This window comes from Tyto alba, unplaced genomic scaffold, assembly GCF_018691265.1.
Source record: "Tyto alba isolate M040663 unplaced genomic scaffold, T.alba_DEE_v4.0 Super-Scaffold_40, whole genome shotgun sequence".
Taxonomy (NCBI): domain Eukaryota; kingdom Metazoa; phylum Chordata; class Aves; order Strigiformes; family Tytonidae; genus Tyto; species Tyto alba.
This window is the reverse complement of record NW_024881316.1, coordinates 33,690,316-33,834,494: the sequence shown is the minus strand read 5'-3', so window position 1 is coordinate 33,834,494 and position 144,179 is coordinate 33,690,316. Positions and strand designations below refer to the sequence as shown.

The 144,179-nt window shown below is 38.5% G+C and overlaps 1 protein-coding gene across 1 annotated transcript; it reads left to right on the top strand.

Annotated features, from left to right (window-relative positions):
* The first annotated feature begins 44,099 nt into the window (after nucleotides 1-44,099).
* Nucleotides 44,100-141,158, top strand: MBOAT2 (membrane bound O-acyltransferase domain containing 2). Its single transcript, XM_042803454.1, has 13 exons — nucleotides 44,100-44,297; nucleotides 61,628-61,773; nucleotides 65,191-65,268; nucleotides 102,546-102,641; nucleotides 106,386-106,441; nucleotides 115,470-115,524; nucleotides 116,350-116,533; nucleotides 122,943-123,135; nucleotides 126,146-126,249; nucleotides 126,591-126,655; nucleotides 131,128-131,260; nucleotides 133,768-133,919; nucleotides 134,495-141,158. Exons 1-13 carry the CDS (start codon nucleotides 44,226-44,228, stop codon nucleotides 134,715-134,717), a joined length of 1,557 nt encoding a protein of 518 aa, XP_042659388.1. The 5' UTR covers nucleotides 44,100-44,225; the 3' UTR covers nucleotides 134,718-141,158.
* Nucleotides 141,159-144,179: the final 3,021 nt, after the last annotated feature.

Here is a 144,179-nt window from a genome sequence, read left to right as displayed (position 1 = left end):
GATCTCTGCTTCCATTGCTTCCTGCGGACTCCGGCTCTCATGGACCCACAAAGAGTCCTGAAAAACCCTGATACTTCAGGGTTTATATTAAAATTCCAGCTTCTTAGGAATACAAAGATAGTTTTTGTAGACCTTACCCTTTACTGGCATGATGATTTATAGCTTTGTCTGTAGCATTAGTCACAATATTTTGGAATTTATTTCAGTAGCTGTTGAGTCCTGCTTTCAGATCTGAAGTGCAGCTGAAACCCATACCAATGTAAAGAATAGTTTTAGCGATGGGTAGGAAGAGCAGAAATTACCCAGGGTACTGGAAAAACTTACTCCATCCTGCAGTCAAATTCCTCATGGAGTCAAAGGGGAAAGCAGAGGCTCTTAGTGAGTATAAATTGGCCTGGCAACAATAACTTTAATTATGGTACAGCCACGAGAAAATTCTAAGTCCACTTCATCCTTCCTTTCCAAAAGTCAATTCAGCTTTCTCTGAGAGACACATATTAAAAATTTTAAAACCAATTCTGTGTCCCATTTCCTGCGTAGGACCTTAATCTTGTCAAATATATTCATTGCATTCAAAGGTTATTTCTGTCTTGTTTTGGTGCTACAGATTTAAAGAATGAGATCATTCCTGTTGGATGCCCAGCTGTTTAAGAATCTGCATGTCTTTTTAAGAAGCACAAGAGGAAAACAGTGTCCTTGCCAGAAAAACAATCAGATAATAAGATTGCATTTTATTTAATTGGGAAAAAATAATCAGACATTATGTGATGTGTGGATGAATCACACAGACAAGAATGTCTGTGACCCAAAAAATGTTTAATCTTGAAGTGACTGCCATACTGTGTGTGGAATTACTTTTACCTCTTGCACTGTAGTTTTCCATCTTCACTGCATAATATTCCTAGTATGTTACACTTCCATGCTGTGCTAATTCTGCTGATTTTATCACCAGTCTTAGGACAGTTGTTTATCTTCTTAAGGCCCAGTTCTAGAAGTAATAGAAGAGGAATCTTGGATATCATTTTAGTTAAAGATTAGTTTCTGATCACCCTAGCTACAGGAAAAAATTATAAATACAATGAAGATCAACCTGGAGTTTTGACAACATTTCTCTGCTGCTCACTGCTTGATTTGATTTGATTTGGTTTGATTTGATTTGATTTTTAAGCTGGGGACTATCAGAAAAGCTTATGTGTTTTAGATCCTTACACAATTAAAAACACCAGTGAAAGTTAAGTAGGAGTTGCAACATGCAGCAAGATTATTATTTCAAATTTTATGCCAGGGAAGGTGAAAGAGAAATGCTATGTGGTTTGCTCATTGGTTAACATACAGTCACTGCCTTGCTGTTGCTAGACATTTTGGATGAAATACAATATTGTCAATATGTTTCCAGAGAAATTACCTTTTTCCTCCTTTTACCATTCCTTTAATTTAGTTCCTATTTAACCATTGTTTATGGGCTTTCAATTTTATTTAACCATTGGTTTGGGGCTTTGAATTTAAAGTACCATTATCAGAGTTTGAGATACAAGAATTATAGTAATTTGAACAAAATTTGGCATGCTGATTGATTTATTATGATGTTTACAGCACAGACAGAGTGTTTAATTGTGGCAGAAGGCACTTTACCTTTACATGGAGTTGTTCAGTTATGAATTCTGCAGTGGCTCTAGAAATGGAAAGAATGACTGAACTTGAACGATAAAGGAAAAGACAGACACTTCTAATGCTATACAGGGATGTGGTTAAAGACATGGGAAAGCAAAGTACTCACACAAATAGAATTGTCATATCATCAATTAATTATTATTCAAAATGTTTTAAACCAAACTCTTCATGATGATAAATAAAACCAAATTCTGAAGCCAACCCTGCTGGTATACCCTTACCCTTTTGAAGGGATATACAGCTTTATTACAACTGCTGAAGACAAAGATACAGAAAAGTCTTACATTTGGTCTGCTTTGATGATGTCTTGATAATTTGCTACAATGGCAAACAGTTATACAAGGATATATTGAAATTAGGCAGAATTTCCACCAACCACCTTTAGTATTTTTTTAACTAAAATGCTGTTGAAATTTTAAAAAGGCAAAGTTCCACTAATATTTTGATTATATTCCTACTCTCTGTGTTGACAATTATAAATCCTCCTCTACTTGAGAAGGCTGAGCCCTTTTTCTCTTCAGCTGTTTTCTATATGCACTGAATTTTGCATCTTGATTCTGCCACTGTCTCCTACTTACAAACTATCACAATGGAGCTATCGCTCTTAAACTGACAAAAGACATTTTCTTGCACAACATTAAATAACATCAGGAACTTTCAGACACCTGCAGCCAAAGGAACAGCAGGCTTTTAAAAGGGAAAGAAACCCCTGTCCTCATGGGGATAACCGGAGCTTTCACAAGCATGGGATGTGAATGCGAAGAGGATATAAACCGGCCTGCATTTTACCTTCATGTCCTGAACACCTACAGAGCATGCAATGGGCTGAAATGCTTTTCAATTCCTTGTTACCACACACTGCTGTATTGTTACCATGTTAAAGTCATACCTTGTGTCTTCTTGACCTCTGGTTACGAGGGCCTTTGCCTCTTTCATACCTCTTCTCCTTTTGGAAAGTGGAGAGTTTGCCAGAGGACGGCGAGCCTTTTGCGAGGACGTGGGCATGGCCTGTTGGATCCGGCCCTTTCTGTGCAGCACTGTCTCCAGCAGTGGCACTGGGAGGTGGGACGGGTGTCTCGATGACACATCTTGGTAATCTGCTTTACAAATCTGAAGAGCAGATGGAGTCACGAACTTGGAAGGCCAAATAGTCCCTTCATTATTTGTGAGATGCTGATGTAGCAAAAAAAAGCAGGAGGAAGATACGTATAAAAATTCTCAAAGTCCTTTGATTAGAACTGTTTTTTTTTTCTTAAACTAGCAAAAACTGCATTGCAAACAACACTAATCTTCCAACTGAAGACAGATAAGTATAGCCAGGTGTTGTAATAGCTAATGTATGAGGAGGACCTTAATCATAGAGACAAAACTTGAAAGGCTCTTCATCCACAAGAGAAAGCCTATACAAAAATCAGTCACAAATGGCAACAGAAGGCAGAAAGGGATAGGTTTCAATCTGATGATCCATGTAAGCTGAGGCAACAACTGCTGCCAAAATGGACACCCCCACTTGATCCTGTCCCCACGCTGCAGCCGCCTGTTCCCATGCCCTCCCTTGCACTGGCACTTGTCTGACCACCTAGTGCATGCGCTGAGGGAGCTCAACTAGCAGAAATGCATTGACTTGCATTTTTTAAACTGGTAGCATTAGTTTTTTCAAAAAATACCCCAAAACTAATTTTCTGTAAGTTCAGATATTTTTAACTGGCCTGTGATAGGATCAGGCAAGCACAAGGGCTAAGGCCAAGGGTGGGGGAGTGGGCTGCATTTTAGCAGCAGCTTGCCATTGGAATGGCTTTGCTGTGTGTAAAACCATACCCTTAAACTCACTTATTTGGAAAATGTTTTGCTTTATAGTTCCAACATCACCAATCACAAAAGAAACATATCCCTCCTCTAATTTAATTGTTAAATAATCTGCAAGGAGTGGGAAGCAGTAAACATTGTTGTGGTTGTAACTACTGCTTTCTCCTGTGTTAGTTTGCTTTATTTCTTCCTAAAGCAAACGATGCGAAGAGCCTATAGCTGGAAGAGCCTTTACAAATGCATTTTATGTCCCTTTTCTTTCTTACAGTTTGTGCTGTTTTGGTGTTTTTTTGTTTTTTTTTTTTTTTTTTTTTTTTGAGTAATGGAACAAAAACCGTTTCAAAAGACACAGCTGTTAAGTTAGCTTTTAACAGGAGAATGGTATACAGAGCAATTGTGACAAACTGTAAATCAATTTAAATCAGATTGTCATGTTTTCACACGTCACAAACTTTTTTGAAGAGATGGATAGTTTCTTGCTTAATCAGTACTTACAGCCATAAATTCTTCTCTGCAGTTCTTCAAAGAGCAAAGTACTGTTTGTGTTTCCCTTCCTCTTTTTAAAAAACATTTGGAAGAGCCATAAGGACCACTTAACATCTTACAACCTGATATTTTTATCCCTGAGAATTCCAGAGTGTCCACAGCAAGGATGGAAAGAGCAAAACCAAATCAAGTGTACAAAGCTCAACCTGTACTTTCCATATGATGCATGGCCAGCTGCACCCTGGAACTGTGGTCATTTTAGTCTTGTACTGATAATGATTTTTACAGGTGCATTCACCCTCCTCATCTGCAAATCATTCCAAACATTCCTACCCTGCTCCATCCCAGTCCATATCCAGCTTGCTGTGAACTCTGCTGAGAAACCTCCTTGACAAATTAGAACAAGTTGTACCATCTGGTAACAGTCACCTTACCTGTATAAACAATTTTAACAATATTTATGTGTTTTTCTGTCTTAGCTGTGCCCTGTCCTGAAACTCCATCTTTACAAATGAAGTAGTAAAATATTGCTTAATATGCTCTATGTATCATAGTGTAAAACCACTGTGAGCCTGTCCTTAGATCCTCTCATGAAAATGGAGTTGACATGATAAAATTCCTTTTAATGTAAATTACCAGATTGAGGATTTACACAGCCTCAGACATAAAGAATTTGCTGTCTGTATCATCATAACTTTCGGAATGACTTCTGAGATTGCAAGTCCAGCACAAAAGCTTCCAATAACTGAATGAAAATAAAGGACATTTCGGAAGGAAGACATAGCAGTGAATGTGGGTTTTAAGCTTAAAGATTTTTTTTTTGAAAGAAGAATATTAATTCGGACGCATATATATATATATATTGATAATACATACACCTTCCAGCATAAAAAGAATACCATCTCTGTATTGCAGGTATTTACTCTTGGCTACACCTCCCAGTGTGGTGAACAAGAGTCGCCCATGGACCTTATGCAGTAGCGCCTCTTAGTGATAGAAGTAAATTCTGCATGTAGTTAGTGTAGGAGCAGAAGTATTTTCACTTGACTTTTACTTCGTTCCAAAGTCACTAACGCAGCAGACAAACATTTTAACTTCCAGCAACTTATATCTGAGAATTATTCTTACTATTCAAACCATAGTTCTTGTTACATTTATGTCTATGCATGGGCTTGCACTGCAATTTCCACTTCAGATCATGGGTTGACATTTCTCATATTTTTTTTAGCTTAGATATACTTTTAAAATCTGATGAGAATCCCTAATTTGTTATTAAAAACATTTAACATCTTCAACGTACTAAAGATGTTTTTTGATTATGAGATTTCCAATTTGCTAACCATTAGAATTTCAAAAGAGGTTACAGTCTGAATTCTTCTTTAGTCAGGAATTTTATAGCAGCTAAACTTGAATTTCCATTGCTGGAATTCAATGGAAGCCTTTTATTTATCCACAGTTATTGATATTACAGTACAACTTTTCAAACAACCTTTGCAACTCACCCTGGGTTTCAGTCTGATGACATCCTTTAAGAGTGTAATGGAGGCTAGCTTATTAATGGGATACCTGATCAACATGAGTTCAAAAGGCTCATGAAAATAAAAAAAAAAAAAAAAAAAAAGAAAGGAATACAAGAAGAGTGGAAGGTACTAACTGAAACTCATTTAATCCAACATGGTCTCTACAATAAAGGTTGATTCTAAGTTCTCAATACAGATTACTCCAGTTAAAAGAAAAAAGGCAAATTTATTATTTTTAAACTCACAACCACGAACCTTTTATAACATCCAGAATAATTTGTTGGAAAAAACTCATAGACTATGTATCTTCCTATGCCCAGAAATACTTTCTTTTATGCCAAGTATATTTGAAAAAACCCGCCAGTGATTCAACAGGTCAGATGCAGGACTACGATAATGAAGTATATAATTCTGTAATACATGCGGCACTAATCCTTGAACATGTCTGAAGAGCTACGTAGTTAACTCTGGCTGTCTTTTATGCTTTTCAAATATTTACATTAGAAGCTTCATTATGGGTTGGTTTAGGGTTTCCTCTGGTTCTCATTTTCTATCAGACTCATTTGCTACTGGACTTCTTTATTCCTGTTCTAGCTTTGATGCTTTGATGTACTTGTCAAAGAAGCTGGGGTTGTGTCCTTCTGAGGAAAACCAAGGGAGGACTCCCCCACTGCTGCTGGGCGCTGCTTGCTTGGGAGCCCCTGGCCCCAGGTCCAGCGCCCAGAAACCGCCTCAGCTCTTCTCCCTGCTTCTCCGTTTGGGGTGGAGGCGGGAGAGGTTTCTGTCCTCCCCGAGCTTTTGAAGCTGCTGGCAAATTGCAGCCACATTTGGCAGAGGGATTTGGCTTGTAAGGCAAATCGGAAAGCAAAGCCATCCAGTCCTGGGTGAGGGATCTGATTTGCAGCAGCATTTTGGCTCTACCAAGCTCTTCTCCCACGGTTGCTCCGTGAAACCAAGGGAGAGAAGCAGTTGCTGTTGAAGGCCTCCAGAGGGAGATCCTGCCCATCTAAACCCGAGGGCCTAAATGCAGCTCCTTAATTCCACCCTGAATTCCTGAAAGTTTCATGAAACTAGATGGCCAGGGCGTGGAGAGGGAAACTATAAATACCGTGGCTGAAGGAGCAGCTGCAGCATGAGTTCACCTGTAATTGGTGGCGAGCGAGAATCTGAACTGGAAAAAACACCCTAATCCCTCCAGTCGTGGGAAAAGCTGTAACCGGAGTTCACAGACCTCATAACCCCAGTCATCTGGAGAACCCTTCAATAGGTCCAGTAATTGTTCATTACATGAGAAAGCGATACTGAATTATCAGGCTGGATATGTAGACCTTACTGAGTGTTAGGAATTCTTTACATAGCTCAAAAGAGCATGCAGAGACACGGAGGAACAGCTGTGGTGACTAAGAGGTGATACAAATCAGAATCAAATCCCTGGCAAAGCCAGAAATGAATGTGTTTTGAATTCGGGGAGTTAAACTCACCAGAGTTTGGTTATAATTATTTAAGTGACAATACGTTATAACAGTGTTTTTGAGATGCCATTCCCCTGTGGTGAGCACCGGTAAACAACTACATCTCTTCCAGAATGTTACTTGTACTGAACTGGCTTAGCAATGGCATAAATTGCAGCAGTTTGAAGACTGAAGATGTTGAGGAGGGTTGGCTGCCCATGGCAGATGTGATGAAGCCCCTGACTGGGCAGAACCATATATCTGCATAACACCTCAGCAATTATGGCAAGCAGAGAACATCAGAAAAGGTGGTCCTGACCAAACATCCTCAAGGATGACAATAAACATAAGCAACAACTGTTCTGTATCAAAGAGCAGCACCAGAACCAAAAAGCCTCAAACTCCCCTAGAGATGGGCAAGAGCTGACCAAATGCACTTAACAGTAGATGTAGTAGACAAAGGGTTAACTTAATCTATCTGGTACTTGTTCACTATTATCATCACTAAGATGTGTGTTCTGGTCTCTTCAAAGGTTGAACAAATCAGATATGTTTTTCATGAGTTATTCTGGTTTATTAGTTTATCTTTGATCATTTGGTTTAAGGCAAAGTCAGGTTATGTAAACTCCTTAACTAGTCCTCCAGCTAACATTCTTCATTATCTTTATTTTTCCTTTTAACTGGAAACCACCATGCTTATGCCAGCCAGGTTGCTGCTTGGTTTTGCTCATCAGCAGTTTCCTGTACCAGAGAATAGTTACACTGCCTTGAATTCTTTCTTGGATACTTCTTTTTCTTCTGAGCATTTGATCCCTTTTTCATGCTGACAGGCGAGGCTGGTTTGAGTCATACTCTTATGAGAATCTTTCTACAAGGTTTGAGTATTACTACAAGATCTGTCACAGTGTAAAACATAGCGTATCATGTTCCTGTCTAGAAATGACTTCCCAGGAAGCTGTGACCCTGATCTTGCATCTACAAACACACATGGGAATGTTGATACTTCATGAACCCCCCAAACCACTGTAACTGTCTCAAGCATAAAGCTATTTATAGAAGCATATGTTTGTAAGTTGGTGACTACTGCAGGCACATGTACTAAGGTGATTATAATACAACTGAATACATAATTTAATACAATCTGGTTTTGGCTTAATAAGGTGAAAACAAATAGACGAGCAAGGTTCTTTTATTTATGAGCTCTTGAAAACTGCCATCAGCATGTATGAATCAGTTTTGAGTGGAATACCTGGCCCAAGTATTTTATAGCTTGGAAAAGGAAATGAAATACAGAAAAACAGGAGTGAAGCGCATTGGAGCACTGAAACTGGTAGGAACAGAGGCAGTATTTTTTTCCCTTTTCCGAATACAAAAAATAGCCTGAAATTAATGGAAAAACATACATGCTTGTCACCATCTGAGCCCAAGTTAGGCAATCACAGAATACATTCGGTAATCAAGAAAACAGTAAGTAATTGATCTATGAATCCTACTTTTGTTATGTTGGTAGACAGATAAAAATGATCTAAAAGAATAAAACTAATAAAAACTAATAAACTCCAAAATTTTAATAATTATTGGGGCTGCAATTTCTAGATCGGTTTATGGAGAAATACAGTCAGAGGCTACATCAGGCTGGTAAGGACTGTAAATTGCAATGCCTTGCTTGTGACAGAGATCCATTGTGCCAGGTGGTAATAAATCAAACTGAAGGTTGACTGGTTTGGATGATTTTTCTCCCAGTAGCAAGTGGTACGTATCAAGTGTTTGGCTTAATATTTCTAAATAAATCACTACACTTAAGCTTACAGGAACAATTCAGTGCTGTAAAATGTTATTTAGTTTTGAAACTTCAGTTGTCTGATTTTTTAAATTACTGTACTGAGGAAAATAAAAAATATTCATTCCAATATTGAATTTCACTTCCTTGGACTAAATGTAGTTTTCTACGAAGTGATAAGAAAATAGAGATCTGAAACCCATTCTGGATTGTGTCCATGGGTCTCCATCAACCGTTTCACCTTCTTCTGACCCAAATACAGCCACTACACTCAGGGCACTTATCCTCAATTACCTTGTGTCAAGAATGACACAAGCCAAGCATCACCGTTGAGTGAAACAGAATAAGAAAGTGAGGGAAGGGCAGTCTGTGCATAGGGAAATATGATTCCGAGACTGTCATGGCCTGAAAGCGCACGTTTCAGTTAGTAGAACCGCAGCCAGCGACCTGGAGCTCATCCTGAGGAACTTCACGCAGGGAAAACATGACTTCTCTGCAGCTTAAAGCAGTGTTGCACTGCAGGGTGCTGGTGTTTCGCTCGGAAGGAGCACGGGCCCGGGCTCGGGCAAGCAGGGCGTCCTGCGCGCCCGGGTGCCGACGGAGCGGAGCTGCGCTCGCTGCTCCCAGCTCCTCGCCAGCACCACCCCACAGCTCGGCGGGCAGCGCCTCGGCGCCGCCGGGCCCCACTCGGGCCCCCCTAAACGCGGTGCTGATTGATTTGCCAGTTCACACAGCTTCTCGCTGAAGCTGCAAAGAGATAGATCGATCATCTGTCAGGAGAGTTTCACTTACGCAAGGGGCATGAAGGGCAAAATCCGAGTGACGCTGCTGCTTTTGTGCGCTTGCCCGCTCTTTATCTCTTACCTGTAGAAGCACACACCTCGAGCACCTCTTTGCAAAAGCCCTTTCCGAGGCTGCCAAGCTGTTCCTTTATCAGTCCAGAAGTGCTACTCTGCACTGTTGACCTCCATCCCACCAACATTATGATGAATATAGTAATTTGTTTTCTTGGCACAGTTTCTGTGTGATACAGTAGATAAATCAGTCAAACAAGCAATCCACCCATCCCAAATGGATAATAAAAACCAGTAAGAACTGATGTATTGAATCAGGCCAGAGGTTCTTTTAGTTCATTCGTCTTTCCTAGAAAGTGGCTGACACGATGCCTGGGAAGCAGCAGACAAGCAAGGAAAGCATGTGGTGACTCCCTCAGTTCACCACCCAGCCTTCAGTGATCTGCAACTGACTGACTTGCTGAGAGGTGACATCTTTCTGTTTCACAGCACTTGGAGTGTTTTTCTTCCAGGAATCTAATTGGTTCCTGGGCATGTATAAAACGTTCCTATCTCTAACATCCTCTGGAAGTGTTCCACAGCTCTTTGCTCTGGAGGCTTGCTTAATTTCCATTTTTTTTTTCTTAACCTTACTAACTATATTTTCTTAATTTTAAGCCTGATGTTTTTATTACTTTCTGACTAAGGAGTTAATAGATCAAAAAGTTATGGTGTGGAATTTAAGGAAGGTGAAGAGGGTACTGAGGAATTTAACAAGAAAATAATTATTAGAAAAGGTGTAAACACCAACAATGCTGAAAAATTTTCCGCAGTAGTAAGAAAAGACACAAAGGGAGGAAACTGAGGAGAACTCTGTTTCGAATGTGAAGGAAAACATTTTCCAACAATGCAATGTATTCTTATCTGAAATATCTGGTAAGAGATCAGTTGTGTCTAAAAACGGACTGGACCAGAACCATTAGGAAAGAGTGGGTAAGGATACTTCTGCATTGGCATTAAATAGCTACTAGGTGCTTTCTCTGCAGTGAGTTCCTTTATATTCTTCCATACATGGGAACCAAACTGCGTATCTCAGGTTTCTGTCACTGCTCTTTGTGCTTTGGCATCTGACCTAGTTTGGATTTTTCTCCATCAGATTCAGATCAGGGTTATAAGTGGATCATACAATGTTTTTATCTAATCATCATTACACGTTAGAGGAGGAAGTTATAAATCCATTTCTTTGCTCATTCATTTCATCTCCCAGTATCTAATAAAGATAGATCTAGTTTAGGAAACAGTAGGACTACAATTGTCTGGTCAATAGCTGCAGAGCATGAGCTCAGTCTGTTACAGGTGCCTCTTGTCACAGGTGGGCAACTGTCCTTCCTTGTGTCCCCCGGTCCTTCTAGCCCCTGGACACACACATGGCAGTGGTATGGAGGTAACTTTTGCCGATCTTCCTGTGCTGTAGGTTGTTGCGTCTCCTCCACGCTAAGAACAAACAGACAAATGCAGGGGAAGACAGTCAGGCTCTGCATCTGTGTGGATTTACTGCTCATTAAAACACCAGCATTTCTGGAGCTCAGATGCCCAGACTGGAAATCTAAATAAATTGGTAAAAAAAAAAAAGGGCAGACAGAACTCAGTGCATTAGGTCTAATCCCAGTGATAGCGTGGTGTGGCCTCATTTAACACTGGGAACTGGCAGAGGTAGCAGATAAGGAGAGAGGCGTGACAGATGCCAGTTGGCACCAGATGAGGAAGCTTGGGTTTATAGCCCACACTGCGAGTTAACAATGGCTACAAAAGAGGATACACAGACCAAATTGTATGCAATGGTGAAAAAGCTTCTTAAAAGTCAGTCTCGACAAATGAAAGCTGGGGTTTTGTGTGCTCCAATGTAATGACTGTGCTGAACAGAATCTATGCGCCACTGCAGAGGGAATTGCCAAAAACTTCTTTCAAGGTTCCATTAAACTTTCTCTTCTTTCAAAAACCCACATAAAATAGAGCTAACAAAAAAAAAAAAAAAAAAAAAAAAGGGAAATTAACTTTCTGAATGACTGTGGTTTATGAGTTCAACTTTTCAGTCCTTCATTATAACAAAGAGTGGTAACTGGACAGAAAACTGGGTTGGGATTCATCAGCCACAGACTATCTTTTTGAAATTACTTAATGTCTATGTGCATCACTTTCTATTTGCTCTGAGAAGTGGTGTGCTTACAAATAACTGACTGGGAGAAATTAAATGTCAACATACATATGTTGTTTGTTTGTTGTTTTTTGTTTGTATGTTTTTTTCCTGGTTTATCAGAGTAAACGGGGAAAATTTCAAAATTACCTTGCAGAGGATGAGGTGCCCTGCAGGGCAGACTGCTTTGCTGTGTGGCTGTGCCTCTCACCCTCTGCAGCGAGTTGTCCGGTGCAGTGTGGGCAGAAATCTACTGTGGAGTTCACTTGGAAACGAATGCTTGAAAGTGAGATGTGGAACTAACTGCAACAAGATATTCCTGAAAGGAATACATTAGTAGGGTTTTCATAGATATAAAAGCATATGTATAAATGATTTGGCATGAGAATTTTTCATCTTCTTATGATGGTTCACAATGAGGATAATTGTACTTATCTTATTGAGTAAACTAATTAGAGATCTAAACATAGAAAGCACAGTATGTTCCTAATGTGATTATCCTCAGCTCAAGGAAGACAGCACAGCAGAGATAACAGGAAAGGGAAACAAAAGTAATGTCAGCCCTTGCTCTGGTGCTGGAGTAGCAGAAGTGCCTCCGTGGCATTTAGATGAGGACTGCGATGAGGAGTGCATCAGGCACCTTCACAGCTCTCTTTCTCCTTCATCAGCACGGACTTGTACATCAGGGGTAGCTCAGGTGTCAGTCAACTAAATAGAAATGCCATCTTACTCATTTTGACCACTTGCCAAGTCCAGGATAGGCCAAACGACTTCATCTGTTCATTTGCTGTTCTTCAGTGGACAGCACATGCTGCTGTGAAGACACGGTTTATCAGTGACATTAGGTGTAAGTTGGGAGGGGAATGTCTGATATATTTGATACCAGTGGTAAGTCCAAGGACTATGCGGGGAGAACGTGAAAGATGAAGTTCATGGTTTGGTTTTTGAAAAGCCTTCAAAATACAATACAATATCAATACAGTAAAGAGTCTGTCTGTACCTAACTACTGCCTACGCTTGACACTGATCAGGTATCCAGCAGGGACAATCAGTGCCCTTCAGATACTGAAGGCTGAATATAGCCCAGTGAGTCCTCGTAGTGCAGCTCAAATAGAAAAGCAGGGATCAAAAGAAAGCCAAACCCTTTTGCAAACACAGGCTTAAACACAATACCCTCCATGTTGTTCTTTGTTTCATTGCTCCAGACTGAAACAGATTTAATCAAAGTCTTTGTTATTTCTCCATGCAGTCTGCAGCATACTAATTTCAAAAACTCTGAGAAAGGGTGTAGCTATATATCCTCCTAGTTTGGCTCTGACTGGCCTAATCTTTTAATTCCTTTTCTGACATATTACATTTAGGTGAAAAAGACTGAAAGTAAGGTCTTGGAAGGCATTACAGCACAACTATGCTGGGAGCCCCTGTCAGTAAGAGTGCTTGTGATAAGTACCGGGCTTATGCAGATAAAATTATTTTTATTAGCATGGCAGATTTTCAGATGTCCTCATAATTTTAGTGAAATAAGTGACTTGGGCATTTCTGTATTATATAACTGGACCTAGACCCAAGCCTTTAGTCAATACAGATTTATCTGCTGCAATTCATATTGTCACTTTGGTCTGGCAAAGTTCTGACAATAATATAGCGCCTGGCTCAGCTAAACTGGGCTCCATCCCACCACTTCCTAGCTGTTAACACTATTTCTTTGCACTGCCTCTGCAGTTGTCTCCAGACAAGGAGACAAACCTCCGTGAAAGGAGATTGTCTCCATCTCTGCTCGCTCCTCAAAAGGACACCTTATGGTCAGTTCCTTAATGATTCATGCTCTTTGTCAGAATACACAGAGAAGGGTCCTAGCATTAGACCATTGCTTGAATAGTTTTTTGGTTCCAGGATAAAAATCACCATGCAATGTGTTATGAGAAATAAATACAGTATTCTGGGCAGATTTTTTCAAGTGCTGATAAATATCTTCAGACTGCTAAATGCAAGACTGACCTATTTTCTTTTCTGCTTTCTTAAAATTTCATTAGTTTCTTTTGTTTCAACAAGGTGGACAGGAGATTTGTTTTCTGAGGTTTCTTGGTAGCTGAAATGCCTTGCTTTTTATTTTATGTTTTATTCAAGGCATGCAATAATCCCTCTACAATGCACTGCCTGTCATGTTCAATTACTTAATTAAGTTACTGTAGTGAACTCATTAGGACTATAACAGTTTAAATCTATTATCCATAGCCAGCCCAACATTAGCAATAAAATGTTAGTATCTTATTTTGGAGTCTGGTTGCTACCTTTCTGCTAGAGGGCAGAAATAACAAACTGACCATGTAATTGAAAATGTTGGCTCCTTTTCACAGCCCAGAGCCAGTCTCCTCTCACTGTCCAGGTGTGCAAGTCCTTGCTTAACTGTTTAACAGTAAACTTACTAAAAATAAACTAAGAAATGGTAAACTGTTCAGCAATAAACTGCATAATGTGGTGAATAACAGAAAGGGGGGTGAATTACAAATAGTGCACCCATATGATTGCCAAACAAGGCATGATTTGAAATTGGATATCCACACAAATCACAACATTTGCTAAACATTGTTCCAAGCTTGCTTATGGCTGTGTGGCTTTATTTGGGATCGTAGCTAAGTTTGAGGTGAGGAAAGAAAGAACAAAAAAGGTTCACGTAAAAAACCCTGGTAGGCACATCATTAATCAGATCGTTAGTACTAGAACAAGAATAGTGCAGGTCAAGTGCTTTGAAGAGCTCAAGGAAACAAACCCTGAGGACTGAAACTGATCACTCAGCTCACCTGTGGAGGAGGAGTCCAAACCCAGAAAAAAACCCAAGATTTACTATCTTCCGTGGTGGACACATCAGACTCTCTGCCCCCTGCAGTCATAGCACAAGGGATTCTCTTAACAAGCTGGAGCTGTTGTTCGGTAGTGAGAGGGGCTTTGGGATCAGAAAGAGAGTATTCAGCATTTGGGTGGACTTTACATATATTTAAGATCCTTAGTAAGGCAAAGAATAGTCTGTGTAGGTAGACATTCTCATTAATAAACCAGCTTTAAGAAGTTAGTTAGATGACATACAGTGTTCTGACAGGTTTTTGTGTTTATTGTTTTACCACAAAACTTCTTGTGCTTGATATAAGGATTTTTGCTGCTACAATATTTATTTGATTAGATTGGAGTCTCTTTGAGTTAAGAGGGTGTGAGTACCAAATCTAACAAAATATTTCCTTAATGTTCTGATAAAGCATAAAACCGATCTACAGCTTTCCATATTGTATAATAAGCTGCTGCTTTTGTTTCTGTGCTGGTCTATATTCTACTTTTCTTGCTTCAATTCATGAGTATAAACATTTGAAGAAAAAAATCAGGTTGTTGTAAATGACAAGTCCATGTAGTTTTTCAAGTATGAAATCAGTGACCTTGTTCTATGGTACACACCACTTCCTGGTCAACAATTGTCCCCTCCCGTGAAGCACTGTAGAGAAAAAGAAGCTACATAATTGGGACTAAGTCATATTTCAAAAGCTAAAGAAAAAATGCATTAGGTGCATGATCCAAATGGGATTGTAGAGGTATTTTAAAGGGTAGATTACATTTAGCAGAGTCTCTGAAGCAAACTCCGTTTGTTTCAGAGGGGCTGCACGAGGAATAACTGACAAGTAGCTTCTGGGCAGGACTAGGTCTGTCTTAATAAATGGATATGCTAAACACAGGGGAGAAATACCCCTCTACATCACATGCAAGTGACACTGATGCTAGATATATTCTGACTATAAACAAGGACCAATGTTTTAAATACTGAGACCATTTAAAGGTTGCGGTTCCTTGCTCATTTCTGTCCGTTTTAACATCAAGACAGGATATTTGTGCTCTAGTTTAGACAACAGCTAACGCTGGGCAGCCCTGGGGGGCTTTATGCAGGAGGTCATATTAGAATGACAAAATGGTTCACTCCAGTCTTGTCAAGAAAGAATATATACATCTATAAATGTCAGATGCTAGAGGTGCACATAAAGAATGGAGCCAGTTCTCCCTAGACATCCAGAACTGAGGGAAACTACTTTCAGTGCCTTCTCCCTGCAAAATGTGAGCCCAGTGTGAAGGATCTTCAGGTTCAATGCATTATGTATCAGGAGCTGCCTATTATTGACCTTATCACTTAATCAACAGATTTTTAACAAGGAACCTATATACAACATTTCTCTCCAAGCTTCAGTGTAAAGCTTTTACAGGCATAAAGTACTGAGTTGGCTGAATTTGAATAGAGGTGGGGTAGAGAAAACACCCATCCTTATTACTCAGTTTGACAATTTAATTCCACTACAGAATTTAAAATATTTAAGCAGCTGTATGTTAAACTACATTTTTAATCAGTCACCCTGAAGACTATATAAAATAGTTGCTCATAAGCTTTATAGAGAGGAGAAAGATTATGTCCACATAGTGCAATGAAGTTTTTAAAGAAGCTTCCCAACCTCTGCCTGACTCAGCTGGCTCGGCTAACCCAGAGAGCAGCATTAGCATGCCACTTCTGCGGTTATGACTGGCAAATTGCAGACAAATTCCATTTCTCTATCCAGGTCTACTCCTCGACAGTCGTTGAATTGGATGAGAAACAGTATGCACTTCGGAGCTGGTACATGGCTGAACAACTGGTGAAGCCCAGAGACAGCTGGGCCTGTGGGTTTGTTCAGCAACATGAGTCTGTAGCATGCTCATTTAGAGTTAGCTTTAATATCCCTGTGCAGCACAAAGGCTGGGGGAATGAAAATTAAGAATACAAACCTTTTACAGGAAAAGATCTGTATTGCTTGGTGCAGAGTGCAGAGAAGCATCTCACATTTTAATATTGGCAAATAATTTAAGAGAATTAAAGGTCATACTTGTATGGAAGGGAACAGCAGTCTTGAAAATGCTAACCTTGAAAGTGCCAGCAAAACAGCAGTTATAGTGACTGACAGTTAAACATCCTCTTCCGTAGAGATGCTGTGACTCAGAGTGTTCAGACACCAAATATATCAATAGATGCATGAATTGGCATTACATTTGCTAGGCCATGACTGGAATAATGGACTAAATACCTCTTCATATCACACTCCAAGAGTCTCACATTATGTGTCTTAGAAATTAAGAGCTCAGATCAGTTGCACTGCTTGCAAGTATTTGCCCTGACCATCCCTGTACCTCAGGTTCTCCATCAGCTGAAGACTAGTAAAACACCTGTCTCTATTAAGAATTGCTTTCTTCATGTACTTGACATGAAAGAAATGTGGGACTACAAGTGCAAAATATTTGATTTGATAAGGTGCATTGTGTTTTCCCTTTCAAATACACAGTGGGGTTCTTCTCTACTCTCCATATTTTTATTTTGCCATTGAACTCATGTTCATTTTTATAAGATTGCTTTGATCTTCGAGTATATTATCCATGGATGATCTACAAATTCCATTGCTTATGATCTCAGACAAGTAAACTAATATCTGAAATGATAGGTACATGGCCACGTTAATCATTTATATCACATTGTTTTTATTAAGGATAACTGAATTGATTAATCCTTGCAGCACATGACAACAAAGTGCTTACAATACACAAAGGAGTTACTATAAAATATTAATTTCAGGCTCTGAGAAATGCATACAGAATGTTGATGGAGAATTGCAGGGGTGTGATACAAAAGGGGAATTTTACATCTTATTAGAAAACCTATCAAAAAACTTTCGTTGACAGATTTTATCGTGTGGATTGAATTTTTGGAACCAAGTCAATGGTTCATGAGACATAATTAAATCAATCAGTTAATGCATATTATAGCTTTCATAACAGATGATGGCTCTGCTCATACAACATAAAGCGTATGTCATGTAAGTGACTTGCCTACACCGAGCAGGGATCTGTGCTTGTTACTCCCTTCCAGCCATGGGATTTCACTGTGTAGCCCATTGCCGTTGCTGGTACAACGAGCTGCGGCTCGTAGGAAATCTGCCTCCTTCTACCAGCTCTCTGCCAGCAACCCTTCTCAGGTGAGCATATTGCATCCACCTTTTACTATCTGCACTGGCTTTCAGTGTATATCAGTAGGTGATTTCAAGGATTTGCATTCCTCTGAACGTCTTTCCGAGAATTTCACTTCTTTTTCAAACCTCTGGTTGTAGTGGCCTCAAGCTGATGGAGTCCAGCAATACTGACCAAAGTTAATTTGAAGATTCCTGTTTGAGATCACTAATAAATGCCCATGGAATTTGAAACATCAAAATAACATCTGAAAAATGATAAAGAAATAACCACTCTCTTGGAATCTGCAAGTAAAAAACTACACCAAAGTATTAACATAACCTACATAACCCATCAGTGTTAGTGGACTTCTCTGTATCACTGGAAGATAAAGCCAAGTTTTGACAATTAACTGGAAAAATGAACAGTTGAATGATCAGTATTAAATAGCATTTGCCTTCTGTATCTATTATTATACTGCTATCCCCTGGACAACTGTGATGATTCAAGCATGTGACATCTAAACAGCTATGTTTTATAACTGTACCAGAAGTAGTGAGCTTGTGTCAATATATACTTCTAAAAGAGCTTTCACACAAACAGAAACACACAAATAGTTTTCCTTATTTAGGAGACTAAGGTAGAAGCTTGCTTTATGTAGGTGATGTAGTTGCATTGAATTTGGAAAGATTATTTATCTGCATTTGACTAAGCCTAAATTTTGCAAACACACAGCTCTTCAGTGTGAATTAAGATGCCTGCTGACCAAGTTGCAGTACAGCATTGCAGTATTGGTAGCAAAGTTTCGATATTAACCGCATTTATGTAACATCTGTTCCCTAAGTACCTCCGAGCACTTTACGAATGTTAACTAACGAGGAGCCTGCCCGTGCTCTTTTTGAAGTCAATGGCAGCATTCCAGCTGTCCTCAAAGGGAGCAGGCACAGGCTCTGAGCCTCATAATAATGTAAAAGTAGGTTAAGGATCTCTGTGTTCACTGGAGAAGGGAGGGATAGCGGAGCTGAGGAACAGAACGCAAAAGGCTTTTCTCTAACTGTAGGGCTGCCTTTCCCTGGAAGAAAAAGTAATATAATTTACTGGTGAGACCACAAAATGAAGCACAAAGAAGGAGCTGCTCACAGAGGCTTAAACTATTGTTGCCTCAGAATGTGACCTTTTTCTAATTCCAAAAACAACAACTGGAGACAAAGCTGGGCTTCCCGGGATGTTCTTCTCCAGTGGCTGCAACGGCCCTACAAATAGCTGCTCCTTGAAAAGGCATTTTTCTTTCTCTACAGAGGCATACAACATTTCTAGAAGTCTAGTTACTTTGCCTCTAAGTTTTCTGTGTCCATGACTGACATGTTTTCAAATCAATGCTTTTGGCTTCTTGAGCCATGGTAAGTAATCTTATGAGGAACAGAAGTCAATATGTATTTGCACTTTCACTCTTAAGCACTTTCCCTGTAGCCATCCTCAGCACTGACTCCCATTTCAATCTAGTGCTCTGGCATCTCATCTTCATTCAAATTCTCACAGGCAGCCAGTGGTGCCTCTTTTGTATCATGTACCTCCCTACAGAGGTTCACATGGAGGCACAAAGGCCACGACTCTGGTAGAAGCTGTAGGTGTAACTGTCCCTTGCACAAAGATTAGTTAAATAGCAGCATTTCAAAAGTGATGGGAACACAGGCGTACAGAATATACTATCAGAGCCAATAAATGAAAGGGGGAGCTTTCACACCCTATGTCTATGTTGTTTCAAAACAAAAAAGCTCCAACAATGTTTCCAAAAGGAAGGAATCAGAAAATATGGTTCATCTGCACAAGGGGATTTAACTGGTTGTATTTTGTGGGTACAGACAGGACCATCTTCCTGCCTTACCAGTCCCATCATTCATTTTCTTTCAATATACTCTACATGGCCTCAGCTTTAGAGATGTAAAAGTGTTGCTCATCTCTGCAATATGACACACACACCTCTGCCCCAAATTTCTGGCCACATTTGCTGCCTGCCTCCCAGTTTGCATTCTGCTCACCATCCATCTTCATTGACTTTTTCCCCACACCAATGTGAGATTAGAACACCATGGGAAATTAAACACAGTACATATAAATCATGTTTATTGCTGCCTCAGATACAGAAAGATAACAAGAATCAATAAGAAAGGCACGATGACTCACTGTTTTATTAGTATACTCAGTTTTTCATGAGCTGAGTCTTCATAAAGAAAAAGCTTTAATTGGACCACTGAGATCTTGAAGAATTCATACATTCCTGGCTATTTATCTTCTGAAACCTCCATTTCTGATTTTCCATAGCACTTACAATCATGAAGGAAAGAGCTTTACTTCTCTCAGAGAACGTGACAAATTTCTAAAAGCTAGAGAGGCTTGTGAAGGCAGAATCCACCTTAGCCACAGTACCTGAAGCAGAGAGGTGGTGCTCGGGTCTCTGAGCAGCCCTAACAGGGGAAGAAGTGGACTGCCAAACCAACAAACAGAACTGAAGTGTTGTCCTTCCATCTCCTACCCTCACAAAGCATAAGACCCACATCATTAACGAAACTACAGTTTCTTTCTGCTTAATTACAGGATCAGTGGATCAGGAGAACCTTATTTTGACCGTTCCTCATGATTATTGGTCTTTTATTGCAATCTTCAGTAAATTTATTTCTATGAAAGATTCATTGTCTTATTTAAATTTGTTGCTACCAGTTTTCTGAAAAATGTTATTCAAATATAGTTTAACCTATGCATATCAGAATATGGAGTCCATACAATTATCCCCAACAAAATCAGATGCAAACATGTTTCTTTGCTTACAGCATAGTCCTTAGCTGTGGTTTTCTTCTGGCAGCAAATGGGAGGATTTGTTTCCTTGACTGCTTCACACACTTGACCTGCATCCTTTTGAGTCATTCAGGCTGCACCTGTCTTTTATCCCCCTCCCAGAAGTATTCCTTTGCTCTCCCTAATGTTGCACAATAGCAGGCGTTTCTCTCCGGAGCACATAATGATGCAAAGGCAAAGGCTAATCTCTAGTCTTGCCGTAACAAAACCATCATTTCTCTTTCAGCTTTTCAAAAGAACATCCTATGGGCATCCAACAGTCCCTTAGGTTATCGCTAAACTCTTTTCTCAGGGGCTAACCACTGTCGCAAACTATGGAAGCAAAATCTCCCCAAACAAGAGAATATTCCACTAACATCCCCAATAGCCTAAGGAGCAGATATTTCCTTCCTTGCTCGTTTGGACAAATGGGCCCAGGTTTCCACGGAACTTGTTACCAGGGATCTCTATATATCATTCCCACCTGAGTACTGGGACTGTCTTCCAACAGAGCCAGGCAGGAGCTCCCTGCCCTGGATTTCCCAGTTCGGTGACAGGCGAATGGTGCTGCGAACCCTCACCGTGCAGCCGGGGCAGCTGGCTTAGCACGGCCAACCTCGAGCGCTGACAGAAGCGGCCAACACCGATGGGCGGATGCGAGCGCTTGGGTCATGCTGTTGGTCTGTTTTTCCACAGGGTTGGTCTGTCACTGCATTTCTCTAGTTATTTCTGGGAAAAATGGCTTTTATCATCCAAAATTCCTGGTTGTCTCTTTAGTGCCTCATTCACCGCCTTCACCCACTGACCACTGCAGGCTGGCTAGCATTCAGGAACGATAATCAACAAGGTAAAGATGCTCTAGGTATACTCTTTCCAGAAGCATCTCCTTCATTACTTTCTTTTATTCCTTGTAGAAACTGCAGGGGCAAATATGCTTGTGTTTGGGGGACAAACTCAGAGCTCTTAATTCATAACCAATCATGTTAACAAAGGTTAAAGACTTTAAAAGCTACTAAGTCAAACAAGTTTTAGAAACAATATGTACTTTTCTTTGTACAAAAACAGTAGTCATTTCCCGGCACCTGTGTGCCATGCTAAGACATAAAATTATATAAATACAATTTTTCACTGAAATGTTATTTTCTGAATTTAGAAAACGGTAATACATTTTGAAATCATAACGGAGGCTCACAGTAGTTCTGCTGAACAATCATGACAACCAAACTCATGAGCAATGCAAAGAAGTAACATTCAAACATAGGAGCACTCAATAGCCATAGTCTTAACTCACAGCTGGAGGCTTCCTTGTTCAGTCCATGGTTTATTTGTCTTTTTACCTGACACAAAGGGGAATTTAATACGTCAATCAGGAAAAATATCTGCCAGCTGACTGTGGCCATTTTATTAAGGTGGGGAAAGGTGGTACAGCGCTAATTTACCAGCCACGAAGAGCTCAGCTTTCTGGGTCAAACATCAGCACAACGCTCACGTTGGAGCGCTTGCAGCAAATCTCAGAACAGCAGCAAAACTGGCCAAAAGTGCATGTTTCTTTGTAAAGTCAGAATTTCTTCAGAACCTCAAAATGAAGCCTCAGAGCTTCAGTTGTCTCAAGGGTGCAAGGATCTACTGATCATGGGAGAGAACACGCTGCCACTATGGGGTCTTGCAGCTGAGGCTTTCACCCAGCCAGCAGTGCTCCCTGAACAGGAGTTCAGCTCTCCCCAGTGAAAGGTGATGGTAGCAGGGCTGCTGGCCTGTCACAGTCCACGGCAGCACTGCAAGGCAAGGATGAGAAATGTTTTGTAAGACATTGGACGTTGTAAGTGTAAGAATGGACACTGGAAGTGGGATGGCTCGCGGTACTTATTCTGCACAATGCAGATGCCACTGGGCATGCAGAAGGCCCCAAACCAGACCTGAAAGGAGCACAGGGGCAGCTTCTGGAAAGCCTGCTGTCTGTGCTAAAACCCGTCCCAGCTATCAGCGAGTATTTGGCAACTGAAGCTGCAACAACGTCATTCAGCGTCTATCTCAATAGGGCTTCTCAGCAGACATTTGACCGCAAAAGACAAGGATGTCCTATCAGTATGCAAGTTTAAAACAAATTTATCTACAGAGTGACTTTTGACTCAATATGAAGGCTTCATGCTGCCAACTTCAGATGCTCATTAAAGCTATTACGTTGGACCGACTCCACAAACTTAACCCTGTTTTCTAATTAGCTCAAGAAAAAAAAGTTGTACAGCTTCATCCTCAGTATGTTCAAAGATGAGATTCAGCAGCTGATCAGTTAGGAGAGAATGTGCTGGAAAACAGCAGTCAGTGAAAGAACACAAACATAAGAACTTGGAGGCATCAACTTTTACTTCATAGCAAAGAGCTTTGGAGATTTTGACCGATACTTCACCCAACAGATGACTGAAGTGCCCTGCGGTGGTGAGCTGAAAATAAAACAGCCGAACTCCCATTCTCAGGAGAAATGTTGCATAGGACAAAGTGTACAAACTATATTATTTGCTACCACAAGCCTCTTTTGCTTGAAATGCTTCATCTTTAATTGCACTCAGGAAGAAAATCTTGATGAAATCACAACTGATTTACAGTTCTTTATTTTCAATATTTTTCAGGTACAAATTCTTGAATATTTTGGCCAATTATGTCTAGAAACTTTTCTTATTTTTCCACAACAGAGTTTAGTGACTGCAGCTAAAAGAATATGTTACTAGATTAATTACTGACTCGCAATGTATTTTATTCAGAACAAATTTACATAACTGTATTAACAGCCTAAGAAGGGGCCACCTAGCTGCACAGCAAAAACTGGCTACCATAAACATGGACTTGTGCTTAATAAATACTAAAATAAAATCATTTTAGCATTGGAGTTATATTGGAAGATGATAATAGTGGAAGATGTTAAAAAGCATCTGAAATGCATGAGGCATGCATTGGAGTCTGTTAAGCTTAGGACTTACCTGCGTAGTGGGACTGAGTCGGTCACTGGCTGGTGACAGGTTGTGATTTATGTCAGGTAGCACTGGAAACTCTTGGCTTGTTTTTCAGTCACATTCTCTATTTGATTTTTAGCTGTACTTACAAAGTAAAATTAATAAGCTATTCCAAATGCAAGTGCAACATTTTCTTCTTAAGAATAGCAGAGCTCAGCAGTAGATTCCCCTGGCTGGCTGACAGTGGTTTGAAAATGGTTTAAAATGGATTGAATGGCTGAAATGATTCAGAACGTACAGCATTTATTTAATGCCAGGAAAGGAAGTGTAAAGCTTTGTTAATCTGATCTCCATTCCTTCTGCTAGGAGTCCATGAACATTGCCAATGGAAAAGAAAAAAATCCTGTAATGCAAGGCAGGACAAGTGAACGCTGAATTCTGGGCTGCCAATCCGTTCCAGCACGCTGAGTGGCTAATTCAAAATAATGCAGAAATGTATGAATGGAATAATTAAGGAAAACATCTTAAACACGCACAGTAAAGTGATAGCAAATGCAATTCACGGTAGTAAAATTGTCCCACTTAGAGCACACTAATTATACTGATGACTTTAGGGCACGGGCAATGAGTGAAGAAAACAACACACAGGCGACTTAAAATACTGGAAACAGCAACAATGCCAGGTGCTCCGTAAGCACAGCTCCCAGTGCAGGACCATCAGTGGGAATGGGACTTCAAAGTAAATTCTGAGTTAAAGAAGCACATGGAAGGAAGTGTGCTCTTCAAATTAAAGAACACAGTGGGTATCAAGGTGCCCAAGATGATTTTTACTGATACTGTAACAAACTAGTGAACTTCTGAAAAAACTTTCCAATGGGAGTTATACGGCTAAACAATGTAACAGTGCTTATAAATGAATTTGATTAATTTATAAAAGGAAATATGTGAGGTGGTTGTCAAACAAAGGCAGAAATTGGCTTTGCTGAGGCAATACTTACTGCTCCAGAATTCCTCATATGCTTTCTTCTTCAAATTTCCCATCTCAAAGCAGATGCAGTACTAATATGAACAGCTGTTGAGCCCAACTCGCTCAATGACACATTCAGTGTAACTCATCCCTTTCTGGAATTTGACAACCATAAAAAAGAAATAAAGTGAATAAATAAATACCAATTCGAGCTTTCTGCCTTGTGTTTACTGTGTCCCGCCCTAGCAAACCCTCCCAGGCTGTACGGTCCTTGCCCCTTGTCCTACACAGTCACTCCCCAGTTCCTTTAACCAGGTTTTGGTTACACAGTGAGTCAATGGTCTTAGTAATCAGCATAAACCATTACACACTTTCATTACATGCATGCGTTACCAGATTTGTTTCATGCTGAGTGCCCAGATTTATGATGACTTACAATTTCTTGGCACTACAAGACTGACCCCATCAATATTTGTAAATGCTATGCACTTTCTGGGTAAGAATAACTGTACACGTGCAATTAGTAGTAACTACAATTGTTTATCTTAAAAAAAAAAATTAGCATTTAAATCTGAACTCCTGAGTAATCTTGTGTTCAATCTAGAAGCTTACTTCAGAACACTGATAAGAAGAGAAAAAAACAATACTAAGGACAATGGTTTTATAGTAGTATGAAATCATAGAATCACAGAATGGTTTGTGTTGGAAGGGACCTTAAAGATCATCTAGTTCCAACCCCCTGCCATGGGCAGGGACACCTTCCACCAGCCCAGGTTGCTCAAAGCCCCGTCCAACCTGGCCTTGAACCCTTCCAGGGAGGGGGCAGCCACAGCTCCTCTGGGCACCCTGTGCCAGTGTCTCACCACCCTCACAGCAAAGAATTACTTCCTTACAGCTAATCTAAATCTACCCTCTTTCAGTTGAAAACTGTTAGCCCTCATCCTATCCCTACACTCCCTGACCCAGAGTCCCTCCCCACCTTTCCTGTACCCCCTTTAAGCACTGGAAGGCTGCCATAAGGTCTCTCTGGACCCTTCTCTTCTCCAGGCTGAACAACCCCAACTCTATCAGCCTGTCCTCATAGGGGAGGTGCTCCAGGCCCCCCATCATCTTCATGGCCCTTCTCTGAACTTGCTCTAACAAGTCCATGTATTTCTTACGCTGGAGGCCCCAGAGCTGGACACAGCACTGCAGGTGGGGCCTCATGAGGGCAGAGTAGAGGGGGAGAATCACCTCCCTCGGCCTGCTGGCCATGCTTCTTTGGATGCAGCCCAGAACATGGCTGGCTTTCTGGGACGCAAGCACACATTGCTGGGTCATGCTGAGCTTCTCATCAACAAATACCCTAAGTCCTTCTCTGCAAGGCAGATCTCCACCCACTCATCGCCCAGTCTGTATTTGTGTTTGGGATTGCCTCAACTCATGTGCAGGACCTTGCACTCGGCCTTGTTGAACTTCGTGAGTTTTGCATGGGCCCACCTCTCCAGCCTGTCCAGGTCCCTCTGGATGCCATCCCTTCCCTCCAGTGTGTCGACTGCACCACACAGCTTGGTGTCGTCAGCAAACTTGCTGAGGGTGCGCTCAATCCCACTGTCCATGTCACCAACAAAGATGTTAAACAGCACCGGTCCCAACACTGAACCCTAAGGAGCAGCACTCGTCACTGCTCTCCACTTGGACATCAAGCTGTTGACCTCAGCTCTTTGAGTGTGACCATCCAAGCCAACTCCTTATCCACTGTGTGGTCTATCCATCAATTCCATGTTATCTCCAATTTAGAGACAAGGATGTCATGTGGAACAATGTCAAATGTACATAATTAGATCATATGTTAAATTAAGAAATCTCAAGCTTAAAATCTGTGGGAAATAAGGGTGTAGCCACAGAGTGAAAACATGCTGGATGAATCAAGAAGACGTAGGTACTTGGTTCCCATCTGCCATGCATTTTCTAGTTGCCCTCTTAGCCACACTTTGGGAAGGTACCTGGGCTGCTTCACAAACAGCCCACTCAGGATAGTGCCTCTTTCTGGGACACTGTAAGAGCTATACAAATAAAGAAAATGTGTGTTCAATTTTGTTATGTTTAAAATCTTGCTTATGGGCAAAAAAGAAGCATTCCTGATATGTATAAGTAAAGGCAAGAATTTACTGTTAATATAATGCAAATCTTCACAGTTTAATTCAGGAATCATTATGAGTCTAGATCTAATTATTACAGAAAAGCAAATAATAATGCACATAGGATTTCTATATATGGAAAAAGTTACCGTAATAGCAATCTTCCTTCTACTTAGGGTCATATATGTATGTTTGCTAGCACACATTTACACTCTTGTCTTTCTTAATTGGTCTCTAGGTCCAGGTAACATCCAAATTTATTATATATGGTCCCATTTACATATATTAGATACTATTTCTTTGTTTTCTTTGTTACTCCTAAGACCAGCTTAGTCCAGCTCCAGGTCTGCAGGTTCTTTTAACTGACCGTTACGGAGCTGTTTATGGCTGTGGGGGTCTCCAGTGCCAGCCTGTGCCCCATCTCTTACCACCCACCCCACCCTATCTGCCTCTACGCCATATCCTGTGCTTCCACTTCTGAATGCCCCCGCCACCGTACCGGCCCTGTATTGCTCTGCAGGAGATCGTAGTGTCAGAGTTGTAAACATCTCCTTCTACCCAGAAAAACTGCTTGCTACTGTTGTCTATATAAAACTATTGGTCTACCACTCAAAGAAAAAGTACAATAAAACACGTTAGATGGAGACATCTGGTCAACGGCAGAAATCGCTCCCACGGCTAGCCCAAGTAAAACAAAGCTGCAGGTAGGTCCGGAACAGTTCAGGCAGAGCCTGAGGCCTTGCAGACTCAGGACAAAGGTGATGGCCTGCTACCGGCCATGGTGGTGCTGTGTTGCAGGGCTGCACGGTCCCAGATCTGCCTGGCAGTGTTCCAGCAAGCGCTGCTGTGGCTGGGCCTCCTCCAGCACCGGCGGGTAACTGCGTGCCGGGCTGGGCTTGGGCGCGAGCTCCTGCTCGCGCGTCTGTCCCGGCCGCCCGAGAAGCGGCCCTCCACGCTCCTATATTTGCTCCGTGGCGTAAGGGCAGCCTGACTCGGGGAGCTCAGATTTCACTCCTACACCTGCTTCAGCTGCTCTCCCCACTTCATCCTGCTCATTTGCACCATGGCTGCAGCAGAACCACAAACTGCTGGGATTTAAGCCAGTCCATCCTTCACTCGCCATCCCCAAATCTCCTGCTCTTCTGCCTTTTGGGCAAACTCTCCCATCCCACTGCCTTACTGAGGTGCTATTGTACAACTCTGTGGCCTTGAGCCTCTCATTACTGCGGGCTGCCCCAGGCTGCCAGCCCAAGTCATACACGTTCCTGACATACAGCTGATTGGTAGGAAGAGCGCAGTCAAATCCTGGTCAGATCCCGGCAGGGACACAACAGGCCTCATGACTTCAGCTGATATATTAAGCACATTGCAGCGATGCCATTTTGAGGGAGGTTGCACATAGCAATCCCAGAAGAGCACCAGACATCTGACGCTAACTTCCTGAGAGGCAGTGGGTCTGAACTGCGCCTGGACATGCCCTGGCTTCAAGCCTTTGCTACACAGAGCCCAGTAAAGCGCTTCTATTGCCTTTGGCACAGAACTTTCTGCAATCCTGATTTTTTTCATAAGTCACTTTTTCAAAGGAGGAAAAAGGGAGGAGAGTAGAAGGGCATGCCATGAAGTGTTACCACAACACAAATGTGGCCATGTGTCCCAACACACGATCTGGAGCAACCTCCTTAACAAATAGTTCCCCCGGCTGCTTGAAGAGTTATCAGGGGACCTGGTGCACCAGAAGAAATCTTTCTGCACTCTGAATGAGACCCTCAAGCCAACAAGCACTGATTTTATTACTGTTTGAGGAAAAATTCTGTACAACAGGGGGGGAGATTTCTAGATAGACAGATACAGGGAGCCTTGATGTTAGAAAATATCCTGTCCTCACCAATTGTCTGTGTTTGATCTACGGAAGAAACCAAGTAATGAGTTTATGCTTGCTGCTTGCAAAGATGACTGCCAGCAGGAGGTGTTTTTATATACATAAACTGAGCAATTGTATCACTTTGAATTGCCATAGTTGTTCTGGGGTTTTTTGTTTGTTTGTTTTTTTTTTTTTTTTTTTTGTTTGTTTGTTTGCTTGTTTTTTTTTTTAAATTCTGTAATAAAATCACAACTCAGAAATCGATACACAGGTTAAAATATTTTTAAATATGCAACTATATGCATAAACATTCAAATAGCAAAAAAGACTGGTTTTGTTACGGTTGCAGCACTTGCAGACGAGTACGGTCAACTCACATGGAAAACAGCTTTCAGAAGCAGCTGACAGCTTGTGCTGCATTATTTGGTTTGACTGCTGCCTTCAACCAGCTGTGGTGTAGTTATCTGCAAAGGAAACGATCTAGCCCAATATTTTTCCCCTAAGATAAATTGCTTTGGATACTTGTTGGCCAATTTCTTCACAGTGAAACATCTTTGATGGATCTGCTGTTTCAGAAGGGCAGAGCAGCTCCTCCGACACTGTCTCAGTGACCCAACCTAAAGTCATGTAACAGCACCAATGCTGCAGAACTGTTAAGCAACCACCTCCTTAAACTTCTTTCTCCTGGTCTAATTTATACTAACAGTATCTGTTTTCATAGAGGGTTGTCCCTAAGTGAAGATGATTTGTGGTGTGTGGGAAATGCTGCAACCTGTACTTCACTAACCATAATAACAATCATCATCCTTTGCATAAGCGTAGTGTTTGTGAATTAGTCTATTAGGAAAAGTTTTAGCAAAGTTACATTGTGATTTAGCTTTTCAATTGTGAGGCTGCTTTAGTGGGTGACATTTGTTAATGTTAAAAGTCACCAGAGGTCTGTACTGCTGGACTGTTTTAGGTAGAAGCTGTCCCAGGCAGCGCAGCAGCCAGTATTTTTTGGCAAGGGTTCCTCTAAGCACTCACAGTTGTAGAGCAGTATCATAGGAGGTCCTGGTGACAAACTGCATACCACTCACTTCTCCCTCTGCTGTGGCAGATAGCTGTCCTTGTGGGAAGGCTGGCTGGCAGGTATCATTCAAAAAGTAGTTACTTCAGATCAGTGCCCTTCCAGATCCAGACATAAAGTAATAATTGACAATACTTAAGGGAAAAAGCATGTTAGGCAATGGATTTGGTCAATTAATAGCTCAATTTCTGTTCAAGAACACTGTAGTTCAGAATATTTCTCATTTTACTTACACATTATATGTTCATAAGGCTATTAAAAAACTTTGCATGGCCTGAAGAGAATGCTGAGGCCATGCTGGCCTTGGAGATTTCCGCTCTCCCCTATTCAGGGATCTCTGAGATATTTATATCACCATTAGGTTGCCCAGGCTCTGAGAAAGTCAAACAGGCCCAAGGCTGAGGCTTTAATTATCACTTTAGCCACATTAATGCTGAGAGGCAAATCACTTTCCACTGGAAGTCAGAAAGCTTGTAAAGTGATTTAAACAAAGCAATAAATAAAAACCACTTTCTCACAATATGTCCTTCTGTCACCTTGATACATTTTACCAGAAACCTCTGAGGACTGCTGAGCTCAAAGGTGAAATGACACAAAATAAAATTAAATCTGCAAACTGTGATCATGTAATGCAGAAGTAATTAATTCTCACATTGATAATCCATGTCTTGCTATCTGAAAATTAATACTGAAAGGATTGTTTTTTTCCACTGTATACACTGTAAAAACAGAGGAGCATGAGCACATGGTCAACATAGTGTGAGGCCAGGAGAAAATGCACCTATGTACCCAAATTAAGAGGCAAAAAATCCCAAAAGTTATTGCAGGCATGTGAATTGCAAACCCTATCAGGGTTCTTGAAAAAGAAATGCTTTGGTGGAGGTGGACCAGAAACACTTTGAGCATTGGTTCAGTGATGAAGGTCCATAAACACTCATGCAGGAACAAGAGTATGTGCATGTCCCGGCACTGGCACTTTCGCCAGGGCTCTGAGAGATAGCTCCTACAGACGTGAGGACACATGATCCTCATTTCACAAGTTCCCCTCCGGGTTCAGAGGCAGGCTTCCCAAACTCCTCTGAATCTTTGGTCTGTTGCTTCTCAGAGAATAAAAAAGGCAAAGATGAGATGCTTGTGTGACCCTCACATAGTGGTCAGGCAGCCTCTTTAGTCCATGCCAAGTAAAGAACAGGTATAGGGGAAAAGAAAACCCTCAAGTGCAGAAGAAATCACAATTCATGTCCCAGTCCTAGCACCTCAGAAGTTGATTTCTGGCTTGTTTTCATACATTTCCACAGCTGAAAAGTACATTTTCTTTTTCTTAGCAATCTGATGGGGCTCCTTATATATATATGCTTTGTGAATTTAGTATGGTTCTCTGTTTAAACATGTCATATTGTTCCCTACAGTAATTAAATGCTTGCCTAATGAAATCCAAAAATTAATCTGTGACAAAACATCCGGGGCAGAAGAGCAGCCACAGACACTAGAAGCTTAGCAAATATAGACCACACGGCCTGCAAGAAATGAGGACAATGTGTTGCAAGGTATTTTGCAACTTAACGCTGTACATGGTTGCAGGCAATTATTTACTAAAGTACCTGTAAAGAGCAGGGAAATAAACATGTTCAACATTAATGCTGCTAGCCTCTCATGGCCTAGGTCAACATTGCTTTTGTGAGTGCTTTATGACTGTGGAACTCTGCTACCTTTGAGTAAGAACAAAATGTTCTGCACATCCCATATTGTGCAAGGTTGCTTTCAGGCCATGTCAGAAGATGACAGACTCAGTTCCCGCTAAACTGTGACAGAGAACTCTACCTGTGGCAGCAGGTTTCGGCTGTCCAGGGACGTGGGTGCTCACTTGTTTCAGAACTTGTTCAAGTGGAGCCTTCATCCAAATGGGTGTTTATGCACGTTCCCAAACAGTCTCCTAATCCTGCAGGACAAAGGAATACTACATTTGAGGTTAACGTGGATCTTTCAAATGGTGCAATCAGCTGGACATTTGTATCCTATAACTAGAACATTTTAAAAACTAGCTAATATTTCAAGTGTGTTCCTGATAACATGGTTTATCTTTGAGTCTAATAGTTGACTTGCTAACACCAGTCCAGGGTAGCCAATTTCTACCATTTCTCAACTGAGACACTAGAGATTTGAGGCAGGTTCCTCAGATAGAGGCTCCAGGATCACTGATATTGTTCTGTCTGCTAGGAAAGGTATGAACAATGTAGGCAATGATAGTTATCCTGCTCTGAAAAGCCCCCTGTATAACCACGTACAGGTCATCCACATCTGTACGGCTTCCTTCCTTCCTGCTGTACCTCCTCCTTTGTGCTGTAATGCCTTTGTACAATATGTCTGTGCATTGTTCCCCAAAAAGAAAACATCACTTGTAGGCATAAATAAGATCCATGCTTTTTTTTTTTTTTTTTTTTTTCTCCACAGCAGTAAGCATGAAAGACCGAGTTTAGATCAGTAAAGTGCAGACTTTAGAGGATTAAAATAGCCTCTAGCTTTGGGCTAATAAAGAAACACAAATCACTTTCCCAAAAGGAGAAGACTGTTTTACTGGGTCCTGTAGGAAAGCAGCAATGCTCCTCCCAGGATAATACAGCCAAAAGTTCTGAGCAGCACAGCAGGCACATGGGTATTATGACCTTGCATAAATTTCAGAAAGCAGTGTGGGATTAAGGAAGAAAAAAAAAAAAAAAAAAGGAAGAATTTTGCACTTCCCAACTTGCAGGGCAAACCCAAATATATATATGAACAAGGGGGAGAACGATGCAATTAAGCAGCATAGACCTTGCAACCCCTTCAGCACGAGCACTTCTGTCAGCAGGCTTTTTCATGGCAGTTATAGAATACATACATATGTTTCTACTCTATAATGCTGCAAAATTTAATACATGAAATTTTGGCTTTTTTTTTAGGATCTATGGGGGGAATTGTATACATGAGTTAAATACTTATGTATTGCAAAGATTGAATTGATTAATATTTTCTATCTTATATGGTGCACCTTTATATCTGTTAAACTTACATACCTGTGTCAAGCCTCAATGATTTACTCAATTTTCATAGCATTCCTCTCTTTTTACTGTAAAATTTTAGAGCTAGAACCATGTCTTTTTGTTTATGTAGAACCATCATGCTGGAGACCCTGCTAATCCTCTTCCATAACACAGTTTAAAGAAAGAGGTCGTCAAGGAAGCAGATGGCTGAGAAATACAGGTCCAGTCTCTATCTTCTTTCCGAAACACGCAAGCACCCATCTGTTACTGAAGAGAAAAGGGAAAGCCTTTGCTGTTGTTCTGGACAGACTAATTGCATGTTGGCCAAAAAGAGACTATTGGAACCTAGCATGAAAGAAATGGGAAGTTGCTGAATCTCTGCTAAGGCCTGCACACCTGATGATGCAGATCCGAGAGAAATGTTTGAGTTGTTGAAGAACCTCTCATCCAAGGGAGAACCTGAAGCTTAAGTGTGGTGTGTCTCCAGGTACGTTCTGTGCTATGCCTCACAGAGAGATGGGAAGGGAAATAAAGGAGGAAAAAAAAAAAAAAACAGAGGAAGGGAAGAGAACTTAGTCCAGAGTAGTTATAACCACAGCTAGGAGTAAACTGCAGGAAAAGGAGTGATCTACCCAAGTACCATGCCTAGCACTATCCAAAACATGGCATCAGCCCAGACAATTCCAAAATTATTGCACATATACATAAAAGTCACAACTTGCAATTTCTTGGACTCAGTAGTTTAATTGAGTTCTTCAAACACACATTAAAAATACAAGTCTGTGCATGGTTGAATCATAGGGTTTCCCAGCAGGTTCCTTGAATTAACAATTTCAACAGAAGTTGAAAAGGCTTTTAAATTACTTTTTCATTCAACAGTCTTTCTGCAATCAGAAATTCCAGTCTGGAAGTCATCTATTAGCAACTTAGCACAAAGTGCCAAAAGGAACTGTTGAAGTCTTTTCCACAAGCATTTGTTTATATCTCTTTCATTCCTGATATGCACAAATCCTGTACCCTTAGAATCACAGAATGGTTTGTGTTGGAAGGGACCTGAAAGCTCATCCAGTCCCAACCCCCCTGCCATGGGCAGGGACACCTTCCACCAGCCCAGGTTGCTCAAAGCCCCGTCCAACCTGGCCTTGAACCCTTCCAGGGAGGGGGCAGCCACAGCTTCTCTGGGCACCCTGTGCTGGTGCCTCACCACCCTCACAGTGAAGAATTTCCTCCTTATATCTCATCTAAATCTACCCTCTTTCAGTTTAAAACCATTGCCCCTTGTCCTGTCACTACATGCCCTTGTAAAATGTCCCTCTCCAGCTTTCCTGCAGGCCCCCTTTAGGTATTGGAAGGCCACTATAAGGTGTCCCTGGAACCTTCAACTCCTGGACAACAATGTACCTCAAAACTTTACCTGGCTCCTTATGCTCTTATGCTCCATTTGTAAATGATGGAATTTATCTCAAACTTTTCTGGCTACCCTGATTTGATAGAATCACAGACTAGTAATAGTTGAGGCATGAAGGGATCTCATCAAATTGTCTAGTTCAGGCCTCACCCTGCTCAAAGATAGGTCAACTACAACAGGTTGCTCAGGACCTTATCTAGTTGAGTTTCAAGGATCTCCAAGGCTGAAAACTCCACAACCCCTCCAGGAAACCTGTTGCCATGTTTCACCAGCCCCACTGGAAAGAAGCTCTTTCTTATATTTAAGTGGAATTTCCTGTCTTTCAATTTGTGCCCATAGCCAGTTGTCCTTTCTGGGCAGCAGTGAAAAGACTGCTGGTTCTGTTGTCTTTTACTACCTCCCTTTCACTGTTTACACACATTGATAAGATCTCCCAAGCCTTCTTTCCTCCAGGCTAAACAATTTAATCTCTCCCAACCTCTCCTTGTATGTCACATGATCCATTCTCTGAATTACCTTCGTAACCTTTCACTGAACTTTCTCCACTATGTGCACGTATCTCTTGTGCTGGGGAGCCCAGAACTGGACACAGCACTCAAGCTGCAGTCTTACCACTGTGTCACCAGAGATGAAGAATTAGTTCCCTTGACCTGCTGACAATGCCTGGGATGTTGCTGGCCACCTTTTCTGTAAGTGCACATTGCTGGCTCATGGACAACTTTTTGTCCATCGGGAACCCTGGGTCCTTTTCTGCTTTCCAGCCTTCAACGTGTACTAGTGCACAGGGTTAATCCCCACCCGCCGCAGGACTTGGCATTCCCCTTTGTTGAACTTTATGAGGTTCATGAACAGGAGTTAGCCCATTTCTCCAGCCTATCAGGGTCCCTCTGGATGGCAGCACATCCATCCGGTCTATCAACCTCTCCTTCCAACTCTGTATTGTCTGCAAACTTGCTGAGGGTGCACTCTGTCCCCATCATCCAGGCCCTCAATGAAGAAGTTAAACAGTACTGGCCCCAGTATCAAACCCTGTGGTACTGCACTACTGACTGGCCTCCAGCTGGACTTTGTGCCCAGACCAACTCTTTCAGCCCCATAGTTCAGCCAGTTTTCAGTCCACCTTGCTGTTCATTTATCTAGTCTGTACTTCATTAATTTCTCTGTGTGGATGTTATGGGAGACAATATCGAAAGCCTTTTTAAAGTCAAGATAAACAACATGCATCACTCTCCCCTCATCCGTTCCCTGTCAGTTGTATCATCACAGAAAGCTACCAGATTTGTCAGGCATGATTTCTCCCGCTTACATCCATGCTGACAACTCCTAATCATCTTGTCCATGAAATATTTGAAAATAGCTTCCATAAAGATTTTCTCTATTACCCTCCCAGGGATCGAGGTGAGGCTGACAGGCTTGTAGTTCCCTGGATTTTCCTTCTTGCCCTTCTGGAAGACAGGTGGGATATTTGCTTTCTTACAGTCCTTCCTCCAATTGCCATGACTTTCCAGATAGAACTGACAGAAGCCCTGAATGCGTGGATAAATCCCATCCAATCCTATAGACTTATGTATGCTCTATTTGTTTAAATATTTTCTAACTCGATCCTCCTCTACTGGTGTTAAGTCTTTAGAGCTCCAGACTTTTCCACTGACCTCCACAACCTGGGATCCCTGAAAACAAATCTTAGCAGTAGAAACCAACGCCAATAATTTAGTTCTGCAGTATAAATCATTCAGTTTCATTCAGCTGTAATACTTATTATATCTATATTAGAAGTAGCAAATGAATACAGACAGTGACTTGACTGAGGGTTGGCTCCTAAGCAACCTGCACCTGAACAATATCTGTCTAAAACTACGGTTCTTAGTGGTGAGCCACATATGGATATTAAAAAATGAAAAAGTGTTAGAAGTATCTGAGGGTGTTTTCCTGCAGAACCATATTGTGATATTGGGAACATAAATCTAGTCTTGGGAAAGAAAGAATAACGAATTGCTTACAAAACTGGAACAGTATTTTAACAATCATAAAAAAGCCAGAATCCTCCTTGTGAAAAGAATATGAGGAAAGCATTTTTTTTTTCAAACAAACCCCATAACTTTTATACTTAAATACTTGAGATAATGCAAGAATGAAAGCAATCATCCTCATGCCTTCGAGGACTGAATTTTGAAGTTTCTGATCAAATTCCTGTTATTGTATTGTTAAGGAAGTACCCTTGTTCGCTGAACTGAAGCGATACTGGAAGAGCTTCCTGTTTAAACCAGCAGGGAGTGCAGCCCCAAGAACATCAATCACGCAATTCATGGTATTAGCTCGACTGGAGCATTGCAGGAACAGGGCTCCTTTCAGCTTCAAGGGTCCCCTGCAATGTTATATACTGCAGGATCCTGAAGTTAGCATTTCTTCACTGTGACACAGTAACTCTCTAACAGAAATGAGTATAGTTGGGAAGGGACGGAAAATCTTTACAGTGCTAGGGAATCAGATCAGTGGTCTAGCATCCTCTCTCCCTCTAGCATCTTTCAAAAAGGTGCAAAGACTCCAAGAAGTCAATGACATAATAACTTACACATAAGTTTCTTCCACAGAACAGATAACAATTGCTCAGCTTAATAACTAAAAGTCCACAGCTTAAAGATTTATATCCCTTGTAATTTTAAACTATGTATACTGTTGCTGGTATTTTTAAAAATGCCTTTAAAACAGCTTTTATTTTCTGGTAGTGATTTCCACAGACTAACTACATACTTTTAAATTTGTTATCTGTTCTACATTCTTTCATGGCATTTCACTTTAATGTAGTACCTTTAGAAGAAAAATAGAAACAGTTAAGCTCCTCATGGTTCTCTCCATTTTGTAGTAATTGTACTTCACATTTAAACAAGACAAGGAGACATAGCCAGTGCTCCTATGAAATCTTTAGTACTCACAATTTTTTATTAAAAATAAGTATAGTCATAATTTGTCACTAAAAATGTCAAAATGAGAAGCAGAATGAAACAAAACAAGCAGCAATATCAGATAGATTTGCTCTCTACAACAAAGACATGTGGACAAAACTGTATGAAATGGACTATTCCGACCTCCGTAACAGAGAAGAGCAAGTTGAAGTTATGAAGTTTTTGTTATATACAGACATATATACTAATCTTCATAGAAGTGATGAAGGTGCTACTGACTTAAAGCAAGAGATGGAATACTTCCTATTTTTTCAGGTTGTTTAATCTTTCATGGCCCTAAATATCACCTCCAATTTAAGTACATTTTAGAAACATGTTACATTTATTATCATCACAAATATAAATTTCAAAAATCATTGAGGACATAATAGCCAAACTCTGGTCTTACATACAGTTTAGAGGGTCAAAAGAATGAAGCACTGTATAAAATAAAGCAGGATAAATATATCTGATAATCATTTAACTGAACTGACAAGGAAAAAGTTTGAATTTATATATATCGATTAGTATACTCAATTTACTAAAATGCTTTTTCAGTTTCCTAGATAGGTCTTCTGAAAAGGAAATTTATATCCTAGAGTTTTTCAGTTTCATGTAGTGCAATTTTAGAGAGACTGCTGCTGGACTGAATGGTTAAACAAACCCATGACTTCATTTATGCAAATAACACCACTTATATAAATAAAACGTATATCTGAGTTTGTTTATGACTTGACGTAACTCTCAGAAACATTAATACTAATATGTACCTTCGGCTACTGTTCCCAAAGTGTTACTCAAAGTTTTGGTCATGTTGTGGGGAGGACTATGGTATTACGACTATTACCTCACAAACTTGTGTTTGGACAACGCTCACACACTGGCAGAGGGACACTCAGCAGATGGGACATCAAGCTAAGATGCAACTAACAAAAAATAAATCTCAATGAAGTATTTTTACGCTCAGTGGCTGACCAGTGTGAGGCTCTAGGTCCATTTCCTCTTGGGTCTCTAGATCTCCAAATTGAGCAAAGCTTCCCCTATCCTGCTACTCTGAGAAGCAAAGGCTTACCCACTAGAACAGATGGCAAGTTTCCTGCTTGTTGTACGAAGCAAGAGAAAGGCATCGGGGAAGCAGGTGGGTCCTGGAACAACTGCAGAAACATTCAGGCTTTGACCCAGTGACAAGTTCAACTGCACTGGGCTGCTCCGGGCTGCGGCTGACAGCTCTAACATCCCGACTACCTACCGTCCCTTTATTACCTGACACTCACCACAATTCCAATATGCACCACCAGTTCTGGCTGCTAAACAGTCCGGCATGACTTACTGGCTGGCAAAGAGGAGGTACCTCAAGCTGTGCTGACTGACGCTGCTGGAGTCAGAAGTAGCAAGGGAGGAATTTTAAGAGCAGGAACCTCAAAACTGTGTGTGGAAAAGGGCATAACGGGAATGATGAGAGGGGTGGAAATGAAACAGTGTATGAACCAACCTTATCTTTTCTAGTGTTGCTATGTGCATTTTTTATAAAGAATTTAAAATGAATGGCAGACAATAAAGCTAATAAGATGAATGGACACTGAAGATGTCTTATGACAAAAACTTACAAAATGTTCCAAAAATAGGAGGGTAATTTAAGCTCAAATGAACATACAAGGACTAACCCCAGAAATGCCTCAAGAAAAATTCCTACTTCTTGCTGAATAGAAATATGATCAGGATTGAACATGATAATTCTTAAGAACAGGGATCCCAAACTAAGTAGCAATGGCCATACGGACTGAGAAAGCTATTCAGGGCAAGCCAGTCCTGGGGGACAGAAAAAGAAAATTCCATAATCCTCCCTTCCTCTCCCTTAAGTTAACTGTGAACCTGAAGCAACTGAAAACTTATTTTAAAAGAAAGGCTTAATTTTAAATTGTACTTTTGTTATTTACTTTACACCCCCTCCTACACTTCAACTTTTGCTCTTAGAATAAACTCACTTTACTGTGGAAGCTTATCTTGGCATTAAAAGCAACTCTTAAGCACCTCTGGGATGAATAAGGCATGTAATTATTTCAAAAACAATTAATCCAAATAAAGAAGAGTCTTAGGACTATCTTGTTGCAGTCATGTAGGGCAAGTGGGAGGAACCTTGGGAAATGAGCTCCCTAGGTGGCAAGGATCAGTTTGAGAACCTGTAACATCAGATATTGAGAAGTCAGATGTCACCTTTCAGCCAAGGAGACACAGTAAAAAGACAGCACAGAAACCTGAGAAACTTGTTAAAAGCAGTTATTTCCGTGCCCTGCTGTTACATTACGACAGGATATTAAACTAAATGATGTATTCACTGTACATTTATTCATATGCATTTAAAATGGATGTGGGGTTTTTAAATAATTAAATCAATAAAAAAAGTAGACTTGTCAATTCTTTACTACTGTTTTATAGTAGTATGTTCCTTGCAAGGTTATCACCAGTCTCTCCCATCCACTGTATTTCCCATAATTTGGTAAATACCTAATTAAGCTCAAAACAACTGTTCTTAAACTCGTAATTTAGCATTGAAGTTTGCTACTTTTATTTCAGTTCTAAAAAAAGGGCTTCTACTACCCAAACATTTCAATCATCAGAGTGACAATACTCCAATTGCATGTGGCACTAGTTATTATACTTGGAGATGCTGTACACTGTCAGTTTGTACTGTTTTCCCCTAAGGAATTTCAGAGTAGAGTTTGCTTTGAAAAGGCAACACATTTAACAGAGTAACTTCTTGTTAAAGTCAGTTGGTTTGTCCTTGTTATGAAAGCAGGAAGTTCCTTTCGTAAGGAAATTATAATTTCTAACATCTGTACCTGAGAGTTGATATTTACAGCTGAACAGTAAACTGAGCTTTCACCCATCCTTCTTTAGAAGCTCTGCCTGATTTTGTCAATAGGCTTCGTGTTGTAATTGGAAAACAAAATGGTCTGAGCTGAACACGAGTTTTTGAGAGACACTGATGCATTTGCCCATCACAGAATTTACAAAACTTAAGCACTCAGATGAAAAAAAATTGGTCTAAATCAGTTTTACGACAGAAATCAATTGCTGCCTTGAAAATAGGGAAGCTTGCTTGCTCTCAGAGCAGCTCCAAGACTGAAACAAAACAAGTCAAAAATCTAAAGGCAAAATGTTCTGCTAAAAGTGCCAAAGGGGGATTTTATCTATCTTGTAGCTAAACTGTAGAAAGGTATTTATATTTTTCCTAATAAGTAGAGAACCAAGCAGATGTTACTTGAGCTGGCAATCAACAGTATCATCATGAAGAATTCCTACTAATATTAACAGGAATCACACTGAGCACTAAATTACTATTATAGCAGAACTGGCTAATTAAAGATTATGTTAGTTCAGAAAACAGCTGATGCTTGTGAGGCTTATTGTGCTGTACATAATATTTGAAGGGATGGCAAAAGACTGCTTTGGAGGAAGGGTGAGACAAAGATACAGACAAATGCCAAAATTTCAATAGTAGATTTTTCTGAAGTTATTCAGTTTGACTAGCAGCAGCTCTTGCAGAAATACTCTTCTCTTCAGAATGAAGTCTCAGATATTTTAGGCTAAGCAAAGCCGAACAGGTAATGCTAAAATAGGACTTCACTGTGGAAAAGTGATTGCCTCTCTATAGCTAATACTGAAACCCATTTTCCTTTTCATCTATTTTGCTAAGAGGAGTTTCAATAATTGCTCCTATTTTCTGACTGTGAATGTATTCCCAGAATGACCTTATCAAACAAATACAAGAACGGTACACAATGGTGCATCTAGTAATTTTGTCCCATTGTCCCTTCCTGTCCTCTGCCACAGCTCTGCTCTTCTTTCTTGTATAATGTCATATGGGAAGACTGGGATTGTAAACACCTGAATATCTTAAATTATTATTCTTCAAATAAACAAAGTTTACAGGAAACCCCTAGGGTTTGTTACATCATTCTGGCAGATTAAGTAATCTCTGTAGGTCTGAGAGATGCCTTTGTGATTATTTTTATACCGAAGAACTATGAGCACTTATGAGACCATAAATACTTAAATCGCAGAACATGAGAAGTTGTTCATGGTATGTCAAGCCACTCTCCAGGGTTTATTTAAAACAACACATCCTCCTGCATTTTGACTGACAGCCTTTGGTGGAAAGAATTTTCCGGTGAAAGTACTACTTCTTGTTCACTTATAAGTAAATATTTAAAACAGGAGGAAAGTAAGTAATGTTTACTGAAAACTGTCCCACTTACATGAAATTTTATTGATTCACTACACTCTGGGTACATTAACTTCTTTGTACCACTCACCAGCCTTCTATTTCACAGCACCATTTAACTTCCAGGACTAACTGCACTGTTATCGTGTCAACGTGATGCGGAATGCTACCTGTCGCCAGCCAATGCTTCATCTTCCCACACACAACATAGTATTTTCACACAGGCAGGAAGTTCTCTGGAAAACATATGCAATGAAATCGTCTTTCAAAAAAAAAAAAAAAAAGAAAAAGCAGAAGGCCTAGTTTTACTGCAGTGCCCATGAAAGCCTTTACCATACATTTTACAGCAGACATCAAAGACAAGCTCTGGCAGAAATTGCTTATTTTCCTTTTACTTTCTTCTCAACCAACATTTGTATGCTTCACTTTTAACTGTGAACATAGATTTTAAGCCGTGGGGCGGGACCCCTTTTGTTCTTTCATGTAACCAATCTTTCCCGTCACTATAAAGGGACTATTATTTTGTGACTATTTTCAAGATGTATTTCTTTGTCTTCCCCTACACACACCTTCCCAAATAAGCGCATCTTCCCAAAACATCACATTTCTCCAGCTGAAACTTGTGAATAATGTAATTCTGTAACTTAATGCCATCGATGCAAACTATTCATAATGATACTCTGATTTACAGTCTAAATAAATGTATCTTTTAAGTATGAACTCCTAAATCCTAAGAGTCATGCAGGGAAGCATATTTTTGTATTTTCTGAGTATTGCAAGAACACATACATCGAAAAAAGAATAAAAATTATGAGAAAATGAAGGGCTGTGTTTTAAAACTCACTGACATCTAAACTGTGATATCACAAGCATGTTCTCAGGCATTTTGTTAATTGAAAGTAAGGCGTTCATTCAGTAGGTCAATTATTTGCTGTATTTCATGAAAGTCTCAGTAACACCACCTCCATGGATTTATATAGATGCACCAGAGTAATTTCTTGTGACTAGACTATGATTCAGAATTAGCCTTTTCTAAAGCAGCTCTTTTGTTGCTTCGTTTGAAAATGTTTAGTTTAAGATTTCCAAATACCTGTGCACAGGTATATGTCCCTTAGTAAATCAGATGAGAAGAGATTAGTCTTTATATACATATGTATAGCGTAACGCAGACTGTACTGAGCCTAGTGGCACTGTACTCCTATGAAGTTACTCAGACGTATACATAAGTTGCAGGTTTACATTTAAGGGACTGATTCAGAATTAAATGGGAAGAGGTTTTTTTCTCCCCTCTTTCTGAAAGCAGTTCTTTCTCCTTTACTACAGAAACATTATGCTATTACTTCTGAAGCTGCAGATGCTACCACAATTGTAATTGCCTGTCATGCAGTGAAGAAATCTAATTAAAACCACTTATTTGTACCTATTAACCAACCTCTTTAAATGCAGACAAAAAAACCTTACCACAAGCTAAAACATAAGTACAGAGCATGATCTGCAATTCAGTAAGAGAAACAACGGATGTTTTCAGATAATTACACTTACCTCCATTTCCTGCTACTACCAATTAGCATTAGCCGTGAACTTAATTGGCTATGTAAATCACTATAGCTAGCCACTACTTCAGACTCAGTTCAGACTGTTAGCATGATATTGGACAAGGCATCTCTCACATACTTAAAAAGGTGAATTTTTTGTGTTGAGGGTAAATTACCGATCGCAGCATAGTTTAGAGGTATAATATAAAATTATTAAAAAATAGTTAATAAAGTACAAGGAATAACCTGCAGTTTTCTCTCAGGAGATGCAGGACCCTTGAGCAGTACATTCCTTTGGAGGCTTCTTCACGACATCATTTAGAACTACTGAGGTTACAGTTATTTCAGAAGAAAAAAACTCTACAGAAAGCTCTGATGTAAAAGAGGCAGGTAGGGCACTGAACCAGAATGATTTATTAAGTAGCCCACTGCACAAGCTCATCTGGTAGAGTCTGCTGCACTTCCTAGCATGAAGCCTTTACTCAAGGCTTCACTCCGTTTCACATTGGACAGTGTTGACTGGACAGGTGGAAGAGTTGTGCTGCTAACAATTTATCACTATTGGCATCATGACATCACTTCTTGCTTTCTTTAAGGAAACTGCACATCTTATGCTGAACCTACTGAAAAAGTACTGATGCTTGTACTGTTTCAGGTGTCTGTGTTGAAGAAACAGGCCATCAATATACCCAAACCGGCAGCTTGTAGACATGATACAGATTTACTGAAGTCAACGGGTGGCTGTAGCAACGGAGGTTTTTCACCCATTTTTTGCGACTTCCTCATGGCGCCAGGCCACCCTCACACCCAGTGTGCATCCCCCACACATCCCCCGTTGCGTTCGCAGCTCCTGAGCCACCCCTGCGCCCGTCCTGGCGAAGGGGAGAGGGTTCATCTCTTCATTACCTCAACGCACGCCCGCACCCCCTTGGCTCTGCGTTACCCTCAACGACAGACACCCCCACAGCCGCCACCTGGCCCGGTGCCCGCGGAGCTCCCGCGGCCGGCTGTCCCAGCTTCCCCACCCGCACGGGAAGGTGCCATTTCCCCTCAGGTGTCCCCATCCGTCCTTCCCCCGCGCCCTCAGCGAGGTCGCACTCAGCGCTCCGCGGAGAGGCGCGGCCGGGCCCCTCCTGCGCGCAGCCCCGTCTAGCGCAGGGCGAGGCCGTAGCGGGCCCTGCGCGGTACCTGCGCGCTGCTCTCAGCCTCTGCCCGCCCCCCGTGCGGAACCACAGCCGCGGGAGCCACCTTCTTTCCTCCACGCCCCGTGATTTACCTCACCGACCCCCGCCCTCCCGGGCACCATCTTCCCCCTCCCGCCCTCCGCGCCTGCCCGCGGCCGCCGGAGGGGAGCCGCCTCGTCCCGCCCACCCCCCCGAGGGGCGGGGATTGGGCGAGTCCGCCTGTCGCTCCGCGGCGGCGCCGCGCGCTGGTTGGTCGCCGGCGCTGTCAGTCAGCTGCGGGGGCCGCGCCGGCCTCTTGTTGTCACGGCGCCGTGCGGGGCTGGGGCTCTTCGCGCCGCCGCTGCCGTTGTTGCCGCCGCCGCGGGAGCCCGGGCGGGGAGCGGTTCCCCGGCCTCGTTCGCCCGCTCTCCCGCCGTGGGAAGGAGGCGCCCTCGCCATGGCCACCAGCACCACAGGCTCTACGCTGCTGCAGCCCCTCAGCAACGCCGTGCGGCTGCCCGTCGACCAGGTGAGGATGGAGAGGCGCCCGCCCCGCCGCTGCTTCCCGGGGGCTCGCCGGGGAGGGGCGGTGCCGCGCCGGGCGAGCGCCCCCGCTCCGCTCGGCGCAGTCCCGCCCCGCCCCATCCCCCCGCGCCCCTCCATCCTCCCCGCCTCCGCCTTGGGGGGTGTGTGTGTGTGGGGGGGGGGGGGGGTCTCGGGTGGGGCAGCGCCCGGCGGGGCGGCGGCCTGTTCCCCTCAGCCCCCCGCGGGTGAGGGCAGGAGGGGGCGGCGGGCGCGGCCCGCGGGGGGGCGCCGGGGCGGGGAGCGGCGGCCGCGCGCCGCGTGCAGGTGCGCTCGCGCCGCCGGTGCGCGCGGGGGCTGCGCTCGCGGCCGGGCGGGCCAACTTGTTGGCATATTCTCCCCCCACCCCATCCCCCCGGTCCTCTACACCCCCCCCCGCTCCCGTGTCCCCGGGCCAGATGTGGCTCCGCAGCTGGAGGCGGCGCCGGTGGCCGCTCAGCCACGCGAAGGACCCGGGCGGTAATTGCGAATGCGGAGCGGCGTGCTGCGCCCGGCTGCCTCTGCCCGTGGCGTTAAAACGCGGCGTTAAATAATAAGAACGTGTGGCGCGCACAGTGCTGCGGGGGGGGGGGGGGTGGGGGGTGTTCCTGTGCGCGCTGTAGGCAGAGCGCGTCCGCGGTGTCTTTTGTCTTGAGGGATGTCAAAATTCCTGAGGGCTGTTGATCCTGTCGTCTGCACAAGGCATCGGGCGGTTACAAAATGAGATTGGGAAACTGAGGTTTGCGGAGTCTAATGACTGAAGTTGTACAAGAATGTTTGCTTAGGGAGGAAGCGGTCTAGACCTCCTAAATCTACAGAATATTTATGTGTTTATGAATACATAAGTAAAATAACCTTAAGTAACTGCTCCTATAAATTTTTTAGCACTAGGAGATTTCATGTGAGGAGTTCTTATTAACAAAATATTAACCTCCATTAATGTATGAATGAATGAAACGCATCAGGGAAAACTGTCTGTGCTTATTGTAGTGGGAGATTTTCATGGTTTGGTTTTACAAAACACCTAATAAGTGAGAAAAGTAACTGGAAATGAAAGCAGAGGAAGGAGCATGCCTAGTGAAAGAGTTTTAGAACTACAAACTCCTTTTTTTTTTTTTTTTTTTTTCTTCCCCCGCTCCTCTAGCCCATTGCTTGAATGGAAGCTTAGGTTAAGGATACACATGAAAAAGTATCTTCTAGAAAAGTGACAAAAGCGGGCAAGTTGAAATTGAGCTTGCTGTGATGGAATGGATACTGCACACAACTTGCAGTGAAACCCGTGTCTGGGATCGATGGCCCCGAGTGGCTCAGTGCCTCATCCGTGCAGGCTGTAAGCTGCTCTTGGCAGGTGCCACATACTTACTTCTATCAAGCGTGTGGCTTCTACAGGGTGCTGTAAAACAAATAAGAAATGACCGTTTTTTATGGCATTATGCTGGCATCATATAATTATCCATACCAGTAGTCATAAATTTAATTGCTTCGTGATGAGTGCAGCTTCTACCAAAGTTCTTTTAAATGTGGTGGATATGGCATTTTTATGATAATAAAGTTACTTTTTCTCAAAGCCTGGAAAACTTCCCTGTATTGAATGTTTTTCAACAGGTGCTCCTGTAAAGTCAAGATGTTTTTATAAAGTACTACTTGAGCTCTGTTGAAGCTATTGGGGATAATTGCAGTGGAGGCTGGCTAAATATATAGTTTAAAAGATTTGATATAGGCAGTTAAAAATCATACATACTTTGTCTTTAGACATCAGTGGACTGTACATAGTATAGGTCTAGTTGTGCATGAAGAGCACTGGAGTATGAATTGAAGAGTTACAAAATTATGCTGGACTGAGGAGAATGCATCTATATCTGATTAAAAAAAAAAGCGAAGTTAGATTTTTTTTTTTTTTTAGATTTTTGTAACCTCTCAGCTTAAGAGTATCTTGCTAGTTTGTAATACAGAAAGAATGTGAAATGTGTTCAGTGTATTCAAATTGAAGGTAGTAAAGGAGAGAGTGAGGATGGAGAAGAAAAAGGAAGTGCTGATGCTCTTTGGTGTGTGTGTGCTCGAAGATTATGCATGACATTTGGTGATACTATATGCATACTCGATATGAAAATATAGCAGTGCTTTGGAAAAAAAAAAAAATAAAGGTTTTCTGATTAGTAGGTTGTTTCTACTACTTGATCCAAATCTGTACTGTGACTGCAGTCATACCAGTACAGCAGGTACTTGGAATGGTAATGGAATTGGTATTATTCTGGCATTCAGAACTGATGGAGATGAATGAGTTTTGGTTTTCCACTTCTATGTTCCAATTTTGACCACAAGTAGATTCTAATCTTTATATGCGGAATGTTACAATTGTGATTTAAATTTAAGCCATTACTGTCTAATTATCCTGCTGTAAAGTTTTAGTGGAGGCAAAAGCATGTAACTCTGGGAGGACAAATCCAGGTAGCATGTGTCAATGTTATTCTACTGTCTGAATGTTCAAACAAATGGATGGAAGAACCTTGCCTGTTTGGCAGTGAATGGAAGTAGATGTTGCAGTTAAAGGTGGGGCTCTTATCTCTAAGATTGAACTAATTAATCAGATCCACATCTGTGTGTGGATTGAGTGTGAGAATTTCATTACTTTTTGACTTAGCACTTGGTGGAACTAGAGGCACAGATTTGTTTGAGTGTGGTGTTGGCTATGTGCTAGTTAGAGATCAGTGTAAAAGATGGAGGATGAGAGCTCCACCAGAGCCACTGGACACCCTTGTAAGAAGAACAGTCACCCCTATGCGCCCAACTGTGTTACAAGAGAAAAGCCTTATTGCTTTAACAGATAGCTGTTCCTAGACCTGCTACTAGAGTACTAGTTAGCTACAGGAATGGAGAAGAAATTTTCTGCTTCTGTGTATATATAACCCAACAAGGTATTGTGTGATAACTTGTTGGTGTGTTAACCCTTCCTTTGGCTCTTATTTTGTCAAGTTAACTGAAATGGCTACTTGGAAAAGCTTGGTTTTTTGAGGCTTCTTGTTCCAACATTTCTATTGTTATTTTCTGTTGTTTGATGTGAGGGAAGATGCTTGGTGTGAACAAGAACCTACTATTATCTGTGTAGATTTGTGAAGGTGAACTTGCACACTTTTTTTTCCTATAACAAAATACAAAAGAAAAAAATCACTCATTGGGGGTGAAAAGCCTCATAAGAACGGTATCTTTTAATTTCTTGGAGAGCCTAAATTTGCTCTTCAGCAAAGGAAGCATCCTGTTGACAACTGTGTCACTTTAGGTCCTTAAAGTTAATGAGTGAATGAATGTTACTGCAATATTCCTTCTTTCTTGTTAAGGGAGAGAGGGAGTAGAAGTAGTTATGTCCTTCCCACCCCTGACAGCTAAAGAGAAGTATGGGAAGGATTATCATAAAAACTTGGCTGCTAGAAAAACATGTGTTGCATAATGCATTGAGGTTGCAACTTGAATTATTTTATTACAGTTAAGTCTCTCACCTAGCCTTCTGTTTTTCCTGACTGTGCTCATGTCATAATTGTCTCTGCAACGTTCTTCTTTCTCTGAGGTGAAGCCTGACAGCTAGTGTGTTGAACCTTGCACCATTTCTAGTTCTGGTGCTATCTTGCTGACTGTCTGTTGACAAATGACTTCTCTTGATGACATGTCAGTTTACCTGTCATTAAATTGGAGATATTTAAATTTGCAGGGAGATGAGAATGATTCTAGGCTTTAGGTCTCTGCAGGGTAAGGTGAGTTTAGAGAATAATCTTTGCTTTCACTGCTCCCACCAGAGGGAGCAAAATTTTTATCTGAAAATTGGCAAAAATTATATGAGTTATTACTGCCATTTGTTTGCCGTAGGAACAGATAACGGTGGTAGAGGAGGGGTAGATAGGAGATTGACTACAACAATATGTGGCCGTCAACTTTTTTGTGTGGGTTGTCTAGGAGACTGATCTTGAGATCCTAAAATATGGTCTGAACAAATGGATCAACTAGTCTAACTTCAGTGATTATCTTCTAGATAAGAAAAAAAAGAGTATGACTTCAAATGCTAACAGTATACTTATGTGAAGATGCCTGGACTGAATAGAATGTCATGCTTGTGATGATGCACTTCACTTAAAATCCAGGATGTAAAGATAAGCAGTGTTTTTTCAACAAAAGTAAAAAAAAAAAAAAAAAACCAAAACAAAACCTTGCAATTTCCACATTTTTTTTTTGTGTTTTTCCCCCACAGTCTAATTTTAGCTTTTATTTGAATAAATTTGGTCATTTGTGTAGAATATAATTTGCTACATCAGTGCCATCAACCTTCAAAGAATCTAAACTGACCTTTTTTTAATAAGAATAGGCATAAAAATGCAAGTCCTCCTCAACATGAACTGTATAAACCATGTGAACTTCCTTAATTTAGTGATCACAGGCCAGTTTGCTGCATCTATATCTTTGCATAATTTTCTGCACATGCTTCCTTGTCTAGAGTGTTACCCGAGTTGCTTTAAACATGCCCTTAACACACCCATAAAAGCAATTAACATTGATGTATCTTGAGCCTTTGTGTTTCACCTTGTTGCCTTCAAGAGAGTGGGCCAGATTACTTTTCCTTGTCTATATGTATGAAGTGTTTTTCTTACATGCATGTGATTGGCAAGGTGTATCTGCAAATTTTTTTACTTTATTTTGGTGCTTTGGAGATGAGCCACAGCTGGAGTTTAGGTAAAAGGCCAGGCTTGGCGGTGGTATAGGGAATCATTTTGCTGAGAATCAGTATGTGCCTGATTTGCCTGCAGGGAACATCTGTATGTGTCTCCTGGTTAGATCTCTCTAATTTCACAAGGTCTTGGGTGTTTGTGGTGCCTTAGCATCCCTTGTTTTCTGCCAAGGCAACTTAACGTAGCTTCCTGATGACTGAAATGTCTTAGTCTGATAAAAACCGTTTTGTCTAAACATGGAGGGGAAATGAAAAATTTTGTCTTGTATAGCTGTCTAGAATTCAGATGGCCTGGTATCTAAGCATTATGAAACTATAAAAAAAGAATACAATGAAGAGTGTCACAAGTTTTATTCTCTTTCACCATTGATTCTTAGACCCTTGTGTGCAGTTGTGAAAGAGCAGCATGTTATGGACTTTTCTGATGTGACCCAGGAAATTTATGCGCAATAGAAATGAGTAAAAGTAGTGTTCACAGGTGTGTAAAATCCAAACACTGAAGATAAGGTAGTGGTAGGACAGGAAGACTGTGCACCTACTTTGCCATGTACTTTCCATATCTGTTGCTAGCAGCGGTCAGAAGAACGAAGAGTGGATAGCAAAGCATGATCTCCCGTGCCAATAGATGGAGACTGTAGAGAGTGAAATGAAGCTGGAAAAAAGTCCCGTTCTCCATTTTGTATGTGTTATTCCCAATGGTTGGATGTTTTGAATTGTTTGGATTTGCAAGCGAAGTTTTTACTGGGTTCTTAATTTTCCTTTGACCTAGTGGAAGGGAGGGAATATATAATCAGAAGGATCCTCGTTTCTCTGCAGTGATACCTTTCCCAGATTTTAGTGATTAGATGTTGACTTAATTCTCTATATATTGTTAATTTAAATTACTCTGCAATGAAAAACGTGTGGAGAAGGATGAAACTGTTGGAATAAGAGAAAATTGTCAGGAGAAAGTAAGTGCTTTGAAGGGTGGAGTAGAACCTATAACGAATAGAGTTGGAACATAAAAGAAAGCGTGTGTGGTTACAGTGTTGGAAAAGATAAGCCATCTATTAATTGGTAGAAGGATTTAGTGCAAGAAGGAAATGCCTCTGTTTAATTCTGGTTCGTGAATATTGTTGGGGAGATGTATAGTATAGAGGTTCTTTAATTTTTAGGGAGACAGCAGTGAATTTTCATTTGGATATACTCTTGCACACTTTCATACTGGGTATGTTTTCTCTGGGTTTTTGTGAAGCAGTGGAAAAACTCAAGTATAATTACAGCCCAAGGTTTCTACAGTAAACATCTAAAATAAACAGTCTTTACCTGAACAGCCTATGGTCACCTGTTTTGTTTTGTCAAGTTGTTTTTCCCATCCTTAAGCAATTAATTTAGGTGGTGTAAGTGTGAACGCTTACTGACCTTGCTCACCATGGTACAAGCCATTTCTAAATTCAAAATGCAGTTCAGAAATTGCTACAAAAATACTGCAGTTCTGGGATGTTGAAAAGAAATACTGGAGTGCCCAAAGAACAGGCTAATAATGAAGAAACAGAAAGGCGTAAGGAAGATGACAAGAGTCACTTACTGAATACATGGTTACCACTGTGTTGCTTTCTGTTTGTTTTTGAAGTGTTACTGCTGTGAATCTGTTGCACCACAGCTATGTAGATCTTTTCCCTCTGTGGGCTTTTTCTTGGGTACAGCGCTGGCTTAAAACAAGAGTTCTGAAAACTGATAAAACCGAAATAAATGAGTCAGCTTTATCATTCATTAGCCCTGATACTTGTTGACTTTAACTCCTGTTAACGTGCTCCTGTGCTGACCTAATGAAGCACTGTGATACATCCTCTGCAGTTTAGGTTACAACATGTCTTCTTCACATTTATTATTCTGACTAACACAGACTTTTCCGGAGTAACAGTTGCCCAGGTTTTTTTCTTGTTTTCTATGCCTTTGAATGAGGGAGTCTAGACTGTGGGGTTTTACTTTCTCCTGGAAGATGAGAAAAACCACGCGTACCCGGGTGAAAATTTGTTTGCATAATGTGTGCATCTTTACAGTATTTATTTTACAAAGAATGTTGATGCAGTTCTTCAGTGTGGATATTTCATTTTCCTTCTTTCCTTTGGAAGGTACTTTAAATTCAACATTAGTTGTCATTATTAGTCTTTTAACACTCTTTCAAGTGAACTGAGCTGTTTCACAATTTCAATTTGTCTGCAAATTTAGATAAATGGTGGTTTTGCCTGCTTGTTTTAAGTGATGTTTTCAGCAGCTAAGCCATTGTTTGCAAAGGAAAACATCCATAGCTCTACCTTTTATTCTGGAATAGTATATCCAAAGTTGAAGAAGCTATTTTGGTTTGGCTGTGATGGTGTAATTTGCTGTAGCTGGGATTTTGGTGCTTCCTTTTACTTCTAGTTAAGGTGGCCTAAGAAGGAGGTACTCTTATTCTGAAACATGGTTTGTGAGCCCATTAGTTGTATAACTACAGTGGTATATTTTAAACTGCTAATGCTACCTGCATAGATCATTCTTAATCTTTCTGACCTGCCTTCTCGCTAACGCTTTTGATTCTATTGCTTCTTGTCACTTATTCACTTATATATATTTATAATAGATAAATCAGTGAAGACTAAGCATGTCACTCAAAAAATGCACTGACAGTCCAGACTATAACGAATGAGGTTTTTATTCTTCATGGTGGAAAAGGTATAAAGAACTTGAGGCCACCGTGAATCTGCAGGAGTTTATTACAAGCCCAGTGATGGCTACCAGACCTGTAGATGGTCTAGCCTTAGAATATGTTAAATGATTATCGGTGGTGGGATTGAATGTAAGAAGTTAGATAAAATATTTTAATATGGAATCATAATTCGAAGTGTTACTAAAATATTACAGAAGAAAATGGAATTAATTTGAAAAGCTGTACCAGCTCAGTGTAGTGTCCCTTACTTCTGCAGGTTGCTGTGTATTGCAGATGGTTACAGGGCTGTTGTGGTGCTTGGAGGCTTTGTAGATGGCTGATTTCATGGAGATGATTCATGAGTTGGGAAGAGCAGAGGAGAATAGACATGGAGGAGTAGAGACTGTCTCACCTGAACAGTATTTCATTCAAGGGAGAGGGTGGTGAAGTCATTTTTTGGTTTTGGTTCCACACCCCGCCCCCCCCCCCCCCCCCCCCCCCCCCCCCCCCCCATGGGGAAGACTACTGAGAAGCTGACCATTTTAAAGATGGGGAATATTTGTTTTACTTGCTAATTAAAACATCTACTGCTGTTACTGGATTTCTACAGGCTATATGGACAAAAGTGTTACTTTCTATGTTTTGCTATTTATTTGAAGATGGATTTCAGTTTTTCACGTATCAGCAGAATATAATAGTACTGAGGTAGATCTTAATGGAGAAAATACTTGTTTCTGGTTGCGTTTGAGAAGGATACCTTCATAGATGTTAGTTATTTTCCTTTATTTTTAAATGACTAGGAAAGTGAGTAACTTGTCCAGTTTTTACAAAATTTCAGGCACTGTAGTGGTTCTCTGAACATCAAAATAAAAACTTGTCATTCAAATACACATTTGAATATCCTGTATACTGCTGATACTCGTGACAAATAATAGAGATTTTGAGGTTAACCACTATGTATGTGTGCACCATGACTGTGCCATAAAAAGCCACAATTCTGAAAAGACAGTAGCTGAGCTGGTTTTTGTCTGGAACTGTGTTTTGCCAAGGTAGTGGCAGACTGTTGTGTTGTGATGCTGTAAACTCTTTTTCCCTGGTAGTCTGAGTTCTGTTGACCCTTAACTTGACAAACCAGTTTTTGCTCAACAGAAGCGAGTGTCTTATGTCCTTATTGCTTCTGAACAGAGAAGAAAACAAAACAAAATACACAAGCAAAAACCCCAAGTCAACATTCTTAGTCCAGCTTCACCTTTGAGCCAAACTTGTTTCCTAGATTTTGGCTATTCTGGTGAATAAATAGCTGTTATGTGTGACAGCTCAATATCTATAATGCTGAATCCTTAAGAGCCCATCAGAGAGAACACCCTTCAGCTGATGTCTTTCTGTCCTTAATGAATTAGTTTTGGTTGTTTTCACTGTAAAATGTGTACATTGGTGTTTCATTTTGCATCTTTAGTGATACAGTTTTTCTTTGAGTAATTCTGAGTAATGACTTAGTAAGCCCTGTTTGAAAAATCTTATTGGATTTGATGCTCATTTATTGCACGAACCAGATTACTAGTGCCTACATCATGTTCTTCGTGATGATCTCCACTCTCTCCAGCATACTTAAGAATTACAAGCTAGAAATTGGAAGTTAACACTGGAAATAGAAACACTGTTATTAAAGTATGCCATGACTGTCTTTGATGTTTTGGGCTGAAATCAGCTTGGAAAGAAAGCGTTCGGAATCTGATGAGTAGGTCCTTACAGCTGCCAATAAATTAATATGAAGATGAAGTATATTCATGCAACATTAAAAAGCTTTTGCCAGTGTTGTTAAAATTGACTAATGCAAATAGTTAGAGTACTCACTTCAAGGAAGTGGCTGCTATTAGAAGGGCTGTGCTTCGAAGTCTCATCTGAAAACAAGTGTCCCTTCACATTGGGTACTGTATAAACATGCAGTAACACAGTCTTTGCTACAAATAATACAGTCTTAACATAAACATCTCCCAATACTGATACTACCCCAAAATAACCACTGCTGCTTAGCCTTCATTTCTTCATATTTCACCCATGGTGTGAGGTTGAGATTTCAGGGCAGGAGTGTTAATTAGTTAAATTTTCATTGTGTAAGATGCTGGTTATCAAAAACGCATTTGAAAGCATTACCACAAGATTTATGGTCTGTGAATTGAAAGAGGAATACCTGTTTCTTCCTATCAGAGAAGAAATGTTCTCTGAATTATTCTCAGGTATCCTTCAACTTTATCAGATACCTGTGTCAATGTCTCTGGACTCTTTCTGACATTTCCCAGCAGATTGAAGAAAATTGCCTAACACTTTGATTTTGATTTGTGTCACGCATTTGCTTTTTTCAGCTTTCCTGTAGAAACTGGTTGGTTTTTTTTTTTTTTTTTTTTTGGTTGGTTGATTTTTTTGTTGTTGTTTGTTTTTGTTTTTTTAAATATCAGTGCAGCAATTTTCAGGAAATAGTTAGAAAATTGATTGCTGGTTTCAAATAATAGTTATTCTTACTCTTCAGTTCTTAGTGGTTTGGCAGTAGGCAGTTATTCCATAATTGTACAAACTGTTCTTTTTCATACTGGATGAAGGTTAGAAATTGGACAGAAGATGATCCATCTGTACTGCTGTCTGATTGCTGTAGAGAAGCATCAGCTCTCCTGTGTTAAAAGCAGCTTTTTGTGAACATCTGTAGATGGTTTTAATTTCTCAACTGATGGTTTTGGGGGCAAAGGGAAATGGTTTTGACCTAACTGGCAGTAAGAACAAGAAAATACTGATATTTGAGAAAAAAGGCACAACCCAAGGCTTCATTAATTGTGATAAGGTTTGGAAATTTTTGACAGTTATGTGTCAACAAATATGATGCTTGGTGGGGTTTGTGTTTGAAATGTTACTGCTAAAATAGCCTTGTAGATTTAGGAAAAAAAAATCAAAGCCTCAGCTTGAAGATCAGTGCTGTTTGTTAAAGAAAACGTATGTTACTCTTTCTTGATCTCCTAGCTCTTGCAAGAGATCTTTTCAAAGTGTTTTTGTAGTTCATCTTCTAAAACATTGTTCTTTTTTTTTTTTTTTTTTTTTTGAAATGTCATTTCTCTCTAATAACTATAGTGTTGAAAAGTAGGGTTAAAGGTGGTAGAATAGGAATGCTGCTCAATGCACCTTGTTCATGAGCCCTGTCAGACAAAGCAGGAAACATGTGCAATAACTTTGTTTCTGTGGTAGAGTGGGGGACTAAAAAGTCCTATAGACTATAGGCAGGGAGACGAGTAATGCTGGCATCTTGCAGCTTAGAAGAACTGAATTATGTGGAAGAAGCATACTACAGTGTGGCAGAATGGGCAAAAGCCCCATAACCTCTGGCTGCAGAATTGTCATCTCCACAGGTTCTTGACTGTTACCTATGAAGCATCTCGCATCTTAAAACTGTTGTTTTAGGCTCTGTGCATGATCGGGTAGTCTTCAGTGCTGCTGCTTATATTTAGGTAGTCTTTTCCAAAGCCTATTTCATCAGCAATAAGAACTCCAGTGCTGCCTTTTTTTCTCTTTTTTTTTTTTTTTTTTTTAAAAAAAAAAATAGTATAAACACTCAGAAAACTAAAAGAAAAAAAAAATACCCCACAGAACCCAACCAACCAAAAACCTCACATTGGCTTTAATTCATACAGTGTGTTAGTGAGGCCACAGGCATTCATTGCAGCTTACAGGTTTTAATACTTTTTTCATTTTGATTGGAGAAGATTTGATAAAAATGAGAAAAAGAATCACAAAGACAAGGTAACTTCCAAAGAGTTTATGTGGGTCACTGGCAAAAGAGAGAGTAAAATGCAGTATTCCTGAATTTTATTTGGTGGTCCATCTGCTATACCACTGCTTCTCTTGTGAGGTACTTTACAGTCCATGTTGTTCTTCTGAGTGCCTCTCAGTGCCTTGCTAGAGCTGGTAAGCAAAATTTTATACAATCATGGTCCTATTTCTCAGTGGATTGTAGGCTGTGTGGGCCTGCATGATTAATTTGTGCCATCCAGTAAGGAATCATCTATATCAGAAAAATTCCCTTGCTGCTTTGGCTGCTCTTCTGAATGAGGCAAATGCCTTCTGTGCTGTGAATATCAGGATTCTGGCGGGCTTGGCTGCAACGATTGGCTTTTGATATTAAAGTATAGCTGATATGAAGAGGAAGCTTAGCCTAAAATCTGAATTAGTGGATAAAAATTGCACATATTAAAAATTAATGTCATAGGATAAATAATCTTACATATTTCTTTTTAACGTGGACTTTAAAAATTTCTTTAATGGTTTATTAAAGATGCTGCCTGTGTGAGAAGGTTTGAGATTTCTTGCTGTTCAAATCAAATGTTTTGCCAAAACTTCCTCTTGATGATGAAAATCCTCGTAGCAGTGACCTTTTTCTTTTTTTTTGCTTTATGTAAAGAACTGATGCCTCAAACATTTTTTTCCCTAAGAGATAACTTTGTTTGTACAAATGCATGGCATAAATTATATTTACATTTTTAAAAGACTAGAATAAATGTCTTTAAAAGTTTATAATAAAACTTTCTATTGACTTTTGCACAGGTCATGCACCTGGAAAATTTCTTATGTAGATAGCTTAATACAGTTAATGATACAATGGTTTTGCTTTTTATATAGCTACTCCAATCATTAAAGCTGTGGATTTGTGCTTGTGTTTTACAGTTGGCACAGAGTGTGCCTGTAAACTGCACTGACTGTATGACTGGTCTTGTACCAAAATAGTGGATTTAATTTTAAAATTGCTAGAATGCATATAGCAGGTTTTGTAGTAGCTTAGTATGTCTAAGGGGTATTTAACACACACCTATGTTAATCATTGCTGAATAACCAGTGCTGATAATTTACATTATCATTGTAAGTTTTTTATTCTTATGTGCACATAACTTTCCATTGCACATTACTCTCTCTATGGGACTTCAAGGTGTTACTCTCATAAGCTGAGCTGTTGATATGATCTGTACCTGAGGAGGTAACAAATTCTGTGTTTGTTTTCTTATACATGTGCTAATTTATAACTAATCAGAGTGAAACTTGCCATTCCATGCATCTGCATCAGAATTTTTCTTTCCCCCCCCCCCCCAGGAAGTCTCAGCTTTAAGTGGATTTTTTATTTCGTCTGTAAAACTGGAGCTGCTTATTGGAACAGGTTTTATGGCTTTGGGGAGGCATGTTACAATTTGGTTTGTGGAATGAATTATGACGCTTTCAGGAATGTGTCATCTTTGTTCTTTGTGGGTGTTCTGCTCACATCTGACCAAATCATGAGGTGTTTAAAAGTTGTCTTTTGCCCATACTCCCAATGTTATAAGAGCTTGACGTAAGTTTTCAAAAGGTATGGAAGTATACCACTCCCAGATGTTGAAGTTGCTGTATATAACATTTGCCAACATAATAACTGCTTGGTTACGCACCTGGTTTCTGTGGAAGCTTTCAAGATGGTGATGTCCAGCTCTGTCCTTATTCCTGCTTGCTTACTATTTGAATGGCTGTTCCATTTTTCTTCTAGGAAGCTGAATAATTTTTGTGCTCTATTTCAAGGCAAGTTGTGTATCTTCAGTTCTTCATGTATCTCAGCGTGTGGGTACAGTGGAGTTGTATGTCAGCTCCACACAGGTCAATGTGGGTAAAAATAGGCGATGTAATTAGGGAAAGGCTGAATGTTAAATTTTGGCTTTTGTTTACTTCAAGTAGTGCACTACAGGAAGATTGTAGAATGAAATGGTTGCCATTGAGGATCCAACATTGGTGCTATAGTGATTTGGGGAAATACTGATTTTGCCTAGGTCAGTCCATGGGCTAAATGTTCACTTACCTTTGGAGTAGATCTTTTACTTCAGTTCAGCTTAAAAGCAATCAGGTTTGTGTATTCGTACACCACTGTACAATGCATGCCAGAGCATCTGCAATGAGGACAACTGAATCACTGAATACAAGGTTGGAAGGGACCTCAAAGATCATCTGGTCCAAACTTTCTCTGCAAAAGCACAGTCTAGACAAGATAGCCCAGCACCCTGTCCAGCTGAATTTTAGAGGTATCCAATGTTGGGGAATCCACCACTTCCCTGAGGACATTATTCCAGTGGCTGATTTTGTTCTCATTGTGAGAAATTTTCCTCTTGTGTCCAGTTGGAATCTCCCCAGGAGTAACTTGCACCCATTACCCCTCGTCTTCTCTGTGTGACTCCTTGCAAAAAGGGAGTCTCTATCTTCTTTGTAGCCACCCTTTAAATACTGGAACATGGTGATAAGGTCTTCCCTAAGCCTTCTCTTCTCATAGCCCAGTAGTGGTCACAAACTCTTCCACATGATCACCTTCCTGTATTCGGAATACAAATCACTAGTAAACAAGAGTTTGACCTGGAGAAACAATATAATGAAGGCATGTTGTAGTGATGATTTTCAAGTTTTCTTGCATTTTGAGATAGTTTGGGCCTGATTTATAGTCGTGCTGGATATTCAAAATAGCAGCTGAAGTTATATTCTCAAAGCACAGCTCCTGTTAAAGTTCTGTTAAAAGTATTGACTGAAAAACTAGGCACTGAGTGTCTGAAATTGGGCAACCAAAGTTAGTGGGCATTTATTTTACCCTTTGGGCTTTTATCATTGTGTGCCAGTCACCCACTATTAGAACAGGAATAGGAATACTGATCTTGCAAAGTTATTCCAAAATTTACATTTATTGCATGTAGTCTTCTCACGTTATAGACAGATCTGCGTAAGCATGTCTGTGGGGAAATGTAAGGTTTTTGTATTTGGTGTAGGATGCAAATGGTAAGCATTTAATGGGTCATAGGATGAGGGCAAGAACTGGGCAACTGTCCATTTGCTGAATGAGTCAAAACCTTCTGGAGAAAAAGGAATAAAACAGCGGGAAGAATAGTATCAGAAGTAGGTATGTATAAAGGCTAAACTGAAGTTGCATGGTTTTCAAATCTTAACTGCTGCGTAGCTTGGTTTTACAAATATTTATTTCAAGCTTTGGGAGGATTGGATGTGACACAGGTCTGATGATTTGTAATCTGCGTTTCTGAGAACTGTGAGGCAGGTGTAAGGATTGGATCAGTCAGAGAAAAGGAAGAGTGCAGGGTGGGGTGTGAACACTGTGGTGATGTCTTTTATATATGCAAGTATGTGTATGTTTGTGCAATTTTTGGGGAAGAACAGTTTAAAAATACCCACTGGTTGTTTTGGAATCACTTGTGAGGAAGGCTTTCCGAACAAGGTTGTGTTTCCTGAGCCATTTGGTTGTGTGTTCAAAACATCAACATGTTGAATTGGCAACCCTGGAAGTTTTGCTTGTGTGGTTGGTCTAAAGGTATACTATGCATTTTATTGCTGTTCTCAAAATATTCTCAGTGAGGGAGTTGTTTTGGGATTTCTTGTGGTTAGTTTTGTGTGTGTCTGGAGTTTATTTTTTGGGAGGTTTTGCTTGTTTGTTTTAGTTAATGGGATACTGTTTTTCAGGTACATATTTGGTCATTTGAATAAATAGCTAAAGCAAAAGCAAGTGCCCAGGAAAGCAGTCAGCAGGTAGGGAGTGAAGAGGGGGCACCTTTCTCAGATTCTTTTTGCATGTTTTGTATGATGATTTTCCACATTCCTAAACTTGCAGGTTTATCCTGAATTGTGAAATTCAAGGTCTGTTGCTTTGCTTGTGTCTACTTCTACGGAGGTGATGATAGGGGTCAGAGATGCTGAGCACTTCTACCATTTGCCATGGTAATAGGAGGAAACAGGTGATGACTTTTCTTCTTCCCTGGGTCTTGCTAGCCTGCTTTGAGTGGTAATCTGAAAAAGAAGGGCATAATGAGACATCAGTTGGTAAATAATCTGTAATGCAGCCAAAGTAGTGATGTCTGGACATTCAGTAAGACCAGCAGTGCTAACTTGTCCACTTACGGACAACTATTCATGCCCACTTCTTCCCTCTGTCTCTTCACCTCAGCTTCACTGCATATCTCTCTCAATTTTCTTCTGTCTCCCTCCTGCTTCCAGTCTGTCTAGGGTGTGAGTTCTTTGAGTCAGAAGCATGCTCTGTGGTATACATAGCATAATTCCTGTAATAAATATCCCAAACGAATGTCAATAGTGAATTCAAAGTCAATTACTTTGACTTTAATTTTTCTTTCTTGCCCTCTTTTTAAAAACATTATCAGTTCATTTCCCTTTTGGTGGTTCATTAAACTTGACTGTTTTGTATGAAGCTTTTCTACTAAATCCACAGACTCATTTTGAGTTATAAACCTTGCTCCGTTTCATTTGCATCATTGCATATAAAGGAGAGAAAACAGGTCAAGTTATGCCCTGAAAGAATATCTCCTCATTTATTTAGGATTTTTCAAATGCTGTTAAAAGAATAATGGAAATGCGGGAGTAAGAGAGTGGATGGCAAAGTGTACATGACGGTTTAGTTCAGGGAGCTTCATGTCTTCAAGAGCAGCCCTGCTTTCTGAGACTTCCCTGCTAGCACTTAATGCTTGTTCTCAGAAAAAAAGGGGAATTATCCTTGGTTTTGCAAATGGAGAATCTGTGCAATTGCTACAAAGATGAGAGTTCTGTAGGTAGTTGGTGTTATTTAGCTTCTACTTTAAATATAACCGTGTTTGCATACTCTCACCCTTACGTGTTACTGCCTGAAGCTTGGCTGAAAAATTGATGAAGTAATGGGCTAGCTGAATTGCAGTAGTAGAGGTGTGCACTGTGTTGCTGCAAACATCAATATTATGCCTGCTGTCATGAAAATAAAAATAGTATTGTCATTGTACCCTGTGGTATTAAGATTAAGTACATATTTCAGCTAAGTGTCATCAAACAGGCTAAACCACTGTTGTGCTAAGGACTACTTGAGCATGCAGTCTGTGCAAGTTTCTTGTGTTGAAGTGATTATGCCCTGAAGCAGAGGTCCCCAAGTTATTGCTTGTGATGACTTGGAATGCTGCTCTTAGACACAGAAAATTGTTAGGCAGTTTTCTATGGAAGAAAAAAAAATCCATGGAGTGTGACATGTACTTTTCTAAATAAAGGATTCATCCGGCTTTTTGTAGCTTAAGCCAGTTTTAGTAGTGGTTGCTGTATTTGAGGAAATTATTTCTTTATCATGCCCCTACTGTTAAATTTTTTTCAGGCTGCAGTCAGAATGATTCTTTTTACTCACTGGTTTGCTTTTTTAATTCCACTTTTGCTTTCAGTGCTCTAATGTCTTTAAATATTTAAAATACAAGAGATTTTCTATCTTCTAGAATAAATGACCTGAAGGGAAGAGGAATTTCTGAAACTATCCTACTTGAATGTACAAGAAGAAAATCCAGTGTGCAAACAAGCTGTTTATCTGATTACGTACCACTGAAGTGCACTTCAGTGGCCTCCGCAGAAGCAGGGCTCAACGAAGTGATCTGTCAGTGATTTGTGTAGCTGATATGTATTTCCAAGTCATGCTCACTAAAAAAAAAAAAAAAAAAAACAAAAAAAAAAAAAAAAAACAAAAAAACAAACAAAAAAAACCAAACCAAAACAAAAAAAAACCCAACCCAAATCTTTACATTACTGGGAGAGTAGAAGTGATTCCATGCTTGATAGAGTGGTTTGGTATATAGAAAATTTACAGGAAAAAAAATGTAATTTTTAAAAATTTTTCTTGATTCATGAACAGATTGCCTCTATACGTTTGATGTATGTTTTCTTCTTGGCTGCTCTGGGGAGCGCTATTTGTGCTTTAGGCGGGGAGGGGCTCTCAGGAGAAGCTCTTTGAGGCTGACATGCTGTGGTAAGAGCCATGGCAGGGCCAGAGGTTCTGCAAATTGCTAATAGTGTGTGAATATTTCTGTTAATTTTTAATACACACGTGTGTGAGAACTTTTTTCTTTTCTTTTTTATGCAGGTCAACTTTGTAGTGTGCCAACTGTTTGCCTTGCTTGCGGCTATTTGGTTTCGAACATACCTTCATTCAAGCAAAACTAGCCCATTTATAAGACATGTTGTTGCAACCCTCTTGGGCCTTTATCTTGCACTTTTTTGTTTTGGATGGTAAGTTGCACTTAAATACACTTTTCAGGGACTTGTAGATTTTAATTTCTTGTTTGCAGGGAAACAAAGTTTTGCAATAAAGAATCTTATTACCTAAGTCAGTGGGTTTTAGCTGCTGCATATGTACAGAAATCAGCTTAAATTTTCTGATGCACAGATTTTGGAAGATCTTCCATTTGCGAACTGGTAACTAACATACTGTCTGCCTTGGTTTTGGGGGGGGTGGAGCAGGTGCATTTTGTTTAACTTGTACCAGCTTTTCTGTAAACTTGCTTGAGAAGTATTCTCTTGAGGCGCAGCACAGGTGTGATGACTAAGATCATTTCTCTTTAATATTCACTGCATGAGAGAACCCACTGTGTCTTTTTCCTGAATATTGAGTAAAATATGACTTTTTGTAGGAACAGTGGTTGGAACTGCAGAACTGATTATGCTCCTATTAGTATAAAACACCCAGAAAGGAGCTGGCCTTTGAGAGGTTTTTTTTTCTGTGAGGGTTTTTTCTTTTATGTTTTGGAGGGAGGGTGTGGTGGTTTTTTGTTTTGTTTTTTTGTTGTTTGATTGTGTTTTAAACACAAATTTTCTGTGACTTCTGTTTTCGCATGTATAGCATGCCAGAATGTTAGTAAGACTAGTAAAGGGTATGCATTTAGTTCGGTGAAATTTTTTTTCCTACAAAATTAGCTTACTAAATGTTTCTCATCTTCCCAAAATGGATTAAGATTAATTACCAGTTTCATTTTACTGCATGGTAAACAAAGTGCTTGCTCAGCTCTAAGTATATAGAAGATTTATTTATACTGACTGTTTTAGAGTACTACTGAACTAGGGGGGATTAATCAAGCTGGTGTGCAGGTGGGAAGACGCACAGAGTGTGTGCAAATAGATGTTGGAATTCCAAACCACAGATTTGGCCTCTACACTGATAAGTTGCAGAGGCTCCTCACCATTAGTTGGTATGTATTACTTTTCTTAAATTTAGGAGAAGAAAAATCAGTAAGTTTTATTCTTTGGATTTACATATGCAGCTTACTTGTATATGTAATTCCAAAGCTTACCTGCATTTCTTAAACTTTTGGCCATGGTATTCTGCTCTGAGAGAATGATCTGATGTCAAAGACTTCCAGTCTTAGCACCAAATGAGGATGATATGGGAAATGGGTGTTACCATGTGTAGTTTTTGAGCTGTGTAAGCTTTAGAAGCACATTCTATAGTCACCGGTTTGGAAACAGAAATCATTAATTGTAGCATGTAATTAGAAAGTGCTAACAGCATATTTATATCTGAAATTTTGAGATGGGAGACTTGAGAAAGAAACAACCTCTACCCCCAACATATGTAAAAAAAGATTTGTGGAAGCCTGTAATTGGCAATATGCTCTGGAAAAGAAATCTGAGAGAAATTTTACGCCGTAGTAGAAATCCAGATTATTCTAGTTTGCTCGGATCATACTTAAAGCAATTATTTTAGCAATAAATTTCTATTTTACTAAAAGGTTTTTTCCTTACAATCATGGAACTAAAAGCTTTTTAAAAATGCCAAAAAGAAATAAGGTAATTTGAGATGTTAATGTTTTTAAAAAGCTGACACATTTCTTACACTTGTGCCAACTCTTTTTCCTATTGCTTAAGCATATTTTTTGAGGGTTTTGTTTTTGGTTCCCCTCATCACTCCCCAAGGGATGAAGTATACATGCAGGTTACAATCCTATGGTATACCTTCAACAACTCTTCAGTTGTGTTACATCGTGTATGCACAAGATGGGAACTATTACTGTTTTCTTATACAGTGTTTACAGTAAATGTAGATTTGCAGATAGTCGCAGGCAAACCTAAATGTGGGAAATAGTTTGGAATCTGCACCATGTAAGAATATTTGTTAGTCATTTCGTTGTCCTCTTCAATGTCAGGTATGTTAGTTTTCAGTCACCTTTGTAGTACTTATGATGGTGATGTGGAACAGGAAGAGAAGGGGGAATTCCCTTGGGATAATAGCAAATATCATAAAAGGTCTAGAATACCCTTCGTATATAGCTAAAATTTACTATTTCATGTTGTATTTGAATGTATCCCTTTTAATTTTTGAATCAGAGACCAAATATATTGCTACTGTTAACAACTCTGAAAGAGAAATATTTTCAGAGATTGTAATATTGATATGTTACTGCATGTCAACCCACACTTTTTCAGGCTTTGGTATCTTATGTCCTTTTCTCCATTTTTGTCATTTCACTAATGCTGTCTTTGCTACATAATGTTGCTAGTATGTGAACATGAAAATAAAAAGTCAATATTTTTTTTAATTTGCAATTGCTTATATTAAATGTGCATTTGAATTTTACGTAGTCATATCTTAGATGAGACTAGTCAGTAGTGAAGCATGGGAGTGTGTGCAGATTGGATCTTCCATAAAAAGTCAAGCTTTTTAATGTCAGTTAATATCCAAGTGAATTGTTTTCCCTCAGTTCGTCATGTGTAGACTTTGTAGGATTTTAGCAGGATAGAACTGAGTTTCTTGTTGAAAGTCTTTGAAGACATTTTCTTGTGAATAGATGAGTGAAATTAGGAAATTGCTGATGATAACCTGAAAGAAAACAGTATCAGTATAACAAAATAGTGGCTGCCTTTTATGGGAAAAATTACAAAACTGGATCGATCAGTATGTCACTTGAGCACGTACAAGTATGCTACTGAGGCACTTAAAGTACTAGAGTGTAAAGGAATCAGCTTGCTGAAGACCCCCCCAAACCCAAAACAACAGTGGTGTGGGTGGCTGTGATGGTAAGCTGTGGAAAACAAATAAGAGGTTAGAGCACCTTTGTGAAATAAATCTGTGGGTGGTTGGTGTGAAGGTTTTTTTTGTTTGTGTTTTTGAGACCATCACTGTCACCACCCCTTTATCAGTTATTGATGACCTGGGGCAAAGAGACTGGCTGGACAGAGATACCATATCTATTGATTGAGAAGTCTTCCCATACACTGATACTGTGGATACTAAGATATTGTTGGCCTTAACTGAGATACCTATTCTTGCAAACAGGTAAAAAGATGAGTAAGAAAATTGAACCACAAAACATTAATGTTATTTACACACAAAGTAATGCAAAGTGGAAGTATTATGAGACATATTCTTTGTATTTTAAGGATTATCAGCATTTACTATATTCTTGTTTATGAGCTGAAGAATTCTAGCTAAGTGTAGTTTTTGTTAATAACTGCTGTCTGTACTATGCTTAAGGGAGAAGCTCTCAACAGAAGGGAGGGCTGGAGAAAACCTAGCTAGAACAAAAGGGTTGTTTGGAAGCAGCGATGGAGCTAAACTCTGTTCCTCTTTAATTTCATGTTAAATAAATGCATGCAGTTTATTGTTGTTAATGAAAATACTGTGAGGATTTACTATTATGTTTTTTTTCCTAGGTATGCCTTACATTTTGTTATACAAAGTGGAATATCCTACTATATCATGATCATTATAGGAGTGGAAAATATGCACAAGTAAGTTTTCATTCTAAAATATTTGGTTTTGCTTTTGCAAGAATACTACTGTGTTTTTTTTTTTTTTTTTTTTTTGTAACTGCACATATGCCATACTTCTGGTTGTATCATAATATTTCAGTATTTGAACTCTGCTAATGATGGTTTTCTTTCCAGCAGAGAAAATGGTTTATTTGTGTTTTTTTTGCCAGCTTTTTGGAATATCTAAAGCTTGTTACAATTGGTAATATCCCACTGAGACTTCTTTTGTGTTCTCAGCATTTGGATTTTTTTTGTCATTACTTAATCGTAAATAACTCTAGGTGTCTCACGAGTGAGTTAACTATACAAATGTAATTTGATAACAGCCAGTGTTAGCAGAAGGAAGATGTCTGTAGGGAACAGAATCTGTGTTATTTTATGTACTACGTGTTTGTAATTTCCTCTTTTTTGTTTGTTTTGTAAGAACATTGTGAATGCTGTCTTAGGTTAAGAATACTATTGTAAAATTACATATGTAGCACATTATTTTAGGTTTGCTTGAACTTGTGATTAAATTAGCAATATCTGAATCCATACAGAATGGCACTTGTTTCTCTTTTTCAATCATTCTTAAAAGCAGGAAAGACATTTATTTTATTGCTGTATGCATATGTTTTAATATTCCACTAGTCTAGAGATCAGAACCAAATTAGGTTCCCACTGTGTTAATTCCTGCATAAATGTTTAGTAAAATAGAAAATTCTTGCTTGAATAGGTTCCTGAATTATGTGAGGCTGTCAGGAAATATGTTGGTAAAAGAACCAAAATTAAAATTGCTTTACACAGAAAGTGTAAAGCCAGGGTGGCCTTAGTTCATGATCCTGCCTGTTAGAGCACTCTCTTCTTTATTTTCTGTTACTGAATATAATTTTGTTGTTTCTTGAAATACCCCATATTAGGCTCTTATTTTCAGAATCTTCTACAAAGTCTGACTTACTCAAACTATAGCAGATGCGAAAGAACTTAATTTGTTTGGATGACTGGTTTATAGTCTAATGGTTTATCTGATTAGAAGTTGTCTTAAAGCAACTTGTTCCTATCAGTTTCTCCTCAGGCATGTAATAATATAGGTTATAACTTATGTAGCTTATTCATAATTTATTCTAAAATATTGTGGTTAAATGCTGCAAAGGGAGGAATACTTTGGTCTTTATCGTAACAAATTAAGTAGGTTTGTGGTAAAAAAAAAATCTAGCAGTGGTTTACCTCCCTAATAGCAAGAGGCAGGTAGGCATGTGTATATTTGACATTCCTGCACCAGAGCAAGGGAACTTGCTGATTCCCGTTCCTCCCAATTCATACCAGCTGGTTTAACTGCATGACCAGCTCTGCTGAAATGTTTGCTGTGCTATACACAACTGTGTATGCATATTCTCCGTTACTCTCAGTTACGGTGCAGCTGGGAGGGTAAAACCTAGATTTGACTGCAGGGTTTATGTTGCTCTATCACTGTCAATTAGTGTACCATTGGACAGAACTAGAAAGCTCTTCTTTCAGTGGAGGAAAATACGTAAACAAATGGAGTAATTTGTTACTTTAAGTTGTGGACAATGCTTGCATGCTGTATGGGAAGTTCAAGGAGCCATTTCTAATAGGAATACAGGCAAGGCTGTAAAAGGTTTGCTTCCTTTGTTGCCACAGTATCCCAGAAGGGGTGATGCCTGTACCTTTTACTGAAGGAACGTACCACATACTCTGATTTTTCTGCTATGAAAATGCCACTTACAGCTTTCTGTTTGGCATTCTGAACAGAAACTAATGTGAATGACTCCTCTCCCCACCTAAATGTTTGTCTTCAGGCTACAAATGTGTCTTGTGGAGCCCAGGGGAGATTTAAGGTTAAGTGCTATGTGGAAAGATGCAGCTGGTACCACCTGGCTTCAGGATTGGAGAAGGGCCCTGTCAGTGTTTTACTGGGGTATGTCTGTATGTACAGCTAGTCAGAGTACTTCTCTATGCCTGCTTAGCCCAAGTTTTGGGATTTTCTTTGTATGTTGTAGAGGGACCTGTTGGCAGGCAGTCCTAGTAGGTTACCCCTGTTATTCATAAGCTTCTTAAACTTGGAGACTACAAAACATCAAATACCTACACATGATGTAAATACGGATTCAAGTGACTTTTGTATTGGAAAAGCACTTGTGTATTGTCCAAAATATTTTTATTATCTAAATTCATTCACTGAAGTAACTTTCCCTTTTCTTTTCCCTGCCCTGCTTGCTGTCCTGCAGATTTCATGAGTGTATGGATTGGAAAAACCATTATCCCCTCTCTTTCCTGCTTCCCCCTCCCCCTAATACGGTTCATTAGTCTCTCTAGCCTCTCTAAAAATTGTTTAAACAAACAAGAGACAACTGAAATTATTAGATTGCTTATCAGTTCAGCTGCTATGTGCTGGATATACTGGCTCTCCTTAGCATCTGAAGGAGAGGTTTTTGATAAACTTCTACATTCTTCAGAGCAGGCTTGAGAGTTTCATGCTGATACTCTTCTAAAGCTCTGTTGCTTTCTTAATGTACTTCCATTGGATCCTAAAAGTTTCTGCTCTACAAGGTTCCTACCTTTGTGATTTTCCTGAGAGAACCGAACCTCGTGCAGCTATTGCTTCTAGGTTGGTCTTGACAGTACATGGTATGTTAAAGACGAAAACCTTACTTGAACAGAAAGGGAGGGGAGGAAAAAAGAAAAGGGTACAACTCCTGGGGGGCTGAGGATGTGGGGGAAGAACTGACCTTATTAAAAAGGAAGGAAACCTTATCTTTTATACTTTAGCAACTTCTAGAATAAAGTTAATTAGCAGAAAATTAGTTACCTGAGATTTGAATTTAACTAACATTGACTAATTATTTTTATATACTTAAGTCTTATTTAAATGATGGTACTGTAAATGAAAGATAGAATGATAACACTAGCTCTCCTGAATGGTTCAAAAGCTCTTATCTTTTAATTTATGACTAAGCTATCTTAGTATTTATTTGGTGTTTTCATGGTTCAGTTAATTGTGAAACTGAAAAATGTGTTTAAACAAGTTCTCGATTCCAGTGAATTTGCATTTGGTAATTGATGTGGTGCTAATATATTAATTTTTATTTTTTCTTATCTTTTTCCTGTGGTTGTGAAATTGCTACTTGTCTTACAAGACAAAACTGCAAATGATACAGGTTTTTTCCTTAAAGCATTTGGCTACCATTAGCTAAGAGCTATGTAAGCAGTGCTTGCACAGGTGATTTGGTGACAGGGTTTTTAAGGTTTCTAGGTAACTCTTTCTTTTGACTTGATTGTTCATTTTATAGTTAGTAAATAATGTCCCTTAGGCTGTGGGGAAAGGAAAGTTAATTATAGTGCTCACAGGTGTTTCACTGAAGTCAATAGTTTTCTCGGTGACTTTACTGACAAAATATAGAAGTCCCAGCTGTGTCAGGGTAGAAAGTAAATCTGTTTATTTAAAATAATTCCTGTTAAACTGCTCACTTAAATTTCTTAAATGTGCCAGTGTAAAATCAAGTTATAGACATGCTATTCATGTCTGAGATCTTCTGTGTTATGCTTAAAGTTGTAGGATGATGATACTTTTCTTGTTCCAGAAGTCTGTGGTTGAACTGCCAAGACTTAAAGAGATTATTTCTGGCTTTAGAAAAGAAAAAAATCACTTAACTGTTTTCTGGCATATTTAAGTTGTAAAAAGTAAATTAATGAAAGACATAGACCTGAGATAACTAATAACAGTAAATGCGTGTCACAAGGGCCACAAAGATGCTGAAGGGACTGAAGCATCTCTCCTACGAAGAAAGGCTGAGAGATCTGGGACAGTTCAGCCTGGAGAAGAGCAGGCTCAGGGGGATGGCCATCAATGTATAGAATACATTTGTGGAGGGAGGGAGACAGGCTCTTCTCAGTGGTGCCCAGTGACAGGATCAGAGTCAGTGGGCACAGACTGAAACAAAGTGCTGTCTGAGCAGCAGGAAACACTTTTTTACTGTGAGAGCCGTTGTAGAGTCTCCCTCCTTAGAGATACTCAAAAGCTGTCTGGATGTGGTCCTGGGCAGCTGGCACTGGGTAGCCCTGCTTGAGCAGGGGGGTTGGACCAGATGACTTCCAGAGGTCCCTCCCAACCTCAGTTGTTCTGTGTCTTTATTTTCATTCTGATGCACATAAAATTCTTTGTACTATACCATTGCTCATGCATGTGAGCTGTTTGAACACGGTAATGTAAAAAGATACTGGAATTTGAGTAAGCAAACTTTGATTGTAACTGGTCTGGCTCCTGTGGAGGTGCTTCCTGGTCATCGCTTTCCTTGGGATTTGGGAATGTTAATCCTCACTAAGTTCACTTCCCTGACTAGGCAGAGCCAGGACAGAGCAATGCCTCTCCCCGCTTTTCCTTCACTCTGCTGTGACTTTGACAAATAGTGGGAGATTTGGCAAAGAAGAGGTGGAGGAGACTTGATGGGTTTGATCTTAGAAATCTCAGACTAAGAGACAAATAAATCTTGTTCATCTGAGCGAACTAATTCACTCAGCGTGGTAATTGAGGCACTTATTTTGTCAGTCAGGTGTTTAATAATGCTGAATGACATGACTTGTTGATAGACAGGTTTGCTAGCTAGCCTACAACTTAGATTGCTGTGAAAATTAAGTTAGGTATTGTTTTTAAAAGTTACGGTTTCAGTGAAATATAAAATGGATCAAGCGAACCACTCTCACTCATCCTGTGAATTACTGGCAAGGTTTTTATAAGCATCTTTTTATATTCAGAAATGAGAGCTTTCATAAGGTGAAATGATTTTTGAAAATGGGAGTTCGGTTGTTTTTTGAACTTTTGTCTTTCTCAAAGGCCTCTCATTGATGTAAATGTAAGTTTGTTGGTTTGTTTTTTTTGTTGTTGCTGTCTGCTTTTGATTCGATCACAGGTTTCTTAGTCTGTGAAGAGCATAGGTGATATGGATAAAGATTTTTTTTTTTTTTTAATCCACAAAAGAGGATCTGAAGCAACATCTAAAATTAATCATCATCAAATCAACAGACTGAAATAACAATAATAATCATTAAGGGTTTGAGTAAGAAATACTGTCAGTTTCTAATAATTTTAGAAAATCTAGGATTGGAAGCCTGCCAATATAATTACAGTTCTTTGAAGGCATGAGGGTATCCAGAGAACTGTAAGCTATCTGGTATAACTTCTCAGTTACAGATTTGTAATTTTTGTAACTTGAATAAAAATGTCTGGTATATAGGTAGCTGCCAGAGGACAGTGGGCATGAGAATACCTGGGATCAGAATCTGAAGTATTAGCTGTGAACTGTTCTGCAAATGCAAGCACAATTTTTCTCTATTTCTGCTTCTACAGTTAATGCACGTAATATAAACTTATTTGAAGTTAAGAAACTAATCGAGAGCTGAAAAACATTAAGTGTGTTCTTATCATTCAGCAAAGAATAAGTGCAAGATGGAGGAACATGGCATCTACTGTTTCTGTAGCATTAAATAACACAAAGACTGAAAAAACAAGTACTGCTCTTTCACTGCAAGCAATTTTTGTCTTATTAGATGTATGTTAAATGCCAAAAAAACCCCCAACCTGTTAAAATTTTATAATGATAAAACTTGTATTGGAATAAAAAGCAATTGAAAAGTGTGGGGTTTTTTTGTAGATGAAGATCAAATAGATATTAAACAGTATAATTTCTACAGTATCCATAGAAATCTTATCCTCCCCTTTTAGAAATAAGCAGCAAGGCTAACGAATGACTGTATTTAGGAGCATATTTCAATAGCTATCAACTAAAAAGAATCAGTTTTGTATTTTGAAGTGGTATGTCTTTTCCCAAAGAACAGGAATTGCACATGCTGATTTCCCTCTAAGAAAGGGTAGCTGGTCATTGTATATATCTGTTTCAAAATGAGCAGTGTTGTAGCTAAAGTAGCTAATGCAGCTCTTCAGTATATAAAAAAAGATCATCAGTTTTTTTTTTTTTTTACCTCCAAAAGTAGTGGTGAGATTGCAGAATTTTGTCCTGTTCCAGTAGCTAGGATTAAGGAATGATTTAGAAATACTGAATCTCATGTGAAGAGCCATAGCAGTGATTTGGGGAACTGAAACCAAGTCCTGTTAACAGCCTTATTGGGTTCTTATCAGGTGTCCTGGTTTAAGCCCAGAGGGCAATTGAGCACCATGAAGTACTTGCTTGCCCCTTCCACTTCTGGAATGGGAAAGAAAAAATAAAGCAAAAGGCTCAGGAATAGAGATAAGGACAGGGAGGGATGACTCACCTGTTATGGCCATGGGCAAAAGACACACTTGTTAGGGGAAGAAAAAAGAACATCCTTTTAATTCAAACAGTAACAACAACACTTAACCGACAGTCTGTGACAGTGAGAAACATTACCACATCTTAAAAACACCTTCCCCCACCCCTCCCTTCTTCTTGGGCTCAGCTTTGTTTCTGATCTCTCTACCTCATCCCCACCAGTGGTGCAGGGGGTGGGGGGGTGGTAGGTAATGGTCAGTCCTGCCACTACTTCTCCCTCAGGGGGAGGACTCCTCACACTCTTCCCCTGCTCCAGCATTATGTCCCTCTCCTGAGAGACAGTCCTCCATGGGCTTTCTCTGATGTGAGTCCTTTCTGCAGGATGCATTCTTCTGAGCCCCTCTGGCATGGGTCACCCCCGTGTGTTGCAATCCTCCCAGTGCTGAACTACAACAGCAGGAGCTTCTTCCCACACAGTCCTGGCCTTCTTTGGGTGCAGACGCCTGCTCCAGCATGGCCTCCACAGGCTGCACGTTGGCATCTGCGCCACTGGTGACATCCATGGGCTGCAGGGAGGGCCTCTGCATTGTTGCACCTCCCCCCCTTTCTCTTCCTTTCTTCCACTGACTTCAGCGTTCACATACGTGTCTTCCTCACAACTCTAGCTCCTCCTCCTAGGTTCCCCTTTTTAAATACATTATTGCAGAGGCACAGCCACTGTTGTTAATTGGTTCAGCTTTGGTGCAGAGGTGGATCTGACTTGGAGCAAGGGGAGCTTCGAGAAGCTTCTTGCAGGGCCCACCGTTGTAGTCCCCTCCTCCGCTACCAAAAACCCCACCACACACACAAACCCAGCACATCAAGGAACTACAAGACAGTAAAGTATTTATATTGGAGATAAAGATACAGAGAACTTTAGCAGACAAAACATTACAAAATGTTGAGTTTATGGTATTTGAAAGCAAGATTGCTGTTTTTCCTTTAGATGGAAACTCTTTTCTGATATAAAAAATACTGTTATGGCTCTATACAGAGGATGCTTGACTTCTCATGTTGAATTGGTTGGTACTTTTTTTTTTTTTGAGTAGCAAAGCATACGGTCTGGCTGCTAGATAGCATTGCTACTTAGATAAAATCTTTGAGGTTTTGCTGTTCAAGAATGTAGCTTGTCTTGTACACATATATTGAAAAGGTAAAACCAGAGTTAAAATAGAACTATCACAGATAACCGAAGCTCGTGATCTGACACAGGCTTCATATTTTCATTAAAATTTCTCATGGCTGTTAACTTGGCAGTGAAGGACAAAATTTCTTCTTTATATTTAAATCCAATGATCTACTTGAGAATGTCTTAACTGGAGTTAATAGTGCCAATGAGAGCTCTTCACAGCTCATATTCTTGTATCCTGCTTCTGCTACCTTGGTAATGTGTGGGGTTAGGACTTATATGGGGCATATCCTATAGTTCTTTGAAGTTCAATAGCTGCTTCCTACATGCTCTTTGCATCCTTTCTTCATGAAATTGCTCATCAAAATTACTTACAATTTCAAATTGACCTACCAAATTTTAAAAACAAAACAAAATAAAAACAACAACAAAATCCCCACTATCCCTGTTTACTTTTCGGGAGCTTGGAAAAAGATTAATAGTGTTGGAGGGTTTGTTTTTTTTTTTCTCCACTCTGCTTTATTAACTTATTTATCTTAATAATTTGTTATATATTTGATTTTTCTGATGCTTACCTAGAGATTGGACTTTTGTATTTTGAAGGGTGTGAATGCAAACACTGACTAGTACCAGGCAGTGATTTATTTTTTTTTCTGGTAAGCTGAAGATTTAACCATTACAAAAATAGCCAAGTAAATGGATGGCTGTCTTCAATGACTTGGAAAGTGAGCACTTGTTGAAATAAACAGCTGTGAATGAATTTCCTGGTAATCTTTATTAATTTATTTTGAAAGTATTTGTTTTAAGTAGTTATTACAAGTTCATCCACTTTGATAACTTGGTGTAACTCCTGGCTGTGCTTGGATAGAACTAAGTGCATTGCTTAAAACAGTAATGATATAAGTTGAAAAAGAATTTGGTATATTGTCCGTCTTAAAGTTGGAATATTTGAGTGGAAAGGCCTTTATTGATCCTGGTTTCTGTAATTATAGAAATGGAGTGAAAAGAGAACTAGAATTTTCTTATCGTTAGTGCCTGTCACTTTTTTCTTATTTTGAAATAAATGTATTTGGTCTTTATTTAATCTTTGGTGTTGAGTGTGTCCCTTTCCCCATGTGTATATATAGGGAGAAAGAAGGAAGGACAGGAATTGTGTACTGTCTGCAGTTCTGTGAAGGTTGGTGCTTAAGTAAAGAGGCTGATAAAGATAGTAAACAACAATGCAAATTAAGGCATTTTTGAAGTCTTGTAGCCACTTCAGTTGATTTGGTACAAAAGGGGCATATTCTGCGTTAATGCAACTAGAAAAAAATCTGACTGTATACTTTATATTTCTAGGGAGAAGAGTCTACACGAGTCTGTTTTAAAATTCCTCTTTTTTTTTTTTTTTTTTTTTTTTAAATAATATTGTTGGCATATCAAAGCTCATCACACTTGAACTCAGATGAAAAAATTTCTGGACTTCTGTTTGATGAAGTAGCTGTACATTATTGGGTATTGATCTTTACCTGAAAGAGGGTTTTCTTACTTTCCTAAACTTTAAATTGATAAGTAGTTTTTACACACTGTGTACTTGGTTTCTATAAGCATTTAGAGGACAACCTTTTCTTGGAAGGAAGCAGTAGTGTAAACTAGCTGGGTGTGTCAGAAATCTGTTGGGACTGAGTAGCTATTGTTTTTTGGCTTGCTTGCATAGTTCTCAATTTTTTTAAATCTTTGCACTCAAAGTGAAGCTGAGCACAATCAATCAAGCAAAAGAAAATTGATAGTGACAGTCAAGTCATGTTTTCTGGGCTCTGTATTTGGTAATCGTGAAAAACTGTAGCATCTATACAGATACTTATTCAAGGCACATTACTCTGCCTGTCATGCTGCCAAGCAACTTGACTGCTAGCAAATGAGCTCTGAGTCATGGTATCATTGCTGCATGGTTTATTACCTCAACAAACTATTGATGTCAAATAAATCAGGCTCCCTACAAAATGAAGTGGCAGAATAAATGGTACCTAGAAGAGTTCAGTGAAAGCTGTGTTCTTCTTCAGCTCCTGGCAAAGACTGCCACTTTAAGAGCTGATTAAAAATTCTGGTTGCATGGCATTAAGTGAATTGAACCAGTGGTGTTTGATAGAGAGGTTAGATGCTAGGATTCTGTGTATTATACCCAACTTTCTTCTCTAAGTGCATAATTCTGTATAGTTTTTTTTATTCTTGGGTGAAATATCTTGTATTGGAGACAAATCTCACTTGAGTAATTATGACAAGCTCAGCACACAATAGTTTTATTGTCCATAATGGAACTGTTGGCTGTAAGTTATGCAAGTCAGTTTTGCCTGCAGAACTGCAAGTGGTGGTGTACAAAGTGTCTGGATTGGAGCTAAAAGATGTTTGAAGAAGTAAAAGATCATGACCCTTTCTGTTACAGATGCACAACAAAACACAGAAAAACCCACTGTACATTGTTTCCTTCAAGGGAAGGTGAATGTACATAAAAAGCACTGTTATTTGAAAAACACAAACTTCATTTTAAAATCCAGTGTCTCAAATAAACATGTGAATAAGTTTCATATAGCTTTTAAAGATGACTGGGTTGCAGGTCAAATGCCTTCACTGGAAGTCAAAGATGAGATTACAGAATCATAGAATAGCTGAGGAAGGAAGTGTTTCAGAGTCTAACCCCCCTGGTCAAAGCAGGATCAACTACAGCAGATTGTTCTGTGAAACCCAAGTCTTTCTTAATATGAACATGATCCTGGATAGCTCCAGTTGTTATAAGCATGCTAGCCATTTCCCTTTGGTGTCTTTCTTCAGTGTCTTATAGCTTAAAATTTATTTGAGGTGACTTCATGCAGCTTAGTTTTCTGATCTGATCTGGACTTGCTACAAAACCTTTTTTTATTCTTTAAGTTCCCCCTGCCCAGTAGTTGTACAGTATTGTCAGATTTCAAGGAAATTGCACAGATTTAGCATTGTTAATTTAAATGTATTAGGCTTATTTAAATTTTAAGTGAAATAAAACAACTGCAATGGTAGGAGGAGACTATGTTAGGCAACAAGTAGTAGTAGTTTGTCTTCCTATCCTTTTTTATAAGAGTTAGTATCAATAATGAAAAGGATGGGTCGGGACAAAACACACAAAACAAAGCTTATAACAAGAGAAAGTACATAACTCTTGTGTCTAATTCAGTAGAAGCAGGTGGAGACCAGGCTGAGCAATAAAATAAATACCAGAGGAAGTATTTGATACTTCAAGTTTGGTTTTATTTTCAATTAACTTTTCAATTGTGTTTGACGACAATTGTCTTTCCAGTGTTCAAACAAGAAATCCATTCTCTTCTTCTATGGCATGAGAAGATGTCTAAGGGATTTATTTCTACTTTATTCAGTATGGATGAACTCCCTGGAAGTTTTAAGAGGGCTATGTGCAAGGAGTCTGATTTTCTTTTATATTGGTTGGCATAGTTTTTTTATCTCAGAAGCTTACTGTTTTATGACAGTAAAATTCAAACTTTGCTGTTTAAAAGTTGCACTTGATTATGTTGAAAGAGAAGTGGGTAAATAAAAAAAGATACTGTAAATGACTCTGATTCCCGTCTTAAATCTGACTTTAGTGGAGTTTTTGGTGTTCTGTTTTCTGGGAGATTTTGGCTGTATGGTACTGAAGCAGGTTTATTATGTGGCTACATCGGGTAAGAACATGCAAGTACCTCGGACAATGTAGCATGGTGTTAATTTTAAAAACTGGGGATGAAATAAAAAATACTTAGTGTAGCCAAGTGCTAAGCAGTTTGCACAGTCATTACTAATCATAGGCATAACAGGAACTGTGAAGTCAGTAGGCTTGCAAAAGGGGAGGCTCTGGGTATTTCAGTGTATGATTACTTGGAGTGAATAATCTGTTTTATTAATAGAACCTATCACATGGAAATGCACAATGCATGCAAGTAATGCATAACTTTAACCAACAGTCATGTAACTGGCTTTCTTTTCCTTGAGGTTCTGCTCTTTCTGGAAGTGTCTGTGATGTTTTAAATCCCATATCCTGGAAACTCCTTAGTAAGTCTCAGGCTTTTTAGTTCATCAGATACTCTTCTTCTTCCCTCCACCGTTGTATCCATTTGTGATATCACATTTAATATATGCTGTGGCATGATCCGTGTATCTAATCATTGTCTTCTGGCTTTGATAACGAGTGCTAATTTCTTGTGATTGGTATTATTGCTTCTGTAGAAAGTTTTTTGTCTTCAAATCAGCTCACAATCTATTGAATGCTTTAAGGACATCTTGTGGGGTATGAATGAGATGGTATGCATATAGTGAGAACTAATAAAATTCTGCCATTTCCCTACGTAAGGTATATAGATGCCAGTTGAAACTTGGGAAATGTCTTTTAATAAATCAAAAGAAAAACCTAAAACCTATAGAGACTTTTTTTTTTTTTTTTTTTATTCCTACAAGATGTAGGTAGGTCTTACTGGTCAGTAATATTCAATTTTTGTCTCCAAGTACAGGCTCCTTTGGCTTTCTTTCTGTCTGACCCCGGTGCTCTGTAAAACAGGCTGGTAAATGCTGTAGGCACATTCTTCCACAGGCAGAGGACATTCATGTAAAACTGTGGTCTTGAGGGCACTGTGCTTCAGTTGTCTTGACTGCAGCAGTTTCACTGGAAGATTTGCTTCAGAAATTCGTGTAAGCAGTGTGATTGCAATTTCTTCATGTTGTCCCCACAGTTACTTCTTACCACGTTGTATGTTAACAAAACTAGAATCAGTCTATGCGAACGTGATGTGGTATGTTATATTACTGGGCCTGAGGAAGTTTTCCAGAAGAATGGGAGGGCCTTGATACAGAGCTGCAGTCAGAAGCAGTGGCTGCTTCATCGTTCCTAGCTGCTGGAGAGCAGAATAACAGATTTGGCTGTGTTTTATATAAAACGTCTGAAGAAACAACATCTGTATCCAGGCAGGCTATCTCCAAACTGAAATAGCTAGAGCATTCTAAACCTTTCAAAAGGGTGTGAAAACAAAACTTGGTTCATTGTTGCCTTCTGAAAAGTGGATTGAAATAAAGCTTTATTCTGATGTTGGTTTGATATGTGGCTTTGGAAGCTGGTTAGTTTCTCTGGCATATTTCCACACTTCATGTGTGAGCAATTAGTGTGTGATGCAATCTGTATAAACAGTAGAAGGGTCTAAATAAAGGAGCCTAGGGCACCTACAAGCAGATTGAGTTTAGTTTGTTGTGCCAGCTATGCTTTTCTATTCATATAAACACTCAGTGCATTTTTCAAAGATCCTGCAGAGGTATTCCCTTTGCAGTATAGAAGTGCAAGTACCTCAAGACTGAAATTATTTCTGCTTCTCAACACTGTCCTCTTATGAATGAGGACTGAGATACAAAGTACAACGTCAATCATCTAAAACACACAAAAATCAGAATTTCTGAAGGGCTGGAAGGGAGGTCCTGTGAGGAACAGCTAAGGACCTTGGGTTTGTTTAGTTTGGAGAAAAGGAGGCTGAGGAGCGACCTCATTACTCCCTATAACTTTCTGAGGAGGGAGAGCTGAGAGGGAGGTGCTGATCTCTTCTCCCTGGTATCCAGTGACAGGATGTGTGGGGATGGTTCAAAGCTGCACCAGGGGAGGTTTAGACGGGTCATGAGGAAGCGTTTCTTTACTGAGAGGGTGGTCAAACACTGGAACAGGCTTCCTAGAGAGGGGGTCGAGGCCCCACGTCTGTCAGTGTTTGAGACATTTGGACAATGCCCTTAATAATATGCTTTAACTTTTGGTCAGCCCTGAATCGGTCGGGCAGTTGGACTAGATGTTCGTTCTGGGTCCCTTCCAACTGAAATCCTCTATTCTAGAAGAGGATTTTAGATGCAGTCCCTCTCCATTTCTTATGGTAGAAGAGATCCTATTGCTGGAAGTAGTAAACCCCATATATTGTAGCGGTTAATAATGGTTTGGGTTATGAGGCAAGTGATGCTTCATAAAATTGGTAAAATGGGCAATGGTAGAAGTAATGCCAGTGTTGGCTAATACAGCCATTCCTCACAAACATCACCTTCTTGTGCTTATAAGCAAAATCAATGAAGAAGTAAAATCATTCTTATTCTTTTGAATCTTCTGCTATAGGTGTTAACTAGGTGTAGGAACATCTATTATTTAAGATATTTCTTGGAAATTTATTCTTCAGATCAGCACTGGGAGCCAGTTGTTTAGAGTATCTTTTATCCGAGCGGTAGCAACCTGCTGTGTACTTGTGTTCATTGTGAAATGAAACCATTATCTGATTATCCATAGTGTATTTCTCCAGTGTTGCATAATCACATATTTGATTTTCTTTCCTCATTTTCTCATAGTAAGAATGAAAATATGTGAGCAATCAGCATAGCTTCTGTGTCTTAATTGTTCTTTTTCTCCTTCATCACCTGCAAAAATACAGGAACATTGTGGCAAACTGGTTTGTTCTGGATACACTGCCTCAATTTCCATATCACAGCATATTAATAGTGATGACATATGTTTGAAATGGCATTTGATTAAGTCACTGAGCAGATACCTGGCCAACCAGTGTAGGTCACTTTCCTTTGTGCTCCTTGGCAGTGAGAATTTGTCCAGAGTTCCTGGCCCTGTGTGCGGATATGCCTAAGAATTGTAGTAGGTAGTGATAAACAGGTAACTTGGAATTGTGGTTCATTTGGCAGTTGAGTGAAGATGGGATGGGAAAGAGGAGACCAAACAACCCAAACAGAATAATTAGTACTAGAATTATGGACTCTGTATTTATTGTTGTCCTGACCTGTTGGTCTCTTCTCTTTGAGTAATCAGGCTTTGTCATGGGGTAACTTCAGCAAACGATCCTTGGACTATCAGTGTGGTCAGTTAAGGATTCTTTGTGAAATAAAATCTTTTGCAAATGGAAATACTGATCAGTTTTGCTAGAGAAGTTCAGAGTACCCCATCTCTTAGAGGGAGCCTGAAGGATTCCAGAATGAGGCTTCTGTCAGGTAGGTGCTGGATGCTTTAGGTGTCAAGAGATCTGAGGAGGCAGAGATAGAAAATGGATGGTAGCCTCAACACAGGCCAGACAGTTGTCATTAAAGGCTCAATGGTGAACCTTCCCCTGCAGCACCTGGTTGCTTTGTATGTTCTGTCAGCATCTTATTTTCTAATGGCAAATTTTTGCATTTGGGGTTCCAGGATTGACTCATATGGGAGAAAGTCCTGGTTTTCTGATGCTTACCTGAAATTATCTGATTTATTAATTGTAATAGGCTGAAAAGTCTTTGAAGTATCAGAGAATGATTGAGGTTGGAAGGAACCTCTGAAGGTTGTGCCCTAGCTCAAGCAGTGTTACCTAGAGCCAGTTTTCCAGGACCATGTCCGGATGGGTTTTTAATATCTCTAAGGAGGGACACTCCACAACATCCTTGGGGAACTTGGGCTAGTGTTTGGTCACCCTCACTTTTTTTTTGTGGTAGTAAGTGTTGGACAGTATTAGAGATCTGACTACTTCGAAATGATTTTAATGCTCCTGTTCTTTTTGAAGGCATCAACTACTCTCCCAAATACGTGATGCTATCAGAGCATGTACCAGCATCTCATTTCCTTTATGGTTCTTTTAAAAGATCATTCTGAGATAATCTTCCTTGCCAGGGTATCTTAGTTGTTAAAAAAATCCAGTCAAACAAAGAAAAACACCCCAGCCCCCCCAAAAACAAACCAAAAAATCCCATCCCAAAACCAAACAAGAAACCTCCCAAAAGAAACAGAAACAAAAATAAAACCCCACAAATCCTTGGGTGTTTGCTGTCATTTTATAGTCTGACATAGTTCAATATAGCAAAAGCTAAGAGGAGGGAAGTACAATGTGAAAGGCGAGTTGGGGGAAAGTCTGCTGCCTTAGTTTATGTATGGACTTCTTTCTACAAATACAGGTTGTGGGGTTTTTTTAAAAAATAATCTTTGTATCATGCTTTCCAGCTAAACCTTGGGGAGGGGGTGACTTAATTTCTAAAAGGAGACTAGCAGCTTTACCCTTTAAATGTCATCAGCTATTTTGGAGATTATTTGGCTGCAGTAATGAAAGATATTATATCATTCATGAAACTTCTCCTTGATACTTGAACTAGATAAATACAATGAAATGTGATTTCCAGAGGTTGCATAAATAGAGCTCCAAATCCTTAGGAAACATTTCTAGATAGTAAGAGAGCATTTCCAGACTTCCTTGATGACCCAGAAATGATATCGGACGTCTGGCTGTCCTATTCCCAGGTATTCCACTGGAACACACAGCTATCTAAAATACAGGGTGCAGAATGTCTACTGACCAATTACTAGTGCAGAGGTCACCATTTAAATGAAGCAAGTATAAAACTTTATTTTAGATGAGCTTAGACTTCTAGAAAGAGATTGATTCTTGATGATTTGTCACTATGAAAATGTTAACTGGAAATTGAAGGCTTTTTCTGAGCTGAAGAATATTACAAATACTTTCAATTTAGTGTTTGTTTTTCTTAAAAGCAAAGAAAGCTTCTGTATTTAAGTGAATTTAAGTAGACCAGAAACAATATTCCATTTCTTCCTATACTGTCTTTTCCCAGTTGCTGAAAAAGAGAAACTAGGACTTATGTCAACAGACTAACAGTCCTGGAAGTGCCTTTTTGAAGGAAGAAGACTTCATCTTTCTTCATGCTTCTTTGCTTACTTCTTTCCTACTGTGCTGATCAGGGCATGTCTTGTGAGAATCAATGTGTGGGTGCAGTTCTGCTGCAGAGTCCAAGATCACTGTTCAAGGAGGAGGAGCAAAGCTTTTGTTGGGATGTAACATTCAGTTTTTTAATCCACAACTTCTTTACATCTGTTCCTGAGGTAAATATGCATATTTGGTTGGGGGGTTTTTGTTTGTTTTGTTTTGTTTGTTGGTTTGGTTTTTTATGAAAGTTTCAGGAATAACTCGCCTTATTGAGGGCTGCTGTCAGTGTTGCTTTGGCCACAAACTTTATATCCTCATTTAGGATGGTGCTGACTCAAATGCTGTAGTTCTATTACTAAATTTGCATCTTGCTCAGTATTTTCTCCTGTTATAGAAATTAAAGAATCCAGTATTATAAGCATAGAATTTGGATTTCTGTATTTCTTCAGAGGCTCTGTCTTCTTTCTTGCAGTCCCTGCTTTCCCAAAAGTATTAGTAAGAAATGGTCCATCTGGCTTTTCCAAGACAAAAACATATAAAGTATGTAAGAGATACATGTAGAAGGAAAAAAACATGTGTGAGAACTTCAGTACAATATTCTACATTGCTTGCGTTTTTATTTTTGCGTTTCATGATGTGTTCTGTGGCTTATTGCAAATAGATTTGATAGACAAAATAACTATCTGTAAATTAGAAGATAGAAAAAAGATTGTGGGTTACCTCCCTCTTATCAAACAAATGTTTCTGAAATTACTAGTGCCTCATTCTTACTCAAAAATATTTGTTTGCTTTGATCGGGAGATAAGAGAGGTGTAGACTGCCTGCCCTTGCAGCATAGCTGAACTCCTTATGCAAACAGTGTTTAACATATGGAATACGTGTTCAAAAACCTGTGCGTGACTAATGCAAAATGTGAAATCTTTGCAGCAAATGTAACCTTGGTTTGACGAGGTTAGAAACATTTAAAAGGAATCTGAGTAGTACTACAATGTTATGACAAGAAAACAACTCTGGTGGGTGTGTCACTTTCATTCCTATTCTTGAGTTTGTCTTGCCAGATCATCAGCATCTTGACTGCTTCCACAGCTGTTTGGCCTCTCTATTGCATCTGAGCTCTTAACAGACTCTAAATTATAATTACTTTCTATACAGATGTCTTTTCATCTATATACTGGACAGTTTTTTAGGCAGATTATTTTTCTCTCAAATCTAAAAATGTTTATTTGGGAAACAAAACCTGATTGTAGAATTCCGGAAAGGAGGTTGGAAGGGATTTAAGAGTTTATCTGGACTGCTCAACGGCAGTTTGAGGTCTTTTTAAAATAATAATAATTAAAGAAAAATCCACAAAGTTTCCAGTCTCGATAGGTGATTTGTATGGGTGCTTAACTAAGCTTGCAGTTAGGTTCTGCTAGAATTAGCTTAAATTTTACCTAAATTTTCTATGCTTGAGCCCCTTCATCTGTCTAGGGAAGTGTATTTCTTTGCTGTTTTCAGCAGTCTTCTATTTATATTGTCTCCTTTCAGTCCAGTAAAGCCCAAACAAGTCTATTTAAATCTCTTTTCAGGTTGTGTTTTCAAGGCCTCTTTCCTTTTTTGTGTAACTGCTTTTGGACTTCTCTCAGTTGTTCTATGTCACGTGGGGATGTGCTTTTCAAAACAGGTTGAGATATTTGTAATACTAAGCAGAGTAAAAAGCTTATTCTGTCTGTTTGCAGTGCTGTGACTTTTCACATATCCTTTTCTGCTCTAATGCTACCTAATAGTTTATTTCTGTTAAAGATTTGTATGGTTGATTATTTACAGTCAAAATTGTGCTTTTCCCATAATTTAATCCAACTCTATCTGATGCTTTTAAGCCTTTCTTCATATTTTGTTATTCAAGATTATTTGGTTTTCTGATTGACTAAGCATTTGCAGTTTTTATAGTTTAACGTCCACCTGCAGATTAGTGCACTTACTGTTACCAAAATAATATGTTTCCTGTTGTTTTGATATGTTTTGAGTTAGTACAACTATATCTGATACATCCTTATGATTTGATGGTGTTTCATCAATTTTTTTTTTTTTGGTACAATTTGTATATTGGCAGGTAGTCTCCAGCAACTCGAACATTAGGATTAAGTCAGAGTACCTGGCTGTAACTGTTTGTATGCATACCTGTACCTCCCAGTGGCTGTGCTAATAGGGTAGGTTTGGTCATGGCAGTCATTAGGCTTTGGATGTGCATGGAGCAGCTCATATGGCAGACCATGTCGACTGTTAGTTGCAGTCATTGAAACAAATCATTAGATATAGGCAGTTTTGATAGTAGTTGTTCTGGACAAGCCTTTGTCTCAGTTGTGTTGCACTCTTTACCTTCTAGGTATTTATAAAGGGGTTTGCTGTTATTTTTTTTTTAAACCCAGCATTTATTTATAGTCTTTGATATCAAGCTTACAGGTGTCGGATTTTCTGAGTTCCCTTTTCTACTTTTAAAGATAAAGTTCTAAAGAACCTTAGTTCTTTTTTCCAGTTTCAAGGAAATCTTATCCATGTTAAGTTTATCTCAGTAGATTAATTATTAAATATGACTAAGCTGCATTTAACTTAATATCTTTCAGATTTTACTTGTATTTTGATTTGTCAACTCTTATCTCTCCACATCCCTATCTTTGAATTTTTTTCTGAAGTTGACAATAATGCCTTTATGATTTACAGGCTATTTGATTTGATGTTTTCGGATGTGTTATAACTGTTAGAAGGAAAGATGGATTAAAAGCAGCTTCTTGTGAGTTGCTCTTAAGCATTAAGTGTTTGTTGGAGGCAAAGGACTGCTGTCTGTTTAGTATCATCTACTGATTGGAAGCTAGTAGAAATAGACTTTTTCTGGGTAAAAGTTTAGCAACCCCACAACTCATAATTAGATGTACTAATGATCTAAAAAAGGCATTAAAAAAAAAAAAAATCAGAGTGGCAGGGGTTGGAAGGGACCTCTGGAGGTAATCTGGTCCAACCCCCCTGCTCAAGCAGGGCCACTCAGAGCACGTTTCCCAAGTCCGTGTACTTAAGAGTATCTCCAAGGAGGGAGACTCCACAGCCTCTGTGGCCAGCCTGGCCCAGAGCTCAGTCACTCTCAAAGTAAGAGTGTTTCCTGCTGTTCAGACAGCACCTCCTGTGTTCGGGGTGTGCCCATTGCTTTTGGTCCCATCACTGAGTACTGCTAAAAAGAGTGTGGCTCCATGTTATTTGCACCTTCTCTTCAGGTATTTATATACATTAGTGAGATACCCCTGAGACTTCTCTTCTCCAGGATGAACAGCCCCAGCTCTCACAGCCTATTCTCACAGGAGAGATGCTCCAGTCCCTTCATTATCCTGGTGGCCCTTTGTTGGGCTCACTCCAATATGTCCATATCTCCTTTGTGCTGAGAAGCCCAGACCTGGATGCACTACTCCAGGTGTGACCTCACCAGTGCTGAGTAGAGGAGAAAGATCACCTCCCTTGACCTGCGGGCAACACTTTGTCTAGTTCAGCAAACAGTTGCAAGTAATAGTGTTTTCTTCAGACAAAAGAAGACTAATTAGAAGGGACATAAGATCAGAACCTGCCTAAAACTGTTTGTCTGAATAGGAAAAATTGCATTTGTGTTGTAGGACAATGGGGAGGAGACTGGGAAGGGGTCTAGGATGGAAAGCTGGATTTGATGTTCCTATTGCTGCTGAGAAAATACAAGAAGCAGAAGTTATGACTGTCCTGTCCAATAGGGATACCCATTTCTAAATATAAGTATTTTTGTTCCTGGCAATCTGTTCCCCTAGGCAAGTACCTTCTTTTAATGATATACATAGTTTGGGCTGTGAATAGAGATGTGTATGAACAGGATAGGAAAGTCAGCTTGCAAACTTTTCTGTCATGAAGACTCTAAAGCCAAATTGCTTTCAAAATTCCACTTCCAAAAGGTGCAAGTGCTTGCTCCTATTGAGGTTCATAGTGGAAATCTAGGTTTTAGTTTTCTAGGACGTTCCTGGGGCTAAGACTGTAGGAAAATGCCAAGGAGGGCTTCAGTACCCTTATTAGAGAGAAAGGATTCCGGAAGGTTTATAAATGTTAGGCATCAAAATCTAAAATGGCTTCCAGATATAAGGAATTAAGGTAAAGCCTTCATGAGGTAAACTTTTAAAGGGAGTTTTTTAAGTTCATTTTACCTTGCTTCTGATATAGTACAGACATAGTATTTCCTGTGGTTAAACCAATTAAGTTGTTTAATTAAATGTATTTCAAAATCAAGATTGGATGCTTTTGTGGAAGATTCTAAGAGTCAGAAAATTATTTTTCATTTACAGTTGATTCCTGTAATCAAGTTGATTGATTCCAGTCTGAATGGTTTTGAGCTATAGTTCTGACATTATTTCTTGTTATGCCGATCTGATTTTTGCCTTTTTAATGGGCCTCCTGATGGACCTCCCACTCTTTTGCTATGAAAATAATGCTTGTCTTCTAACCAGGTATTTTCTAGTCTAAGCTACTGTGACATGTGGTTCTCACAACTGCTTTTAATTTATGTGCTGCTGAGAAGGATACTGAGTTGAGCCATTGGTTTGATCCTTTATGTAAAACAAGAATTGCCTAAGTACCACCAAAATAAATTGCACTGAACAAAATACATTGTGACTAGTTTCTTCCTTTTAAGGCAAGAATAGATGGATCTCTTTTTCGGAAGGGGAAACTGCTTCTTCCTGTGAGAGCTTGCTTAGGGATTAAGGGACAGAGGAATTGCTGAAACGGGGCAAAAGGAGAGTCCCAGAGGGAGCTGGTGATGCCAGTGGCTTATCTAGAGGCTGCGAGGCTTCGGTGAGGGGCCAGGAGCAGGTGGCCTGGCCTCAGAGGGGACAGAGAGAGCTTCTGAGCGACTGGTGTAACTGAGCAGAATCCGCCACTGTTCAGAAAATAGTAGAATTGGCTGGAAGTACGGGTCTGTCTGCCAAGCACACATTGAACAGAGGGAGGGATGTGCTTTTTGTTCTGTCTGCCCTACTTGCTCTCAGATTTTTCTGTTTAAAATTTAAGCTTCTAGTTCTTGTTCTAATAATGCATGTGTATGTTCTTTTTGTTGTGTGTCATGCCCATGGACCCTCTACCTCTCTCCCCTAAATTAAGCCTTTATAGCACTTCTGGAAAGCTTTCTGTAATGAAGGGGTATCCAGACACGTGATTTTAAAAACTGTGGCTAACTCTGGGTGCTTTGCATAACTTTGTCCTCCTTTGACTAAGTGGTTTGAGGCATGCACATGTGGAGATTTTTTTTTAATACTGTTTTCCCACAGCAAATAATAGTGACTGGTGGAACATATGATTGTTAAAGTAAATCATCTTTTTGAGCCTCTTATCAGATGCCTCACTGTCATTTCCGCAGTTTCTTTTAAAGTATCTTTACAAATGTTTGGCATCTTTAATAAAAATTAGCATTTTTCTCAAATCTTTGCCACCTATTCTAAAAGTTGAGATGACATATTTGCTCTCATAGTTACAAGCCTTTCACAACTTAAAGATGTGTATTTGGGAGTAGATAGTTTTGTAGATAGAGCAGTAAGAGAAATTCAAGATTTAACTGTGATGCTTACAGTGCAATAGGATCTTGTGTTTAAATTTACATTTTAGGAATTTGCAGGTTTGTATAGGAGGTACATGTTTCTACTATTACATTAAAATACTGGGATTTTAAAGCTTGGTGCTTTTTAGTACAATTCCAAAAAAAGGCAATAATTTATTATTTACTATATGGTGACATAGATACTGTACAGATGAAACTATATGCAAAAATATAATTGTTACTGCATTTATCCCATGTGGCAACATCTGAGTTTTGCTCCAGTATTGATCACTGCAGTGTAACTTCTTTCAGCAAGGTCTGTTTCACCCTGCATACTGTGGTATTCTTCTCATGCAACTCTCTTCTCTCACAAGTGCTAGGAAGGATTTTGATTATTTGAGGAGAATTAATTTATTTATTTTGGGACAAAAAGCTGTTAGACGCTACTGTTTTATGCTGGGATTGCAGCTATGTTGTTATTTGATGGCAAACTTTAGTAGAAAATGTTGATTATTTTCCTTACCACCTTCTATCTTAGAAAATTAACAGTTAAATGAAGTGGATAAATTCATAGAATGAGAGGTTTCAGGTGGAAGGGACCTCAAGAAGTATCTGATCCAGCCTCTTCCTCAAAGCAGGGTCAGTGATGGGGTCAGATGAGGTTTCTCAGGACTTTATCCTCTTGGGTCTAGATAACCATCCCCATCCTGTGCTGTTCTCCTTCACATTGATCATCAGGTAGGAGTAGATCTGTAAAAGATCAAGGTGGACCTTGGGAATGAAAACCTACCTGTGCTACATTGTCCACATTGAACTAAAATTGACCACAGTTAACGTATGTTGTTATCACTTCATAAAACATACCTTAGGCTAACAAAAAAAGTGCAGAGCTGTGGACTACTTAACAGCAGTGCTGACAGTCTGAGGTTTCCCTCTCCTTGCAAATCTGGTCTCATGGTTTTTGCAGTGGTCCAGTATGATTTGGGCAGTGATGAGTAACTTCTCCTTTGGATTAAAGTCTTTATTCCTTTATTCTTGCAGTCATAAATTTCATAAGAGATATATGCTCGTACTTTTTTCTACGTCATTATGTTTGCAAGCTTTATTGCTTCATTGTTGGAATAATTTGAGAAATAAATTCTGTCATTGCAGAAATTTAGCACATCTGCATCTAGTGGCAAAAGTGGGTTTAAGCTAGAGGTGTGCCAATATGTTCATGATCTCCTAAAAGTGCCTTCTCTGGCAAAGTTACAAATAACTTAAGGGAAAGCTGTTGATTTTTTGGTTATGTCACTGATTTTAATTTACTAGTAGCTGAAGGCTAACCTGTGTGCTGCTTTCAGTTACAGAAGAAATATCTGATCTGCATAGAGCCTTCGTGAAGATAGAGCCTAATTCATATAGACTGAAAATACTTCAATAAACCAACAATTGAAAATTTTAAGACTGTTGTCTTTAGCTATTAAGTAATTAATTCACTATAAATTGTGACAAGACTGAAGCTCCCTCTTGTAGGTGTCATTTACAGTTGATGCTGCTTGAAGTAGAATGGTTTTTCTCATGACAAATTTTGTTGATTTTTTTTTTTTTTTCCCCCATTCTTTTTTGCTCTACACTTCTTGTTATCTTTGCATCTCCAGAGATGAAGTATGACGAGGTTCTGGCATTCAGCTGAACTCATCAAAGCAAAATATGAATCTTACAATATGCTTTCTTGTTTTTAATGCTGTGCTCTTCCTGCAAGACTGCCACAAACTTTTTTGTTCCTCTTGCCTCTTTCTAGTATGAATGTTTGCTGGCGTAAGATTATATGAAATGGTGTTACAGCAAAAAGTATTTGTCCCTAAACCTATCAGAACTTTGAAAAACATTACATCTTGACATTTTTTCTAACTAATGCCATTTAAATTTTTTTCTAAGTAACAAAAAGGCCTAAACTTAATATGTTTTTACACTAATACTGTCTTTACAGAACGCTTTCTCAACTATTCCAACAACTAAAGGTTGGGAGGAGAGTGATTACGTGAGCAAAAACATAAATGATTGCAGAGCGAGGATTCATGAGTATTGAATAGTAACTTAAATTTAGCCCTAGCCGGAGGGATATCTGGTGGTCTTAAGATCTATCAATGAGTTGTATTCACACTTTGAAAAGATAACTGCTAATCAAATAACTAAGGCAAAAAATAGGAATATAAACACAGTGGGTTTTGTTTCACATTAATAGAGTACAGCTGATTCAAACTTCTCATGGGGGAGTTCTCATTAACTCTGGTCTGTGACTATATAGATATGTGTGGATTTCAGTGGCCAAAACAGTGTGAAACACTATTTGCTTGAAAGATAAACAGTCCACTTCCCCTGGCATTCTTGAGTCACTAGTGTCATAAACCCCAAACACATTAGGCTGTTTTTTTAAGGCTTGTAGAACAGACCATGCACATTTAGCTGAAACTTTTCTTCAGATTTGCTTTATAATGAAAACACAGAAGGAATTTTAACTGCAGTGACACTGCCAGGCATCACAGTAATGAATAATCAGAGTGTGTGCACTGTGTGCTTGTGTTACAGATTAGTTTGTCTTGACTGTTATATGTGATTTTTCAAAGTCTTGACATTCCTGGCAAGTGCAGCGTAGGAGCTTCTGGATGCATACTGAATTTCTGGCTGACTGGCAATCATACTATTTATAGGCTTGAAGGGTTACAGTGTGTGGAGTTTAACATGCTTAGAATGAAATTGAAAGTTCTCTTCCATCTGAAAATTGGTGATTAACTTGAACACAATTTATACCTATGTTGGATGCTTTCTAACAAAACCCATTTTGGAGAGTAGATGAGTTTTAGTGTTTAGGTGTTCCTAGAATAGTGACCATAAAGCAGTTCAGTGAATCATAATCTTTAACGCACTTACTCATAGAATGGTTTTGTGAAATAGGTGTTTCTATTCATGTGTTATAGATGGGGCAGTGAGAGGGATTGAAATAGCTCTGTAAATTTAGCTCTGAAATATCAAGGTTCTGTCAATCTATACAATGGGAATTTGCATGCCTAAAGAACAACAATATCAATAGGAACACTAGCATTTGTGGATCTTGGTTGAAGTTACCTGTTTGTAATGGTATGATGAGTCTGTGACGGGTCTCACAGGCTACTGGAGTTCAGCTCTCTTCTTTGTTCATTCTGCCTGTCTGTGCCAGCTGTTGAGCAGTGTTATGATGAACTATCCAATGTGCAGTCGGACCTTTGCCACTGTAATACTATTAATCTGCTTCTATATGTATGTAACATGTATTTCTTGCTATGAGCAAATAGGTATAAACTATTCAATGTAAATTACTTCTTTGTTGCTCTAAGTTTAACAAACTAACTTCTAAGTGATAACATTTGGCTTTTAGTAGTCTAAATAGAGTTTTTCATTGCATAATGCCTAGAATTATGATTATAAGTATATTTGAGCATATTTCCTAATTCAGACTAGTACCAGTCATGAAAAATACAAATCAAGGCAAACTTAGTTGTTTTTGTAGCTCAGGTTTAAAATTCATAAAAGTCTCTTTAGAGTTCTCTTGTGACTTTTGTGTTACCTGTTGATAAAGGAATTTAAGTAATGAAAATTTTCACAAAGGAAGCTTTGAGCTGCTGAAATGATTGCAGATACCTTTCTTGTACATAACTTGCAGCCACCAGGCAGTCCTGCTAGCAGCAAAAGATTTTGTTCATTGATAAGTGAGTGTAACAAAAGATCTGGGGGTGAGAAGTTCATTTGCTTGGACAACCTTGTTTGTGACGAGAAAAATAACTGGTCTTAGCTTGCATCAAGAATGGCTCATTGTGTTTGGTCATATCTCTACTTGTACAAAACAGAATAAACTGGTAGAATGAGGAAATTTCCAGATAGTTGGTGAGTATGACAAGTATTTGAATGCTGGGAGAAATAAATTGTTGAAGTAAGATTGATTATTATTTATTTATTGAGAGAATTTTAAGTGACTTTTCTCAGTTGTATTAATTCAGTCAATTGAAAGTTGAGGTCTGTAGTGAGTTTTAGGAAATACAAGGGAATAATTCAGGAAGGTAATGGAACACCTTGATGAAGAGCGGTAGACACGTGGCATTAATATGGGTGTATATATAGGTGAATAATTAATGATTTTGATTTCATATCTCAAAGGATAATTGATGAACAACCTGGCATTCCTTATCCTTAGCATTGACACGAAAACTGCATTTATACAGAAATGTAGCCTTTTCCACTAGCATATATTGTGATTAAATCTACCCAAAAGTTTCTTCTAGCTGACATTATACAATATGTTGTTAGGGACAGGTCATATGATTCTTTTGTATGGAATAAACAGAGCAATTCTGATTTTTATTTTTTTATATCTTATTTTTAGTTAATTGTGAGATATTTTGATTGCTCTAGGCATTTAGAGGGAAAATTTTGAAGGGCATTAGAAGATCATGAACACAAGTGGTTTTGTACATTTTTACTGAAGAGCAGGGAGATTACAAAGCAGAGTACAAGCAGTTCAAAGGCAAATATGTGTAATGTATAAATATATGCTCTGTGAATACAGTTACTTCCTAACTAGGAGATCATAAATGTTGTTTTGAATAATTATTGTTTGCCTGAGGTTAACACGCTTCCATGAGTGATTGCACCATGACTTGGGCTGTCACAGAGTAGTAAATTTTAATTTTTTGGTTTCCTATTGTTAACTGCAAGAAGGAAAAATGTTTCAAAAAAATGCAGGGCTTTTTCCATAATGGGTTCCTTGTGTACTTGCATGCAACAGTCTGCAGGTACTGATTCTTCCCAGCCACTGGTCTGAAGTATTTCCTTATGAGCGTGCAGCAGCACTGCTGTATGCTGCAAATAACCATTATGCATAGAGTTCACTCTTGCTAAGGATGCCTTTCTTCCCATATCATTTCTATTGCATATCGCTCTTATTGTGGAGTATTTCCAGTTCACCCCTCAAAATAGTCAATAGTGTTTCTGTCATGTGGGAGAAAAGAAATCGGCATGAAAATGGAAGTTGCAGTCCTGTATGAAGGAGTAACCTGTGTCAGGCTTCACCATGGAGCAAAGAAAATAGATTTTTCTGACAGGTTTTCTCCAGGCTGGGAGCAGGAGACAGCTGACTTCAGCCTCTACATGTGATTCTGCTGGAGCATATGACAAATACTGTGACAGTGGTGAAGCTGATATATCTTGCGAGTGTTTTATACGTTGTCATGCATTGATTAAAGGATGTAGTGGATATTAAATTTTTTGTGTGATTGTGGTGCTTTAGTTTAGTTTGGAGGGAGTGGGGTGTGTGGGAGAGAAAAGTGGACAGAAGTCAAGTCATCTGAAGGGATAGGGCTTTCCAGGTTAAAGGAATGTTATGTGTTGGAGCAAAGCAGGCATTTCATTTCAGCTATATTTTAAGTAAATCAGATTTTTTTTGAAAAGTTTTTATGCCAGATGTTATGCTGCTTGAGATGTGTGTCTGATTACAAGACGATGTAAATAGCTTGGGAAGAAAGAGGGCTACACCTTGGGGGCAGGTCAGGCAAGCTGCAGGGCTTGCAGTTGACTCAGTGGCCAGTTGAAATCAAGGAACTGTTCGATTCCTTCCTGAAGGTGAAGCAAAGAAGTAGGGTGGGACATAGAGTACTGTCGTCTCCTCTGGTAAGTACCTCTGTAAAAGAGGGCATTTTGTTTTGAGAAAAGGTTTAAAAGGAACATCAGCTGTGTTAGGTTGTTAACACAAACTTCTGGCTTTCCTTTGCTGTTGGAATAATTCAAATATTCTGTTCCTGTAGCTAAATTTGGTTCCTGTGGCTTTTCACTTTGCACACTCCACCTTGCAGAGATTTGGGTTGTTTATTAGTCTGCTAGCTGCCCCATGTACTGATTCTGGCTGCACAACCACCTTTTCAGCAAATCACATCCCGTATGTTTCCCAGCTGCTGCCATCCTTAACACATGCAGAAAATGTCTCCTGGCTGGCTGAACACAAATTCCAGCTGGCATCACCTCATGACTGAGCAAAACTGCCCTCCTCTCTCCCAGCTATATTACAGTTGTGCTGTTTCTCTATCTCAGGTGGTGTGTTTTCAGGCAAGGATGTGGGGTTGTAGCAGAGCTTGGGGGGGCCGAGACAGTTGGGAATCTGTTCTGCTCTGCAACTGGGACGGAGCAATGGCTGGGGCACGTGGGGATGTGCCTGGTGTATGAGGGGGGTGTGTAGCTAGAGCAGGGTGATGAGTGGGTGAACCAAAATAACAAGTCACTCTTATCCAAGATGATACTTGCCAAGTACCGAGTTTACGGCAGTAATGGGTTTAATGATTGACCTCACCATGGTTTTGCCAGCAGAGAGCTTGTTCTGTTTTACTGGCTGTGAGTTCTTGTATGAAGCTTTATGGTTCACTGAAACAAAATGATTTAGTCTTGCAAATTATTTTGTATTTATCAGTTGTAGTTTACAGTTGCTAAACCATTATGACTAGTAGGGCTGTACTTCAAATTAGTACTTTCAATACTCCTATTATTTCTAGTGTTCTATAATATTTATTTCCTTAAAAATATTCTACAGAAGTTGTGTTGCTGCCTAGCTCCTAAAAGGAGACCATTTTCTGGCCATGTGCTCTATGGGTTCCTGCTGGTTTGCAAAAGTAAAAATACTGGTCGTGGTTCTGATGTTTGAAAGAAAGCTACTTGCATATCGCATGGCAGAAAGAGGAAGGATAAAATCACTCACAAGCTGTGATGCTGAAACATCATATAGCTAGGCAAATATATAGAAAAATGCATAGAAAGATGGATGAAGAGATGGAATTTCACAGCACCAGCACAGAAGTGTTTGTGGAACAACAGCTATTTTATTTCTAAGTACTCATTTTCGTCAGAGAATGTGTCAAGAATCTCCTTCCTTCATCTGGTCTTTGTGAGGCAGATTCCAGCATCAAGGAGGTCTGCCTTTATGTATTTTGTGTTGTGAAGCTGCTTAGGCGTTCTTCTTTGTGCGTGTTTTTAAGTGGTATGTACTGCTGTCAACTTTTTAAAATATAAAGGTCAGATCTGGTCCTCTTATCTGCACTGTTTACTGTTATAGTTTCAAGCGATTGCAGAAATAAGGGTATATGACACACTATGGTTTTTGAAGTGAGAGAGAATTTAGATTACCTTCCTTGTCTCATCTCAGTTTAAGATTTTGGACAGGGTCAACTTCAGCTCTTGGCTTTGAGTCTGATAAAGGATAAAATCAATTTTTCTATTGCCAGCCTTCCTGGTTCCATGTTTCTTTGGGGACTTACAGAAAGAATGAAGTGCACAACGTGTTTCTTCCATCCCAGGGAAGAAATGAAAGCACCCCCTTTAGCTGTAGATAATGTTTCTCCCATGTACAAGAGCCTGAAGCTGATCTCCTCATCCTTGAGATGTTTCAGATTTGTAGGGAGAGGGGTGAGAGGTTGAAAAGTGAGAGAATATAAATTTAGGGAGCATGTGGAAAATGCTAAGTTTTTAATATGCATTTTTCACAAGAAAATCTGTTTTGTATTTGTTATATATTAATGTTGCATTTGAACTATGGCCTGTAGCTATAAATGGAATGATCATTTAATTTAGCTTGGTTCAAGATTTGCTTTACCAAGCCATTTTGTTGCCATTATATAGCAAACCATCAAAATACATTAGTCAAGTGGTAATGTCTACAGCGACTCCATAGTAAACAAAACTATCAAAACCATTGCAAATGGTTCTGGTTGCAGCTGAACTAAGAAAGCCTCATGTCTCATGGCTTTGTGTGTCTGGTGACCAATGGGCCTGGGTAGGTTTTTCTCTGCTGGGTGAACACAACCCAGCATAGACACTGGCGAGCCGGAGGCGCGGGCCTGATGCACGGCCAGCACGTGCTGACCAGCTGAGCCAGCCACTGTGCTGTAGGGACAGGCAGGCCAAGCGAGTGGCATTGGAGGCCACATGCAGCCATTGTGCCATACGTTGTGTAGGAGTTTTGGTGCATCTGAATGTTGGAGAACACTGTCCACTTGTTAAACTTGCTTTAAAATGACTATCAGACCCAACAATCTTCAACTGAGGGTTGAAGAGGGATGGAATAGCCGGATTACTCATTACCAAAGCATGATGGTATGAATGCTTCCTTCTCTGGAAATAGGCTCATAGGTAGTCTTTTTTTGTTGTTCTTTTTTTGTTTGTTTGTTTCTGTTTTGTTTTTTTTTAAATGAATTTTGGATCTCCACTTGAAGTAATCAGAAGCAACGGACTAGTGCATGGATCGGATGGCTTCCAACTGGCTCAAAAGAATTAATCTTGCTCACATTTTACAGAGTGATGTCTTGAAATAGGGAGGACCAGGACTTGATTAAGACCGCACATTCTATTACTGATTATGTCATAAAATTGATCCATGTTCAAAGTAACACTGATGACGTATGTCAATAGTGCATCCATAGTTTCAACAACAATTATGTAAATAGGAGTCTCTTCTTGGTGTAGCAACAGCAGGTTGGGAGAGGCTAGTTTGCCTTGGGCCTCTTAGAGAGTCTAAGCTAATTCTAATGAGTATTTTTATTGGCTTGTACTTGATTTCAGAATTAGATAGATGTTTAGCTTTGGCAATTTGGACCTTTTTGCTTGACATATATTTCTTTTTCCCCCTGAAGTTCTGCAAACAAATATTGTAGGTTCTAACTACATAAGGTTGAATTTCTCCACGTGAACAATGAAAACTAATTATGCTTATTAGAACTGAAACAATTAATATAGCTGCATTTTGATAAGAATTTAGTTCTGACCCGAGAGACAAGAATTTAATTTTTTAGGGTTTTTTTATGTTGGCACAAGCATTAGGAAAAGCAAACAAACCAACGCAGGCAGCAGCTTTCAGCACAGGGCATGGGAAAACTCAGGGGCTATTCTGTCACCTTTTCTAAAAATCAAAGCAGTATAATGTTACGTGGTAGACAGGTCTGCCTTTTGAAACTGAATAATTACACATTTGAAAAACAGAGTATTTCCTAACATAATGGAAGGAGTGGATCTTGACTGGACATGAAACCTTTATTTCAAGGCTAAGTCCATAGCATGTGCCAACTAGCTGGTGAAAGTGCCTGGTATTGATTGGTTGGTTTAACTTTCTTCCAGCAAAATAGCACACTGTGCTGTTGTCCTTCCACTGCATGGGAAGAGCCTAAAGTAACAGAAGCTGTTATGACATCTCCCAAAGTGTGCCTTTGTAAAGGTCACAGTTCTATTTTTTGCTCCATTTTGTGCAGAGATAGTTATGGTTATGTACCTGACCAAATATTTTATAACTAAGATGCTGAGTCCCTCAAAAGTGTAAAATCAAGCAAAAATACAGCTCCCACCCCTGGTTATGCAAATACAGTTCGCTAATGTATGTTACGGTTAGCCTGGGCCTGTGTGCAGCCTGGCTTGCCTGTCAGCAGATACAAAACTCTAGAATTAACCTTGCTCTTCCTTAGCCAGCAACCCAAAATTTCTGAGGGACATAGGTAAAAGCTGGGGGTTCTGCTTTTAAACCACAGGATATAAAGCTATGGAAGCTTTATATAAGCAGGTTCTGCTGGCTCATCCTGTGCTAGCAAATTTATACATAGTTATGCTGAAAACAGAGGAATCAACAGATCTTTCTCAGGTGTATTTGGAGCAACAGAGGGTGGTAAAGATGAGGGTGTGCTTTGGAGCAAAGAGCTGATACAGGAATAGTATGCTGAGGCTTATTAAATGTGCGGATGACATGTTTGAATCCAGGTCTCCAAGGTGCTGGTGCTTTGAGTCTGGGAGAGTGGCAGGTTGTTTCTGTGCTTGTTCTGCTCATCGGATTTCCTGGACATTGGTGTGTTAGCTGCTGCTTTTGGGGGAACGCAGTCCTGGATCCTGGGGTAGATGGAAACTTTGCTTGACCTAGCACTGCCACTCGTGTGGGGCCTTTATGTCTTTCTCTGTTACAGATGATGTGGCAGGCAGGATATTAGGTGTATCACGTGGGATGAATTTATAAGGCAACACTGGATAAAAAGGCTTTGCCTGTAGGAAGATAAATCAGCTATTCAAACAAAATCAGATCACTTTGCACTGAAATAGATGATCAGTGCTGGTATGAATGTTCTGTTGGCTGTGCTGAACTTCTGAGAACAATGAAAAAGAGGGGTAGTACAGAGATGAGAGTGATGAGGTTTTTTTGGATTAGTGGAAATGGTGCTTCAGAATATTTAATGCAACTATTCCAGTTAGCAGTAGAAAGTGTAATAGAAAATCTATATCTAATTCCATCAAGATGTTTGGAAACTAAAAGAAAGTTCATGTAATGTGAAAGAACTGAACTTTGTGTGTTTATGTGTATATATATGTATATGTACAGATATAAGGAAGCTTTTGGGCTTTATATATATGCAGGTAAAGAACTCTGAATATTTACGTTGATTAATGTTACTTGACAAAAAAATGACTGGACAAGAAGTAATGATATAGGGCAATGTATTTTTGCTAATAAGAGATTCTTTTGCATTTTTTTTTTTAAATAGAATTAAGCAGATGTTCTCTTGGTGAGCACCTTCTGTAGAGTACTACTTGGAGAGGCTGCTTACTTAGTATTTTCTATATATTGTAATATTATATGTGTATAGTATGTTATACATTATATTTTAGGTATACTATGTCAGAATATACTTTTAAAAACCTCTTTGACTTGCATAAGAAAGGTCCTCCTGTATAGGTTATCCAGTATTGTTTGCTTAAAATGTGGGGTTTTTTTTTTTTGTTTTGTTTTGTTTTAAACTTTAAATCAGAAGTTAGACATATCAGACAATCTGTTCTGCTTTCTGCTATTTCATTACTGCAGTGTCTCCCAGATACGTCTGACTTTGCATCTGTTGACAGATTAAGTAAGGTCATTTTGATAAAGATCCTGTGAATTAGTCTCAAACATATTCTAAATTAATGTCTTTGTCTTTTTATTACATATAGTATGATATTCATTACAGGTCAGTTTGTCTTAAAGTTATTTGTAATAACAATATTGTGATTTGCTTCTAGTTGTTCATGTCCAGTGTGAATTACTTCTGTCATTGTCCTCACAAGAACATTATTCACCGCGTAGCAGATAGAGTAACACTGACTTTTAAGACCAATTGCTTTTCTACTGGAGGAGAAAATTTAGCCTTGGGGTAAAACTGTTGCGTTCATGTACAGCCTGTGATTAATTTTGTTGCAGTTGGGTAAGACTTCATGTGGTTGAGCTTTGCAAAACCTTATTCAGTGTTCACCCAAAACACCCCTTAGATCAGAAAGGGTCTTCGAAGAGGATAGAAGACATGCAGTAAGAATACTTTAAAAAGTTTTCAAAGCTTTTTCAGATCCGTTTTGAATTTTGTGATGAATGTGATGTGTCAAGGCTAATGTGCAGAGATTCACTTGGAAGGTGAAAAGCACTGTATGGGTTGTAAGTTCCTGTGTTTTCCTCATCAGTTAAAAATTTGAAGTCTTCTGGGCTGTGTGTAACTTGAAGCTGGTGGCTGAGATAGTTGGGAAAGAGTTAAAATTAATAGTTGCGTTTGGTAAATGCAACATAGCATCAAGTTTCACTGCTCTGTGGGAAGACAGCTTTTGTTTGAATTATAAAATGGAATCTGGAATCTCAGCAAGAAGTTTAAGGTTTTTTGTTTGTTTTGCTGTGTGGTGGTTGTTTTTTGTTTTTTATTTCCCCCCCCCCACCCCCCCGTTTCTGCACTATAATTTCAGTGTGGATATTAACTGAATGTTGTGAGAAATAACACCATGTCAGTCACGATGGATGACACCTATTCCAGAGGATATCTGAAAGTACCCAGGTAGCTGACTTTTTGGTCAGAAGATACCAAAACCAGAAAAATGCTGTATAAACATGAAAGCAAGAAGGGATGCTTTTATTTTGTTGCTGTTCTTTCTGACTGGACTTTTTGTAGTACAGTTAGGTTTTGGTTTGGAAGAGGGTATTGGGAAGGATTAAACCCGATAGATGTTTCTGGCTTTCCTCAAGGTAAGGTGCCAATTGGGTTCCTGTTCAGCTGTCGTTGCAAATGATGTTATCTCCTTTAAAGATGTTGGGAAGGTTTTGTTCCTCCCCCTTGCCGTCTTTACTGCAAGGGCACGTTGCTGGCTCACATTCAACCTGGTGTTCACTGGGACTCCAGGTCCTTTTCTGCCAAGCTGCTTTCCAGCTGGGTGCCTACCAGCATATGCTGGTGCTTGGGGTTGTTCTTCCCCAGGTGCAGGACTTTGCATTTCCCCTTGTTGACTGTCATGAGGTTCCTGCCAGTCCATTTCTCCAGCCTGTTGAGGTCCTTCTGGATAGTAACCAGACCTTTTGATGTGTTGCCCACTCCTCACAGTTTGCTGTCATGATGAGGTCCCACCACCCAGATCATTAACAGATGTTAAAGACAATCAGACCCAATATCGACCCCTGAGGTATGCTGCTAGTTGCTGGCCTCCAACTCAACTTTGTGCCACCAAGCACTGCCTTCTGGGCCCAGCCATTCAGCCTGTTTTCAGTCCACCTGACTGCTCATCCAGTCTGTACGTCAGCTCATCTATGAGGATGCCAAGTGTCAAAAGCTTTTCTGAAGTCCAGGTAGACAATATCCACTGCTCTCCCCTCATCTACCAGACCAGTCATTTCATGGTAGAAGGTTCATTGCTGTAGAAGTTGGAAGGTATTTAAGCCACAGGAATGTGCAAGTGAAGAAGTGGCCTTTAAATGGCCCTACACATTTCACTGTTCTGTAGTCGGGTAGCATTGCTGCCTCAGTCTGTGTTCCTAAGAGAAGGACACTACGGGGTGGTTTAAACTGCTTGTATTAGCTACAGTTATAATCATTCACCTTTCATGGAACACTTATGGTTAGATTTGTAGAAGTACAGAGCACTTTGTGTGTGTGACTGAAACGTGCTGGTGATGTCCTTTCTGTCAACTTTAAAAAAATACAGGTTCATCCAAGAAGACCTTGTGTTTCCCCAGTTTGGTGTTCAGACCCACAAAATTTCGTTATTTCTCAATTTTCTCACATATGTGGAACTGGGGTAACAGTGAGTATCACTAAAATTAATTTTAAAGAGGAATGCAATTTTTATGAAACGCTTGAATGCATGGAGAATCACAAAGGAAGTGCTCATGGGGAAATCCCAAACTTTGAGTGTAACATGTGGAAGGTATGCAATAAGTAGTATCACTGAATGTGCCTTCAACTTGAATGGAAAGCCTTTAAAAGATATCAAGAATAATGACCTGTTTCTTAAATGAGGCAGGAATTTGCAGTCACATGTTCACGCATGCTGCAGGACTGTATCATAATGACTATATAGAAAAGACTCTAAGGTTTCTTGACTTCTCAGTGCTTTTCTTCTTTTAGGATATTTATTAGTCTTTCTTCACTTGTACTTACCAGTACAGCTTTTCTGTTTACAAAAGGAAGTCTTCATAATGTCTTGTTTAAAAACAGTGTAAATGTTTGATGACATGAACTGTGTGAGGTAGAAACTGGTGACAGTTTTCTTCCATGTGAGGTTGTGTACCTAACCCACTGTGTTAAGTGTGTTTCTTGTCCTAACATAGTATGTATTGCTGCTGTGGATAGCATTTTAAGATGTGCAGGCTGTAGTTAGTGTTACTTTTATAATTCTGTTTATTCTAGACCTATTGCAATGTATTGTGAATAGACTGTTGTTAATAAATACATTATCTTGCCAGAGGGGATAAAATGAGATTGGCCTGAAGAAAATGACAATATTTTAAGTTTTCTTGGCCTTTTAGTAAGGTATCTATGGGTGGGTATGTAGGTATCTCTACAGATAACAAGTTACTTCTAATCTGGGATTGTTTAGTATGTAAATCAAGAGTCTGGTAAAGCTGAAAATCATATTGAATTTTTAGTGAATGGAAGAACTGAGACTGATTTCTGTGTGGGCAAGATAAACCCACATACTTCTCATTTGTGTGAAACCTGGGTGATATTTTTCTTTTGAGGTGGTAGTTTTTCTTAAGATATCTCAGGAAAATTTTAATTCCAAACTTTTAAGAGTTCTACGTTATATCATATTCCTGATATCTGCAGTCTACTACATACTACTTAATTGTGTTAAATTGTTTTTCTTGATTAAATAGCTTTGTATAATTATGAGTCAATTATTGTGTAATTTCATTGGATTCTTATTATAAACCCTTTTGTACCAATTGACCACCCAATATAATATTGTTACTGGATTATTAATATTCATGAAAACAGAAAATCAACTATTGCTAAAACAGGCACCCTGACCTTTTTCTTTAAACATAGGAGTGTAGTTTATTGTATCTAGTGATACATAAGGTAATTTTGTAATTTTAAAGTTGGATGTTTTAAAATATTAAATGGTTTATATCTAGTATAATTCTTAATTAAAGGTTAAACTGCAGGTGTTCTATGTGGCAACTTTCAGATTGAAGAATATTTTCAAAGACTTTAGAATTTATTATATTATTGCTTTTTTTTGCAAAAATATTTATTTGGAGAAGGGAAAAGAGTATTCCAGTGCCTTCCTCTAGTATCCGTCACTATTTCACCTAAATACACTCCGAGTCATGATTTTCCATTTGGTACAGGAATACTTTCATTCTAAATGGATTTTGAATGTATAATATGGTCTGCCATGGGGGTTGCATGTTAGTCTCGTGAACATGAAATAAGTGGTTGACTCCATTACCATGAATGTTTCCTAAATTATGTGGAAATGTTCAAAACTGAAGTTCATAGATAAGGTCCTAAAGGATTAGTTAAGTTCCTGCTGGCATTCATCATCCTTTTTGACTGAAAATACCTGGCAGATTTTGGAAGGTGTATTGGTAAATCAGTTCTCACTAGTGTACTGTTGTATATCTTAAAAAGTTACATAAGGTGGCTTTTACCTGTGTTTTTCTTATATTTACTGAGGATCAGCTTTAACAGGAGGCATAAAGGCATCCTGTTCCATTTTCACTCAGATACGTTTTAATATGTGTATTTGAAAATTATTTGCCTTTTCCAGTTCCTTTGAGAACAGCAACAATAGGATTTGTGGTGCTGAATTTTGAATCTATAGAAATACATTAAATGGAAATGATGTTTGATGTGTAATTTGCTAAATTTCTATACTCATAACGACAAAAATTTACTTTGAACTAAAAAAAAAAAACACTTAACAGATTTATTTTTTCTTTATAGGACTTACAGTTTTTACAGTGGCACTTGATAAATCCTATGCTTTATGTATGTGAATAAATATTTTAACTAATGGCAATAGAATTTGTAAATTAGTACTGCAGACTTTAAAAAAAAAGTAAGTCTGTGTGCTTGTATAGAATAAATATTATCAAAAAAAAAAAACAGTCAGAATTAAGGTGTAATTACACCCTTCAATTATGTAATATTCACTAGAAATAATTGTACACTAAAGTCTACTTAAAAGGTAGTTTATTCAATGGAGAAATGCTTATGACTTTTAATTGTAAAGCTTTTTTATTCATTTCCTTCCAGGTATTGCTTTGTTTTTGCTTTGGGATACCTCACTGTGTGCCAAATTACTAGAGTCTATATCTTTGATTATGGACAGTATTCTGCTGATTTTTCTGGGTAAGGAGAAAAATAATCTTTTCATCTTGTCCTCCTAAGTGATACTGTATCTGTTGTTGTGTTTTTGTGTTTTGTTTTGTTCCCCTTCCCACCCCCTGCCCAATTGAACATGTCAGCCTTTTAAACTTTGGGAGAAAGCTTGGCATGTGTGTGTGTATCTGCACACATACAAATATGTATGCACCTTTGCTTTAATCATGCAAACTGAGAATTTTGGGAACAGTTGTGTCTGTTACAGCCACGAATGTGTTATCTGCTGCCTCCTGTTCCTGTCTGAGGGGCATAAAAGATTTGGTGACTCTGGAATTTTTTTTATTTTGCTTTTTCCTCTAAAATCTCGGTTACCACCCATGACAACATGATGAAACTTAAATTGTATCTGACGTATTTGCATGCCTGACACAGTCTGATACCACTTTGTGAGGAAAATATGAATGTTTTATGCAATTTAGCTTTTAGCTTCTTCCTTTTTTGGTTGTATATTAGATGTTTCAGGAGGAGAAAGCTAAGGTGAGAGGCACCTGTATGATAATCGCACAGCGTTTGGAAATATAAAGTTTTGTCTATATGTGTTCTCATTTTATATAATGAACTTAAACCTATATTTGACTTGAGCGGTATAGGAGCAAACCAGAATTAAATAGGTAAAGATAAACCATATTGGTGGTGATTCTCTACTGCAGACAGAGAAGTGAAGCACAACATTTCATATGTAAGTTTGCTACTATGATGGTGTTTTTGTTGATTCAAAGGAGAGTATGCATTTTGGAAAAAAGAGATGGGGAGTGTTTGTTAGTCTGCTTTAAAAAATGCATTAAATACTTTTCAGGAATACTATGAATGGCAGTGGTCTTTGTAGTTTAGTATTACCTGTGTTGTGTAGTATGGTTGGGCTTGGTAGTCTTGTTGTTTCTCAGTCTTAATTGGTAACAGGCATGTAGTCCAGAAACTTAGCTTTGGGCTTCAGCCTACAGGTTTTTATGGTTAAATTAATCTGTTCTGTCATTTCTAGCTGGGTCTTACTTTCTGAAACCTCTTTCTACATTTATGCCTACCTGTCAAGTGTCTGCCTTCAAGCCAGATATCCAGGGTCTGACTGTAGTCAGTGGAGATCTGATCGATGTAGACAATAGAGCCTGGAGGGCATTTCAGCTGACCCGCTGCTAAGTATCTACCTTAGTATGAACTGGGTCACTTGCCAGATGCCCCTGATTATTGAATAGATCTCCACTGGCTATCATGAGAGCTTGGAATATAGACATATGCATAAAGACACTTTAAAACTAGATTTACTGATGTTGAATTAAATTTCACCATTACAAGTGGAACTGTAATCCAAATGCTGTGCCTTCCAGTTCACTGTAGGGCCAAGGTGTACAACCTTGGCAGTGATCAGAGCTCGGAGTTGACTCTGGAAACAGTATGATTGCACTTGGTGTTTGCTGCTCTCAAAACTAGTAGTAGAGCTTGAGCACACCATTGCTCAAATGCGACTGTACTGCTTTCAGATAGCAGCTATTGATGTGGTGTTAGTTCAGAGAGTTCTGCTAGGTCTAAACACATCCAAAGATTTATGAGATCTGTGCTCTGGATATAACTGTTCTGAAGCATAGATTCAACTCTCATTGTATGTTTGAGCTGCCTGATTTAAACCATCCTTTCATGCACCAGTTTGGGAGCCTGATATATGCATATCGCATTAAATCTCTGGCATAAACCGCATCTGCTCCCTCGAGGCTCAAGGCAGACATTACTTCCAAGTAAGGAGAAGAAAGAAAATGAACAGCAGAGGAGGGCCACTTTCTGTTAATTTTCTATAGTTCCAGGGGAAGAGAGTAAACTCGAAGATAACAAAAGCTGCATAACTAGCTACTGAACCCAAGCACCAGCAAGTTCTTCCAAAGATGTTGGCATGGCTTCCTATAGTTGTTAGCCCCAAGAGACCTTTGAATGTCTGTTTACCTAGATATTTCTCCTAGCATGCCATGCCCATCTGAGGTGTCCAAGCCCAGAGAATATGCTAAAAGTTTGAAGGAAGGTATCTGTGTACTGACAGTGGAGAAAGCTGAGGAGACCTCATGCTGGCAGCGCAGTTGCTTGTGTGGTCCTGGCTTTAGTACTAACAGATCCCAGCTGCCAGTTGAGCCTTCCACTGTCTCCTTTACTGTTCTGCCGGCACCTAAAAGGGACCATGAAAATCCTGGTTCACAGCCCCACTGTTCCAGGAAGGACCGTTACTCTTTTAGTCTCTAGATTGTTGCTCCTCAGCTAAATCCCTTTAGAAACTGGAATAGCTGCTTCAGGAGGAAAGAAATTACCAGGGTCTGCTATGATAGCAATGACAGATGTATCAGAATTAATGTAAAGTCTGACTGAGCTCCTCCTGGGCTCCATCCTTCCACCAGGCAGGATCACTGCTGTCATATGTCCACTTACAGAAGGAAACCCCATCATGTTCAGAATCACTTGGGGATTTCTGCCAGCACCAGGCAGGTCTACAACTTAATTGCTAGAAAGAGGTATGAGGGATTTCCCTGACCGTTCATGTTTAGTTTTATTCCTTGCTGACCCTTGCCTCTCACTCTAGTCTCGATATCAGGATTTTGGGGCACTGATGATTTTTCCTTGATTGCATTTTGACAACTGGAAATACTGTGTGCTTTGAAATAACCATAACCTAAAAAAAAAGAATTTGATAGACTGAGCCATCTGGCAAAATACTGGCATAGCCCTGTCAATGAAGGAGGACTTGATGGCTTTTGGATTTCTTATTCAGTGCCAACATAAATATGTTAAAAAGGCCAAGTGCAGTCAAAAGACTTGAACAAAACTATGTGCCCATCCTACAGTACGATTATTTTGTTGTGGTGTTTTTCTGGTTTTGTTTTGTTTTTTGGTGTTGTTTTTTTTTTTTTTTTGTGTCTCCATCTCAGATACTACCAAGTAAATACAGTCTCTGATGTATTTTGAGATGGGATTTCAAAGTTAAATTTCTAAATTCTGATAGCCTCCTTTATGCTCTCTCCCCTCCCCACCTCCCTTCAGTTAAGGGGTTAGGAATGCTGGGATTTACATCAGTCAAAAAGCCTTCGATACTACAAAGATGATATAATTCCTCAGCATAAAGCTGACTTGCTTAGCCAGGCAAGAATATCTCTTGAACAGTTGAAGATCCGCTCAGGTGTACCAAATTCAAAACAAACTAAGCTCTGTTGGAGCCGGCGTAATTATGCTGGGCTTTTATTTTGCCAGATATGTTTACTTGAAGCAAATAATAATTCTAGATGGAAAAACTAAATATAAGACCAGGTGTTAGGAGAAACAGTGGAAGTGATCTGCATATCTAAATAATTTATAGTACTGTTCAACTTTGGAATATTTTTATTGTCCTTTGCTTACTATAATTTACAGTGTCTATAATTGCTCTTACTGCCCTTTTTTTGTTACTCTTCCCACTTTAAAAAACTATGTTAATAGAAAATAAATGTGAAACAGTTTAGCTGTTTTTGTGGAACAAAAGGCGTGGTTATCAAATACTGTATGTAAGGGTTAAATTATTTTCATTGTATTGAGAACTATGTAATGGTTTGAGCTCCAAAACTAATCACTTTGTCCTTGCATTCGAAGTCTTCCAGTTGAGAGTAATTAACCTAGACTAGTAGTATAAACTTTCCCTGATATTTACATGTGAAAGAAAACCCTGAACACTTTTCTAAATTATTATCTTTTTCTTTTTTGTAACAGTCCAATGATGATAATTACACAGAAGATCACTAGTTTGGCATTTGAGATTCATGATGGTAAGATTTCTTTAAACTGTGTTTAATTTTCCATACAAAATAAATTTAAGGAAAGTTAGTCATGAGTCAAAGAGTTACTTCAGTCTAGTTTGTGTTTTAGGACAAAATATATTTTTCTGTCATAGTTGATTCTTTTGATGCTTACTAGTGGGTATAGCAAGAAACGTTTCTCAGACACTACAAAAACTCTGAAAATGCTTACATTGTGTAGAAGATACTACCGTCAGAAGACCAATGACTCTTCTGGGGCCAGTGACCAAAGACCATTGACATTTTATAGGGCTGGGGTTTCTGAGAGTTAGCAAACTAATTTACAAATTCAGAGATCGCTGTTGTTGGCAGATTGGCAGAAAAAGTACATGTAATTTCAGTTGTTGAGCACCTTTGGTTTTAAAATGCTGTTAATGTCCTGCCTAATTTGTCCCATGTATACAGATTTTTATAAAACCTTTGTATATGTTTCATTTTGTTTGGTATTATAATTATACTCACTGCTAACATATTAGTGTGAACTGGGAGATTATCTAATTATATTTGTCTTTTTTTTTTTCCTGTCAGATTTATCCATTACATAAGTGGGCCCTAGTTGTGACAAAAATGAATCCTAATGGTGGCTTCTGGTATCTAGATTTTTAGTTACATTTAAATTCAAAGGAGTCATTTTCATTTTAAAGTTTGAAAATACCATCCAATAAACCTAGCCAATTAGCTTGAATCACTTGGAGATACAGCTGTCAGTTGAAGATTTGAGAGTGTAGCTCCAGACACCTGGATCAAGCTACTTGTTTTCCTAAAATTTCTTTAGTAACATTATATATGGAATTTAATATGTTTTTGTCTCATATGCGTCCTAGCTTTAGTGCTGGTGGTGTTTCATTTTGTCCTTTCTCACTAAGTTACACTGTCTAGAGAAACCTGTAGGCAACAACATTAATGAATATGAAAAGTCAGGAAAACACCTTCTTGTAAGAATTCTTGTATAAATGAAAATAAATAATGCTGGGTGTATCTAGTCAGTCAGAGAAGATGTCTAACTTGCAGAGAAAATATATTCAGAAGTAATAGTCTTGCAAGCTATAATCAGAGATGGAGTACACAAGTTAGAGGAAACAGCTTATTATAAGGAAGTAATAATTCTAGTATCAAAGATAAATGCTTCCTCTTACTATTATTTTGCTAGGGGAAAGCGCTATTCTCGATTTGCTCTCATCATGCACAAATAGTGGAGCTGTGGTATGGGACAAGCATGTGAGTGTTCCTGGTAATCTTGAAACAAATGTTTCGTTTAGTCACCTCCATTCTTAACGCTCATCACAAACTAAACTAGATTTTTTTTCCTACTTAAATTTGGATAATTTGTATTTTCTTCATAACCCCAGCTTATTTTCTGTCTGAATTTCTTGTAGGTATCATTGAGTTCTGAATATCAATCTTGAAATCTTGTTCCTTGTTGACTTCATATCAGAGTTCCTCTAGAATCTTTGTCAGCCTGTGGGGAGTAGCTGATAATATATTGGAAAACTCTCTTTCTGGTTGCATTTGCAGTTTAGCAGAGTCCTTGACTTGAGTTGGATGATTGCTGTTGCTGGGAGCACAGTGTGAACATGATTTTCAAAAGTTGATGAGAACAGTGTGAATTCTAGTGGCAGGAGATGCAAAGAAAAGATGTACAGGGGAAACTGAGATCGTATTAAAGCAATGATTTTTAACCATAGACAACTTAAAAGGGGTCCATCACAAGAAATTAATGACAACAAGCATGTTGTTAATGGGCTTTTCACTGTACAAAGGTCCATGATTCCACTGGAAAATACTTTGAGATATAGTGATGGAGGAGAAGATAATGTTGAAAATAATTATACGGAGTGATTAATGGGACTCTGAGCCTTTAATCACATCAGCTTGGTTATATTATTCACCAATTATTTTATTTTCACCCACTCATTTTTTACCAGTATGTCCAAGGAGAAGTAATGAAAATAAACAGCTGAAAGAAATGTGTAGGTGTGTTGGAAGAGCTTGGTAAACTTCAAGACTCTAGTTGTAGCTGGGTTGGGTTTATGGTAAAGGCAAGTCTTCTGGACTTGATCTTTTCCTGGCAGCCTGTACGTTGTGTGCAGCTGGTTTTAGTGTTGCACTTGAAGGTCCTGGAGAGAACTGGATGTAATGATGGAGACAGCTCACTCATGCTGCATATGGAAAAGTCTGTCTAGCTAAATGGATATGCTTAATTCCAAATTGAGCACTAGTATGGAGTCCTGTAAATAAATAACAACTGCCCCTATAACTGTTACAACCCTGTGCACTTACTGTGGGCTTTCTTTTTAACCAGGAAAATTCTATGCAAGTTGCATAGGATTAATTTAAGCTTGACTGTATAATACAGACTTTTCAGAAGGCTTCATGGATTGCTAATTTACACCCTGAGTAAATGTGGAGTATGCCTTTGGTACTTGTAGCTTGATTTACATTTTGAACCTAAGCCCTTGATAGTTCTTGCCTTCTTACAGTTTCTTATTACTCAAATGAGCAATGCCAAAAATGGGTAATTGGTATGTTAAGATTTGCTTTGTATTTCTTAATGATTATCTTTGTCATCACACATGTATTTTCTCAAGGCAGAAATGTTTTTACAAGATTTGGAGACTACTTGTGTCCAATTAATTCTTTATGGCAAGATTTAGATTTATTTATGCAATGCTTTAGGCTAATGACATTTAAGGGAGAAAAGGAATTTTTTGTACTTAAGAACCTATATTCTGGAGTACATTTTTTTCATCAAATTTAAAACTAGTGTGTTTCGGAGAAGGAAAGGTGCATTGCAGTTATTCTAGAAGCAGGGGGCTTGTCTACAGCAGCAGTTTAGAAGGGCTATAAAATGGAGGATTGTACTTGCACAAGAAATTTCTAAGACAGGATGGCAAGTAGAGAAACTTTCCAAATTATAAGATACTAAAAGTTAAGCAGGGAGGAGAGATATTGTCACTGCTTAACTCTGTATCTTGCAATGAGTTCATATGGTGTTCTCCCTTTTTTGCTTTTAGAACCGACTCATTCCCACAAAGCCTCACTCATTTTACTGCACTTCTGTATGAGATCTGGGATCTTTCTGGTAAAGACCCGTATCAAATCTAACCTCACTAATCTGTATGCACTTTGGCAGCCTGTTTTTAATTCTGGCACTTAATGAATCTTAAACAAAGAGTCTCTTCAAATGTTTATATTCATAACCCATTGAAGTGCTGGAGCTCACAATGTATTTATTTTTAAATCTCCAAGAGATTCAGCCAGCAAAATTAGAGAACATTATACTTGATATCTGATATTTAAAAGGAAAAAAAAAATTCTCACAGCTTCTTCCAACTTTGTTCTTACTTCTTTTCTCTAATTTAAACTAAATAATACATGAAACTTTAAAGGAAAAGTAATTTTTTTTTTTAATGCCTATCTACTAAACAGGAAATCTAATTCCTCCAAATTATCTCTTCTATATTATGATGTTGCACTTTGTCCATAAAAATGTGTGGCTAAATACAGGTAATAAACCAGAACCATAACTCTTCTGTCGGCTGCTGCTTGGTTCCCAGGGGCTTACCTCACATGCTTTCTGACCACAAAGAAATAAACTCTTTGTTCCTTTGTGTACCCTTCTCCTATCCCTTATGCTTTGGGTTTCATCTCTGTAGTTGCTAAATTTCAAATGTGCTTTTCCTGGAATGCTACTTGCTTTTTTTCTAATTATTATTTCTTCTAATGCATCTGGCACTCTCCATTTTTAAAAGCCGTAGAGTAGACGTTGCTGCTGATCTGGTAAGGCACTGCATTTACTGTGAGAACTGAAAGTAGATAAAGAGTATAGTGAATATGCAAATCCAACTTGAAGGATAGATAGGATTTTTTTTTTTTTTAACCTCTGCCTTTAAGTTTGAAAAGCTAGTCTTACACCACTGTTTTAGGTCTCATTTACTTTGTTCCAACAGCAGGCTATATAGAACAATGGCTGGATTATTTTATGCTGGTTTTTCTCATATTGCTGTTGTACCATAACAAAGTTGTAAGATTTCCAAATAAGCTGTTAGAGCCTATTTTCCCCTGCAAAATAATGAAAGTATAGTCTCTGTCCAGTGTGGCCCCTCAGAGGAGAGATATTTCAGTGAATAGATGAAACACATGGAAAATGGGAAGGAGATGAGAAAAAAGAAACAAAGGTGATGTTGGATAAACTTTTGCACAAACGCTGTGTTAGTTGCCATGGTCTTAATTATATATTGCTACCTGCCTCATCAGGTTGTGGTACTACATCATACACGTGGGAGTTTTTTCAGACGACTGTTTTCTTTATTTTCTAATTTAAAAAACAGCAGCAACAACAACAAAACAAAAAAACCACTAAACCCCCAACTTGTTGGTTCGCAGATAATGAGCAGTCCCATCCAAGCTGCAGTACCTGCTATTATGTTAGTAGTAATGGGTTTGTTAGCTGCTCTTGAACAACGTAATAGTGTCAGAAGTATTGAAGAACATTTCCTGATTTAGTTGATATAAACATCTCTTCTTTATTTTCATTTAACTGGATTCTTTGACTTTTACTTTTCTCAAAGGCAAATAATTCATGTATTCAGCAGAAAGAAGCTACGTCTTTTTAAAGGCTTGTAGACAACCTTAATATTGGTCTGCCTTGGTTTAAAGGCTGGAAATGTGGATGTACTGAAGCATCGAATGATTTATGTGTTTCTGTACATCTGATATGATACTTTAGATTTATTTTAAATAAACAGCTACAAAACAAGAACAGGATTACCAGGCTGAATTGCTGATTGTCACAATATGACCCCATAGTAAAAGGGAACATACTGCGTTTAGGCCAACTTACTTTTGTGATTAAGTGGGATTTTTTGTTGTAGTGAGAGGCGATCAGTTAAGAATGTTGTTGTGTTTATGAAAATAAAGGTCTCAGAAACGATCAGTGTACTTTTCTGATTTCAGATAGGTCCTGTCTTTTAAAAGGTTATTATGTGTTTTAAAAAGTGTATTTGGATGGTTGCTGTTGTGAAAGTATAAGCAAGAGAAAATTGAACAACTCTTGAGACAGAAATGTCTGCTTAAGGATTTTTGGTAGGTCATCATGACCCAGTTCCACTTTCTAAATGCTGGTATTACAGCAAAAAAGTTGCAGCTGTTTAACCAAGAAGGTTGTTTTCTAATTTGTCTGTTAATTATGTTGGTGAAACTGCCATGATGTGGTGGTGTGTAGATGTGATTGGTTGTTTATTTTGGTAACATGATGCTTTATTCTTATGTCTAGGAGTTTCTTTTAGTACTCTCTCCTATTGCCTCTTGATCTACATTATGTATATCTATATATATATTTTTTTTTTTTATAAGTGTTCCCTCTTGTGTTAGTGATGGCATGGTTGTCATTGTTTCAGTATCAGTTACCAAATCACTTTGATTATAGTACATGTCATTAGTGTTTAAAGGGATTGTATTGTATTTCACTCCTCCTAAGTCTTCCTGTGTTGTTCTGGGCCTGTGTTTGCTTGCATGGCTCTCTGCATATCAAGACTTCTAATTTTCCTTGGGTTTTGTAGTTTCTTTGCGATTTTACTCAGCTGGCATATGTGTCTGTTTGCTTTTGTTCCTACCAATGTGCTAGTAATAACTAAAACCATTATTGTCTGCCTGTCTTCGTCAGGTCTTAAAATATTTTAATGACAAGATGCATTCAGGCTCAGCTGGTGATCCATATCAGAACCTCAAATTAAAATTTACTGTAATTACAACAGAGCCTGTGATATGTTCTCTATGTTTAAGTATTATTAATGTAATAAAATCTTATATCTAAGCATTATTAATGAGTAACTGATTATCCAGATTTCATGCAAATGCAAAGGTGGATATTTTCAAGCAATTTAACCTCAAAGCTGGGGTAGTGCTGTGATAGATTGTAAATATAGTATTACCATAGTGAGAGCATGGTAGTAGTCATAATATGCCTTAATAAAGCCTATATGGCAGGATATTGGTGTGTACCTGAAGATGTTGATTTTGTTACCATTAGCATGTGGTCTCCTGAGGAGGAATTAAAAGATGCAACTTCCTCATGATCTAGACAACTGGGGATAAATTATTTCACCTCTCTAACATGTTCAATAAAACCCATTTTCTCTAATCCTCACTGTGTGATTTGGTAGCAACTAAAAGCTGCAGCCATTGCAGTAGTCTCCTACCTTAAGACAGGAGAAAACAGTTCTCATAATCCCCAGAGAAAGGTGACAAAAGGCGACACGAGTTCCATAGCAGCAGTGTGCTGCTGAAGTGGGGTTTCTTCATCTCCAATGTGTAGTAGGTAGGGAACAATTATGATTTACGAGGCCTCTGTTCCCATGGGCAGATACACTGTCTGGGAACTATTGAATGTATATATAATAATTCATCTGATATTAGGTAAGCATCAGTGTGAGGGCACCTTTTCCATATGTATTTTCTATATTCTAAAATATGTAAACAACAGCTTCCTGAAAGCTTCAAAGAATATGACAGAAGCAGAGGTCGGTGCTATCCTTGTTCTTGTGTGCTGTGCAAATATAAGTAGGCCTTCAAGGCAGTGAGAAGACATTTTAAAAAATTAAAATAAAAAAATACAGGGAAAGCCACTGAACTGACCTCAAAGAAATTGCTGGCTGTGGGGGTAAATCTTAGTGAGATAGAGAAGTGAAAAATTAATGGATGCTTACTTGTATGCTGACTTGTATGCTGTATGTTTGAGACAGCAAGTGTATTGCTCACCAGGTTTTTTAGGCCTTACATGACTTCTTATGTATGTATATAACTTGAACCCATTTTAAATATGCCAATTCTTTCTTCCTCACCTCTCCAAAAGTAGAGGTCATATTTCAGTGGTTAGATTCTTCTATTTCACATTTGAGGTTTTTTTTTTTCTTTTCATACCACAAAAATTATGTGAAATCTTTCATTTGATTAATTACCTTTATATGGTGGTTAGTCTGGCTTTATGCAAGTTAATTTGGACACACTTGGTGACTGCATCCTCCTTCTGACTTAAAGGTAAAATACTTATAGGGGATATAACAGTGGAGAAGGCTTCTGCTCTGGTCAGTTTATGTTGTAGACGCTGTGAGAGGCTGAAGGCTCTGTATGGGCTACTTCTCTAGTCATGTTGTGTGATTTACAGCTATGTATAGGAGACTTTGTGTTATATTTTTATTTAAGTTTGTGTTAAATTCAAAGATTCAATACCTGAGAACTGTAATCTTTAACCTTTAAGGCCATAAGAACCTTTCAAAATGCTTTTCCCACGTTTTTTATTCAGTACAGTTATCAGTGTAGAAATCTTTTCTGTAGGACCAGGGAGGAGATGTGAAAACTTAATAGTGAGGAAGGAAAAGTCCCTGCATGAAGTTAGGTCCTTAAGTTTCTTGCCTTGAGTGAGTATTAACGGGGCTGACTTTCCACTGTGAAAGATCGGGACCAAGGAAGGTATTTTTCCAGGTTATATTGAAAAAGGGGTGATGGCAAGTTGCTAACCCTTCTGTATTCTCAGTTTTGTTGAAGACTAAAAGTGCAGTTTTGAAGTTGTAAGTCTATAGCTCACAGTTCCTGTAGTCATGCAAAGACAACAGAGCTGTCTTCTCTTTAGATAACAAGTATTTCCATGAGTGGTAGAATTAAATGAAGTTTGACTTCCCTTCCTGCCCCTCAATCTTTTTTGTCTTAAGCCTGACTGATTTGGATATCTAAAAAAAAATTGTCTGCAGTTAAAATTTTTCTTATGCTTGGATCAAATAAAAGGACTCCTCTCTGTGGATTTACAGGCATCAGGGGTGGGGTTGAAGACAACCTTTCTGTGAGTGGAGGAGGATCTTCTATAGAATCACTTATTTTCATAAAGCACGTTGGAGTTTCACATCTGTATTACCTCTACTCTTTCATCAGACTTGGTTAGAAATTGGCTGTTGGGTTTAGGCACTGCTAGGTAGGAAGATAATTGAAGTGGGATTCCATGAACTTCACTTCCTTTAGGAAGCTATGCTTGTAAAAATATTTTTTTCAGTGCTTACAATGGCAAAGAAAACTTGCAAATGTGAATAGCTTAGGATAGATGCATGTGCTAATGTCTGAACCAGTGGAGAGGCTGCAGAAGTAGCTGAAGCAGTCATTTTGGCAAGCAGCACTTGCTGGTATAAACAAGGACTGTCTGAAGGAAGAAGCTCAGCTGCTTCTGTGCCCCTGAATTAGTGTATTTTATAATAATCTGAAGAGTTGAAGGTCATGTTTTTTACTTTTCTGTTTTATGGCAGTGCAAATTTTGAAGCCTATTCTTCAGGGGTAGGCCACTAGCATTTCGGAAAGTGCTGCGTATGGCAAGAAGGTAGATTCAGTCTTGATGCTGAACTTGGACTTGGCCTGCCCCCTTCTGCTAGCTGGGGTTAGGGTGTCTCTTTAGTGCTCATGAAAGACTTGAACACCCTTTACTGTTGTGCCTGCTTCACTGGACCTTGTTTACAATCTTTGCTTGCAGCATGAAGGTGCTCTTGAGGTCTTTCTGAAGTTTTGAATTGCTTAAATATATCTTGGACTGTGTTCATACTGTACCTCAAAAGTGTGAGGAATAGCATAATGTCCCTGGGTTACTGCAATGTTGAAAGGGATTTGGGGCTTGTCCAGTTTCCAGGACTGCAAACTGAAATCTTAACCATTGTAGGGGAGTTATATTTTCCAACACTTATTGCAAGCCTTTTTAATGCTTTCCTTAAATCCGTGTGATTTCAGGTTTAGGCACTGTTGGATGTAACTGAGGATGTGAGAGTTTGCAATTTTGTCAACAGTGAGAATTGTTTGATCCAACTCCAGCAAAAATGTTATGTGACATAATACTTCTGAAATTACTTGAGGACTTAAATTACATTGCAGTGTGAGGCTTGCTCTACTGAGTATAGAAACCGCTAATTAATGTGTGTGGGTTTAGCTTTTCTTTATTTTTCCTTTTTCCTGTCCTCTTCCCTAGGAATGTTTCGGAAAAATGAAGATTTGACTCCATCACAGAGGTGCTTGGCTGTAAGGTAGGCTTTCAGACATCTCTGAGAGTCTAGTTTTGGGGGTGGGGAGAAGCTGGTGTTTTGTGTGCTATATTAATTCTCTATGGAATTGATACAGTGCACATTCAAGATAGAGAATTTACCAACCCATGTAAAACATGCTTTTTATATTTTTAGCTTCTTAATTCATACATTTATTCTTCTGAAAAATATCACAAGAAGTAGGTTTAATACTTAAGGAAAACATTCTAAGTTCTGTGCAGTCTATGCAAATTACTGCTGTATCAGACAGGAGGAGACTAGTGAACGTTTAGTACACGTGTAAACTAGCTGGTGAAGGAACATGCTTGTTTAATTCTGGTTTTCAGTATTTAACTTACCTGTTCTCCTGTCTTTATTCAGGAGACTTGAAAATACTATGTTGTCCTGGGCAAAACAGTCTTGACCTGAGGCATTTTCCTTAATTGAAATTATTGCCAGTTAACACAAACCTTTGTGTACTGGTTCAGTTATTGAGCAAAAAAAGAAAACATAACCAGTTGAACAGACACTTAGGGAAACACCCTTCCTTCTCCTCCCCCAGGTTCAACTTCAGTCAAACACTTCTAACTGGGTAAGGAACGAGACACCAGAGTTCAGGAGATGTGTCTGAAAATGCCCAGTATGAATTGGAAAGAAATGCTGTGTGTAGAATGTTTTAAGCTGTGATTACAAAAGACACACAAACTGCTTTTCTACATATGATTTTTACTGCAGTTAAACAATAACATGTAGTATGACTTTTCCTACTGTGGAAATTATGTAGAGCTACACATTCCATCTCACAAGTTGCTTGTCTTTGAATTACAGACGCATGCCAAGTCTACTGGAGTATTTAAGTTACAACTGTAATTTCATGGGTATCCTGGCAGGCCCGTTATGCTCTTACAAAGACTATATTACTTTCATTGAAGGCAGATCATACCAACTGCAACAGTCTGAAGCAAATGGGAAGGAAGATACAAAATATGAACAAACGGATCCTTCTCCAAATGTAAGATGTGTGACTCTTGCAGTGCTGGTGCTTATGTAATCATTGCATGAAAAGCTTGGTTTGCACTGTTCATTTACAGGCATAACTTCTGAGCTGTATCTGGAGTTCATTCATCAACAGTCTAGTTCTCTGTGCAAAACTTAAATACTTATTTTTTTAAGGCAGGTTTTCTCCATGGTTTTAAGTCTGGATCTTGTGGATAAAAGCAGATTAAATTAGAGCTTCCTAACAAGCTTATATAGTAGAAAGTCATCTTCAAATTAAAATGGTTTGTGCATGTTTCCTTCAAGGCATATGGCATCCTTAAATAAAGTCCTGGTAAGGACAAAGTGCACATTTTGCCCTTTGAAAGCTGATGGGACTTAAGTTCGAGCAGGGTTTCATGAACGTTCTCAAATTCTACTGTTCTGTTTTCTAATGTCTTCTTGCAGCAAGTAGGAAATACTTGTATGTAACAAGTCAAAAAACATTCATAGAAATAGTTTGATCTTTCATTCACGTAGAGATGTATTAAAGATCGAGTTTGATCTGAAGGTGTAGTAAAAGATGTACTAGGCATAACACTATGGCTAGTAATCCTTACAACATACTTCTTTTTTCTCTTTGTTCTGTTGTTGGAAAAGAGACCAAATATATACAGAAGAAAGTCCAGTTGATCATACCTTACAAGAGATATTGTGTGGCCTGAATTAAAATCAAAAGCTCCCAAAGCTTGTTACTTTTTAAATTTAATCCAATTAGTTTAATTCTGAAGGTACTGAATATTATCTTTTCACTCTTTTCATATTCTCTTAAATAGGAGTGTTTCAGACTTCTAAATTTATGTGTGCCTAAGATAATTATTACTACACATAAAAAGCAGAATTATCACAGACTTGACTGGAACATTTCACATAAATGGCTTTTGCTAATTCCAGTGCCTATTACCTGTTTTCTGTTTACCTTGTGGACCACCAACTGTTGCTGGAGCACACAAAAGCATTCCCACATGTAGCTGCTTGTCTTGTCCTACTATCTAGAGGTTACCATCCCCACAGCTGGGCTATCAGGGAGTGCTTCCCAATCAGTTGTGCCATCTCCAACCACTTTCATCCTTTGAATGTGGATGAGGACTCTCTGCACATTCCGTTCTACCTATCTTGTATGGGTGTAGTAACTTGCACCACAGGAATGTAAACTAGCGGCTGGAGGATGATAGCATTTTAAACTGCTCCATGTGTTAGCAAAGCACCTAAGGTCATAGAAGCATGCTGTGGAGCAAGCAGTTGGGAAGGGCAAAAGACACAGGAGAGAATTCCTTGCATAGGTTGGCACCTCATAGTCTATAGTTCGCCCTGGTGTGCTATATTGGCAAAGCTGCAGACACTTTTTTTTTCTTTTTTAACATTGTTTTGGCTCAGTAAAGGCATCACATCTTATGTGCTAAATTCATATTTCTGCAGAAAAAATATGTAGTAAAATTATTTCAAATAAATAGAACTAACCAAATCTGTCCATATCAGTGTTTCTGGACATGCATCTACTGATTGCCTGGTAGGCCTTCTTAGCTTTTTACTGCATAATCATGCTAGTAATCTGAACAAAGTCAGTAGAAATAAATGTAAACCTATGATGGATTCTTCTTTCAGGTAAGCAGTTTTCCTTAAAATGGATTGCTCTTAAGATGCTTGAAATTTTTTGCAATTTGTGCTGCATTAGCTTTTGACATAAAAATAAAGACAAGCTGTCTATGCTGTTGATTACTTCATCTCCCAACTGGTGTTAGAGAAATCTGGCTGCATTTTATAACACCAGTGAGTATTTTGTGCTTTTGGAGAAAAATGGATGATATCATTTTACTGCATTTGCTGCATCAATTAAAATATTCATTGTCTTGTTCTAGAAGAATGTTTAAATACCATTAACTTCATATTAATACTCTAAATTTTTTCCTTGATTCTCATTATTTCAAGAAGAGTAAATTGTTAGGTAACTCAAAAAAATGAAATTTAATGGGAATCAGCAAATGTTAATGTAGTAAATGGAAAAAAAAAAAATCCTTCAACTGAGATACAGGGTTTCATTTCTTGTTAAATATAATTACATAACCGAAGTAGTTCATGCCAGCCTCCTTCTCTATACTGTGTATTGACTGCATGATGTTAACTTGGTTTAGTATTTTTGCTGTGTTCATTGCATGTCAAATGAATCAAGTCAACATATTAAAACTTATTTCTTACATCCCTCCTATTGTGCCTTTTTGCAAGCTATCAATTGTTGGTGCTCAAAGTGGTCTCAACTCTCAGAAATTAATATCTGTCTTTGTAAGTTTCTTTTTATTATGGCTACCCTTAAAATACAAGATTTCTGTCAGCAGATATCTACTTTCTTGCTTATGCAGACTCTTCCTACAGGTTATAAAGTTCTTGCTTAATTACCTGTAATTTTTACCTGAGGTGCTAACCTCTCCAAAATAATATGCTTTAATATAATAATGATCTTATTGATTTTTTTTATTAACCAAGAAGTTCGTTCAAATAAAAGTTCTAAAGATACTTTTCCACTTTTTTGTATATATTTTTATATATTATACATGTTTATACTAATGTGTTTATAAAATTCCTGCACTCACTGAGTGTTTTACCTTTATTGTTTCAGTTAGAAAGCTCTTCCTGAACTCCTTTCTCTGATTAGGTGTCTAGCTTTCAACCTAATTATGTTCCTCTCTAATCTGTGCATGTTTGGTTTTGTCCTCTGTCCTGGTTGGGGCTGGCCTAGAGTTCCCGTTGGTCTGGCAGCGGGAGGAGCTGCAGCCCCCTGAGACCCCAGGGGCTCCCCAGGTCCCAGTGCCCTCACCTGTGTGCGGGGGCGGGGGGAGCACAGCTGGAGGGCTGGGCCCCGATTGGCCGATAGTCCGTGTCATGTGACCTTGTGCTCACTATATAAAGGCAGGAGTGGGCTGGGAGGGGCTGCTGCTTCTGGGGGTGTGGCTGTGGGGCCTTGGTGTTTGGGATCGCCGGCCGGGAGCAGGTGGGTGTTGGTTGGTGAGCAGCTGTATGGTACATTACCCGTTGATACTGCTGTCAGTGTGTTATTCTGTTACTGTTATTAAACTGTTTTTATCTCAACCTGCCAGTCTCCCTTTGCCCCTCTGATTCCCTCCCCATTCCCAAGTGGGGGGAGGGTGGGTGAGCGACTGTGTGGCATTTAGCTGCTGAGTAGGCTCAAACGACAACATCCTGGCACTGTCTTTTAGCTTAAGTACCTTTTACCCTTCCCACTGTCGACCATATTTGATATTTTTATACAGGTATGTCCAGTTTTTATTCAAAACTAAATGTGCCAGGCCTTTCTACATTTTTGTTGTAAAATAAATTGTATATTCTACTTAATATGAGGTCAAAGTTATCCTGAAACTTATGGTCTTTTAATTCCTTAACAGAACAGTTATTTTCATATGTTGAAAACTTTAAAGAGTGAATGCAATTGAACTCCAACTAAAATTAGTTACTTCATCCTTGTAAAAACTGACCAGCCCTCCTGTGAACATGCATCCAGTGATTACCCACTTACGCGTAGGCAAAGAAGCTTCTATCAGTAACCTGGTTAATTAAGCAATAGGATATGAAATAATGCTTTGCCAAATAAGTTTCTATAGGTAATGGAAGTATAGATTATTTTGGTGTCAGGTAAGGACTTTTATTCTGTTTAAACGTGCTCAAAACTTGAGTGCTATAAACAGGTCTCATACTATGGTTTATACTTTGGTTGGCCTAAACAGATGACTGAACTCTTGACGAATATGGTAGGTCCTGGCTGTGGGTTCTGGGTCCTTTGCTTATCCTAGCAGTGCTAACATGCATTGCACTGCATTGTGGCCTGATTCAAATCATCTGATCCAGCCTAAAATTTACTTGTTAAAAAACCCAACCAAACAACACTTCCCCCAACCACCCCCCCGCCCCCCCTCCCCCAAAAAAAAGCCAGAAGTCTAGATTTCACCTGATTTATTTCTTTCATCTGACTCACTAGAAGGAAAAACAGCAAAAACTTGCAGCCAAGATGAGGAGGCAAGGAGACAGGGCAGGACTGTTTCTTTGCGTTGCAGCTCGTATTTCGATTGTTCTTCAGAAACTCTGCTTAAACCAGTCCTGAAACTGCAGCTCCCAGTCTTTGCAGAGGCAGGAGATTATCTCTGTCACTGTTTGCCAGGGACACTAATATCCCTCATACTGATCCCTGTAAGTGGTATCAGCATGCTTGATTGGGGTTCTGAGATTTATAAAGTCATGCTGTTTCTGGATGTAGTTATGCCTATTGTAGAAATACATAATTTAAATACCTAATAAATAAATTAAAACATCTTCGTCCTACAGTATTTTTTTGTACAAGTACAAATTGAAAACTGCAGAGTTTATTTTTTAAAAGTGCAATTTAAAAATCAGGCCTTTAAACAGAGATAACATTACTTCTAAGCTGCTAAAAATATTTGGAGACTTTGTAAAGATCTTCAAATGGAAAACACTTATTTTATATGTTTATGCTTATATTTTAAGTTGTATGTTTATGTTACCAGCCTATAAATACTATTTCTCATGCTAAACTGAACATTACTTAATTATGGCTTAGACTTTGAAGTTAAATTCTTGCAACTGTCTTCAGAATTTTGTGGTGATGCCTTTTGTTATTTACAAATATCTAACTTCTGCTTGTATCAGATACTGCATACCAAAAATAAAGATTCATCAGTGTTAATAATAATTCAACAGTGTTATTAACATTCATTTCTATTTATATTCCTGACACAGTTTAAGCCAACTGAACTTTTCCTCTGCTCTGGCAAATAGAGAGGGATTAATAGTGGCTAGAAAAACAAAGGAACACTTTTAGAAAGTTAATACCCTTTACTATGAACTCTTGTAATAGAGTAAAATATTAAAATGAAGTTTATTAGAAAGTAAGTAGAAACGAAAAACTAAACACGAGCTTTAGCTGTTAATACGTAGTTGCCTCCTGAAATATCTAGCTGGTTTGTTTAATTAGCTGGGATTTCTGATCCTCTCTAAAATATCTTCTGAGATGAGCCACATGAATTACATGCAATATCTAAAAGTACCCTTAGAGTTTTACAGCTTTTCCAAGTCTAATTTTTTATCAGGCTGTACCACCTCTTACATCTGTGTGCGTGGGTGAATCTTTGATACTGTGTATCTTGCAGAAACCTGTGTTTTCACTTGAGCACTTAAGACTCCATTTTGTATCATGGAACATAATTACTCTTTATTCTGGAACTAGGTATGTGAAGCTGCACTCTAATTGAAGCAGGATGTTGTCTTGGTCAGTTATACTGGAAGCAGGATGGATAGAAAAGGATTCTGGTTATCTTTTTGTTCTGATGCTTCAAAGAAAAATAGCTAAGTTGATTTGTTTTCTTGACAAGTTTAGTGTCTAGAATTGTAGATTAAAACTGTAATGTTTAAGTATAGATACTGAGATTACTTACAGTCAAAACTTGAAAATCACGTTAAAATGAACTAGTTCGCAGACTTCTCTGTAGGTGATTGATTAGTATGTTACTTTAGGAATTTACACAGAATGTGATATCTGCCCTTGGGATGTGGATCAGACTAGTGACTTAAAGCAGTTAACATTGTGCATTATTGACCTGTGTGTTTTATAAAAGAACTTTAGAAATGTTTTCCTAAAAATACATACTCTTTTTAGTGTGGTGGTTATAGCAAAACTGAATTTTGAGAAAATCTGAGTCAGCGTCTTACCTGAGCAATGTATTTTTGCATGTCTGTGATTACATTTTGTGACCCCTTATAGCTTGATCACTCAGGTTCGTACAACAGGTCTATATGGAACCAAGGTGTTTTGGCTGAAAATTCATAAGTTATTTCAGTGTTTTAGTTGGTTTAGAATTTAGATATTGTAATAATCTAACAGAAATGATTGATATATTGAGTTGGGCAGCAACTGAACACCTGCTTTATACCAAAGGTAACTGAAAATGAACTGAAGTTTTGCCATGCTTTTGGAATCTCTGCAGTAATTGTACTCCTCTTGTCCTAGGTTATGTGCTGTGTGTTATGAAGTCTTAATAACTTGCTTCAGTAATTTGACAATGAATTAAGAAAAAATCTGGAGTTTCAAAAGGTGTGCCCATTATTGGAAGCGTTTTTAGAGGCTCACTGTAGTTGGATTGGAATTGCTGTGTTTGCCAGAAGTGGCGCTCACAGTTTAAGATAACAATATTCCTTGAGCCTCTATAAGATGTTACCAGCTATTTTAAAGTTGGTAGTATATGCTAGTCAAAAATTGATATATAGATACATCTGTTTAGGGAAGGAAGATTGTAAATTGCCTTTGTTTGCAGAAGATTTACAAAAAATAATGCTTACAAGGTTTCCCATCTTAAACTTTTCAGATAGCTGTGGCACAGAAACTCTTAATCTGTGGACTGTCCTTACTCTTCCACATGACTATTACAAAAACTTTGCCTGTGGAGTACAACATTGATGATAATTTCAGAGCTACAGCATCGTGGCCTATAAGGTTTTTCTACCTATACGTGTCTCTTATGGCTGCCAGACCCAAGTATTATTTTGCATGGACTTTAGGTAAGTATATATATTAAAAAAATAAAAGAAAGAGTATGTATTGAGTTTCATTTGAGACGCTGCACACTAAGCATGTATTAAAAAGTGACAGTGCCCTCTTGAGGCCTTACAAAAACATTATTACATTTAAGTATTATGATGTATTGTCAGAGTATATTGAATGGTGTTTCTCTTTTTGAGAAACAAAACTTAACATAAGTCTAAGCACAGTGTTGTAACAGTGTTGCAAATGAGATCATGGTCTCCTGACCAAACTGGAGTGAAATGTAAGGCTTTTTGGAGGGAGATAGTTTTTTAATGAGCAATGATGACTTTTGTTTTTTAAATACAGTAGTAAATCTAGTCTAATGTACAATCCCTGATTATTTTTTTTTTTATATACCTTGATTTTGGCATATCTGAAAAGTTATTCTAAGCCTCTTTCTGTGGTTAGTTATCAGTAATTTTCTTGATGATACTCAAGCATGAAGGAAAAATTAATATATTGAAAATCAGATATAGTGTTGTTAATAGTAAATGGCATTCTTCACAGTAGTATTTTCAGGATTTGATGGCTGACACTTCAGTTTTAGTCTTTGGTTACAAAAAGTTCTAATGGCCAACAGGATGATAACTCCCTTAGTCACTGATTTAAGACACTGAATAGATGGTATAGTTTAAATAATATCTTGCTTTTCACTTTGCATTATTTGAAAAAAGAAAAAAAAAATTTAACACATACAACAGCAAAATGCTGTATTTATATAAGCTGACATCTTGGAAGTGGCTCACAAAACAGATTTCATCAGCTTCCTCCTCCTCTTCAGTTTTACATATTTGTTTCATAAGTCTTTTGAGAGGGAATCTGTGGGAAACAATGCAATAAAGAAAGCTTCAGTGTAGCAGAGCAGCATGACTCATTTACAGCTGCTGGATTCATTCCTGATCAATGAATGAAGTGCTTTCAACTTGTCTGGATGTAGTAATTCTGGGGCTGCTTGTGGAATGAAATATTTTTGAATATTGTGCTCTTATGCACCAGTATCATCATCTGTAAAGAGTAGGAGTCATCTGAAAAATTAATAAACTTCATTGTTATTTTTTCCTGTAATACTTCAGATAGATTTTTCCTTGTGTACTTGTTAGCAGTGTAGAGCTAGCATTCCTTTGGTAAAATACTGAAGAAAAACTGTATCAGCTCTGTACTTTTAGTTTGCTAAATATCTTTTTTTTTTTTACCTTCTTCCTTCCATTTTACCTCATCTAAACTTCTAATGGTATGAGTAGAATGTGAGGGGGCCTTAACAGTTTTAATGGATATTATGCTTTTGAGTTGTACATTACTATTACTAGCACTTTAGAAAAAGAATCTGTTAGTAGAGCGAATCACTTAAAATGAATGCTTACTAAAATGCTAGGTAATGAGTACTTACTCTAGCTGTAGTCTTTGTACTCTAGCTAGAAAGAGATTATGGAATTCACGTCTTCAGCTCTTTCTAATTGAGGTTAAAACCATTGTCTAGTGTTTGAAGTTGACATCAGTGATATCAGATATATAGCAGCAAATTTTGTTGCTTTCAAAGATGTGTTTTAATATTTTTTTTTTATGAGCAAATTAAAATATTATAAATGACCCTATATTAAATCAAATGTCACAGAGCCCTTTTCCAGACTGGTAGACAATTGGCGAAACTGAACTTCAGGAAAGTAACTGTTTGAGTCGTTTGTTTTTTTTTTTTTTTTTTACTTTCCAACATGCTGGATGAATACCTTGAAAAAGTTTTTGAGAAGAAAGCAAAATGCAAAAGATAGGAATTTCACTGATATCTCATTATTGTATAAATTCTTTTTAATATGGTAATACAAACTGAGCAATTTCCCTTGCCTTGATAGTTGTAATTTAAAAGGTGACAATCTAATTACAGTGCTTCAGATGAATTCTGAGCTAACATGCTCATGCTCTGGAACTAGAGCACTAGAACTGTATTGCTTCTGCAGAGCCTTTTGCCTACCTCGCTTCCACTTCCTCAGGACTCCTGAACTGGGAGGGGAGTTGGCATTCTTGTCCCCATGGTCAGTTATTTATCCACCCGAGTGGATAAATGGTTGGGTTCATGCCTCATGGATCTGTGTCCATGTTTGGGTGCATGCAACCAAGCGCTTGGCTCAACAGAGGCAATATTTGGGGAAAAAAAAAAAAAAAAAAAAATTCCTTGTATGTGGCTGTACTCATTTGAGAAGTACGGCGGAGGACATTTTAGTGTCTGAGCTAACAAAGCTGAGCCAAAGGCAATGGCTGAAAATGGCAAGCAGTATTCAGACTGAGATCTCGTGTATTTTCCTGAATAATCCAGCTGATAGTAGCAGCTTTTTCTCCTAGGGAAAAATATAATTTGCTTTGAACTATTTGACCTTCAGCATGCACTGTAAACACTTTGTGTTCAGAAGTGTTGCTAAGAGCAGCCTTGTACCATTAGTGGAAGTCTGACAAACTGCATTGCTTAATAAATTACTGTTTTCTTCTCTTAGGTTTCACTGCTCAGTGTGTGGTGCTGTGAATGTGCACCTGCTTGGTGTATATTGTGCAAATTTATTTTAACATTTAAGCATCGCTGTTGCTGCATAATGAAGACCTGAGACATACATCTGAGTGTTAAGCTGCTATCAATTCATTACAACCAGCCACTGTTTTATAGTCTTGATGCATCCCATTTCGTTTGTTTTTCTGTCAAATTGCTCAAGCAAGTCTAAGTAGGCGGTATGAGAGAGAGGGGACATCTGTACTGTTAAGTAGTGCTACCTTTCATTCTTCTGCTTTTGTGCAAGTTTTTGAATTGAAAGCTGGTGTGTTTCTTGAAATATTTTCTGTTCGTTTGAGTGTCTAATACAGTGGTCCTCAATATTAAAAAAAAATAAATACATGTAGCCTTTAAGATGTGATAAATATGTTGAACAAACTGCATGTTATGCAATGCACAATTCGTAATGCAGGCAGTTTATTATTAATTTGTTTCTTTTTGTCTCATTGCAGCAGATGCAATTAATAATGCAGCAGGGTTTGGTTTCAGAGGCTATGATAAAAATGGAGTTACACATTGGGATCTAATATCAAATCTGAGAATCCAGCAAATAGAGGTTTGTTTTTGGCTCTTTCAAATAAAATATGTGCCCGTGTAGGTAGTTGCTTGTAATTTCAGTAGCTTTTCCTACGCATTTTGTTCCGCGAGATAGTGAATATGTTCTAAGTCAGAAATTACGTTTTCACACTCTTAGAAAAGGATGGAAAATATTCTGTTTTGAATATGTTCTACTTGTCAGTTCATGTCCAAAATATTTCATGGTTATAAGTAGCTGAGTAAATACCTTATTCAACTCATCTCAAAGTCTGGGGTTTTTATAATGTATATGTCAGAATGTTTGAAATATTTTGTAACACTTACAATTACGGAAATAATTAGTTTGCTTTTACTTTACAGTTTTCCACAAGTTTCAAGATGTTTCTTGATAACTGGAATATCCAAACAGCTCTTTGGCTTAAAAGGTATTTAATTCTATAAGAAAAGCTTTTTTCCACTGAAGTTTCTTAGATAAATATTTCTTTGAAGGTAATCTGACATTTAAAGATTAAACCCCACTAAACATCAGTTCTTTAACAACTTCATGGGATGTTCTTGTAATACTTGAATTAAAGCCTCTGAGTTTAGGACTTTTCTCTTAGTGTAAACTATCAGATTATGATAGAAACTGTTTTTCTTCCCTGGTCATAGGGAATTTAAAACTACTAATCTGTGGAGGTGTGTCTTTTTTTTTTTTTTTTTTTTCTTCCCCTCCCCTCCACACTCTCTCACTCAGCATTCACACCAGTGCATGTTGCTGAGAGCAGCAGGCAAAATGTAAATCTTAGCCTGTGGAAGCTTTGCATTATTTCTAGCCACACAGTGATACAGGAACTTCCATACGTTCTGTGAGAACTTTCTGCTCTCCTTCCCTGATGAGTACATGGCAAATAACAAACCCTACTATGTGCTGCAAATTAATATCAATTGCAAATTAATATCCCACAGATGCACTTTTTTCCTTGTCTGCGAAACAGGTATAGTGCCCAAGGAACTACATCATTCTGCTTTTACTACTTCTTTGTGGTAACTAGAAAATAAAAAAGTGTTCTTGAGTAGTGTGCGGGTGTTGTTTCCCTTCTCCCAGTCTGTTCAGTTGATCTTTTATCAATAGGTACAAGTTTAACTGAGACTTCTATCTTGGGATCACTCAGATGATTTTATACCTTATTCTAGGATGGATGGCAACGGGATGTTTTCTCACATCAAATTTCTTTGTAGTGTATTCTCATTCTTCCATAATTTCTTCCCTGAATGTCTTTATGAGCCAATTAAAACCATAAATCGAATTTTATGCGATTATTCTAGTTGGCTCAACAGTGAATAGAATCTATTGCTAGGACAATCAGCAAGGAAGAATTGCATGCTTGCAGGTATTGAAATGTATCATTCAATAAAACAAATAAGCTATTTAGCTATTTTAAAATGCATTTTAATTCAGTTAGAGGACAGAATTTTATCAGTATTAAAACTTAACAGGAAAAGATTGTATTTCAACAAACTTTCAAATCTCCTAAATTAGATCATTCTAAATGGAAACTCCTTTTAGTGAAGTACTCCTTAGTAACATTTCTGTTAAGAATTGAAAGAAAAAAATGCAAATCAGTTGCTCAGCGTGACATTAAAAGAAGATATGGAGAAAAATTAAAGCATCTCCTTTAATAAATATTTTTAAGAACAATTGTAAAACAATCTTTGAGGATAGTTTAAATCCATATTGGTTCTGTCACTGAAATGGAGAAGGGTGGATGTTTTCTTGAAGTTTTTTTGCAAGTAGAAGATTGTTTTAGTGATGATATGAGGACCGTAAGTAGTGGTACAGAATATATATTATATTACCAATCATTTAGTTAGTTGCAATGTTACAGCAGCTTGAATAGAAGACGAGATCATGTATTGCCATCAGAATTACAGGACTTAAACCTTGATTGTGTGCAAAAACACAGCTGATGGATCTACAGGTCATAAGGAAGTTTAATAAACATTCCATGTAGATCACAAGATACAGCACTTTAAAGATATTGTTGTTACAAGCCTGCAAGTTAAAATAGATGTTTACATAGTAGCATATATCAGCAGTATATATCATGATAATGTTTCCTGACTGGGGAGGCTGTTATGTTCCCCCTCAGCCTGTTCATTCTTTTTTCCAAAGAAAACATCTAATTCCGTTTGTCTTTGGTCATGTTTGAAAAGCCTCTGTGGTTCTTCTTGCTCTCTTCTGGCATGTTTCCAACCTTCCTGTCTTCTTACAGTGGGTGTACTTCTGCTAAGACCTCCGAGGTCTTTCCCTGGCTTGTTACAGGCAGATCTAAATGATTTGATTGGATTAATTGCCTTTATTTTCTTTAGATAACACTCTTTCTAATACATCACAGTATTACCTCTGTCCTTTTTGCAGCAGCAGTCTACTGTTGATTCATGCTCAGCTGATACTTGGTGTTTCATACTGTTGATTCATATTCATACTCAGATACTTTTTCAGTAACATTACAGGAATAGGTACTGTTTTGTATCTTCCACATTTCTTTTTAGATGCTCTATACTTTGGACTTCATCTTGTTGATTTCAAAACATCATTCAAGTCTGTCAAGATTATTTTGGATTCTAGTGTTCTATCTGCTAAGAAAACAATGCCAATCTCATTCACCCCACCTCCCGTCCCAAAAAAGGAAGGGAAGACAAAGTGGAAAAATATCCTTCTTAGTCTACCACCCAGGCTAGTAATGAAAGTTTAGAACCAGACCAAAGATGGTACCTTGCTGAACAGCTGATGCATCTTCCCACTTCTAGAGCAAGTTATATATAAGATAACCTGAACCACCCATTTTGGAATCGTTTTTCTCAGCCTGTTGTGATGACCATATTTCCTTGGTTTGCTTTTAGGAATGTCAAGTGAAGCATTTCAACATGATTTATTATTGCCAAATCCATGGAGGAGTTTAAGCTTACATTTTACTTTTTGAAATTGAAGCCTGACAATTTTTTTTTCTAGTATATGTCTTATCTGACTTGCATTGATATAGCTGAAATTTGGTTAGTTAATTTAGTTAGTTTTGTTAGCTCCTGAGTGCTTTGCAGGGGAAAATTTGCTTAAATTATTTCAAACCAAATAAAGATTGAAGACATTTATCAATTTATTAATGAGACATCATTAACAATCAGTCAGTAAAATAATGCATTCAGAATTAATATCAGTACTAGAACAGATAACATTTTGTACCTGTTCAGCGTTCTGGTTTAATAAACATTTCTAAACACTGATCTGTGACTAATCCTAGGGACTTCAAGAAGCACACACGTATGCACACAGTTATATGCAGACTGCGCCTCCACTCCCGAGGGCGTGTGGGATACAAAACCACCCCTCCTCAAAGTGTGGGCCCTCTGCTTGTATGCACTGCCGGCGGGAAATGTGGGTGCTCTGGCTCAAACCAGGTTTTGGTAATAGTATTTAGCTCCAAGATGTATCCCTGACTTTGAAATTCCCTGGTTACTGTTTTGACTGGCCAATGTTGCTTTTTTCTTTAAGGTTGTTTATTTCAGGCAAATGTGCTCAGATAGTTTTGTGTGTTAGGCATGCATGCATCTGCACCCTGCTTAGCCCCATGTGCTCATCTTAATGGCCACTGTTAGCAAAGTCCTTGAGCAAGAGGAGCGGGGTTGTGCTGGTACCTGGCACTGAAGACCTCGTAAGATAAAGCCTACTGCATCTATTTTACTGGAATAAACTAAATTAGCAAAATACACTGTTGATCTTTCCCTATTCAGATCCTGTCTTTTTAATTTTTGCTCCTTAACATTGACTGTATCATTTGATCTCAGCAATCTTTTGTATATATGGAAGTTGTAGTAAAGTAGTTACATTAGGAGTGAATGATTTGGCCCTCTGTATCATTAGCTTGTTGTCTTACTTGAATAATAGACATGCATTCTCTTTCTCTGTTACTTGCAATGTGTTTATAAAACCTTTTTCCATATTGGTGTCTATGCCTTCTTTTTTAGTTAAAGCTCATTTTTGTATGTTAGCCTTAGCTTTGTGTTCATGCATACTTGTGCTGTTTATTTTTGCTTCATGTTAGTGTGTATCTGTTTCCGTATTTCCTATTTCCTATTGCTTTTTGGTTTTCAGATCATTAAAGACTTTAAAGAACTCTTGATGAAGCCATATCAGGACCTTACCATGTTTCCTATCATTCTTCCACATCATCATGGTTTGTCATTGTGTCATTTAATGTTGTCTTCTAGAAACTACCTTTCTTGGATTCCTTTTCCCAAATTTCCTTTTAGAATTCCTTACCACAGGACCTTGCCTAATAATTCAGAGTCTCAATTTTTAAATAGTAGAGTTCAGCATTCTCCTTATTTGATATTCTCTCATCCCTAGAGTCATTAGTTATAATTTCATCGTCATGCTCACCTAATTGCCCTACAAAGACACATTTTGAACTGTAGTCTCTCTTATTACTCAAAATTGAAGGTAGTTGTTACTTTTCCTCTTCTCCAATAAGCTGCTTTCATTTTATGAAAAATATATATCTGATTCATCGCAAGAGTTTGCAGGGTAGTCCATGCCTTCCAGTGTAGCTTTTCAAACACATTCTTGGATGGCTTAAGATCCCTTATTAACAGCAAGACCCATCTTTGGATGCTTGTATCACTTCGTTATAAGTAAGTACTATATGTGATGGCATTGAGCCTAGGTTAGCACTGAGGGGTTAAATCAGGAGCTGTGAGTAGCTTTAACTATTTTCTGTAAGTCATTTAAATAATAATAAATTGCAGTGGCATTGCAAGTGATGTGTTGGAGATGAAACTGCTAAAAGTATAAATGATAACTGGGAAGATTGGTGGTTTGTCTCATGTTACTTATCTTGAATTGTCTTTGACTTGCTAGAGTGTGCTATGAGCGAGCCACCTTCAGCCCAACGATCCAAACCTTCATCCTTTCTGCCATCTGGCATGGGGTTTACCCAGGATATTATTTAACATTTTTAACAGGAGTACTAATGACACTAGCAGCACGAGCTGTAAGTACCAATCAAGTATCATCTTGAATAATAATGAAGTTTGTAAAAGAAAATTGTTCATGTTCTGTAGTCCAAAAATGCGCTTTGCAGTTGATAGACAGTCTGTCTGATAGTGGTGTTTACTTTTTCAGTTATGAGAGTAATGGGAATGATTAATTGCAGGGAGGGGTTGATTGGTAGAAACAAGTGAGACTGTAAATAACGTACATCTTTGTAGCATATCTTTTGTGGAAGTTCTTCCTCTGTATTAACTGATCATGTATTCCTATGCCATGCTGAACAGGGTGATGTTATCCAAGATAATTTTGAAAAAAACTTTCTGATAATGAAAACATCGCTGATGATGAGTAGCTTAAAATTTGGGAGTCAATGCTATATATTCAGAGTGCCCCTTCCCTAATTTCTGTCCAGTATTACTGTAAAGATGGTAACTAAAGAATGCTCCCCCCTCAACCAGCAGATTCTCTAGTGCAGTTACTATTCAAAATTGGCCAGGCAACAGCACGGTCACATTAGCAAGCTTTTTCAGCTGCTATTCAGAACCATATGGAACCAGCAAATCTGCCAAGAAATCTCTCACATTTCTGCTTGAGAAAGCTGCATAAGGGCAGAGGCAGGTTTATCAGTTACTCAATGGGAGAGAGGAACAAACAGATTAGATGTCAGCTCAGAGCAGCATAACAGACCACTTTTCTGTTGAAAGAACCAGGAGAATAAGAAATGAAGCAGACTGTTCTTTGTTGCTATAATAGCTAAGGGAAGGTGGTACTTGAGATTTAGATTGTACTAACAGTGATAAACCAGATGCTGCTCCTCTTTCTTCACAGAGATGTGGATATAGTCTTTGTTTGACAGAATTGATGCCTTTCTTTGCAATAGGTATAGCTCCCTTCTCCTTTCCAGACTCTATTACAGTGAACTTTTGACATTTATCAGCCAGGGGCTGGTGCAAAAGCCAAGGTTCAGGGACAGTTCACAGGTAAAAGTTGTGTTCTCTCAGTAAGGCGAGTCCAGTAAATAGGACTGCACACTGCACTTTGTCCTGAGCTTAGCTAGTAAGCTGCATTGTATTCACATTTCATATGTATCTATCAATAGACTATTAAATAAAAATACTTTGAGTTTCTGTATTAACAGATAGGATATGTTAGAGGTACTTTAGCATGTTTATTATTTAACTCTGCTAGCCTTTAACAGCAAAGTTTGACAGCTGTGATCCACACTTTCTTCTCTTGTCATGCCTAAGCATGTATTTAACTCATTTTACTCCCTTTAATCATGACACGTCATAATCAGGTGTTTACTAGGGACAATTATAGAGTTGTCTGGAAGGTTGTCCTTCAAGTCCTAAAATACTAGATTTCTCTGCAAGAAATTCTGTGAAACTCATCCAAGTTTTACAGAACCCGGGAACATGTCATTGCACGTGACCGTAGGAGAAAACTGGGGGGAGATGGCAGGATGGGAGGGTATGTGGTGAGAATGACTTGTTTTATTTAGCTTAACTAAACAAAGGCTGAGTGGGAACGCAGTATCTACAGGGGAATTTGGTTAAGAAGGACAGGAAGGGTAAAAAAGGTTTTTAATGTAAAGAATGAGATCAGCAGGAGCTAGCCTTGGATATGTTCTTTAGAACCAGGAAGTTCTAAAGAAACTGGAGATTGAAGCAGTGAAATTGTGTACTTTGAGGTGCAGCTTTTCAGAGAGAACTACCATGGTGCAGATGACTGGAATGTAGCAACTGTGATACCAAGCTACACAAAGGCTGAATTGAGCCCATCTTGGCTTGTCAGCAAATGAGTGTGAGCAAGGATGACAGTTCAGTCAAAGAAAGGAGGGGTGAAGATCTACTTGTATCTTTTTAATTATAGTCTTAAATAAAACTGAACCCAAACCTGTGTGGGTTTTGGATGATTTTTTTTAATACCTTCGGTGTTCCATCATTTGAACAGAATTTTACGACCAAAAGAAGACTCTGCATAGAAAAATTGAGTAATTTTATAACAGTCTCACTTGATATTAGTTGTTAAGACTCCTGAAATATGTCATTAGAGTGGATATTTTGTATATTCTGATTTATACCCTATTTATATATCATATTAGCAAGTATATGAAAATGGCTTACCATATAGAAGCTTTCAACAGAACTATTCTGGCTTTCATTTACTCCGACAGTGTATTATACAGAATGGCTAGATTGAATAGAACATCCGCCTCATTCAGACAAGCAGTCCAAAGTTGCATTGGATTTAGAGGGGGATTAATTTGCTTAAATTCATAAATACTTACATTCCTGTGCTGGAAGAAGTGCACTATGCTGAGAGGCAGGGAATTCAAACTGACTCCTGTTGAAGTTCATGAGCATTTTGAGTAGTTCAAAGATAGTTGACCAAACAGTAGCATTTAAATTCATCCTATGAATTTTGTGCAAGTGCAACAAATTCTGTACAGTAAGATAGCTCTCAAAGTTTATTCCTAAGCTAACTTAATATTATCTGCTTTTTCAGATAAGAAACAATATCAGACACTATTTTGTTGAATCCCCTGCTGTTAAACTATGTTATGATATTATAACATGGATGACAACTCAACTAGCAATAAGTTACACAGTCGTGCCATTTGTACTGCTCTCTGTAAAACCCTCTTTCACCTTTTACAGGTAAGCACATTCTATCTCTTTTGTTTTTCTTTATCTTGGAATAGAAGTATTTGCTGTGGCATAAGATTTCTGAAGCTATTTTACTGACAATTATGTTTGATTTGTTAGCTAAGCAAACTGTATTTCTGTTCTAGTGCTTTGAACATAGTTTATGTTGTGTACAAGAAACTATAAAGTGCTCTCATTTTCCTATCATAATATACTTATTTTTCCTGGGGCAGGGAGGAAAAAAAAAAAAAAACAAACCCAACCAAAACCAGAGGGTACATTTGAAGTTACTATATGCACTTTAACTATTTTATAGCAAGACTAGGTAATGATTTCCCAAAAGTAACTTGTGAAAGTAAGTTAAAACCAGACTTCTCTTCACTTCACATCTCTTAAAGCACTAGGTACTGTGAGGGAAAACTTCATTTCTGTTACCCCCTTATTACTTTTCTTAAAGGAAATATTAATGTCTTCCTGTCTTATGTGCAAACTACTGTATGCAAGTAGGTTTTGACAGTTTATTCCTTAAGCACCTTGTAAAAAGCGGTCAGAATTTTACTGAATTATTATTTTTGTTTGTTTTTTAGCTCCTGCTATTTCTGTCTTCATATTGCCAGCATCCTGGTGTTGTTGGTATTTCCATTGAAAAGAACTCAAAAAGGAAGTAAAAAGCATGAAAGCGTCCAGCCTGTGTGGTCCAAAAAAATAGAAGAAGAAAATCTTTTGCAAAAGAACAGTTATTCCACAACAAATAATAGTTTCAGTCAGAAACAAGAAATAACCTGCAGATATCAAGCATTGAAACAGTGATTGAGAAAATACTACGATGAATATATTTTGTATGTTTTCAGAAACCCATTTTTAGCACCTTTTAAAGGGGTTTGTATTTGTTTGCCAAGATGTTTAGTAAGAAAAGAATGCATTACCTAGGAAACTCACATACAATAGCAAGACTGGAAACAAAACAAATTAACCCCTCCCATGCCATGTCCCTGTGGGTCACGCCTTATATGAAGATATTACCATTATTTCAATGGGCACTCAGGACTTGCAACGTATGTCCATAGGGTCATATGTGTGCCCTTTGCTGAATGTACGTTGTGTATCCCAAGGCACTGATGGGGTGGAATAAAATTGTGTCAATCTAGTATTAACAAATGGAAATTAAGTTTTCCAGATGAATGACTTGCCTTAAACCCTCTATTTACTGAAATATTGTTTCTAAGTGGGTATTTTCAAGTTTGATTTTATGTGGAAAGCATATTTCAGATATGTAATACTCTATGCTATAAAGAAGATAAAAATAGGAAATGCAAAGTCATTAGAAGGCTTTTGAATCTTTAAAAGGGAATTGCAATAAGCATCTCAGTATTTGGAGGGTTTTCTTAAAGTATCTCAAACTGTTACAGTACATTAACGAACTGTAAACATCACTGATGCCAAATTGTAGTTAGGTTTTTTTGATGAAGAGTATAATTACCCATAGCCCTTCTGAATGGATTAGAAAAATAAAACACCTGAAGGTTCACCTTTTCTAGGGCTCAATAGCTCTAATCTAGGCTTCTTTTACTTTCAAGTACCTAAAAACAATAAAACACTGCCAAGTGGGCTTTGCAGCTAGAGAAGGAGAGGCAGCAATGGGACACAGAAGACAATGTGCAAGCACCAGGATTTCAGTGAAATGTGTTTTTACCCTTAAATGCCAGAAATACTCGTTCTAGAATACTACTGTTTTACAAAAAAATATTTTTAATACTTAAAGTTGTTTTTATTTTAGACATACAGTAGTCAGTTGATGATGCTTTCAGTATACAGTAGCAAAATTACCTTGAGCTCTAGTGCAACGGTAGTCAAACATGAAATTACTATCATAACCAATTTCTTTATGCTTGGTAATTGATGGCCCTTTACCCAAAGAAGTATATGAATTTGAGGAAAAGTTTTTTCATTAAATTAGAATTTTAGATGCAAAGTTCACATCATATTTGTGGGTAACATAATGAAAGAAATAAATCCTTCAGAATATCTGATTTATTGAATTATGGAAGTGTGTCAAGGGAATAACAGGATGGTTGTATCTATTCCAGACCACTTATTGTGATGATGGTCCCTGCTAGAGTACTGCTGTTAAAGGGCTACATTTTAATTGCTTATATTCTGTATTTTCATATAATTTTTTCAAGTAAACACAAACTGCTTATCCACATGGGTTTTTTTAGCTTTAAAACTGACACAAAATACTACCAGAGGAAAAAAATGCAGCTTGTTGATTAATAACATACAAATGAATGAGAAAAAGTTTGTCATATGTTGAACCTTAAATTTTTCATCAAATATCTAGCATTAGTGGGGTGAATATTCTTAGTACCAGAAGTGTAATGATGGCCCTCAGCTTTCGGGATACTACCATGCAAAACTAGTTACAGTACTTCTGGCTTACTTTCTGAAGAACCAGATCTTAAGTCAGGACAGAGTTGTTTCTTTGTTGTGGTAGTTCTGTGTCTGGCCTTTTGGCTCCTTGCCTAAAACTCCAGGAGGATAACATACCTTTCCCATATATGTAGGTTAGCACTAATTAACCTACACAGTTAGAAAGGGGGAACTAAATATGAGAGTAAATGACTAGGGATGTTTGTTGTGACAGCTATAGTATTTTTAAGAAAAAATAATCAGACTTCTAAATCTTTGATTATCCAGGTAGACCTCCCCTTACGTGGGGTCTTTGAAATGGCATTATGTTTTTTTCTGTTGTTTTTAAGTAAGGGCACACTCTATTTCCTTTATATTTGATTAACCGTATTAGATACAGAATCAGGAAAGACATTTTTCCACTTTCTTTTCTTGAAGGGGCATTTACATAAAATAACAGGTGAGAATTGCACATTCCTGGGTGGGTGAGTAGGATTAGGGTTGGTTCTTTCAGCATTTGTTGCTGTTGAACTTAAGTTCATTTTGTTGGTGCGGTCTGTGTATCTAGCCAAACAAGCACTTTTGGATGCCAGTACATCTAATGTGCCATTTTTTTCCCATTAATATTCTGGTACTTCTGTTTTCTTCTTTTGGCATGCATGCCCATATCTGTGATGGAAGCTTACTAGTTCTTCATTATGAAATATGAAAACGGTTGTAAGCACTCTCAAAAAATGAGCAGGTTTAGGATAGTGAAGACTGGTATTTCAGTGTGATTGAATTCACAGGTACAGTTTTGTTCAGAACATTTGTATATGGGGAAGTCAGAACAGCTAAGAATACATGCTTTAGTTGGGCATAAGTGGCAAGATATGGGCTTCAAAATTGGATGTGTCTGGTGTCTGCAAGCAATACAACTACTTTCTGCTTCATGATTTGAACCCCTTAACTGCAACACAAGAAAATTATGACAATTAATTAATTCTGCACAGAACTTATTTTTAAGTGTAGTGTCCTAGAATTTACCCTTTAAGTGTCATTGCTGAATATAGAAGTACTTTGAACCAAGATCTGCTCTTCATGCAGATGAATTCTCTTGGGGACTATGGAATGAAGTTTTTTCTTTTAATGGCAGAAGTCTGATTTTAGTCAAACTGGGGTTTTGTTGCTGTTGCTTTCCCTCTGCTTTACTAGTTTTCTGCCTTGCTATCACACTGGATCCTTTTTATCTTTTTGGTCAAAAAGTCAAGAGTGGCTAGCCCAGATGATTTAGATAATTTTTAGGTTTTACATACATCATTTAATAATGCTGAATTTGAAAGGATGGCAGTGATTTAATTTTACTCTTGATGAAAATAAATCTTAGAAAGTAAACTTCCTATAAATGTTTGGGCATGAAGGAAACATGATTTTAAGTATTCTTTCACTCATAAACTAATGTATATCCAAAACTTAAAAGTGTTTTCTGTATTGCAGATCAGCACGGTATGAAAAGTAAATACAACATATCGTTCATAATTTTATGGTGCTTTGCAGATACTTGCCTATTGTGAACAATTCATTCAGGCACTTAATGAATTAATGTTAGTAAATGTAGTCACCCTGATAGTAACTATTTGCTTGCTTAACCTTTTTTTAACCGTTATGATTCTGTATTAATGAAAGAGATATATATTATATATTTAAATAATAGTTTCAGTGGTGCCTACTACTGTTGTGATCGGGAAGACTTTGTTAGGTTTACAGTTACAGATATGCCCCTCTTATTCAGCAAACTTATTCTTCCATGGCCATTCCTTAAGTTGACATGTAGACAAGATATCAGTAATAGGTGACATATTTTAAAATATATTACCATGTAAAAATATTGGTATGCATTCCAGTATGCTTTTGATAACAAATCATACTTTCATGAGAAGACTTTACAAAGAGATCTTTGTATATTACCTGCTCCACACTGACTTGTGGTATGAGTTTTACCAATATAGTGTATTATTTATTAGAAGAATTTTCCACTTAAATAACTTGTTTTCCTTATGGGAATAGGTAATATGAATATAAATGCTGTGCTTGTATGACAGGATGTGCACTAGATAGTTGTGTCTCTCTTGATGGCATTGATTTGGTTAGTGGTAAAATGTCCTCTGATGCAGAGGAGACCTTTATGAGATCCTCACCTCCTGTCAAATTCATATCAAAAGTAATTTTAACAGTCTGGATTTTTTTCTTAGAAGTTTTGCAAACAAATTGTTGACAATTTGTTTAAATGGTCAAATGTGTCTTCACGTTTGCCTGCAAATGTGTCACTGTTGCTTACATGTAAACTTTCACATGCTCAACTTTATAAGTTGGCCCTGAATGACAAAGAAATTTAAAAGCACAAGTTACAATAATTTAGGTTTTCATTTCCCTTAACCCAAAGTCTTTCACTTTGTAATTCTCATTGAGTTCTGAAATCAGGTTTGAGAATTTTTAATTTTCAATTAAAATTTGGAAATACTGACGTTTATGTTGAAAAGTGATCACTGTTAGAAGAAGAGAAATAAATTTAAGGATTTTAATATAATGCAGAATCTGCATATAGAAAGTACACATTGGTTCTGTGCTGATTCATCACAGTATTTCATTACATGATTAGCCTTTATGTATTTATTTAGGTCCAGTAATACTCTGAATAGCACTTGGGAGTATTTTTAAACTTCCTGTTAAAAATTCAATTGGCTATAAGTACTTAAACAAGTATTTAAGTGCTGTGCTGCATAAGTATCTAAGCAGATACTCTAGTGAACGGAGCCTGCTCTCATTAGATTACCAGGTCTGTCTTGATCTAAGCTAGTTTGCACTGTTGGTCTTCTTCATAGTCATGGTGGAAAAGCTGTCTGTGAAGCTGTCTCTGGTAAGAACGTCCTATCAGTGGCTGGGAGGGTTTGCCACAGAGTTCCTGGGGGGAGTTAACCCTACCTGCAGAGCTTGACAGAGGATCTGCTTGCTTGTGAGCCAGGTTGCAGCTGCTCTAGGCTACATTTACCTGGATTTTTGATGTGTTTGCTGTCTTAACCTAGACATTTTGCAAACACCGTGAAGTCTAGGCATACACAAAGTCACCCTGCAAGGTTACAGCTGCAGGTATTGCAACAGTTGCTTATTATGGTCAGAACTAAATGAAAAAATTATATTTAATTTCTTAAAAACTTGTTTTGAGCTGAGCTTTTGTATTTTTCTTACAAAACCTAACCATCGACTGTATCAATTTCCATCCCATTAAATATTTAAACATAATTTTGTTCACTTTTGGTGTACAAATGTGCAAAAGCAACTTTTGCCACTTCATCATCTTCTGTGCATTACCTGTATGTCCAGTGACTTAGGTCTGACTTTGGTTTTAGATGTTTTTAGATTTTCTGAATCCATGTGCATATCTGTATAAACATTGTTTAAACTGTATGAATTGACAAGGTGTAGTTAAATATAGTGCGCATAAATATACTTAAAATAGGCCATATCAATATTTACACGAGGCTAGTGTTGAGCCCTCCAGCTGTACACCACACTTGCTGAAGGCTGTTGGGCTCGCTTCTCAGAGTACTAAGCTTTCTGCTTCCTAAAGTGAAAATAGAATCTGTTGGTTACACTTTAAGTGGAAAGTAAAGGGCTTCTTTCACTCTGTTGCAAAACCAACCCTTACAGGATATTCCCATGCAGGCTATGAATACAAAATCTTACTTCAGATATATGACTGAAATCTGAGTTAGGGCCACTTTTGGAGGGAGCTTTTTACATTAATAGTGACTCGGTCCCGCACCTTAATCCCACCAAACCTCTCGGCAAGAGAGACCTCTACACAATCTTCTTCCTTCCTTTTGTTCTCTGAGGGAGAAATACCCAAAGCTGGATTTTCATTTCAGTTTTGCTACACTGTGTCTCGTGAACAGATAACTGTGGTCTGTACTCTAGTCAGATTAGGTTTCCAAACTGTGATGATGTAATCTGAAACAAAAAATAGAGAAAAGGGTGCCTAGAGACTGGTAATCAGAGTAGTGCAACGCTACGTATTAAAGGTGCAACAATCTTTTGTCACAATAAGTTAAGGAGTATTTGCCTATGCATATTTTGCCTTTCTATGTCTTTATCAGTTCTCTTTACATCTTTTCTTTGTACCCTCTTTTGTCCAGTGGTGGTCACTCTTTCTATGAAGAATCTTCTGATGTGTCTTACTGTGACAAAGGTGTCAAAATGATATGATAGTAATTAGGTAGTTATTCTTAAATCCCAGACCTCAGATGTGTTCTAGATCAGTTAGAGGAGAACATTCAAAATGTGTTGAATGAAAAATATTGTAAGATGGTTAAATATAGCATTATTCAAAGATGTTGTAATAAGTTATTCAAGAATTTAAAATATGGAACTTTGTTCTTTCCTGCCTTGGTTACACATTCAAGGGAATAGTTTTACCTCAATGCAGAAGTAGTTATTCCTCCAACTACCCATATGTTAAAGTGAGAGAACACCCCTGAAAGTGGATAGCTACAGTATTCCTAAATTTGCCTTTCCTGGTTCAGATTATAATGCATTGTCGGTGAATTTCATTTTTATTATTCCAAAATATATATTTTTTAAAAAGTGTTATTTTTCAACAGATCCATAAACTAAGTGTTGGTGTATGGTAAAATTAAAATACCACTGTTAGTTACACTGTGATTGTGATATTTTAATAATTACTTATTTCTAATTTGTCTCAGCAGTGCTGCAGAAGCAGCATGCTGTTATGTTTTAAAGGTGTTTTTAACTTGCCTATAAATTTTTTTTCTAATTTGTGTCTTTAAATCTGATTAAACTGTAGTTTAAAAAAAGTGAACTTGTTTTTCTAAATTCTTTGGTGTCTGTCTGTCTTTAATGAGTGCTAAAGAACAAAATTATTTTAATACAGTTTCTCCTTTTTGATTCTTAAACATTACGATACATATATTTACACTGTTATTTGGAGTGTTCTGCTTCAAAACTTCTTTTATTTCATTTGTTTTCTAGAGTTTATATACAAATATATGTATGTAATTATTTTCCAGTAGAGCTGGTAAATAGAATTTTAAATCTAGCTTCTTGTTACTTGGGAAAGGTACTTATGCGACTTAAGCCCTCCATCTCAAAGCATATTGCTACCTCAGGTACACTTCTGAATATGACAAGTTGGGTATTTTCAGCTTGAGAAATGGAAACCTCATATCTTACAAATCAAAATCAATGTTTGAACTAGCTGCTGCTTTAATTGATGATTCAAAAAAAAAAAAAAAGACTAAATGTGTGCCATACATGTGCTATTTTTTTTTTCCTTTTTTTTGAAACTTGACTACTAGGACTCCACTGTGATAGTTTCTCTTGGCTGATGACTCTATGTTAAAGCAGGCTGAGACTCCCTGACCTACAGGTTCTTTACCGTGTGCATTAGACTGTTCTAGAAAAGAAGGGATATTATAGGTCACTACTAAACAAGGGCTGTTTCTGTCACTTCCTGTCTCTTGAATAATTTTCTCTCTTCATCTGGTATTAATTCTGCTTCAGTACAAACTTTGTAAAGCCACTAACTTTGCGAAGACCTCTTTACAAAGATCTGTTTCTGCAGGTGGTACCACCCTAGAGGAATATTGAAATGTGTGTGGTGGTCTCTTGAAAGGCCCTACTGTAGTAATGGTGTTTTTAAGCCTTGTGTGTTTAGAATTCTCTCTTCACAAGCTGTATTGTGGGAGATAATCAACACAAAGGACTACAGGTGCGATTTTAGAAGGTCTGGTGATTTTTGTAATTTCAATGAGAAGTTAGACTGCAATGGAAATTGCTTTCTCAACTATGCATTCAGGATTGAGTCAGTAGTTTGAAAAGTATCTTTACTAACTAAACATTTATTACTGCATTTAGTGGAAAAAATCTTTTGAACAGATTAAGATAAAACACAGTGTTCTGCTACTACTTTAGAATACTGAAACTTGTTGGTGTATCTGATTATTCTTATGATGGAACCTTTTAACTCTGCTCTTTTAAGGTACTGAACAGAAAGAGTCCTGATTAAGAACATCCCGGAGCCAGCAGTTATTTTCCTGTGCCTATAATTAACTTAATTCCATCTGAGTAACTTCCTGAGAACATGCAGGATGTTTCAGTATAGAATACAGAAGTAGTTCTAGGGGAAGATGTCTTCAGCCTACTTACTGGATTAAAATTAGAGGCCTGTACCCTCAGCAAGGTTTGCCAGTGCATCTTACAGATCTTCCTAGTATGGTCTTATGCAGTAGCAGAAGTTTTTTCTCTGTATGGGTTACTCATAATCTTTCCAATCTAAACAAACTATGACAATAAAAGGAACCTTCACACTTTTATTCCAGTTATTCTGCTGTCGTAAGAAAAACATTTGAAAACAAATCAAGCATGAGATAAAACCCAAACCACTCCTGTATTATACATGCTTAAAGCAATGTTTTCCCATTGATTTCCTCATGGGATATCTAACTTGACTGATATTTGAAAAACTTATTTCATGAGGGAGAATTCCATGCCAGCTTTCCCTTTTGTTTGAAATATACTGGTCTTTGTGTTAAATCCTCCTGGTTTGCCCTCCATTACTACTTTGCCATTTGTGTTGTTACACAATGAGTAACATGGCTGCCTGTGTGCTCTACCCCATAACAGCCTCTTCCCATAATACTGCTTTTGTCAGATGGCAGAAATATGCATGTTAAATGGTCATGACTTTGATCAATTTAAGTTGAGGAAATTGGAGGAAGGAAAGAAACCAGTTTTAAGTATTAATTATAATCAGAATAATAAGCTTATTAATAATTAAAGCACAGCAATAACTTTTAATTTGTATTCATATTGGGTAGATGTTGAAATCTGAAATAGTGGGGCAATTTTGTGCCTGAGACAAGCTTGGTTACTGTGACAGTTAAACTTTTCAGTTGTTATAAATATTAAAAGATGAAAAATAATCTGTTATGAGGGAGGCTGAACAAAAAGGTTAAGAATTACTTGGAAAAGGCACTTAATGGTTGGTTTTTTTCACGGGGTGAGGATGGGTCTTTCTAAATTTTATCCATGATTTTGGAGTCTTGAATATCAACTAATCCTGGAAACAATTGGCAGGCAAATTTGTTTGGAAATAGCATGGATCCATCAAGGGGAGGTCATACTTGACCAACTTGATAAACTTCTGTGATGAAATGACTGTCTTGGTAGAGGAGGGAAGAGTGGTGAATATTGCTGCCTGGAGTTCAGTAAGGCTTTTGACACTGCCACTGCTGAGCTCCTCATAAAGAACCTGTTGATAGGTGGGCTGGATGAGCAGTGAGGTGGATTGAAAACAGGCTGAATGGCTGGGCCCACAGGGTGGTGATCAGTGGCACGAAGTCGCGTTGGAGGCCTGTAACTAGCAGCGTACCTCAGGGGTTGATATTGGGTTGGATCCTCTTTAACATCTTTGTTAATGATCTGGATGATGGGGCACAGTGTACCCTCAGCAAGTTTGCCAACGACACTAAACTGGGAAGAGTGGCTGATACACCAGAGGATCATGAGGTTACCCCGAGGGACCTCAACAGGCTGGAGAAATAGGCTGACAGGAACCTCATGATGTTCAACAAGAAGTGTGAAGTCCTGCACCTGGGGAGGGGTAACCCCATGCACCAGTGTGTGCTGGGGGCCATGCAGCTGGAAAGCAGCTTTGCAGAGAAGGATGTGGGGGTCCTGGTGGTCACCAAGATGAACATAAGCCAACAATGTGTGCAAAGAAAGGACCTCCAGAAGTCCCAACCTCAACCATTCCGTGAATTCCTGTAAGAGATGGAAAAGCTAGAAAGAGGAAAGAAAATGCCTTGA

What these genes read in the sequence shown, in the direction of transcription:
- MBOAT2 (XM_042803454.1), top strand. Translation starts at nt 44,226, where the DNA reads ATGGCCACCAGCACCACAGGCTCTACGCTGCTGCAGCCCCTCAGCAAC. An exon ending in TGAGAATCCAGCAAATAGAG is followed by an intron (nt 126,250 to 126,590) that starts GTTTGTTTTTGG and finishes TTTACTTTACAG; the next exon opens with TTTTCCACAAGTTTCAAGAT. An exon ending in ACAGCTCTTTGGCTTAAAAG is followed by an intron (nt 126,656 to 131,127) that starts GTATTTAATTCT and finishes TTGACTTGCTAG; the next exon opens with AGTGTGCTATGAGCGAGCCA.